Source organism: Schistosoma mansoni, chromosome 1, assembly GCF_000237925.1.
Source record: "Schistosoma mansoni strain Puerto Rico chromosome 1, complete genome".
NCBI classification, from domain to species: Eukaryota; Metazoa; Platyhelminthes; class Trematoda; order Strigeidida; family Schistosomatidae; genus Schistosoma; species Schistosoma mansoni.
This window is the reverse complement of record NC_031495.1, coordinates 55,439,530-55,583,708: the sequence shown is the minus strand read 5'-3', so window position 1 is coordinate 55,583,708 and position 144,179 is coordinate 55,439,530. Positions and strand designations below refer to the sequence as shown.

The window sequence follows — 144,179 nt, the reverse complement described above, 5'->3', positions numbered from 1 at the left end:
TAATAGAGTGGAGTGGGTAGATGTGCACTAATGAGAAGTCCCATAATAGACTGAAATGGGAGTCCACTTTTTCCAGGTTTTCAACGTTGGTCCAACATAGATGGGTTCATGATTTCAATGAAACTCAACAATTTTTACAACCCCATACAGAAAATCATGTTTCGTTACGGGATGTTGTGAGTGCAATAATTTTTGTTAGGTCATACAATATTTAAGATTACTATTGATTAATTGGCCCTGAGATTTGCCAAGGTGAGAAAAGCTGTTGAAGATATTTCCTCTATACACATAACTCTGATTTTCTTAGTCCGAGTAGCTACTGCTCCTGTCATTTGAAGGACTTTAATTCTGACGGATTTCGGCAAAAATTCCTGACCCGATAAATAATTGAGAAAGATTAGCTTATACTGGCGTTGTGAGCGATTTACACTGAATATTAATAAGCACTGAGTTTTCCTTGATCAACTAACTTTGCCAGTGAATATTTGAACATCTGATATTCAAGGTAGGGACCATTAGATTATAAATCGATTGTCTTCAAACATTTTTCACAGTAAGTGAATCAGAAATTTTGGCTATCATCCTATATCCAGACATATACGAAAAGTATTAGTGTATTTCTCGAACCAAAATAAAAACAGTGCTCTCCAATATACATCTTGATTTACCATACTTCACTATTACATATCAGTTCATAAAAACAAATGAAATCAAAACAGAATCAACTATATTCAATTTTCTTAAAAAAGACATGTGGTTCAATCGACGAACAACAAATGGAAATGTTTATTTTTAATATTAGACTATAGCTTTCTAGTAAACTTTAGGTTTACAAATTTTTTACAGAAAATGATTATTACATTGAAGAAAAAAGAATATCAAATCAAAATCTTAGGTAATTATTATCAGAAAGGGTTTTTTTTGAGAAAATCGTAGTATTGACTACGTGAATTCATACGTCTATACCGAAAGTCCTGGGTTGGAATCCCGCAAGCGCGATCATAGATGCTCACTGTTGAGGGGTCCTTTACTAGGACGTAACAATCGCCCAGCGCTTCCAGATTCCTAGGGATTTACTTGAAATGATCTATCCTATGATTTAATTTTTTCAGCTTATTATTTAATTTTTTTTAAATAGTGAAAACTGTTTTTTTTGTTTGTTCAATATGATGAAAATAAAGAAACTTAATCGACTCATTTATTTTTATTTTTTTTTAAATAAATGAATTTTTAATTATTTTTATTCATTTGTTTATATAATCAAATAGTTTATTAAAATTTATTGAGTTTTTTTTAAAAAAAAGTAGTTTTCGTCACGGACTAACATTAAATTAATAAGTAGGAGATATGCTACTAATTTTCAATGGTTGCCGATTGATTTCTATTTAAGAAAATGAAAAAAAACAAATAGTTAATTTAAGGATGAGTTATATTTATCAGTCAAGTTGGTTAAATTTTACATAGTTAAGATCATGAGTCAATTGAAGCTAGACCACAATGGAAAACCTGGAAGCACTGGACGGCCGTTTCGTCCTATTATGGGACTTCTCAGCAGTGCGCATTCACGATCCCACCTCGCGAGATTCGAACCCAGGACCTACCAGTCTCGCGCCAGAGCACCTGACCGACAGACCACTGAGCCGGCATCCAATGGCGTTAATGTCTAACCTCAACCAAGTTATCTAGATATATTCGATTCATTAAGAACTGTTAGTTCATGATTACTGTAGATGTTATTTAATAAATGGGTAATGAATAAAACTTCTTCGGAAATCCTGTTTTGTTTCTTGAATAACCATATCAGTTTCATTCCGTTATCATAAATAACAGATAAACATTATTCTACCGTCATACAAAGCAGGGTATCAATGGCAATGATCAGTATTTACTTCAAGGTCAAACACTTACAAATCAATCTTGTCCCAATTCATTAGGGCGTTATTATTATAGTGTGGTTTAAAACAAATTAGGCACTGAATTGGAAGGGATGGAATTTTTCACATTCTTTTCTCTTATAAACGGAGCATTTCAAGATTATTTAGTTTCTGTGATACTTATTTTTATGATTAATCATTACTTATAAAATCAGTATGAAATTTTATGGAAGATGATGATATAGTTATTTGAGCTATATTTCTAAACCATTTTTCAATGTTTTATTCGGATTTTATTTTCAATAAGGACTGTTAGTAATCAAAGAATCAAAGAAAAAGTACTAGGTGGTATTATTTAATTGGTTTCTCAAAGACCCTTCAAAAATTATCGCTGAAGATCTCAATCAAAATCAAACTAAAAATATTTTAGGTCTTATGTTGATAACAATATAATTTGATCATTGGTTTGAAATACAATGACTGCTTTTTCAAAGTGACAATTATCTATCTTAGACGCGATATATTTAAATTTCACTGGTAACAGATTCTTAGTAGAAGTTCAGAAGTTTATTTATATTTCAGTTTTTAGTGGATATGTCGTCAGAATAGACTACTGTGGAGATTATTTTATAATTTGTTCACATTGTAAATATATAAGTCCACGTCTGTGTGAGTGGACTATATCTTGAATAGACCGTCTTTTAATAAATGTCCAACTTAAAAAGTACATGGATCAATTTCATTAGATTTACAAGACCGAGATACTAATAAAACCAGTTTTTGATGGAGTTTTGTTCTCTGAGCTGGATGGTTTGGTCGTGGAGCTTTCATCGTCCTAGTGAACGACATCATCAGCAAAAACTTCGGGTAGAAGTGAAGTGTTTGAATTTCTCCATATGTGGTTCACAGCTTGTCCTGTGCACCTCGATATCGATTGGTTCCTGTTGACCTTAAGTCTGTCATCCAGCTCAGAGAACAAAAATCCATCAAAATCATCCACCTAAGCTACAAATCTTCTTCACCATCTCAAAATAAGACCAGTGTTAATATATTTATAAAACTAACTTTAAAACTGTGAGATCCACTACGCTTATCAACAATGGGAATACACAAATAGAGGCAATAAGTTTGTTCTGTTTAAAACAAAATATTAGTTGAAAAAGAAAATAATGATTATGACATCTTAATCCATTTTATTAGGTTATTAACTGTGTTGAATACTAAGAGAGCTTAATAAGTTTAAATTTGTATTTCAGACATAAAAGTTATTTCCTACAATGTTATGTATAAACCTATAAATTATTATCCATTTGTTATAAGTTCTTCACCTCACAATTAAACAAATGAGAATATTAATCAATATGGAAGTGTCCAAGGAAAGAGTCTGAGGCATTTATCCGGAGAGGTTCATGAATAAAATATGCTGTTTACTGAAAAAGAATCCACATTTCTTCTATAAAGTATTAATACATAGTAAAATCCTTATTTGTATAATTTACTGATTTAGCCGAAAGAACTTCAAATTCTATTTTCAGTGAACTCTTCAAGTCATAATTTATTAGCTCTCCACTTGTTGACCCTATCAACATAATCAACCAATTACTATTTCCTATCACCTTAAGATTAAAACTACATCATATCTGTCTTTCCTCCCGTACTATATCCTTATATACAACCTTTATTTTATATATTACCACCACTAAATTAACTACTTCTATGAATTCGGTGTTCATCTTGTTGTGTTAATGAGGTGTGGCAACTTGGACCGATGCATATGTGTGCCTGGTCCTATGTTGTAGCTGACTGACTCTCATCACAAAAGTATGAATAATCTAATTCCTTAAAATTAATCATGTCATTATCTGCCACTAAGACTAGTGTTTTTTGACATTATAAATATAAAACGCAATCGAACAATCAATAACTCTGTAGATTTTTGGTTAAAAATTGCATTTGTTGTTATCTGGTATTGCCCATAAACCAATAAAAATACAGGAAAGTTGTTTTCTACAAGTTTAAGAATTCTCAAAAGTAGATTTCTTTAACTTCACACTTTAAATTTTCTTGTACTACAAGTGACAGAAATAATCAAAACGTAGGTCAAATAAATATAAAGCTGATTAATTAGATACTTAACCATTTTTCAACGCTAACTGGCTTTTGAAATGAAAATGCTACATTGAGGAGAAAGAATGTATCTGTAAAATCTCAGCGAATGGATTTGAAGTAAATGGAATGTTTCATCTGGCAATCTAGTCCAAGCTTTTTCCAAGGAAATATAATCAAACATCAAAATTATCGAACATAAATAAGTACATGGTTCTCTGGTAAACTTTATACAAAAGAGGTCATCCAGTCACACCCAAATACTGTGAGACTATCTGATCGAATTCAAATGAAAGTTCTTATGTAAAAATGTTACAATTTTGATAGAAGATTGTAACGAGTAAGGTCAAACAAATGGAAATCAAAACAATACACATTAAAAATCTAATCATTTAGCCACATATACGTTGACGTAAATATGATATCATTTAGTCGGTTGGTTGAAAATTAATAACTCATTCACTCTCACTTCGGTCAATTAAAAATCAATCGTTAATTTAATTTAATTCTGAATGAACATGGATGATGTTTGCATAAAGGCCAAGTTATACAGAAAAGTTAACAAAATTGAAAAGTGTAAATCATTGAATTCTGACCAAATAGCTGGACGTTTGTAAGTCGTATTCCACTCCTGAAATAGATAGTGTACATTTTTTATGAGAATAGCTTTGAAATAAGTTATTTTTTGCCTATTTTGTAGTTGCTGTAAGCTATGAAAATTATCTTCAAGATAAATTATTAATCACAAATTAGTGAGCTATTGAAATATAATGTCCACGTACATATCAGTTAGAATGTCTGTCTGAAAGTATGGTATGATGGAATCTAATACAACTGATTAAATGACTCAAAGAAATGTTATGAAGGAGACATTCATTTTGTTCCACTATGTTTTATTCCTACCACTAACGATTACTTTCCCTTGTTGAGAATAATTCCCAAATTTTTTAGCCCAAATCTGTTTTATTTAATCAAAACTTAGAATAGAAATACACTACTTAAACTTATCCTACTTATAAACATTTTAACAACTGCTCAATTCAAACTTTTTAAAAGTCACGTATTTCATACTACTTTTGAATACAAAACAAAAACAGTTACACATTTTAAGGGAAAATAATTTTATGATTAGACATATCAGTTTATGAATAACTTAAACTAAAATCCATAGAGTATCATCATATTCTTTTAAGGGTTGAAAAAAAACAACCATTATAAAGAATTAAATTGTGTACCATTACTTAACAACCTACTCATTGAACAAAACTTAGTTGTTATTCTTTTCTGTAAAACAAAAAAATCTTTTATCTCTGACCTACTTTTAAATTGAATTTTTGCATGAATAAAATTCATGCTTGAAAAAAGCATTTGATGATCAAAAAAAATGTATTTTACACTCGTTTATTGTTTTAAAATTTAAGAAAAAAAAGAAAAAAAAAGGAAAAACTTGATCAATGTTATAAAACAATTAATCTTGATGGTTTTTCATATCTCTCATAAAATTGAGTTAAAGTAATGAATGGATCAAAATGACAAGTTTTAGTTACATATTATAAGTTGTTTTTTTTTTCTACATGACCTTCTTTACAATTTAAGTATGGATAAATATTATTATCACTTGATTATTGAAATTTAAATAAGTAGATTGAAGTATATAGTCAAAATGGTTATCAATTTCTTATAATTTAAGTAACCATTTATATATAATTATGAACAGTTCAGTTTTGATCTTTTGCATACATCCGAAGAGGTTTTGTGGAGATGTCAGTATTTTCATAGTTGAAATCATGAGTCAATTGAAGTTAGACCACCATGGAAAACTTGGAAGCACTGAACAGTCCTGAGTTCGAATCTCGCGAGGCGGGATCATCGATGTGCACTGCTGAGGAGTCCCATAATAAGGCGAAATGGCCGTTCAGTGCTTCCAACTTTCGCATACAGTTAAATGGGCCTAAATCTTCAGAAATGATATCATTATCCTCAAGATTGTATATATTCATTAATGAATCCCAACTACTTTGAAATCTTTTTCTGTGGTTTACTCTCTTTACTTTATCAGCATGGAAAATCAAAACGAAGTATAGGAAAACGTATTGTAATACGATAAATTCTCAGCAACACTTGAAGTATATAATCAACTATTCATTAACATTACAAACTATCACAATTAACATAAATGAATAGCAGTAATAATAGTAATGATGGTAGTAGAAGCAGTAGTAGTGTTATTGATTAGTATTCAATCATCCAGAATCATGGGTTTAAATTTCAGACAACTCAAATAATTGTTAGGATATCTAGACTACAGTTCACAGAGTACAGCACCGTCTTTGCATGTTTTATATAACATGATTCATAATGGTTTACGACGTGTAGAAAACCATTACATATGAACCTAAACTGTTTATTTATTGAGGGATTCAAAATTATGCCGATTAGCGTAGAATTCAAGAGCGGAAGTAACACTTATCTGAGACTAAATTCTATGAACTAGTCACTGAAAAGTAAACAATGTCAATTTCTTACATTATTAATTTTATCACAATCTAGATGAAGAAGATTCACTTAGAGAGCATGATATTGGTTAGTATTTAATGATTAGTTAATGGGTTGTCTCAAAATTCCCAATCATGACTAGGATGGAATACATTTTCTGTCACATTTCCTATTTGATCCAAAACATTAACTGGACAAATATGTACAAACATGGATACAAGGGCAGATACTTTTAAACGTCGTAAATAATTATCAAATTTCATAACAAAACTCCTCGACAAGAAAATATAGGCAGTTAATGTCTAGTTATTTGATAAAGACAAAATGCTTGATTGGTTTCAAGATAATCTTATGCTCACGGTTGTTCAAGTCCTCAGTAATTCTCGCATCGTAACACATTATTTTTGTTTTAACCTTATTATTATTATTAGACTCAGACAAACATTTATGAAATTGTTACTGATTTACGAATGGAACAGGGTTGTCTACAACACAGAATGGAGACACTAGAATCATCACTGATAAAAGTACAGGTCAGTTGGTGAATTTGATTACCTTTTGTGTTATATTTCATTTATACGTGTTAAGTTTTGTATCTTGTATATTTCCACCATATACACAAGCTGAGTGCTACGTACTTTTACGAAGGTCATAAATTATATTAATTAGGCAATAATCATCTTTATTTAAAAAAAAACAAAATCAGCTGTTAACACCACAAATAGACTTACCATACTATTCATCAAGAATAATCCTGACAATAAATCATTAAAACATATTGTTCACTAACGGAAGAAATTTGTCTTTAGAAGACATTACCAGATGTCATATATGGAAAGACAACTGTAGAATCTGTTACACTAAATGATCGTTAGTTGGTTGCTTATAGATAGAACATAGGCTAACCTAGGCTAAACGAGGAATATAATCTAGATGGTCTTCAATCCATTTCTCCAATTATGAATCTCAATCAAAATCATATCCCTCAGGGCAGCACACACGTCATGTCGCTCAACACCTAACCTAAGCCTGTGGTTTCCTATCGACTATCTTCAATTAGTTAACAGCGAATTCCTAGATTTAAAACAAGTCAAATAATATTAACAAACGAGTTCAATGAAAAATAACAAGTCAACCATTAACAACAAAAAACCTCAAATGATTTGCAAAGACCCAACAATCCAGATCAATCAAAACGCCAACAAAGGAAAAATCTCAAGTCTAATCACAATATTCTATGATTCACTTACTTAGTGGACTGTTTGAATTTCTGGGATACCTGTTACTCATACTATCTGAATATTTCAACAAGTTATCACTTTTGCTTGTTTCGTTAGATCAATTACCTTCAATAAGCGCACAGCCTATTCAAGTGTGTATATAAAAAGTTGACGACTTATTGCTTTGCAAGGTACAACAAAGTGCAGTCGAAACATCTCAATGGCTGGGAATACTCATTGAAAAGAATAAACGCTAATAAGATATCGATTACTGAGCTGCTAAATTCCATCTGCCGACCACTAATTGGCAAGGTGTTCTATCTTCAGTTCCTACCAGGTTTAAACATGTACTCTGGTTATGGTGCCATCACAATTCAAGGATATCGATTGAATGATTTACATGACAGTTGTTCAGTATCACTACATGGTTTCAATATTTATCTTCAGGATCGATCAAGCAATATGCAGACGTATAGTGGTGGTATAGCTACATTTATAAATGTGGACTGGTGTAAATCTAATTTGCACGTTTTAAGTTTTCAAACGATTTTATAGACAGCTAAACATTAATATGGCATTTAAAGCACTTGAACAAGTATAGTTATGTTTATGTTACCAACATTGACGTGACTCTGGACTGCACCTCATTTGCACTGTCTGTTTTCGTTGGTAAATTCAGTGAATTCGCTGTTACTCCCTTGAATCATTGACCTTAAATTATATGCGGTGATATAAATTAACGTGATTGTTTCATCACCGAGTCATCAAAATGTATTCGTTTTCCCCACTCGTTCGGACGAGCACTTACATTTAATTTTCCTCAACGATGCGGGAATACATGTGACTAGTAAACGTGCTCGATTCCTTAGGTCCTGTCATTATATTATTTGTGTTCTCTCTAAAGGATGTGGTAAGCTTGGAAATACTACACTCTTACATTAGGCAAAGAAAGTTAGACACTGGAATTTACTCAGAAGAAAATATCCAAGATCTGAAAATTATGTTTCATATGACGAACTGAGATTTATTTACGAATGACTAATTTGAAAGCACGCCTGGTATCTTAAATTCTGCTTTGAAGTTTATTGTCCCACTGAAACTATTTTCCTAAGTCTTGATCGACTCACCTCCCCACAATTAAAAAGAATTCGGACCAAGAAGGAAAGAATGTACAGGGGAAAACACTCCACTGAAGTTCGAAGGTTAGAGGATCTAATAAATCGAGAAATTAAATGTCTGAATTTGATATTTACTCAAGAAATTCTGTTGAAAATACTTCTCAAATAAGTAGACATTATTTAAAGAGCAGTGTTGTCCAGATGCTTTCTTTATTATCTCTATTTTTCTTTTACATTTCGGTTTATCTAGTTAATCTTTATTTTCTATAAATAAATGCCTTAACCAATAAGTTTGCGATCAGACTGTACCAAATGTATTGTACTCATATATCATATAATTCTGATAAAATTCGTTCCCCGTAGATTGATCTAAAAATGTTAAATGGAATATTCGTTATAAATTTCTGAAAAGAAGACCCACTAAGGACTTATTCCCACAAGAAATCACAGAGTTATCGAATAGGCCTTTGAACTATAGTTTCTGCATTTTTTGTACAGTTGATGTTAATTATCATAAGTAGTTGGGATATTAAGTTGCGTGGTTTCTGAAATTCTATGCTAACATTTTCGCTACTTATGAAGTATACAGCAAAAATATTTTAAGGTCTGTCTGTTAACAATAACAATGTTTCGACATGTTTAAAAACATTATTCCTACTTCTACCACTTGGGAATAACTGGGAAGAAGAGTACAGGGAAGAGTTGGTTCAAGATCTTTGATCGGCAGTTGATGCCTTACAAGAAGTAACAGGCATAGGCAAGTTCTAACACCCTACCACTAATAAATAGAATTAATTACTGCTTCAGAAAAATCAAAACACTAATAACTGGTTTATGTACATGAAGCTATTTTACCTTAGAGGGTTACATAACAACGTGGGCAAATTTTCCCTTCAAATAGATCAAATCTGTGACCTAACCACTTGGACTTTCAAAGCCACTTTTTATTCAATGATAATTATTCATCAATCACGTAGTGTTATTTAGTTATATGGTATATCTTCATCAAACATAAGTACTTTTTATACGCACTGAATAAAACTGCTGAGAAAATCTAAGTAGTATACAGCATAAGGCAAGAAATTGTCATATTTTAATCTTAACAGGGGTTTTGTGGATATTATAGTAATTTCAACAGTTGAGATCATGAGTCAATTGAAGCTAGATCACCATGAAAAACCGGGTCTGCTGTGAGGTAGTAACTCACTGAAGAGAAATGATGGATATGTCACTCAGTTTCGTGGATCGCTTGAAGTTAGACATTAACACCGTTAGATACCGGCTCAGTGGTCTAGAGGTTAAACGCTCGCGCGTGACACTGTTAGGTCCTGGGTTCGAATATCGCGAGGCGGAATCGTAGATGCGTACTACCGAGAAGTTCCACAATAGGACGAAACCGCCGTCCAGTGCTCTCAGGTTTTCCATGGTGGTCTAGCTTCAATTGACTCATAATTTTAACTATTGAAATTACATATTTTAATCATCCAGAAATTTCCATCATATTAAAAACACAGATCAATGTACAAAGAATATTCTTTTCAATACATTTTCATCAAATTATCAGTCTATATTAGTGTTCCAAAAGTAATTGCCAAATTTAAAGTAAATATGTCATTTAAAACTACAGATTATGAAATTAATTTGGATTTATAGCCTTAGCATATAATGAAAATTTATAGGAAAGAGCATTTCTGATGCTTAAACCTAAGTTTTTATTTCAATATTTTGAAATGAAATTATACTACTTATTAGTATTATGAATGACATAACGACAAAAAAAGAGAAAACCTAAATCGTTTAATGACGAACTTAAAATTCAAGTTCGAATATCAATTTTTAAGATGATTCATGGTAACCAGGGTAATCCGATTAAATCGAATAGAAAAAAAGAATTTATTTATTTGCACACATAAATATTGGTACAAAGGGCACCGATTACATATGCGTCGCACAAATCTCGTTCGATTTGTGTGAGGGCTGTGATGCTGCCCAGGTGCCCAAACTGAAGCCGGTGGTTTTCCTAGGGTGCCACACCCGGAGCCTTTGACCTAAAAGTCTGATCCACAAGGCAGTGGAACATCGTGAGGAGATGCAGTCCCATGGTAGCCGGTGACCAACGATTGATTCATACGCCATTTGTTCCCTCAGGATACTGGAGCCTATGTGCACCATTGGTTTGGAATCAGGGTTTTCCAACTCGCCTAGGTGGACTTTCCGTGTCCACCAACGTTGACTCAGCATGAACGGTAACATAATTTATTTCCAGTTTTATTGTTCTTGTTTTTTTTAATTTTTATTAGATTACAAAGATTTACAGTAAAAAAAAATAATAAACTTTCATTTTCATTTACAGGAACAATTAAGAGCACTACCAGGTTTAATAAGAACAGTGATTATACAACAACATTTAGCTTATCAAAAATTAGTCACAACAACAACACCTGTTACTACATCATCAATGAATCAACCAATGACTTTAAAACTTGAAGAACATAAAACATGAATCATTTTCTAAAACCAGAGGTGTTTATAATTGTGTAACTTCTTTGTTGAACAGTATCCATTACGGATACAGCCAACGAATAAAAGATTTAAATACATAAATTATAATATATTGAGATTGTAATATTAAATTAAACATGTGATTATATGAAATTGACATTTGGGCAGCTTCAATATATATAACCAATCACCATAATCTGTTTTACCTACGGTCTCTTTTCTTTCAATTCAGTGTAATGAATTCATATTCCACTATATATATATATATATACGTTTTTAGTAGACACTATTGGATTGCAATTTACTTATCCTTAAAATAAACAATGAATATTTTTACTGAATATATATTTTTTGTCAGAATTTTATTGTTTCCATTTAACTGTCTTTCATTCAAGTACTTGTTTTAGTGAATGAAAAATGTGTTTTTTTTTAAAAAAAAGAGAAAAAAAAGAAAAGTAAAGTAAAATAAGGAAAAAAAGCAGATCAATAAATGATCCTATGTTTATAAGCATATATACATATACATATTATATACAAATAATTGTAAACAAAAATTATTATTATTATTAAATCTTTCACAATTTCAATTATACAGTTTAGTTTATTGTTTATGATGCACAGTGATAAAATTTTATAGTGTAGAATATTATTTATATAATGAAAATAAATTTTTAATGAAATTGTTTAATCTTTTATTTAAATCTTTTTTCATCATACTTTTTTGAATGTGACCAACTTGGTCTCGTGTGCTGTTACGGGTATGAGGGCTAATATCACTTCCCGGCCGCCCACACCGTGGAAGGGTATTTCTTGAGGGACCTAAAAAAGAAGTCGGATTAGTGTTGGTCTTAACGACCTGGGAGCGTGACCGCAGTGCTCAAGGGACAACTGCTTGAGGCCGGTCACGCACGGCTTTTTTGTGGGGGATTTTTGACGTGTTAGCTCCGTTCTTCAAAGGACCTTACCGCCGGAGACGGAAATCCGTGGGATAAGGCGAGGTGTGCATTCTTAGGGTCGACCATTTCTAACCCCACCCCTTCTTGTGGGAAGGCAGCATCGCTGTCATGCTGGTTGTCTGAAGGAAACACCTTACTGCCGTCACACCTCTGTACAGTCGGCAGTACGACTTCGCCTTCGGACCTTGGGATTGCTGCTTTTAGTCGTACCGCTCTTCAACCGACCTGTCTGGCATGGTAGGACCTCGAGGAACGATTGTTCCAGCCAGCATAGCTCGATTGCTTCATCACGATAGGCAAGCCCAACCACCACGTCAGGGTAGCAGCAACGGTCGGCATTTTCATCATATTACTATTGTGTATTAGAATAACATATATAAAAGCGAACAATTGTTTTCAATTAGATCGTCATCAAGCTTTACTCTAATATACATGAATATTTATACGAATACGTTTTAGACCAATCAAGGCTATTTGAGTCAATGATCACAATGATATAGAATACGTCACCGAGCATAAAAGGTAAAAGTACAAGTCGATAGTGGGAAGACAGGTGTACTGATAGTAGCAAGAATATTGAATTACGATAACAAAAGTCTTATCAATAGTTAAACATTGGAAATAGGAGATCAAACATGGGTAAATAGGCTTAGAATAGTGATCACAAAACATTAAAATCATTACGTAATAATAAGTATGTTATTAATTAGATAGTGAAGAATACAAACGGAAAGAGGTGGAAAATTACAAACAAATGATAAAAAATTAAAAAATAAAATTTAAAATAATAATAATAATAATAATGTCATTTGTTATGTCCGGCCATAGAAGGGATAAGGGGGTTACAAATTTATTCTGTACACATAAATTGGGGTGAAATGTACGAATTCCTATGGCTTCTGCTATATGAAGGAGACGGGAACGAACTCCGTTGGGAAATGTTGGAGGTATACGATAGATCACTCGAAATGATTTCGATTTATCTACATTATGACCACTATCAGTTAGATGTGCCAAGATAGAACTGCGTACAACGAACCATGTAATTTCTTTTAATGTCTGTATAAGATAGATAGAAAGACGTTCTTAGAAAGTTTAAAAATCTAGATCAAATAGTTTACTTTGTGGTTTTATTTCCTTAACTAAAATGTGATTTACCGAAATCCTCTACAAAAACCTGTAATTTTCAGATGCAGATTTGTGCTTTGAGAATGAATACCACTAAAAAGCCAACTATTTGGTGGGAGCTTCTTGGTTGTTGATGAAAGATCATTCTAAACTGGTATAAAGAGAACTAGTGGGTTAGAGTATGAGATACTTGAAAAATTACAATGAACTTTTTTAGAAAATGCAAATGCAGACCTGGCTTATCAAAGTCTAGTAGATAGAACAGAAATATAAATGTATTACCTACATGGTGACAAGTAATAGAATGAAATATACAGTATGGAAATTGGCAAACTTATAGAATAACTCACAAGATTTTTAGACTACAGATACTTCGTATAGTTGACTGTTACAGGTTATATACATGATACAGCTCGTAATCCATATCATCGCATTGCATTATTTTATGGGATAGTCTTCAAGCCTATTAACCGCAATTATACTGGTCATCAAACAGCAAATTCTTACATTTAAATAGACTCAGAAAACAATCTGCTTGCTTAAGATAACAGTTGAATGATGAAATGCAGATTCTGAGGAAAAAATTATCGCGAGTTCCGAAAACCTTATTTGTGATGAATAATGTTGTCACAGCCGGTTGCTCAAATAAAGACAGTCTTCAGTAGTTAAATTTCGGAAGGTACGTCCATAAAGATAATAACAAATGGTATTGTCATTTATTACCGACACACTCCCACCATCCTCCGATTAAAACACATGTTCATACATCAGTCACAGGGAAATAATGTGGCATGAGTTACTTATATCCACATGAGTAATATATAACGATGGTCAGGCATAGAATGTATTTCAGTAGACGATCGTTAAGAAAAGAATGGGAACGGAACGCAATCGGTATGAAAATGCATGATTGCTCCCACTCGTGTTCTTGTTCACTACAATAATACTAAAGAACTCAACCATAATCGACGCATATGATTTTTTTAAATTCCGGTACGAATAAATAGCTTTCAAAAGTCCCAATACTCTAACTTAATTGCTTAAGTAGGAATAAGAAACGTAAACCTTAAAAGTAATAATAGGAAAAAAAGTAGTGTATTACATAGATTCTATATCCTACGGTTGTCAATAATTTAATTAATCACAGAGCCTAGTTTTAGGCTACCCATAAATGAATGTGGCCCAACCTGAATATGCTGCACTAAGAAGAGTGAAGACTCCAAATTTTTTTACACAGCAGTTGAAGGAAGATTTGGTTTGTAATAAGACGTAAAGATGTCTCGGATATTCAGCGTTTGGAAACGCTGTTGTCCGTAATACCTTTATCTCAAACCTAGTCAAGTCAGAAGTCAGAAATGAAAGAGTTCGAAAATATATTTGGAAAGTTGTTGTACCTTTAGAAGAGTGTGATCTAAACTGGCTGGCTGTTGCGAAAGATGCATGGTGCGGTTTACTGAATAGTCATCTGGTGCGGATGCGTTACCAAGTGCCTTCAGATACAGTTTCTCCAGTAAAACGAATAGGGTCGAATACTTTCAGAACTATTTGTTTTGGGGATTTATTTACCAACGTCGCTAAACTATCGATCTAAAATACATAAGTATATAAATTGATAAAGAAAACATACTGTTTACTTGGGAAAGGAAAAGGAAGTGTTTCTGTCAACGAAAGAACATAATTCTGGAATATCTAGACAGATCAGAGCAATCAGTTCAAACAAGAGCAATGAAACCAGGCAAAATGAAGACGGCCGCTGTCAAGTGAGCTGGGTTGTTGAAACTACTGGTCTTGTTTGGTAGTTCCAACATTCCGTCTTCGGGCGCCAGCACTTCCAATTCGTGTCTCGTCCACGGTTCTATTATGGCTGGAATTTGTAATTCGTGGTTGGAATTCAGAGTCAGTGAGAATATTTAACGAAAGTACGAAAAACACTGTAGTATTTGTGCGAACTAATGATGCCTTTGTACTTCGTTGCCCACTGATTACGAATTACAAATATAATACGGTAATTTGTGCTCATCAAGTTCTACTTGCCTCAAATTGCATTACTTCAGGAATTCTTAGTTAGTGCATCGATTCGAATAATTTTAATTATGATAGACATTTACTCTTATTATTTTCATTTAGATAGTTATTAGTGACACCACGTAGTTATTAAATAAACGGATCCCTGTATCATGTCTTGCTCGCTACAGACACTCCAACAGCGACAAAAGGCTTAGAGGTTCTATGTAAGGTAAAACAACAGTAGCCTAGGCCATGAAACCACACAAATTGACTAACATACCAAGAAATCTCAAATCGCAACCGCAGTAAATAATATCAATTTCTCTGTAGCAAAAAATGAGCAGAACATGCGAATGAAATCATCGAAACAACAGCTTTACATTTAATAAAAAAATTGTTGTTTATTATCAAATGATCTGTGTAAAAAGGGAAGTTTTCTCAAACAAGCAAACACATGAATAACAACCTTTACACAAAGATCCTTACACTTGGAAACAGGTATAGTTCTCGTAGAGAAAAAATACATATGTAGAGTGACATTTTGGATATCCTACTGAGCCAAGAGGATGGATAAATTTGAAGCTATCTCAACATTAATGGTGGAGCTTATCGTGTCCTGTTGACTTCATTGCATCCATATTCAGTATAATATCGTGAATAGCGTCCCTAATGGGCAACAGATTCTGTGAAATTGATTTAGGAGTTAGTTCTACATCGTGAGTAGGGATATTCGCGAAGTTGCCATCTGCGACCTCCGTTAGTTTCGATTGTTCTCTGTCATTGTGTAAGAATCCATTAGCTTGGTTTTATCTTAAAATACTAAAGTAGTCACTTTAGAGACTTTATTACTACTTCAGCAAGTTACATTTCTCATTTTCTCTGAGTGTAACGGATTTTGATGATATGCTGTTAACCGATCATTATGTCGTCCGCCCTGAGATCAGTGACGAACTCTCAGAGTTTTTGCCTCGATAAGTACCACGTTACACAGAGAAGCAGGGGAAAATAATGTCTTTTCTTCTTTAGAACAGTCAAATGTATGCACGGTTCAGTAAATTGGCCGTATAACTTACGGAGAATACTCAAAGCTTCTTCAACCGTTCTCAAGTTGAGTAGTCAGAGGAACTAAAGCGTTCTACAACAATTCTGATATCTTAACTTCTACATTTCAGTCAACATCACACTAATCCTTAGGATGTACAGTTATGTACCAATGTCTTCACAGCCCGTATGTTGAGTGTATTTTTCAAGATTGACAAGCATGAGGATTATTCTTTCAGTGCTACACGGTTACAGGCCCATCAGCCGGATTTCTCTGTCTTTCATCTCTGATATTAGTATGTGACTGGGAATGTAATGACAGTGTCAACTGTGTCAACTGTTTTGCTCCAGTAGACCATGAGCACTGGCATAACATATATTCTATTCCATGTGATAATTTCTCTTCACCAGCAATGGCTTTTACAGAAAGAAAATCATTTAAACACAGACTCCATCACGAAGTACCATACCATTTATCCATTTCCATTTTTTGACAGTCACTTAATGAGGTTAGAAAGAGTATGGTAGTTGTGGACTCAGGATTTGTTCCAGTGAAACATCTTAGTAACAAGCCACTTGCGATAGTTGGAACAAGAGTAGCTTTCAAATGACGTTTTTCATTGCTTATGAGTGGGAACATCGTCATCTCTGGATGTAGCTAATCAAAATACTAAAGTAAATAGATATACTGTTTTGAAAAACAACGACAACCAGGCGTTCAGTAACTGGAAAACTCCCATTTAACGTTCACTGAATAGTCTGACGTCTAAAGTTCGGCCAATAGTGTGCACAGGGAGCTCAAAGTAATAACCGTCCTTTCGAAAAACACAGATTCTTATATGTTTGAAGAAGTGTCCGATATCCAGGCTTCCATGATACAATCGCCAGAGGTTCTTGAAACAAATATCAAAACATGATCTACTGGAAACAAACTCAGCTCCGGTTCGTAATTTCGACGATCCACTTGACGCTGAGTCAGAATGAAGGGGAAATTATCATTCCCGCTCTTTTTATAAGCACTGGAGGTCGACTTGCTTTGTTCTGTGTTTTTTCACAGGCCTTTTAGAGTTGCTGCAGTATTTAATCCTTTATTGGGTCAAGATTCAACAGTTTATGTGATTCTCTAAATGTTGCTGCCAATTTTTTCGAATAAGCTCTGATTCCTCGGTCTTCGCCACTACTGCTCAGGTCAGTGTATTCCTACAGGTATGCTTATATGTCGGTTCATTTTATTTCGAGTATTTTTTATAGATATCAGACACCAGCGTAGTTGCTTATCACCCAAGGTCAATGTTACTGCTGCTTGAAATTTTTTAACTGTCCTCATACTCATTTACATGTGTCGCTTATGATGTTATCGGCAATCTTGAAAAAGGAAGATTTCATATTCTTCATCCCTCTTTGCATTAGGATCGACCTTATTAAGTCAACGAGTCAAACTAATATTGAGTGTCCAGTTGTTTTGAATAGCAGTAATATATTCTAAAGGACCATGGGACCCAGACATTTAACATTCTGGGACCTAGTCAGAAATGCTACCGATCTCTAGTGGCAGGCTCGTTATTGAAAATATACCATATAACATCTTCATCTGATTTAGATACATCATGTATGCGTGTAATCAAGTTAAAAGACGAAAAGCAGGGAACTAGCTGCCAGTTTGTTGTGTAGGTTTGTTGTTTTCACCATAAAAATATGCTAGAGGGCCATTGTCAGAGGGTGAGAGTGTAAATAATTGCAAATATGCAAATTTCTTTAAAGATCAAAGTTTGCTCGTTGTCAAGCCATGTTTCGCTTATGGTATGGTATCATCTGGTGCATGATAGCTTCATCTGAGATGGTCCATAACCATCTTCACGATAAAAGTATGTGACCAAAACTTCAGTCGTCAGTCATTACTTATGAAGATGTATCTACTTTCGGCACTGCTCTAATTCTGGGAGCCTGTCCATTGTGAACCAAAGTGGCACCTTAAGGTTACTGTAACTTTTTGGTTTTCTGCTGTACGGATTATATTTTTTGATGACGCTTATGCACTTTCACTGGTTATTATGTCATGAAACATTTTTAGTTTTGAGGGTATCCACTGTAACACTTAAACCATTTCTCATACAGTAAGTTCATTTTTTCTTTCCAAGCTGACACTTATAATGTGTTTAACAAGAAAATAAGTTGAACGGGTTTGTCGTAGTTTGTCCATTAGCAGCTAAACAAGCGCTTAGATTGTTGTATTATACCATGTAGGGTGCCTTTGTGTCACTAGTATTCCATCATAGGTGTATAAAGGGCATTGCTCGCATATCATAGGACATCCAAGTTAGCAGCTATGAGATTAGACCTGGAGTGCTTAAATAAAAATGGCATCTTTACCGACGGGGATGGTCAGCAAGTGTATTATGCATGTCCATCTGATACAAGAGAACTGAAGACATTTCACTGATTAAAAACTTTTATATTGATTTATAATAATTCCACTGTGTTTTTGGATGTGCTTGTTGCACCCACCTTCTGAACTTGTTTGTTTATATCGCTGGGTTCGGACATTATGGTTTCACTTTAACAATGGTTCGGTATTTGATGTCCTTTGCTCTAAAACCTAAAAACTGAGGAACGATATCTGGATCGATTACTTGTAATTTGAAAACAAACTATGATGCCTAATTTGGAGTTTGGTCCTAATATTATTTGGGATCGCAAGTTACAAGTAGATCCATCAACTGTGCTTCGATAAAGCAAAAGAGTAAAAACTTGGGCGTAAGATCTTGTAATAGCTTAGCTTCGTTATTTGATCACCTTGATAACTGTTATTACATAAATCCCAACGGTGTTTGAAATCAGAAGGCAATAAGAAGTGGCGACCACAGTTTATTGGCAGATAGCACAGATAACAAAGTTATAAGCACATCAAGCAAATTTGTAGCGGAGAGGCTAACGTCTGTGAGCGAGCTAATACGGAGGTGAATTTATGGCCGAATCAAATCAAGGTGCAACTGGGCAAAGCAAAGGCTAATAATAGGATTCGTGTACATATATACATGGGAAAGAGAATGACCTATCGAGCGATTTTTCAGGCTATCGATATATAAGCTGGGTAGATATGTGCGTAGGTTGTCATATGGTCAAGCATACACGATTATACAAGCATGATAGTTATCATTATAGTACAAAGAAATATGCCAATTGTTACTGTTCGAATAACACTGTCTGTTGAATAGGTTGATAAAGGGGTTTGACAAAAGTTAACCACAATCAAAATTAATTGTAGAAGGGTTGCTTCAATTCATCCACCGACTAACATGATGAGCCATGATGGGTCGTATAGGTTGCAAGACGTATAGAACTTAAAACTTTTAAAAGAAAACTGAGGAAATTAAAACACCGTTACCACAAGCATAATGACTTGTATACACTACAGAGTATACTTAAGTTAATTGACAAGAGTACTTCATCTAAACGCAAGTATTTTATAAATATAGAAAATAAAGCCCTAGGTAATAAGAACCCAGAATTATCAATACTTCGGCTTTTTAAATCGCGTGTGAAGTCAAATTCTCTTGGCGTGACCAAATTCTTCATAGTTAACGGAAGAATTATTGATGACCCCGATATTATTTGCGAAGAATTCAGTCAGTATTTCTCGCAGTGCTATAACACTAGAACTGAAAGCTGTATCAATACATTTCCAATGCTGACGTGCAGACACCTGTCGAAAATTGATTTTGTACCCTCCAACATCAAGCAGGCCATAACTGCCTTGAAAAAGTCCTATGACGGTGGACCTGACGGGATTCCCTCATCATTTGTGAAATATGGTAGTAGAGAATTCCCATTATTTTGTTTAAAACTTTTCAACCTATCTATGGAATATGGGGCCTATCCATCTGCATGGAAAACATCTCTTATCACTCCCAGATTCAAAACCGGATCACGCAGTGATATTGCTAACTACAGACCAATTAATTTGACATCCGTGCTGTCAAGAACTATGGAAAAAATAGTCCACAAACAGCTATTATCATTTTTGCTTTCGGCTAATCTGATCAGCCCATCCCAACACGGGTTTATGACCAAACGCTCCTGCTTCACATCGCATCTGGAATTTTTTGATCAAATTACCCAGAGAAGAGATGTTGGTCAGTCTGTGATAATTTTGTACTTCGACTTTAGTAAGGCCTTCGACAGCGTCCCACACAAGCTTCTTCTTCTAAAACTCTCTTCATATGGAATACAGAATCCCCTTTTATCTTGGCTCAAGTCATTTTTAGAAGAACGTAGCCAAATTGTCCGCTTTGGATCTTGCTACTCCAAACCTGTGAGTGTAACCAGTGGGGTTATACAAGGAAGTGTAATTGGTCCATTACTATTTCTCCTTTATATCAACGACGTTTGTTCCCTCTTTCAATATGGTAAACCTTTTCTTTTTGCCGATGATCTGAAAGTGGTTTATTCATTCTCATCTCCCACCAAAGAAAGCTATATTTCAGCAGTAATCCAAGAAGAAATAAACAAGTTGTACGAATGGACTATTTCGTGGAATTTGCCACTTAATGTTGACAAAAGTGGATTTATTAACATTGGCCGTTGCCTTAACTTAAATCTGGCTATACACAAATATACACTGAAACCTCTCAACACTGTTCGTGACTTGGGTTTAAGATACAGCGACAGTTTGAACTTTTCGGAACACATTGCATCTCAAGTATCCAAAGCTAGAAAGCTCATCGGATTCATAATGATTAATTTCAATAATACCGAATCGAGATTATTATTATACAGAAAATGTATCTTACCAATTCTTGAATATGGTATTTTAGTTTACAGTAATTGCAGGCATAATGACCTGATTAAAATTGAAGGTGTTCAAAGAAGGTTCACCAAAGCTGTTTTGGGGTATTCTGACAACAAAGACTATCACCAAAGATGTCAACAACTCAAACTAGAACCTCTCTGGATCAGGCGTATCAAACTAAACCTTATCTTTCTCTACCGGCTTCTTAACGGTATTTCTTACTCTTCGCTATCTACCCCATCATACTCTATGATACCGTCCCACAATCTACGCAATAAGGAAAATATTCTAGCGATTCCAAAAACCCACACAAATTTACGCCAGAATTTTTTCGTTATTCGCTATTCAACCATCTGGAATAGACTACCAATGAACCTCCGATGCAGTGAAACTATAATCCGGTTCCGAAGTCTTCTTGATGACTTTCTTTCCGAAAGTGGATTGTGTCACCTTTTGAATATTAACGTGCTTAACAACGATTTATACAAAAATGGTCCGTCATCTATCTAACTGACTGAAAAGCAAAGTGAAACCTTTGAAACTTTTCACGTCTATTTCACTTTATTTTATATTTATCTGATTATACAAAGTCTGCTTATGTTCGTATTTATAATTACTACTGTTATTAATATCATTATTGGTCTTTCGACACATTAGATATTCATTTCATCTCTTCTTGTCCATCTAAACATATTTTATCCAAAGTCTACAATTAGAAACAAAAAACTTCTATGTTCCACTTAAACAAATAATTTTTTTTTCCTTCTAAATAAATATTCTTAAGATTACGAAGCTTTGGATTAAAGCAATAACTTGTGTTACGCTGAATTCAACTTATCAGTCTCTTTTTATCTTCACTATGTATATACACCTCATACACATTGATTATCTTTTGCACTTAATTGAAACTTTCAGAGCATCACCCAAAACTATGACTGTGCTCGCACAAACACTTATTCTAACGTCATATCTTACCGCAATAATAAGTTATTTACTTATTAATTTATTCTGTTTTATTTTATTTTTATTACTCGTTTTTGCTATACATACATAGTTGTTTATTCTTGTTCTGAGTTAAGATATTTACGTCTTCCGCGCTTCCTTTATTTCTATTTCCTTAGTTTCTTCCTTTCCTCCTTCAAAATCAATTCAAAATTCTTGCTAATTACACAGAACCTCATTTATTATTACTATTCTATTATTAATATTTTATTTTCCTTTTCCTTCCTTTCTCAAACATGGCATATGTACTGTTAAAATTATTGAAAATTGTGTATTATTGCATTTTTGAAGAAATCCGAAATGGTTTCTTCACAGCACTTATGTACCCATAAGGTGTTTGTGAATAATAATAATAATAATAGAACACCGATCAATTTCGTTCTGTAATGTATGGACGGGGCTGAGTCCGTGACATCCATCTTAGTAGGTCCTTAAAATTGAAAACAACTGTGTTCTGTAATATTCTAACTATTACTTATCACATGCAAACTAAATAACAAAACTCCCGAAGTTCACGAATTTCTTATGATTGTCAACCCGATAAGTTAAAATACAGTTATATTTGAAAATTCGATCAGGAACAATTTTATTGATAAAGGAATACCAAATAAGCATTTGCACCAAACTTCTATCAGTAACTTTCACACTGATAATATAAAGCTGCAGTCCATGTTATTTTTTCTGAAAGTAAAGGGTAGGACAAGTAACTTAAAATGATGGAAGCGGTTGTGAAACTAAGGTAGACGTTCAGCCTTCCATTTATAAACATTAAAGAAGGAGCCGCTAACATTGTCTTCTCCTGTAAGTAGTTCTACAGTCACATGATTCTGACGATGAAGCAGTCTGCAATGAGTTATTTGAGGGATCACTCCTAATTCATTCTAAATAAACAGGTAGTAGTGGCCTTAGTCAACAAGCTTCTCTTACTGTCCGTATATCACAAGAAACAAAATAAATGAGTCCACATGCATATCTACCTGAATTAATTAAAGAAACTAGCCAACATTTTACAGGTGAACAATAATTTATGCAACTACGATTTACTATAATTTTCATGCATATGAATTAAAGGTTAGATCAGCTCTTACAACATGTTGAAAGCATATGGAGATAGTTAACATGAACTTATTTTGTAATCAGTTTTTGTTGCCATTCACATTTTCCATACTTTCACACAATTTCTACTATTATTATTGACTATAAAATTGCTACTTTAAAAAATCAAATAACAATCTTCTGTTGCCGTTTAGCAATCTTATGGCACAACACATCGATCGTCGCCGAAAAATATACTGCTACATATACACACTTCTCGTTCTCACTTATCAGCGATCACGATAATAGATTTGTAGTGGTATTAGTCCTAACCACACAATCCTCAAAGATGAACGTCAGGTAACTGGAGAACTGGATATTCAATATTTAACACAGAGAAGTCCAACAAGTGGGAATGTTGGATAATTTATTCAATAAGTTTGCATGGCTCGTCCTTACAGGCGTGGTCATTCTTGGGTAACTTATCTCTTTTATTCACATTAAGTGTATTTTTAATATCCAGCCTAAATGTATTCTTTATTAACGCTAAACATTATATCGCTATTTGTTGCGATACGACGAGTCAGAATAGACAATAGTGTGACTTCCACGTAAGATCTTATAAATTAGGTTTTGCTTTCATAACGAATCTACAATTTTATGACTAGGTCTATTATTATAGCAGTACTAATGACGAACTAGACCATAATTCTACGAATCTCTAATTTATTCGCTGTTAACATTTACAGGTCACATTGATATTCTCACTACTTGATTACTCTGAACACGTACCTTGGATTGTACCAGTTATTTTCGGGGTCACTATTTACCTATAATTGTGGAACACAAGACAAAAATGAACTCAGACACTACCCTGATAACTGAAGTAATATTCCACATTTTACTATGTGTACAATTTATATTTTGATATATCATCAGCTGTTTCCAACTCTTTTTGTAACAACATCGATTTTTTGGAATTCATATATTTGTTTCGTCATAAGCATAGCATGTGCCAAATGCCGTATTACATAGCCTTTATTCTTTTGCATCCGTTTATATATCCTAATGTATTTGAGTCTTGTTTTGCGGGAAGATGTACAAGGATATATGGTGTCTGATAAAACAATGCTGCCAGAAGTTAAACAGATCAATGACGTTCGTCCCCATCCATTTGCATCTAAATATGACACTGAAAACTCCTCATCTAGGAAAATATACTGCTATTTTTTCAGAAGCGACAACGGTCAGTTGGTTATCCAGCTGTCTGTGTTAATGTTGGAGATATTGTTTAATGATTTTGATATTAAAACATGGCCAAGGCTAAACTTATAGTTTACAACCACATAATGATTATACTTATCACCATTTTCAAACCAAACACTATATTATAGTGCACGACAACAGAAACGGCCAAATTACTTCTTTTGTATTTGTAGGTGGGTTGATTAGGATCAATATTCTCGTTTAAAGCAGGTTGATATGCGAGTTACCACTGACTACAAATAATCAGGCCTATATACCCCAAGTATAAATTATAAGCTAAGACTTACCTAAGAAAAGACAAACGAGATTGTTTCATGAGTGAAGACTACACTCATTTATTTAATAAGGCATAGTTTGCAGCATGACTATCGGAATTGACCTTAGCCCCAAACATCTGTCGATTATTCACTGGTGTTTCACTTTAAAACAAGCACGACTATCATTAAGCCCTCTATAACTTAGGATGCCATCCCAGCATGTAATGCAAGCGTCCAGTGTGACGCAGTCTGACATGATTAATAAAAGTAGCATTTATCACAAGATTCACAGAATCATGATATGACATGAACGTGAGCATAACCTTTATTCCGGCCTACAACACAATTGGTTGGCGTGACAACATCGAGTATATCTCCGCTGACTTTATCAGCACGGAAGAAAAGTAGTCGATTTTCAAACTTCACCATGTTTAGACGGTCTAAGTGACAGCTGGTACTCCCCATTTAAAGCGTATCAGATCGGTTGCTTATGTGTAGTATAGCACAGTCCCTGAGTGTTCGCATATTTACGTAGACCAATGATGTCCGAAAACCGCCAAATCCGTTGTCAACAACATGAACGAGGTTATTTGTCTTCCTTGATGTAAACCTCTGGTTGGTTGCTGCTGTGTAACATTTTCTAATAGACAACGGCTGAATAATTTTGCTGAAGAGTCCATTATAGCCGGTAAGTAAATAATATAGTTGCGAATAATCACATGATTCTATGGATTGATAATGTATGACAGGTAGTTCTGTTCATAGTTAAAGAGATGACTGATAATCAGTGGGTGTGAGACTATTGTCATCCTTCATTAGTATAACTAGCACTTTCTGCACTACAGTTAACAAATCCCCCCTAACAATCAGTTTTTTGTTTTGTTTTCTGCTAGGGCAGTCCCACTTGCCGTGCCTCTTGTTCAAGAAATGCTTCGGTTGACTTGACTGGCGCATTCGCGTGTATCATGCTGAGCAGACGGTTGATGAATCATCAGGAATTCGAAACAGGGTCGAGTGAATTCCAGAACATAAAACTCATTCTTTAGTGTTTTAGGAAACTCACACCCACTATATATATAGGATGTTGTTCGTTAAGTTACACTAAACCCAAGTAAGCGTTCGTTGTTTTCATGTGCACGTTTGGTCAAAAATGTAGATAACGAGGTTACGAAATAGTTAATAAACCGTAAGAACTAAAAAACTTGAAGTGATAATTCAGGTCCAAGTTTCCGAAATGCCAGCCAATGCTTCTCGTGGCGACACAACAGAATAGGTACGTGATAAAGCCATGCCGGATGACACATAATCATCCTTGTGAAATTTCTTAGATGATTTGTGACCCTTGAACCAACCGATTGGCCTCAGAGGATAAGGAAAATCTGATTTGATGCCAATCTAGTCACCATCCTAAGATCAGGTGGTCGAATGGGTTAGAGAACCAACTGGCTATGGAGTCACTGTAACTGATTTGAAGACAGTGACAGCGCAAACATCTACAGGCAAGCACGTACTCTTATATTTTCAGGTTGTGGAACTTGATTGCAAACCTTCGGTTTTCTAAGACAAAGAGGTGGAGTGAAAGAATTTTCTTCCAATGACCAACTCGTAACTAGGATCGGCTTCGTTCGCTGTGATCTAATTGCATTATATAAACAACATGCCATCGTGTAATATACTTGTCCTGGGTGCACAAAAACGTCTGTTGTCCGGATTTAGTAACACATCAGTCCTACCACATACGGGATACATTTTCAATTCAGAAATTGTGCAAAAATTACCTCCAGATTACGTCTTAAAGCTGCTCGTTTGATAGCGAATAAAGTGGCGTTAGCGGCACGAGTAGATTTATTCCATGAATCTCCGGATGGACATGTTGGTGTAAAACTTTTATTAGAAATTGAACGAAAATTTGATAAATGGCAAGAACCACCACCAGTTAAAACAATTAAAGCTTTACCAGCTCCAATCGATCCACCGGCTAAAAAACGAGGTGGTCGACGTTATCGTAAAATGAAAGAACGTTTAGGTATGAGTGAATTAAGACGATCAGCAAATCGAATACAATTTGGTGAAATCACTGATGATGCTTATCAAAGTGATTTAGGCTTTTCATTAGGTTCACTTGGTCAACGTGGTATAGCAGGACGTTTACGTGCTCCACAGGCTGATTCAAAAACAAAAGCTCGTGTAAGTAAAGCATTACAACAGAAATTATCCAAATTTGGTGGTATGTCCACTATGCCTACTACTGCATTAGGTGCTGCAAGTTGGGGTGGGAATTCTACTGTTCGTAAACATGTCGCTGGTACTTCATCATCGATTGCATTCACTCCACTACAGGGTCTAGAAATTGTCAATCCACAAGCTGCAGAAAAACCAATAGAAGTTGGTAATAAATATTTCAGTAGTACTTGTGGTTTTACAAAAATTCAATCAAAAATGAAAAATGGAGTATAAATGATGTTGGAAAAAAAATTAGATGGATATACGAAAGACAATAGATAATGATTCCCAATATATATATATATGTAAATTAATGTACATTTTAGATGAAATGAAAGACATTTAATGAATGTTTCATCTTTTTCCCCTTAATTTGAATGTATTGTGTGTATACATTTACTACTATTAAAGAAATTGTATATTTTCACTTATGTAATATAACAAAAGTACATACACAAAAAAAATACCCTAACTATTCCTCCATGAAAATTGTGTGCTCTGCTTTTCGTCCTTCCTTTTTCTTACACCTTTTTCAGCCTCCTGCAGATACTCCACCGAAAACAGAAATGGCACGGGTGACTTCGTCCTACACCGTTAATAATGCTTCCGATATTCTGGAGGGATATAAGTTCGAAACTTCTAAAAGCCCCCAACTTCGCATGTATCTATTCTCGACCATCAGTTGTATGTTGCAACGATACCTCCATAAAGTGCGCCAAGTGTGATATTGATATTGACATGTTCCTTATGAAATCCATTTACATTCACATCTTATGAAATATCAACCCAGCTGAGTAATTTTCAACAGTGAAAATTGTAACTTCTTTAACAATTTGATCTTGCCTGTAAACCGGCATGCCTCATGTAACAATCTGTTATTTGAGAATAAATTATGATTATTATTTTATTATTAAGTTTTCGATACGGGTTCTACTTACAACACCAACAACAAGAAGCGAGAATGCTGTTGGACAAGTTTTACTTTGTACGTACTCGTTGTTTCAGTCAGCAATAACTGACAATTTTTGCGCAGTCATCCTATTTTATTTGCATGGACATAGACAGAAAAGAGGGTAGGTGTAAACTAGGCATTAGATACACAAATACGATATTAATGGCAAATTACCGATAGATTTGGTGATATTCGTGCCCTGATTGTTGAAAAGAGTCACGAGTTACTTTCAGAGAGTTCTAGATAACTGAAACATCAGTTTCATTACTACACAAACAATAGATTATCACTTCCTTGTCTTGTGTAAACTTATGCAACCATAAACAGTACGGAATATAGTCTTTATTACTTTCCTCAGCCAACCGTTAGGGCTATTCAATATTGCATTAGATTGTATTTACATCCGTAAACATATTTGTGCTTATTGTTTTTACTTACCTAATATGTAGTTTAACTATTACTTATAAACAATATTCATTTTAAATATCTTCGTAATTACGACAATACGGCAACGTAGACCGTGTCGCTCAGCGTATATAAGTATGGGTGTTTCATGCAACATGGACTATTAAGTGGGGTATTGTGGCAATATCAGCACATGTATAAAAGCACCCCTTTGATTTCACGGTATTTATAAAAACAAGTGACTGATAACTTTGCACACAATTATATTTCAATATGGAGATAGAGAAATGTACATGCAATAAATATTAACTAGGATTCTCCTCCACCTGCGAGTTGCTCTCTGATATATATTCCTGTCTAAAACAATTGTCGATCCTGTTTACTGGACAGCACTTGATTGCTAGGAAGATCTAAGATGAACATAAAGTTGATTTAAGCCATCAGTCTCAAATCACAACTTTTGTTATGGCGGTCTATCTCAAACTTTTTTCTTGTGATGTTGGGTGAACAGTTGCTCACTTTTTGAGGTGATCAGTTCCACTCATTGATGATTCGATGGAGAAGTCGATGGACACCTAAAACGTCATTTATTCTGGGCTTGTGAAATTCTGTAAATTGTGCTCGAAGATTCTGTTTTAAATTATAAGGTAGATGAGGACATGTCGAAAGCAAATTTATGATTAAGTAATTTAAGGAACTGTGATAAAGTCACCTCTAGTCCTTCAGTATGACAAATGAGATCAATCTAGTTATGCCAGTTTCTTGTAATACGGTAGCTTTGTAATTCTGTGGATCAGCCTAGTTACAGTGTAGGGGCAGTGAAATATCATTGAGCCCTAGCCAAATCATCCGGCAATTGGGTCACTGAATATCGAACAGATAATCGAACCTTGTGAAAGTCAAGGACAACAATAGCGCATCAGTTAATCATACGCCATGAACTGGCCCATGCGGTGGTGGTCTCACTAACATCTCTGTACTCATTCTTACTAATATATTTACGTAATCACGCCCTTTGTGTTATACAGTCTTCAAAGCAGCCACATTATTTCAATACGTCGAAGGGGTAATCCACGTTAGATGCTGACTGTGAGGTGTAACTTCGAAGTTAGCTGGTTCGTCACACCATTCCCGTCTAAGTCGTGTAGGCATCCATTCATTCAACATAGATCATCAACGCTGATGGTCTACAACAGATCTTTGAACTTCTTCCAACAGCTTATTACAGTTTCGAACGAACGAACGACGTACAGGGAATCGATAAGGTCTAAGTACTAACATGACTGAAAGCTCTACAATAGATAACTCAATGTTATCATTCGTTTACTCATGTGTAACTTACTGACAATTATGAAACAGTACAGTCATCTAATCCCCATGCGGTGGTTTTAGCATTTGTCAAATGGAGAAGCTACACACCGAAGTTCTGGAGTGTTTTTTTTTCAAAAGGTGATTTAAAACAGAATGCATTCGGTTCATTCAGGGCTTCCTAGAGCTACCTTGAGGTCACTGGGGGCCGCTCTCACACAAGTACAAACATATTGAAGTTATAGTTTAGTGTAAATTTGATCAGTTTATAAATTATATAAACATTAAATCGCATTACAAATAAAATTGGATGCTTAGTGAATGTCAAGGAGTAATAATTCAATACGATGTTTGGCTGAAGTGAAAGACAAAAGTAAAGCTGACGTAACAATATTTCGGATATAGCATGAACCCTAGAATAGACTGATAGCATTTGCCAAAAGCTATGATCTAAAACCGTTCAAATGCGCAGAAGTCAGCCAGATAGTAAATTTCTGCATTAAGCCTAGATATATCGATTCCACTATGTACGCGATAGCACATTTCATTTGACGGCAAGTGGCACGTGAGCGGAACTGCAGAAATTACTTTTTCATACCGAAATGATGTGACAACAATAGTTGACTGGGCATGTAGAGCTAGAGGTGGATGTATTGAAACAAAAGTTATCAGTATCAATGTGGAATGCTAACCAGCTAATTACATCTGTTGTGGGCAGTTAACTATTACTGTTTTCTGAAAGGCAGACTGGATCTTGAAATTCCTATAAATTGTAAGAAATATTTATAAGGCACTTGATTTTTTATTGCTGTGACTGTAAGCTGAGGATTGAATTAGAATGTGTTTGAACAACTTGTGATTGTAAAGTACTTGGAATCGCCGCGCCGCATGAATTCCGTCAATGGAGCTGTACCAACAGTTCCTTCTGACTGAAGATATTCTCAAGAATATCATAAATGATGCAAAACAAAACATCCAAGCGACATTCAAAGAAATTACTGCTGCTTTGGGAGGCATTGAAACCAGTGTGGATGACGGTGTTTTGAGTGAAGACCTTGAGAAACAGTAAGTTCTTCATAATTAATTAACTATTTCTAAAGGATTGAAAAAACTGAAGACCTCCTGTTAAAGCCAGTGGTTGGTCAAAAGCGAAAAGTGAAAACGAGCATTCACTCCGCAAGATGTGAACACAGTCCTCTAAACCGTTCGAAATTAAACCAGGTAGTGGACTCGCATAAATCGCCGGCTAAGTTGTTAAAGAACTCCAGAAAGTTAAGTAAGCAGTTGCGTAGTGCGAAAGACAGTCCGAAACAAACGGAACCTCAAAATGTAAGTTAGACTTTCAAGTACTAATTAGAACATGTCATTTAGTGAATTTTAAGTAATTGTGAAGTTAGACTCAGCGTGTTAGGGAGTGATAGTAAATCAGTCAGTGAGGTTGTAAATCTTCATCGACTGAGACGAGTAGGCCATGTATTACGCATGCTCAACCACCGAGTACCATGGCGTGCAGTGCTCACTAGTGTTGGAGACGGATGGAAAACAGTTAGGGGCGGCCAAACTAAAATGTAGTATCAGTCCATAAAATCACTAACTTCTCGTCCGCGGCATTTTGGCAGATGTAGAATACCTGGTTCGGGTCTGCGTGACTATCGTAATCAGTGGTTTGAGATTGGGTGACATGGCTCAGAATCTATTACAATGGCACAGGTGTATACACTCGTTGCTTCCCCTTAAATAATTCCCCTTAAATAATGTTCAGTCACTATATTTATGTATATGTATCTTTCATGGAATCTGCTTCAGCAGATTAAGTGCTCATCTTGTACTAGTGAGGTATGGCAATTCGGACCGATATATATATATATATATGCATGGTCTCACGTAGATAAGTGTCTGGATTAGTGAACTTTGCAAACTGAGGTAATCGCGCAATTCATCCATCTTAAGTTGTTTTTCCCTACATTGGTTCTGACGAGAAGTCAGTCATCTGCCAACCTTGGAGCCTCTAAACCTAGCCGCAGTTCCTACTTTAGTTGTAACGGACAGTCCTCATCGTTATGTTCAGGAAAGTTCCGTGTGGGAAATAAAGACCTAATGCCTTCTACTTATTGGTGATTTTGTATCAAACTGCCCTATAAATGGTTGCGAGTTCGTATCATTGGACGGTTTCTAATGTCTGATTGGAATACCCACCTCCACTTGTTTAAATATATAACCAGATATATCCAAGGATTTATGCATCTTAACATTGTTTTGTTAATACTCCCAGAGCATATCTCAAAATCCTTAATGTGTGAATAAATAACCTGAGGTCCAGATGAGAATATCACAATCCTTATTGTAGTTGACGTCCGACCGTTGCTGCTACCCTGACGTGGTGGTTGGGCTTGCCTATCGTGATGAAGCAATCGAGCTATGCTGGCTGGAACAATCGTTCCTCGAGGTCCTACCATGCCAGACAGGTCGGTTGAAGAGCGGTACGACTAAAAGCAGCAATCCCAAGGTCCGAAGGCGAAGTCGTACTGCCGACTGTACAGAGGTGTGACGGCAGTAAGGTGTTTCCTTCAGACAACCAGCATGACAGCGATGCTACCTTCCCACAAGGAGGGGTGGGGTTAGAAATGGTCGACCCTAAGAATGCACACCTCGCCTTATCCCACGGATTTCCGTCTCCGGCGGTAAGGTCCTTTGAAGAACGGAGCTAACACGTCAAAAATCCCCCACAAAAAGGCCGTGCGTGACCGGCCTCAAGCAGTTGTCCCTTGAGCACTGCGGTCACGCTCCCAGGTCGTTAAGACCAACACTAATCCGACTTCTTTTTTAGGTCCCTCAAGAAATACCCTTCCACGGTGTGGGCGGCCGGGAAGTGATATTAGCCCTCATACCCGTAACAGCATACGAGACCAAGTTGGTCACTTTCAATTCCTTCCTACTCCTAATAACTCTTATCTCCACGACTAACCCTTCCCACGTCCTTTTATCACCTCGCACCGCTAGGGCAAACGATTCAAGTACACGGAACGTTATTCCTGGTCTCCTGAAACCACGCTCTAAACTACATATAGGAACTTTTAATGTCCGAACATTGTGCCAAATAGGACAACAGGCTTCCTTAGCTAGGACTCTAGAATCTTACACCACCGATGTGTGCTGCGTCTCCGAAACGCGCATTCAAGATCCGAGTAGTGTCATTCATTTGACCTCACCTAATCAAAATAAAGAACCATCTCGATACACGCTTCGTGTATCTGGAAGCCCTGATGCTGCTTCCCGTGGCCTCGCTGGAGTAGGTATAGCTTTAAGTCCTAGGACAGAACTAGCTCTTTTAGACTGGATCCCAGTAGACAGTCGTCTATGCGCTGTCCGACTAAACGGATCAGTAAGGACTCGGAAAGATAGGGAAACTCGTCGTTGCCTCTTCGTCGTCTTTGCCCGCTCTCCCACTGACTGCAGCTCAGACGATATAAAAGATGAGTTTTACAGGAAACTTTCTGACCTTCTCCGAAAAGCTAGGCGTTCTGATGTAGTAATAGTGGCTGGTGACTTTAATGCTCAAGTAGGTAAACTAGGCGAAAGGGAAAGATACCTGGGTGGATCTTATGGTGTCGTGGCTCAAAGGACAGATGATGGCGACCGTCTGTTGCAGCTGTGCTCAGATAACCGCCTATTTCTTGCAAAGACTAACTTTAAGCATAAGGAAAAACATCTTTTGACGTGGCGACCCCCGAATTCGTCCCAACGTTGGACCCAATTAGATCACATCGCTATCAGCTACCGATGGAGGGGCTCGATAGAAGACTGTCGCTCATTCTGGAGCACATGTTTAGACTCAGATCATGCTCTAGTGCGAGCACGTATCTGTCTGCGTCTTACTGGACGCAGGAAAGACACTGCAGGGAAGCCTCTAAGGGTTCTACTTAATGATAAGCAAGCTAAGAATATATTTCAGGAACAACTGAAAAAACAGTTAGACAGACATGCAAGTTGTGCCCACCCCGAAGCAGCGTAGGATGACATCCGTAAAGCTGTGGAAACAGCAGTGATATCCGATAGTAAGGTAAGTCATAAGGTCAGGGAGAAACAATGGTTCTCGGCAGCATCTACCACACTGATAGATGCTCGAAAACTCATCCCACCTGGCTCTGAACATAACGAAGAGCACAGTCAGCTTAAGCGCAGTCTAATAAGAAGCCTACGCAATGATCGTGAACAGTGGTGGGTAGCGAAAGCAAGAGAGATGGAAAAGGCAGCGGCAATAGGTAACAGCAGACAGCTATTCAGACTTATTAAAGAAACCGGCATTAGGAACCCAACTATTAGCGAAACTATCTCAGACAAAGATGGGCATATCATTCATTCTCAATCCAGGAGATTGGATCGATGGGCAGAACACTTTAGGGATCAGTTCAACTGGCCTTCAGCCACACTCCAGTTACCCACGATCCCCAGTCGTCCTGAATGGCAAATTGAGGTAAGTCCTCCAACTCTCTACGAGGTTGAAAAAGCTATAGGAAATCTGAAGCGAGGGAGAGCCGCAGGCCCTGACAGGTTTACCCCTGAGATTTTTAAGGATGGTGGTCCAGTACTAGCAACGAGATTGACTGAGGTCTTAGGTAGAATCTGGGATCTGGACGTAATTCCATCTGACTGGTCCCAATCACTGATTGTGCCAGTCTATAAGAAAAGACAAAAGTCCTCCTGTGACAATCACAGGAATCAGTTTGACTAATATAGTGTCTAAAATATTAGCTTCAATAATATTTAGGCGCCTAACCAAAGCTCGTGAAGAGCAGACTAGAGAAAACCAGGCTGGTTTTCGACCTGGACGTGGTTGCATAGACCAGATATTCACTCTACGTCAGGTCCTAGAAAATAGACATACATTCAGACGTCCCACAATAGTAGTATTTCTTGACCTTAAGGCAGCATTTGACTCCGTTGATCGTGAGGTTCTATGGCAGTGTTTGTCAGTGAAAGGAGTACCAAAGAAGTACATTAACCTCATAAAGGCCCTCTACTCGAACACAACTGGTCGAGTTAGAGCCTATGGCGAACTGTCATCAGAATTGGTTACCTCAAGTGGTGTTCGTCAGGGCTGTCCACTCTCCCCATTCCTGTTTAACTTTGTCGTTGACATGCTTTTAGAGATATCACTTTCATCATCTCAATCTCCAGGAGTTGAACTTTTACCGGGAGATTCATTTGTTGACTTAGGATACGCCGACGACATAGTTTTATTCGGTGAAGACGCTGACAAAATGCAGAGTCTTCTGACCACTATAAGCAACAATGCAGGCATGTTCGGGATGCGATTCTCTCCCTCGAAGTGCAAAATGTTACTTCAGGATTGGGTTGAATCGACACCTGAACTAATGATAGGGAGTGAAGTAGTTGAGCGTGTTGACAGCTTCACTTATCTTGGGAGTCTCATCAGCCCTTGTGGTCTGGTGTGTGACGAAATCTCAGCACGTATACAGAAGGCTCGTCTAGCTTTCGCCAACTTGCGCTATTTATGGCGTAGGCGAGATATCCGTCTAGCAACAAAAGGACGGGTTTACTGTGCAGCAGTTCGTTCCGTCCTACTTTATGGCAGTGAAACATGGCCGATAAGAGTAGAGGACATTCGTAGGCTACTAGTATTCGATCATAGGTGTCTTCGACTCATTGCTCGTATATCCTGGGACCACCGGGTAAGTAATGCAAATGTTAGGAAACGGGTACTAGGTGAGGATGGAAAATCGATTGATGAAGTGGTGAAACTTCATCAGTTGAGATGGCTGGGACATGTGTTACGTATGCCCAACCACCGACTGCCCCGACGTGCAATGCTTTGTGGTGTACGAGTAGGTTGGAAGAAAGCTAGGAGCGGCCAGACCAAAACATGGCATAAATCCATGAAGTCGCTAACAAGTGGACTGGGCCGTGTTGGTAGGTGTAGACTACCTGGTTGGGATTCGCGAGATGATAGCAACCGATGGTTAGAGACCTTGAATGACATGGCTCAAAATCGTTTGCAATGGCGCAGGTGCATACACTCTTTGTGTTCTACTAGATTCTAATCTTCTGAATTCTTCATGTCCGTATCCTTTTTCTCTTTCCAAATTTATTTCACCGTATTATACTCCTTCAATAACATCTTCAATCCCTTATCTTTCACATAATACTTATACTCTTACTACTTCTACCAATATGGGATTTGAATTGACAAATTCATCTCTGTGCTAATGTGGTATGGCAACTCGAACTGATGTACGTACGTACAAGTTCTACGTTGTAACTGACTGACTGTAGTTGACGTCATCGTTTGACGTCTTACATCATAAAATTTGAGCACCACTTACTCAGTTTCCTGGGTCATAGAGTTCTCACGTTAAGGTTGACTGTAGACTTTCAGATTTCATGGTAATTGACCAAAGTTTAAACAATAGGGTATAGATTTTTGTATTTACATCGAAACTCCTGTTACAAGATTCCGAAAAGTGTGCAAGTACAAACTGTTTTTGGTTTTGCCTCAGTGTTCTGGTTAATTGGTTCCTGTAAACAAACTATTCTATAACGTTTAATAATTCCGGGAAATCTGATGCGTTAACATCGCTGTAATTTATTAATACAGACAGTGCAATAGGTAATGGTCATGAAGGCATTTACATTGACTTATTCTCCTAATCACTGGTTTTTTAAGCACAGCTTTTTTTGCTTTGCTCCCCAGATCTTTCAGCCGAGTGGTAATATGTGCGACCTAAAGAGCCATAAGCCCCAGCTTTTAGATTCAAGCATCCTTCAAACAACTTTCTGTCCTACAGATAAAGAATGTCTGATTTCAACTAATATTTCCAACTCTGAACCACAAAGCAAGCGGACTAGCAATATTGAGGTAAGCGTAATTTAATGTGAAATTTTGATGACATCCTAATTTTGGTTAGTTGATTTTGGTATTTCATTTTCAACCAGCAGGTCTCAGTTATCCTCATACTGAGGCTCATATTACTGACCAGCATTGCTGACGTGGTAGTTTAGTGGTTGAAGCTCTTGATTCTCAACTGCCTAGTCTGCTTTATTAAATCAATTGCTATCATTAGCTGTCACGCAAGAAGTGCACTTCTCTCTATACATTTAAACATCATCTTACAATACAGATTTTTCTATTTAGATTTATATTTCATACTTTATTAGGAAAGAAAGTGTGATCAAATTAATGAGAGGGAACTTAATATCTCCAGAACTGGGGACATACAAATGTCTGCTCAAAAGTTGTCAGAGAAAAAACGAAAACTATCGATGGATACGTCAGATTACCAACCACTCGTTAAACGTACCAGTTTTAATAAGGTAGAAGTTTTTCTCTTGTTTGTTTTCATACTTGGTTTTCAGATTGTTTGCCTTTCATGCTCTACTACATTTTTTATTACGATGCCACCATTCATTGTCTTGTAGTCCTGTTAGTTATATAATGATGTAAAAATCTGTTGTATAATTTTTTGAAGTCACAATTATCCTAGTGTCTTGTTGCCAGCCTCTTAAACCTTCTACTAATATTAAGATGATTTTACACAGGGTCAAAATAGTAGGTGTAATTCATTCAAAATTCATGTGACTTGTGTCCAGGTTTCAGATCTTCCACCAAGTCCCTTGGTTGCACACATGTAACCTTACGATTCACAAACTTTTTTCCATTGTGAGTGCTTGATATACCATACAGTTCCACGGTAATCAAAAGGTAAAAAGAGCTTACAACTATGGTATATTGGTCATAAATATCACTTGAAAAAATACATGCATTCTATCGCTTAGAAATCGCGATTAGTGATTATGTGCGGAAAGGTTTCCTGGAATTTTATTGCTGGTGTACTGAAGTTCAATGTACTTAGTTTCCATCATCCCTTCTGTCGAATATTTATTCATAATCGTTTTAGAACCTGGTATAAATGTGGGTCTCCTCAAGTTGCAACATCAAGATGAAATCAGTAAGTTGAATGAAAAAGCAATTAAAATAACAAGATCAATGGTGGTAATAAGGATTAAACATAGGGAACATTTGTTTAAAAGGGATTAGGGTATAAATCTCAGGTTTTGGGGGAAGATAGGTGTCTGCACCACTGCAACCGATTCTGAATCGTTCTTTAACCTCAGCCACTTAATCAGTAGTTAATACCATTGTAGATCCTACATACAATACATGATTCGCAGTTCAGCACACAGCTATGTACGTCATTAAGTTTCACTCAGAATTGAAGTTTTTGTACTGGGTTTGAACTCGTTACCCAATGATCCAGAAAATTAGACTCTGACATTGTTTCACATACGATAATAAACTATGTAGTTGAAATTGATTTTGATGGTTTTGTGTTTAGTCTGATTCCTATCTAGGCGTTAGTAAATTTGAAACTGCGTAAACCTAAGTTATAATATGTCTTGTAGCTACATTTAGTGATGGCTTCACATCTTGCTGTTACTATTATGTAGTATTTTTATCTTTCAGATAGGGTTGACTACAGAGTCAAAACATAATGTCGAAGATGAGGCGCCGCCGAAAGATGAACAGTTACTAAATTTGACTATGCCTTTAGGTCATGCTCCTGCAACTACAGCATCATCCTCCACTAATACCACAAAGTCTCCTAGCCTCGAGTCAGCTACTTCTCTTTCCGATTCATCAAGTGCCCCTCCACAAAGTAATGTAAATAGCATTAATAATACATTTGTAACCAAATCACCGTTTGGTGACTTATCAAACATACAGAAATTACCATGTCCTTCCATATTTTCAACTGAAACTCAAACGAAACACATTCCAAGACTTCCAGTTCCCGCAACTGATAAGAGAATTACTTCTCTTGAAAACAAGACTGCTAGTACTTGTGGCAAATCGCGTTTGTTTTCATCTACCGAAAGATTGGGCGGTGTTTCGAGACTCAATTCTCTAAATCACCCCATTCAGGCATCAAAACCAAGAACAGGTAAGCCTTTCAAATTTTCTATCGCATACTTTGACCTTTTATTCTATGTAAAAACCTCGTATGTTTTATATAAATGGCATCAGTTGTGTTAAAACATTTATAGATACCTTAGCCTACAGAGTTAAGTTCATTGTTTATCAAATCAATCCTGACAAGGTTCATATACGGCACATAAAATAGTATGATGAATGCTGTAAAAATATTATGCAAAAATAATAAAAGTCGGGGTTGAAATTTTATCGTTGACATCCAGTTGACAGGTTTCAAATTGGACGAAAGTCATACTGGTTTCCAATCTTAACCACAATTCAAATCATTAAAAAAAAACTACTAGGAACCATTATACATAAACTAGTAGCCCCCAAATGCCCTGGTACGGCCGAGAGTGGGGAGAGTCCACTCTCCCTCTCGAAATGCTCTCACATGGCCACGCGAATATATAGCCTCTGCCAGGGAAGTCCTACTCACTGCCTTCTCGTGGTGGGGGTGTTGTTTACGAAAGTGAGAGGACGAAAAGCGAATGTCCGGCACTTTAACCGGGTTGGTGGACACGGAGGGTCCACCTAGGGGAGTTGGAAAACCCTGATTCCAAACCAACGGTGAACATGGGCTCCAGTATCCTGATGGAACGAATGGCGAATGAACCTGTTGTTAATCACCGGCTACCATGGGACTGCATCTTCTCACGATGCTCCACTGTCTTGTGGATCAGACCTTTAGGTCAAAGGCTCTGGGTGTGGCCCCCTAAGAAAACCACCTGCTTCGGTTTAGGCACCCGGGCAGTATCACAGCCCACACACAAATGACATGAAATGAAGCACTACACTAACTACACTGCTCTCGTTCCTAATAGAAGAAAGACAATTTACATTATTATTATTATTACCATTATTATTATTATTATTATTATTATTATTATTTACTACGTCGCTTTTTCACTCCCTTTATTCCCAAATTGTGTATCCTTCCTTTCCAACTTATGCAGTAGCTCGCCCATGGTGGAAACTCTGTCCTATCTAAACGATCTCTAGTCACTGTCTGGTTGAAAGTGAATGCTTCCATCAATTACGAATACTGAAGCAGTCTTTCTGAAACCACGTACGCCGTTCAAGCTGTCTTCCTTCAACGTTCGCACACTAATGCAGATCGGACAACAGATGGGGCTGGCTATGTCTTTAGAAAGTCTTAATGTTGATGTTTGCTGTCTATCCGAGACCCGTATTCAAGACTCTAGTGAAGTACTACAAATTCGTTCTCAATCTGTCGCTTCGAAAAGCTTGTTTCACGTGCGCTTATCCGGGGACTCTGTGGCATCTTCGTCCAGTCTTGCAGGCGTTGGTGTTGCACTAAGCGCTAGGGCTGAGGCAGCACTAATCGATTGGATCCCCATTAACAGTCGGTTATGTGCTGCTAGATTAGAAAGTTCCATCAAAGTGAGAAGAAACCGGCGTGAGAAACGATGTCTTTTCGTCATCTTCGCCTATGCCCCGACAGATTGCAGCCCGGATGCAATCAAGGATGAGTTTTACCATCAGTTAACTGTTCTTCTCCAGAAAGCGCGTTCGACAGATATTGTAGTATTAGCCGGAGACTTGAATGCTCAGGTCGGGCGTCTAGGCACAGAAAAGAGTCGTTTAGGTGGCCGATGGGGACTTGTTGGTCACAGGACAGATAACGGGGACCGTTTGCTGCAACTGTGCACAGACCACAACCTGTTTCTGGCTAGCACTAACTTCCGGCACAGTCATCGCCGGTATGCCACCTGGCGTCCTCCCTCTGCATCCCAAGCCTGGACTCAGATTGATCACATCACGATCAGCTACCGCTGGCGTGGTTATGTACAAGACTGCCGCTCCTTTTGGAGTACCTATCTGGAGTCTGATCATGCCCTGGTCTGCGCCAATCTCACCTTACTTTTCAGTGGCCGAAGGATTGACCACCACCAACGGATCGATGTTAGTAAACTGACTGCAACTTCTGTTGCAAGTAAGTATCGAGCGGAGCTAGCCTCTAGGCTAGCTACCATCCCACCGAAAAGTATAGATGAGCGTTGGTTGCATCTTCACGACGCCATGAAAATGGCAAGTAAAGCCGCTTGCGGCTTCGCGAAACGTCCCGCTTACAAGCACTAGGTTTCTTCTGGCTCCTTACAACTGATCGAAGCCCGTCGGTCTACTCCGGGTGACCGTGAGTTTGACCACAAACGAAGGCTGTTACGTAATGAAATCGGGCAAAGCTTGCGTAAGGACCGAGAAGCCTGGTGGTCGGAGCGTGCTAATGAGATGGAAGCAGCAGCTGCATCTGGTAACTGCCGGAAGCTCTTCCAACTCATCCGAGCCACTGGCAGCAAGAAGTCTGGTGTGAGTGAAACAATCTACGAGGATGACGGGATGCCAATCACTAACATCTCTCGACGTCTTGGACGATGGGCAGAATTTTTCGAAGGGCAGTTCAACTGGCCTGCTGCTCCGGCAACATCAACCAGTTTGTCCTGCCCCCCATGGCCGGTGACGACTGATCCACCAAACAAGGCGGAAGTCCGCAAGGAACTCCAACTCCTGAAGCGCTACAAATCACCGGGCCCAGATGACTTACCTCCGGCTCTTTTTAAAGATGGTGGTGACTTTCTGGCTAAGGAACTGACTGTGTTGTTTGCAAAGGTTTGGGAGCAAGAAAGTGTTCCAACATCATGGAATGAGTCAATAGTCGTCCCTATCTTTAAAAAAGGTTCACGTTGTTCCTGTAACAACTATCGGGGGATAAGTCTACCTCCGATTGCGTCCAAACTATTGGCTTCTGTCATTCTTCGTAGGTTGTTTAAAACCCGAGAACGATTGACTCGCGAGGAGCAGGCTGGTTTTCGTTCTGGTCGAGGATGCATTGATCACATCTTCACCCTCCGCCAAATGTTAGAACACTGTCATGCTTATCGCAGGCCAACAATCGTAGTGTTTCTTGATATCAGGGCTGCCTTCGATTCGTTGGACAGGACTGTTCTCTGGGATTGTCTATTGAAGAAGGGTGTGCCTGAGAAGTTCATTAACATCTTAAAGGCCCTGTATACGAACACCTCAGGCAGAGTGAGGGCATACAACCACCTTTCTCCCTTGTTCCATTCAAGCAGCGGGTTAGGCAGGGTTGCCCGATCTCACCATTCCTCTTCAACTTTGCCATCGATGACATCCTGGAAACAGCTCTAATGGATGTAAGTAATGGCGGTGTGGATATGTTGCTTGGAGAACGACTTCTCGACCTCGAGTATGCGGATGATATTGTCTTATTGTGCGAGAATGCCCAAGGCATGCAATCCGCACTTAATCAGTTGGCAATCAGTGTCCGCAGGTACGGCTTGTGCTTTGCACCCTCCAAGTGTAAAGTACTCCTACAAGACTGGCAGGATTCTCATCCTGTACTCACCTTAGATGGTGAGCAGATTGAAGTAGTTGAGAAGTTCGTGTATCTAGGTGGCTACATAATGGCTGGTGGTGGCGTAGTTAACATTAAGTAGTCAGTAATTTAATGTAGGTATGTGATTCACAGTTTCAATAGATTGTCTGCTCTAATTAACAAATACAACCAAACTTCAGAGTTATATATTTCGCTCCTTCCTAATAAAGTTTACAAACATATTTGAAAAGTTTGAATCAGAATTGCTTCTTCGTCAACTATAAATTTTTATTCCATGTAGTCATGCCATAAACTGGTTATCTCAGCTTTTTCAGTTAGTACCAATAACAAATCGTCTTCAGTATAGAACCAACAAGCTGCCCCTTGTTTATTAATATAATCTATTTCTGAAAACTATATGCAGTCTCCCAATGTAGACTTCTCACATAGGACACGCTCTTACATTTTATTTTTATTTATCTGATAAGCACACACGAACTACTAACAGTTTCATAGCAGTCTCAAACAACGAAATCTTGCGATGGTTTCCATACCATATAAAGGATGCACTAAAACCAGAACAAAAGTAACATGATGGATAAGAAACAACATCGCTGTTTTGTTGTTCAGTAGTCTCAGTTTTTGTTCACTGTCCTCGAGTTGTTTGCACAGCATTACAATCCGTTAGTGGTTCCACCCCAGGTTTTCATGCCTCAAAGATGTATATGTTAGTTAGTATGCTCTTTCATTTCTTTACTATTGTCCAGAAATACATGGTTATACCACACATCAAATTGATTTCACATAGTTTTTTCGGGGTTATTATATATTGTTACTTTTGTTACTCGTATGTAGGTTCAAAGTTAAATTCCATCAACGAAAAAGTATCCGTTAATACATCTTTAAATGGCTGCTCTAATAAGCACAAGAATCGATCTGGTTCCGTTTTATCTGATAAAGAGCAGCGTATGGAAGCCAAAAGGCAAGTTTTTATCGAACAAATGGAGAAGAGAGAAGAACGCCTGCGAGCTTTCCAGGACGCTCAAAAGCAAAAAATGGAAGCTCGTAAAAAGGCGAATGAAGAACGCTTTCTTGCTGTCCAACAACGATATCAACAGATGCTGCAGGGCAATCATCTTCAAGTGAAAGTGAGTTTTGTTTATTTAAACACATAAATATTGGTAAAAAGGGGCACCGGATACATATGTGCCGCATAAATCTCCTTTGATTTGTGTCAGGGCTGTGATACTACCCAAGCGCCCAAACTGAAGCAGGTGGTTTTCTTAGGGGACCACACCCGGAGCCTTTGAACTAAAGATCTGATCCACAAGGCAGTGGAGCATCGTAAGGAGATGCAGTCCCATGGTAGCCGGTGACGAACGATTGGTTCATACACCGTTTGTTCCCTCAGGATACTGGAGCCCATGTTCACTATTGGTTTGGAATCAGGGTTCAGAATCTGCTCCTACACTAGCTCTCTTCGCCTGAACTTGTTGCTCTGTATGCAGTAGAAGAGCTAGGTCATCTGCGGAGTCCGAATCGTCTAGTTGCATCCAACCTGTCCATCGTATTCCGTGCTTCCCATCAGGTGTGGGAGTCTTCATAGTCCAGTCGACCACCAGAACAAGGAGAAACGGAGGGAGTAAACAGCCTTGTTTGACACTAGTCTTCACTTGTATTGCGTCTGCGATCTGTCGTCCATGCACGACTTTGCAGTGTAGTCCGTCGTATAAATTCCGTATGATGTTGACCATCTTCTCAGGTACACCATAGTGCCGAATAGGGTTCCATAGGTTCTCATATCCACACTAACAAACGCTTTCTCATAGTGAAGGAATTTGATTCCATCTAGTTGACTTTTCAACAATGTTCCTTGGCGTTGTGACTTGGTCTGTGAACGATCGATCCTTACGGAATCCAGCTTGTTTATCTCGAAGTTGAGCGTTCACAAAATCTCCCATTCGCTTCAACAACACTGTTGGAGACCTTTCCTGCTACAGATAGTAATGTGAAGCCTTTATAGTCCTCACAACTACTCAAATCTCCTTTCTTCGGTATCTTGATGAGGTATCCGTCTTTCCCGTCTGTCGACACCTGTTCTTCCTCTCGAATCTTCCTGAATTGTATGTGGAGTATCTTTTCAGTGACCTCTATGTCTGACTTCAGTGCTTCGGCTGATATGTTGTCTGATCCTGCTGCTTTTCCACTCTTCATTCATCTGATGGCCATGCTGATTTTCCTGATGGTTGGTGGGGAGACCGCTATAGGGATGCCTGTGTGTGCTGCTACATTATTCAGCGAGTTCAGTGTGTTTGGGCTATTCAAGAGTTCTTCAAATTGTTCTACCCACCTGTTTCTCTGTTCTTGAACCTCAGTGATTGGCTTACCTTCTTTGTTCTTGACTGGTCGCTCTGGTTTACTATATTTTCCTGCTAGTTTCTTCGTTGTATCACATAGCTGTCTCATATTTGCTTCACATACAACGTTTTTCGCTGTCGTTGCTAGCACTTCCAGATATTTCTGCTTGTCAGTCCTAATGATCTTCTTCACTCTCTTGTTCGCACCTGTGTATTCAATCTGTGCCTTGATTTTCTCTGTTCTTGTTCGGCTGTTATTAATTACTGTATTCTTGTTTTTCCTTTCTTGAACCCTGTCTAGTGTTTCGATAGAGATTCATTCTATATGATGATGCTTCTTGCGGTTCAGAACCTCCTGACACGTTGATCGCTTTTCAGTTGTCTCTCATAGTAGTCTGCTCTCCTTTAAATAGATGTTGTAACCTGTTGCTGAGAGCCATCTTGAATTCGTTGAGTTTGCCAGTATATCGAAGGAAGTCTGTATTGAACCTTTGTAATGCTGTTTTCCCAGTTGTCCAGTGTTTCTTTAGCTTCAGTTTCATCTTGGCCACAACCAGGTTGTGATCTAAAGTTATGTCAGCTCCACTCTCTGTTCTTACGTCTTCCATTGACCTTCTGAATTTTCTAGTGATGTAAATATGGTCGACCTGAATCTCTGCAGTATGATCCGGTGAGACCCAAGTACCTTATGTATGTGTTTGTGAGGGGATATAGTGCCACCAATAACAACTTTGTGGACTGCACATAAATTTGCAAATCTCTCACCAGTCTCGTCCCCTTTCTACTAGTCCATTTCGCCTCATCATATCTCTAAATTTGGCGTTACCCATTCTAACTTGGTCGTTTAGGTCTCCGATGAGGATGGTCTGATCCCTTTTTTGGCACTTCTTCATGATCGACTGTAGCCTGTCATGAGACTGATTTTTATGATCGGTGGGTGCTTATCACTGGATAACATTGATTCCCTCCCTTGTTCTGAAGGACGCTTTGATGACCCTGGACTCATGATATTTCCATCTTGTAAGTGCTTTTCGTGCTTTTTTGCACAGCATCAGACCAACTCCCTTAGTGTGCGTAACATTTTCGCGACCAGACTGCAGCAGCATCTCTCCCGAATGTAACCATGGGTTTAACTTATTCCGATCACCTCCCTGTTGTATCTCCTCGTTCCTATAGCTGTTTGATTAGTCATCCCGGTCTACCACGCTGTCCGGACATACCATGTAAGTATATTAATTGTCGGTCTGGTTGTTGGGAGGGGTCTCAGAATCGTGACTTTCGAAGAATTATTAGCTTTCACCAAGTGGCGTCATTATTTGACTCCGAGGACGGAGTTTAAATTTCTTATTCCAGTTGACGCTTTTTAGCAAGGTTGTTTTCTACGGCATTGGGTCTCTGACCCCATGCTTAACCTTCCTTTAACCAGGCTCGGGACCGGCAGTAACCCTAGGAAAATTACAGACAGATTTAAGTGATAAATACACTTTTCAAATAAAACGTTCGTATCTCAGTCGGTTATTTGTGAGTGATCAGCGCTATTCAAGTGGAAGTAGATGTTGTGGGATTTATTTTTGTTACTGGATAATGGCGAGACGTGTGATACTTCGTAATTTGAGGAGAGTGATTCCCTATCGGTCAAGATGTTCGATTTTAATTTACTGTGCTGTTGGTTTGAGACACGTCCTACCTACTTCAGTTTCAGTAGTCGGATGGTATCAGTAGCACTCACAAAGTCAAGCATAAGAATCATACCTTGGTTTGGGTGGATTTCGTGCATACACTTTTAAATCGACAGTAACCATTCACTCTTATGTCTTGATATTGGTGCTATATTATGTTTTATAACAAGACTAACTTACCAAATTACTACTTTTTTCATAAGAATCATCATTTTCATGATAACATTACTCAATTCACAGTGTATTTGAAACATTTTGCCCATCATTCTACTAACTGATCATACAGAGCACCGTAACCGGTTTCCGCGGGCTCCTTACATTTTAAGTTATGTTAATATACGACTAACCGCTATGTTATACATAAACGTAGATTATTACATTAGGAAATTATGCATACGAACCGATAAATCTGATGGTTGGAGCTCACTAACAAAGCGAAAGTCCGCAAGGAGCTTCAACTCCCGAAACACTATAAATCACTAAGCTCAGACGACTTATCGTCAAGTCTTTTTAAGGAAGGCGGGGAACTTCTGGTCAGAGAACTAACCAGGTTTGTTTGGTAAGGTTCGACAAACAAAGAATGTTCCGACGTTCTGGAATAAACTGATGATCGTCTCCGTTTTCCAGAAAAACTTACCTGTACAACAGCTATCAGTGATAAGTCTACTTCCAAATACGTTCAAACTATTGACTTCTGTCATGCTTCTAAGAGTGTTCAAAATCCATTGAAGGAAGAACTGACTAGAGAGGGACGGGCTGGTTTTCTTTCTGGTTGTGGATGTATTGATTATATCTTCACACCCCGCCAAATGGTAGGACCCCTTCCTACTTATTTCAACCCAACAATCATTGTTTCTTGATATGAGAATAAGGCATTATAACCACCTTTCCCCACTGTTTCATTTCAGTAGTTCGGTTAGGCAAAGTTTGCCAATCTCACCATTCATTTTCAACCGTGTCATCGTTAAAATCTTTGAAATAGCTCTGATAAAAGTAAGCAGTGGTGTTATGGGACAGTTACCTGAAAACACTGATCTCGTTTTTATATGCGACGATACTCAAGCTCTGCAAGTCTGACTTAGTCAGTTAACCATTAGTGTTCATGTGTAAGGGATGTACTTTGAACCTTTTGGATGCAACGGACTCCTAAAAGGCTGACAAAAGCAGGTGGTGAATATTGTTGTTAACTTGAGTGATGGGACTAACCTACATATGGTAAAGGCCTGGGCGGCTTATGCCCAACTGCAGCATCTTGACATTAGTCTGGATGTAAAGTGTTGGTGAGAGTAGTTTTGTTGGGTTTATAAAACCTGACCCCTTCGAGTTGATATCCAACAACTCTCTGTATTCAGTCATCGTTGTCTCCGAAGAATTGTTGAAATCCAGTTGCAACGCTATGTTAGTAATCAAGAGGTTCAGCTATGTTTAGGGACAGTGATGACAATTCGATATCCTGAAACATCGGCTCCAGTAGTTCGAACATATTTTAAGAATGTCATCTGTGTAGCTTCCATATCGTAGGTTGTTTGCCGATCCTGAGACTAGTTGTAAAAAGCGAAGTGTTAAGCTTATGATATGATCCCGTGGTATGAAAAAAAGCTGTGCTGGCATCTGTCACTCGTTACAACCCCCTGGTTCGTGCCTGAGAGATGGTGTAACTCGGCGTCTTGGGATATTACCATTCATAGCTTAGAACAAAAGTCAGTAATTTTCCTTTTATTGTGTTCTATATTCATAAAAAACCAAACAGGACCGCCTAAAGTGGAAAAATTCCCGTTGTATTTTTACTGCATTGTTTTCCATAATATGTATTACTCCTGTTAACTTAGACTTTTGTTCTCTTTCTCCTTAAGAATCATGCACTTCTTCCTTTCACTCTGTTCACAATTTCGTTTTCTCATAGCATATTTCTTTTGTTGCCCATCTGTGATTATTAACACATGCCAAACATACGTATATTACGAGGACTTACCTGTATATACATTCAGTCTGACAGCATAAGATGGTGTATATTTTGACTATTTCGTTTATTCGAATATTTGTGTCATCAACTGGCTAATTGTTAACGGTACTAACGCATGACTGGTTGATACTTTACGACTTGTTACACTAATAGTAGTATATTATCAACTTTTATTCTGGGATACAAGTCGTACATGATTAGTTGGCAAAATTAAAACTAACATTCTAATTGTTTATCACTAAAATTCTTTGGTTGATTTTGCTGGTTTGATTATAGGAAAGCAATACTTCTGTTACTTCTGTTCAACCAAGTAACGTAAGTGCTAAACCATTGCAGCCTACTACTGTACTGAAAAAGTGTCATGTAAATTTAAATCCTATGGATCATAATACGTTAAAAGTACAAAATAAACCTGTTACAATAATCAAGCAAACTCAACCGAACACCTGCCCAAAACCCCAGCCAGTTTCTAAACTCAATACAATCCAACCAACAAAACTGCAAACTCATGAGAAAGTAATCACAACTCAAAAAGTATCACTAATAAGCAGCCCAGTTGTCAAGTAAGTCTCTCTCTCTCTATATATATATATATAATATATATATATATATATATATATATATATATACATGCATTGGTTCAGGTTGTCATACGAGATGAAATTACCAAACAAAATCCTAGAGTAGTATCGATAGTAGCAAAAGAGGTTAGATTTTGAAAGAAAAGAAATTAGGAAATTTCGAGGCTCAATTTCTAAGGGAATACAACGAATGAATGGATTTACCGCATTACAGTCGATTCTGAGTCATACCATATAACTGTCTCGTCAACTGGTTTGTCACCCTATGTCTGATTTCAACATTGCTCATTCAATGGTCTTAAATTAAATAGGTAGTGCTCCGAAAGCACCTATAACGGAACGCTAAAAATTTACGAATGTCTTCTCTTTTTAAAGGTCACGTTCCACATCCATAAATTTAAACAGTAAAGTTCTACGTAGTATACTTATCTTCTGCTTAGTAGATAGGCACCTCGTCTACTCAATAAGCAACGAAAGTTGGCAAAAGCTTGCTGAGCTTTCTGGAACTAAACTTTGCCAGATATCAACCCACGAATGCTGATAAGACTTCTAAGATAAGTCAAGTAGTTAGTGTGCTCAACTAATTAAGTGCCTGTAGTTCATCCACGTATTGATGCAGATCAGTCCATAAGCAGTGCCTTCCATTTGGGACAGAAACTCAGGTCAGAAATGGTTGCATTGTTAGTCAAGGCGATCAAAAGACTCGAGTTTGTAGACTGGTTTGTTTATTTCAATGATTTTATTAACCTGGTTGTCCTTACACTTAGGAATTATCTCTTTACCTCCCGTACTACAGTGTACTCAATTTCCGGTTGTGTTTATTTTATAATTTTACAGTCTAAATTCAAACCACAATGTAAATAGATTTTAACTGTTACGTAACCAATATTTTTTCACATGATTTCAGTGAGTCATTCGATATATCACAGTTGAATTCCGATTCAGAATCAGATGACGATGAACCAAATATGAAAGTTCCCGGTTGGTGTCGTAAAGGTATCAGCCTACATTTCCCTGATTTTTATTAATTTGTTTTAATTACTATGAAACGGTTTTTGAACGACCGATAAAGTCACCTCAATAATTAATAGGTCCCACCAGCCTAACGAGTTATAGGACGTAGCACGATTATGTGTCAACAAAAGCTGTCACATTTCACTAACATATAAAACTTAAAAATAAACTTTTAATATCTCAGTCAGTCAGCTACAACGTAGGACCAGGCACATATATGCATCGGTTCAGGTTGCCATACCTCGTTAGCACAACAAGGTGAACACCGGATTCATAGAAGTAGTTAATTTAGTGGTGGTAGTATATAAAAGAAAGGTTGTATATAAGGATATAGTATAGGAAGGAAAAACGTTATGAAGCAATTTTAATCTGAAGGTTTAAGGGAAGATAAAGAGTGTATACACCTACGCCATTGTGATCGATCCTGAGCCATGTCACCTAGAGTCTCCAACCATTGGTTTCGATAGTCATGCGGACCCCAACCAAGTAGTCTGCATCTGCCAACATGTCTCAGACTAGAAGTTAGTGACTTCAAGCACTGATGCCACGTTTTCGTTTGACCGCCCCTAACTCTCTTCCAACCGTCCCCTACACTAGTCAGCATTGAGCGTCGTGGTATTCGGTGTTCAGGCATACGCAACAACACGTGGCCCAACCATCTTAGTCGATGAAGATTCACAACCTCATCAACTGATTTACCATCATTTCCTAAAACTCTACGTCCAACCTCACTATTACTTACCCGGTGATCCCAGTAGATGCAAGCAATATTTCCAAGGCATCTGTGGTCAAATACTAGTAACTTGCGAGTATCTTCTACTCTTAATGGCCATGTTTCGCAGCCAAAAAGTAGAACAGAGCGAACTGCTTCACAGTATACTCGTCCGTTAATTGATAGACGGATATCTCGTCTTCGCCATAGGTGACGTAAGTTGGCAAAAGCCAAACGAGCTTTTTGAATCCGTGCTGAGATTTCGTCAGACACCAACCCATAAGGGTTTATCAGACTTCCAAGATAAGTGAAGTTGTCGACGCGTTCAACTACTTTAATCCCTATCCTTAGTTCAGGTGTCAACGCAGGCCAGTCCTGGAGCAACAATTTACATTTAGAGGGGGAGAAACGCATCCCAAACACCCTGGCGTTATTACTCAGTGCTACCAAAAGACCCTGCATTTTGTCAGCATCTTCACCAAACAGGACTATGTCATCTGCGTATCCTAAGTCGATAAGTGGACCTCCTACTAGGAGATCAATTCCTGAAAATTCAGTCGACGAGAGCATTATTCCGAGCAATAGGTCTATGATGGAGTTAAACAAAAATGGAGATAGTGGACAGCCTTGTCGAACACTACTTGAGGTTGTAAAATCATATGACAGTTCGCCATAAGCTCTCACTCGACTGGTAGTGTTCGAGTAAAGAGCTTTCACAAAGTTTATCTACTTCTGAGGTACACCTTTCAAAGACAGATACTGCCACAGAACCTCTCGGTCTACAGAGTCAAATGCTGCTTTCAAGTCAAGAAAAACTATGATTGTCCGACGCTGATAGGCATGCCTGTGTTCCAGAACCTGATGAATAGTGAATATGTGGTCGATGCAGGCACGACTAAGTCTGAAGCTAGCCTGATTTTCTTGTGTTTGCAGTTCACGAGTCTTAGTTAGGCGCCCGATCATTATTGAGGCTAGTATTCTAGATGCTATATTAATCAAACTAATCCCTCTATGGTTATTACAGGATGATTTTGACTCCTTATAAATTGGGACAACCAGTGATTGTGGCCAGTCAGATGGGATTACGTCCAACTCCCAGATTTTAGCTAAAATATTAGTCAACCTAATCGCTAAAATCGGACCACCATATTTAAAGACATCTGGACCAGCTGCTCTTCCTCGTTTCAGATTAGTCATAGTCTTTTGAACTTCAGGTAGGTTCGGGGGACCTACTTCAATGTTCCATTCAGACTGTTTGGGAATGGTGGGTAACTTTAGAGTAGCTAAAGGCCAGCTAAACTGTTCTCCAAAGCGTTCCGCCCATCTTTCTAAACGTCTGGGCTGAGAGCAGATAAGAGTCTCGTCTTTTCCTCGAGATTGTCTCGCTTACAATTGACTTCTTCATTCCGGTTTCTTTTATTAGTCTGAAGAGTTACCTGGTGTTGCCTACAGCCACTGCCTTTTCCATTTCTTTTGCTTTCGTTCCCCATCACTGCTCACGATCGTTCCGTAGACTTTTGTTAACCTAGATCTGATTCGCTTTCGTTTTTCGTCGTGTTCAGAGCCTGATGGGATGAGTTCACGAGAATCCATCAATGCAATAGGCTTAAAAGAAATCCATTGGTTCTTTGTAGCCCTTTCGGTTAAATTACTAATAGATGTTACTGTTGTTTCCGCAGCTGTTCGTATATCTTTCAGAGCAGCATCTGGGTCAGTCTTGTTTTCAGAACTGTCTAGATGTGAACTCAGTTGTTCCTGGAACTTACTTTTGGCTTTCTCGTCACCCAGTTCAATTCTAATGGGTCTTCTAAGTGTAGTTTTTCTGCGTCCAGTGAGGTGCGTGACCGCAGTGCTCAAGGGACAACTGCTTGAGGCCGGTCACGCACGACCTTTTTGTGGGGGATTTTTGACGTGTTAGCTCCGTACTTGTTGGGATCTTACCGCCGGGTACGGATATCCGTGGGATAAGGCGAGGTGTGCATTTTTAGGGTCGACCTTTTCTAACCCCACCCCTTCTTGTGGGAAGGCAGCATCGCTGTCATGCTGGTTGTCTGAAGGAAACACCTTACCGCCGTCACACCTTTGTACAGTCAGCAGTACGACTTCGCCTTCGGACCTTGGGTTTGCTGTTTTTAGTCCTACCGCCTTTCAACCGACCTATCTGGCATGGTAGGACCTTGAGGAACGATTGTTCCAGCCAATATAGCTCGATTGGTTCATCATGGTAGGCAAGCTCGACCGCCACGTCAAGGTAGCAGCAACGGTCGGCAGCAAATGTAATATTATTTCCAAGTGTGATAAATAAATAAATTATTCACAACCTTTAAAGCATTCACTGCAGAACTAACTGATTAATACTGATCAGCTCCGTATATTTCTTCTATCGTCAGTGCATCGCTGAAATTCACTTATCCCAAAAAACCTTATTAATCTTTCATGCAGTATTGTGTGTGTTTATATACGACAAAATAGGGAAAGTGTTAAACTAGGATACATATTACGTATTCATAAAACAAACTTTCATTTATTTTTGAAACAGAATTAGAAATACACAAATTTTCTATTAATAATTTATTAAAGAGTGGAAAAATAGTCAACTTATGTCATCATTTTTAATCTCATTTAAGGAAATCCTGAAATGATAGCGGCAATGTCTGATGTTTATTCAAACAAACTGAAATGGCAAAACGAATTCCTACCTGCATCAATGATAACTTTTGATATTAGTGATGTATTCCGTAATTATCAGTATACCATTCGACCACGTACAAGCAGCGGTATATGGAACACTCCCGGTGCTTCGAAGAGTTCTACTGGTCGTTCGATTTTAAAGAAGATACTTTTATGAATACATACTAAGTTCTCAAAAACTTGTACATTCATTTTTTTATTAGCATACTTCTATTTGTTTGTGTACTCCTGTTATAACCTACTTCACTAACTTTGCTTTTATTACTTACATTAAATTATTGGATATATCTATAGTTCCAATTATACATAATCCTTCCGGTTGTTAAAAATTTGACCTTATCGTATATTCGTCTTAAGATTTGTTAATTATCTTATGTGATTTTCTTAATGATAGAACGGTATATGTGTAGTTTTACAGTGTTTTATTTTTGTATTTTTGGATTCTGGGTGTAGAAGTAAAACAATGGCTTGGATTTCAGATTTAAAAGAAACGCTTATAAAGTAATTAGATAGGCTTCTGTAAAAGGTCGTTGATAAATATATATTGTCGACTACCCAGTATTGTTTATCAATATTATCATGTTAACGAAGTGGAAGAAAAGCCTAATTAAGACAATTCCAATTCAGATCTCCAGGTATTAACGTGTAAGTCCATTACCGTATATCAGTATATAATTAGACTTTCGTCTACCTGAAGTTACGCGACAACGACCAAAGTTTTGAAAGTTTAAATAAGCAAGTTTAAGTGATGTAGGTAATAAAAACGCTGGCGTGACTACTTCAACATGGTGTATGAGCATAGCAGTTGGTGTATCGTTATCATACCATTTCATTCATGTGCGGCACTTCTTGCGACAGCTATGATTTATTTCTAGTCTGAGACGCAGACTGTTAAGAGAAGCACATAAGATTTGTTCCGTTCTATCGATTTATAATATATACACAACTAATATAACTATTTGATTGCAATTTTTAGCTCAAAACTTATGTGTGATATGATTCTCGGTTAGTGGAAGCTGATTACTGAAGCACTAGCAATCTAGCATAAGTGGGACCTTTAAACACTTTCGACATATATCAATTGCAATGTTTTGCATTATGAACTTGACAATTTTCACATCATAATGCATTAACTCAAAGAATTCTTCAGTTGATCGTTCGTCGCTATGCTTAGCTTATACAATGGTAATAAGCAGTTGGAGGGTAGGCCTGGTTAGCTGACTGATCAGATTATTCTACTGGCACCACATAGTATAGACGAATACGCATGTAGTCTCCAGTGTTCACGCAGATTCTGAATCAGTAGGCCTCAACATACAAAATAGAAACACCAAGATCCTCAAATACAACACGGAGAACACCAACCTAATCACACTTGGTGGAGAAGCTCTGGAAGATTTGGAGACCTTAACCTACCTGGGCAGCATCACCGATGAGCAAGGGGAATTGGATGCAGACATAAAGGCCAGAGTTGGCAAAATAATGACAACATTCCTAAAGTTGAGGAGAACATATGGAACTCAAAACAACCGTTAGCCGATATCAAAATCAGGATATTCAATACGAACCTGGAGACAGTTCTACTGTACACAACTGAAACTTGGACAACTACCGCAACTATCATCAAAGCCCCTAAATGCCCTGGTACGGCCGAGAGTGGGGAGAGTCGGCTCACCCTCTCGAAATGCTCTCATATGGCCACGCGTATATAGCTTCTGCCAGGGAAATCCTACTCACTGCCTTCTCGTGGCAGGGGTGTTGTTCACGAAATTGAGAGAACGAATAGCGAATGTCCGGCACTTTAACCGGGTTGGTGGACACGGAGAGTTCACCTAGTGGAGTTGGAAAACCCTGATTCCAAACCAATGGTGAACATGGGCTCCAGTATCCTGAGGGAACAAACGGTGTATGAACCAATTGTTGGTCACCGGCTACCATGGGACTGCATCTCCTTACGATGCTCCACTGCCTTGTGGATCAGATCTTTAGTTCAAAGGCTCCGGGTGTGGTCCCCTAAGAAAACCACCTGCTTCAGTTTGGGCGCTTGGGTAGTATCACAGCCCTGACACAAATCAAAGGAGATTTGTGCGGCGCATATTTATCTGGTGCTTCCTTGTACCAATATTTATGTGTTCAAATAAATAATAAACTATCATCAAAAATGTACAGGTATTTATAAACAATTGTCTACACAAGATACTCAACGTCCGTTGAACGGATACCATCTGCGACAGCCTACTGTGGGAGAGAACAAACCAGGTTCGTGCTGGAGAGGAAATTAGGAAAAAATGATGGAGGTGGATAGGACATACATGGGAAAATCATTAAACTGTATCACGAGGAAACCGCTAACTTAGAATCCTGTAGAGAAAGGGAAAAGAGGAGTTCCAAGGAACAAATGGAGTTGGAAATTGAAAGAAGACATCAAAAGAATGAATAGCCACTGAAAAGGATTGTCCAGGACAGAAATGGATGGAGAATCCTGGTGTTTGGCGTGAGCTTATCCTCGAGAGGCAACAGGTATTAGTAATTATTGACTTAAGATCATGGATGATACACAGCTGATTGTAGAAAACTTGTTCCTAATCGTTGATCTTTTCGGATTTTTACTAACCAAAGCTTACTAGATATCAATTATTTATGCAGTAAAATGCGGAATATGTTAAGGGATTCTGGAAATCACTCCTTTAGGATTAATTATCTGGTTGTTGTGTAAAACTAAATTAGATGAGTTGTACGTAGTCTACATAGCTTACTAAAATGTATGTACTGGAATTAACGCTGACAAATCTCGTGATTAGGTGAACGATCGGATCAAGCTTTCACACATAGTTGTCAAGATCACCGTCTTTTAACGCCATGTTAAGTCATTTCGTGATGTATTCTATTTGTGCTCGCAGATATAAGTAGTATGTTGCACCACTCGGAAGTTTTTTTCTAGGATGGGCTTCGTTAAATTACTGATGGCTCAGATTTGGCCAACGCATCTCGTACATTACTGCTTGTCAGTGGTTTGTGTACATCTTGACCAATATCGTCATCTATCTCTTACTCATCTTTCTACGAAATCCACCGGTGATATGAATAAACGCATAGTTTATTTTTGAATAATGCAAATGAGTGTAATTTTGCAATGAATGATGACAAATTCCTCATGATCCGCTCCTGCTGTAACAATATCTGAATTTGCTTCGAAAGAATAGACACGTTTATTCGTCTTTAATATGCGTTCTAATTCCCCCGCTAGTTGACGTGAATTAAAAAATAATAATAAATTGGATTTTCTTTTCTTGCTGGGAGCAGTCTTTTATTGAGTGCTTTCAAATAATAACATCACGACAGTCGCCGTTTGTTCAGTAGGAGCTTAATCAACTTTACATTCATATTCATTTTACACTGAATCACTAACCTATTCTCAGATTGTGTATACTTTTACTTCCAATTTTTAGTTCTTAGTCGTCCCAAATGTATGCGTATAAATAAGCATAAAGGTTTATCCTTAACGGTATTGGGAAATCTTTTCGTCGCAGATTTGGAAAGCGAAGAAACGCACAATCATGCTTTATATTTAGAGCTATATTCTACGGACGGTCAGTGATATTGTGACGGTTATGGTTTTAACTAGAAGCTTAAAACTAAGACTATATGTAAATAACGAACCAAGCGCTGAATAAATAGACATTAGGAACGTGCATACTGAACTCTCAGAGAATAGCTTCCTTAGGTTCCTATTTTCACTTATTCGCCTTATATCAACACATTCTCTCCATATATCTTTGTTCCAGCAATATTTACACTGTACGTGTGTTAGGATATTCACAAGAATATCCCAAAAATTATCTCGAATGTAAAATGGTATGTTTTCAGACTCTTCACATAATTCGCATGTTATTTCCTATTGGCCATTATTTACAGTGTCCTAACTATGACTTTCATGTGTCGTTTCCCTATTGGTCAATTTTGAGTCGTCCTAATTATAACATTTACGTGTCCTTCCTTTCCATTGGTTACTGTTAATAGTCATCGTAACTGTATAAATATGCCCTGTCTGTAAACCATTTTTGTTCTGCTGCTGACCCCATAAACAATTCTCATTTAACGGCTGTGTTCTGATTTATTGGAGTTGGGGAACAGTATTGGGGTCGAACTAGGATATCTGAATTTGGTCAATCGGTAGAATTTCGTGTAGTCCTATCGCAATACACTATATTTCGCGTTATAACAACGTGGTAAAATTCACAGTAACAAGTGACACTAAATAAGTTCTTTCCCTTGATTTTATAATGATTATTACTATGATTATGCATTAGCCTCGGTAATTCATCTGTTTCGGAAAAAATCTGAATTGGAATTGACTGGACTGCAGCTCAATAATTGCAAAAATAACTGATACCGCCATGAACACTTTACAAGAAGTCGAGAACTTTGACAAATTAGTCCTTTTTAAAGACATTAAAAAAATAAATCTCTTGAAGCTAGTATTTAGATCGAGAGTTAAGGACATGGTTGACTTGAATGTTGTAAACAATCTACATGGAAAAAATAGGGTATTTGATACTCTTAACATTATAGTCTTTACCTCATGATCGTACGAAGTAATTCGCATTTATCATTTTACACATTCTGCACACTAAATAATTGTATCTCTACTACAACATTTACGTGACATTAGATAGTCAGTTTTGACTCCAAAAGTCTTTATCTCGGTACTGATTGACTCATCCGTGTATTGTACGATACTTTTACAAAACAAGTAATTGAACCTAACTATTTTTAACTTTCAGAGTAAACGTCACTTCTATTCAATTTAGTTTCAATATACAATACACTAAAAAGGTACTTAACATAATAGTTAATAAAAATGATGGAGTGTATATATGTGATTGAGGTTGACGTGCATAATAATCCGATATATTTTTAGGATAGACGTTTGTTTTAATTTTACTTCTAAATTCTTCCACAACTTCATCCGGTCCACATCGATATGATTTATATGTTTTGGATTTCCGGTGTCGCATATATAACTTATGTGCATGTTGAAATTCAGCATCGAAATTTGCCGATTTCTACATTCCAGGGAAGATATAAAAAAGAAGTTGAAGAATTTAGTGCAAGGCTTTTTCTATAAATGATTTTGGCTAGTAAAAACATTGGACAATAAATAAACTATTTCATATATCTATATATAATTTACAAAAAACGTAAACGTTTCCAAACGGATATTCTTACAGTAACACCATGGAATGTCAAAATATATTTCGGTTGTAGGTTATACTGTAATTCCCAATAGAAATAAAATAGATAAAACTGACAAAAAAGAATAAACACATATTTTAAAGAAACGAGGAGATATATCTTTATAGAACAGATGGACTGAAAATGTCATTATTGAACTCCGTATGAGCTACTGAAAGATAAATTTGAAGTTATGAAACATAAATGTTCAACCTACTGATTTTAATAAATCAAATATTGATTGATCACTGAGTATTGGCAAGTGGTGGTCAAATCCTATCGATCAGATTAGACAAACACGATATTGGTTATCACTCAATGGATGAGTGTATCTTATTACTGTGGAAGTTTAGCTGTCGTTAGTGTAGCTCAACGATAACGTCCAAGATTATGAACCTGGATAGAGTGAGTCCAGATTCACCAGGAAGCATCAGTCCCCTCAAGATTGTATGTATCACTTACTGACGAGAGTCAACTCTCACGACACTTATGTTTAGGGCCTTCGTAATTATTAACCCCAACCACATAACACGAATCAAATATCTCGTCAAGTGTTATATATCTTTACACAGTAAATACTTAATGAAATGGTATTTTGATTTAAAAATGTGCTGCAAACCGAGAGCAAAACTATTTTTAAGTGTTCAGATTGACTGGATTGGATTACCAAGCGATATAAACACTTTAGAACCATATGTGTAAATCAATACTGCATCCTATGTACAAACAATTAGAACAGTTTATCATCCATAACTCCTTGTCATTAGTGAAACAAACCCATTCTAAAACATCTCCCTGTAAATTCCCCAGACTCTGGGATAATCTACTACAATCTATCCGTAAGATAAAATCACTCCCATCCTTTGTTCGCTTGCTGCTCCTCTTAAAATGCACTAAATATTCTAGCACCTGTAAGTGTATCTTACTTCACAAATGAGATTATATGAACTTTAAATGTTTAGCCATTCTTGTTACTGAATTCACTAATAGAAACCACCTATTATATCTTGTGGCCGCCAATTGTTATAACTTGTGTTGCTCGTTAATATATAACGTGATAACACCGCCAATTACAGAGCAGTGAATTATCGATCGGACCAATGACACATGGAACCTGTACCAGCAGTCTAGAGCACTTGTTGGTCCTGCTATCTGCCTAGTTCAGACAGTTAAGTCCAGAACACCAATAACAGCCTCTGAATCATTTATTTCAAGTATACTGGGTTTATATACCAAACATACAGACCACATCGTACCATTAAATAGGAAACAACATCTGTACAAGATTAAGCTATATGTGGCTGTGAATGTGGGAGGCAGTCATTAATAAACTGGGGATAATTCAAGAACGGTAGGTCGTATAGTAATAGTTTATAGGTCAAAACAAGGCTTATAATAAAAGGAACACGAAAATGAATAGTTAAGTTACTTAACAATTATACAATGGGAAATATACGTATCATATTGGTCACTAAATAGTTCTCAAAAGTTACCATTTATAATTCTCTTCGGGATATAACACACCTACTTGCTGTTAGTTTACGTTAACACCGTTCCTGGTAACCCCAGCTAATTTGAATAATATTTAACATGAATAGTAGATCAGAAAATAGCCTGACATATGTATTATGGTAGACCTAACTAACCTATCGTAATAATTATTGCCGTTTTTGTTGAGTGTTCTCTGCTTCTACTTTATTTTCTATAGCTATAGATGGTTACAATCAATCCTTTATGGTGCAGGAAATGACCTTAAATGTACCGTCCATACATCAACAGTATCTCCACTCAAGAATTGAAAGTTCCCGGTCGAAGCATTTCATTGCTGTAATACATGTCATAAATGTATTACCTGAACAATTTTTGAACTAGTAAACTTAAAACAATCTTATATCACATGTTTGTTCTCTACATTTAGTGCTACTATTTATTCAAGTTGATCATGCCTGTAAACTGTCATAAATTCTGCAATTATTAATTTCAAAATATATATTATTACTATTGTCTTCAGTTCACTAATTATCAATTAAAAACTGATTCAAAGAAGTATTCAACAACAAAAATGAACGCAAACCTAACGAAATTTATATATAAGACAAACTAGTTGAAGCCTAATTGAAAAATGTCATTGAGCCGAATGAAATATAAATACGATGAATTTCATTTGGATAAAGCAAATACTATGTTAAGCGTGAGACAAATACCACCGATGGCAATGAACGACAGTTATGTAATATCGTGAATTGATTGAGGTTATAAATGTAAATCATTGGATTCCAGCCCAGTGACCTGAAGGTTAGGTGCTCGTCAGAAGGCTGCATGGCCTTGGGGTTAGACCACCTGGTGGTCGTGCTACTGAGGAGTCCCACAACGGGACGAAATAGCACTTTATTGATTGTTTAGCAGAATTCATTGAGTGATTTTAAAATTAAAACTTAACAACTTCCGTAGCACCCTGTGGTGAGAAACGAAAGCAAATTTCAATCTCTAAAACTCACATCAATTTTATCTGTTTGGATCAAGCAACTACTTGCTAAATATCGATCATACTGTGATCGAGTTTCCTGATCACGAAGTAATTCATAGGCAGTTGTGACCAACTGAAATTCTTCCTTCCTCAATTTCTCCGGATTAGTATGAAGTAATCGGTCTGGATGTAAACATTTCGACAAATTATAATAAGCGGATTTAATTTCACTAGAAGTTGCAGATTGTTTTACACCTAATATATCATAAGCATTATATTTCTCCAATGGAAAATTAGATAGTGAATTACTTTGACATAATCGAAGAAATACAGGACGTAATAATATGTTGCAGTTGAATGATGAAATTTTGACGATAATTGCAGAGTTGAAAATTATATAAGCATAGATATAATTGTCTTAAATACAACTTCTATAATACAAAGTTGTTTATCACCACTTTATCTAGAAATGTTAAAAAAAAATAAACCAAATATAACCATGAAGTGTTAAGTAAGCGACGTCAACAAACACAGTAACAGAATACTACCAAATATGAATAAAAACCCATACTCTTTTAGTAGATTCTACGATTTATTTTTTTAACGCTTTTATATCAGCTTATTTGTGATCTATTAATACTAAACGCATAGCCAAACCAAGCAATGTGGAAGGGAACAAACAGAAATAAAATTCTCTGAAATCGCTCACAAGCCCGAAAACCCTACAGATCTCGGATAGTTGAAATGAGTGTTGGGAATAGCCAGCTATAAATCATAAAGATATTAAAAATATGAAACAAACTTAGTTGCTTGGATGTTTATAATCGTTAATTTAAGCCTCAGTTTATACAATCAAGAAAAAAATAATTAGGAATTCTCAAGTACTTTCAGCGGTTGTAATGAAATTTGAGTCGTCGAGGACTATGAACTTCTATTTAACAAACTCATTCAATCAATATCAAGATGAAAGTAAAGACCCACTTGTAAATAAAAACAACTAAGTTGGGGACCAAACTAAGTTTTATTTTAGAGACATTTGAAAATCATATCGCTTTAGTTTCTTTTATAAACATTAATTGTGGACGAAATATCTCCAAACAATGAAACGAGATTGTTTTCAAAGGTAATAATGGTAACAACTAGTACTCAAATTGTAGCTGTTTTAGTCTCTTACTAACGGATACCAGGAAACCAAATATTCATTAACCCTATATATGTTATGAAGTGACTTATTTTGATGAACATATTTGCTAAAAAGCGACTGAGGTGAGTCTATTAAAATAACCAGTTTATAAATTTCCTGGAAACCTTTAGTTTTAGACCATCATATTGGTAGGTGATCAGTACGAATCTCCTAAGGGACTATCTTAGAACACTGATTTCCTCCCCGAACAAAATATATATGCTATTGATCTATTAGTCTCAACTTGCTAGAATCTTAATACTACTTGGGTGGAGACAAAATGTAGGGCCAATTTAACTGATAAGAAGCTACAGTATCTTCTATACAAGCTGTAACTATCAAAGGTTTCTTGAAGACAAATAAGTGTTGTATGATCTCAGAGATTATTTAAAAGTGACGTTCCTAGAAAGAGTGGGTCAGTATGCAGTTCTTATTACTGTTTAAGAAACTTGATGAAACGATAGGACAGCTTTGGGAGAACAATAGACTACGTGGCATGGGAAGTCCCAAGTGCCTACAAATACTTATTCAAACACCAATATCTCAGACGGTGGCGCAATTTCGTGAATCGGTTGAAGTTAGACATTAACACCGTTGGATGCCGGCTCAGTAGAGTAGAGGTTGGGCATTTGCGCGCGAGACCGAAGGTCCTGGGTTCCGATCCCGCGAGCAGGATCGTGAATGCGCACTGCTGAGGAGTCCCATAATAAGACGAAACAGCAGTCTGGTGCTTCCAGGTTTTCCATGGTGGTCTAGCTTCAATTGACTCATGATCTCCACTATTAAAATTACTACAGTATCCACAAAACTCCATTCTGATATTAAATATTTATTTGTTAATTAAGAGCTGCAATGAATAAACATGGCAAACAATATACTTTAACTAGGTAGATGCATTTTACTTTTTGGTCTGACTTCTTGAAACTAAATATTCTATAAAAATGAACCCAATCATACTGAATATCTTATTGCTCGATTTCCTACTCTTCCCTTTCCTGCAAAAATAGCAGTCATTCTCTCAGAAATGTGAACCAATAGCTTCAGCAACAAGGCCAAAAACTTAAATCCTAATAGTCAATCTACTTTGTAAATTAGTTGATGTAGTAATCAAGAGACATATTATTGTAATTCTAATTCTTAGTTAACAGATCCATTTCATAGGTATATTTCGTGTATTGAATAAACAATGTGAAAAATAACTAGGTATTAAGAGTATTCTTACTTGAATCTACTGGATTCAAGATCAATGTGAAGAATAAAAGCCCCGATAAATGATGAGTAAGTTAAGTTAATAAAACAAATCAAGCTAACTACAAAAAAGAACATAAGTAAAACAGATTTCCTCCAATATATTTTTATTATACAAAATTGTAATGCGGATAATACAATACAGACTGAACTATCGAATGCACAATTATTGAATAATAGTTATGTAATACAGAAGGGTAGAATTACAGTACATATATATTAAAAACACGAAGTTTAGCGAAGGGAACTCTTTCAACGAATTTACTATCACGCTGTACAATTGTATACATATAAATATATATCTGAAATTTTTTTGTTAAAGTACTAGTTTCGTGAGGAAATGTCTGTATATTTACAATAAATAATATATGAACAACGAGTAATCAGTAAATATTAACCAAACGATTTGCCAATCACAACAGTATGATCAACACCGCATACTACATCTTTAGATTTAATTGGAAGAAGTAATGAGACTGGGTAGGTTTGATTAACAGAATTACTTGTAATTTGTTTACCTAAGCCTAGACAATATAGACCACCACGTGGAGCACCCCAGGCCCATAATAAACCATCATTACTTTGAACAATAAAATGATGTAGACCAGCAGCAACATAATTAATACAAGATTCACTATTTACAATAGCTGGCATAAATAAACCAGGTGGAATCAATGTTGGACGAGGTGAACAAGTAACTTTTGGACCTAATCCAATGCATCCAAAGCCCCAAACGAATACCTTGATTAGATACAAATGCATATGAAAAATAAAATGAATGAAGTATGATGCATTGTCTTTTTACAGTGATAAGAACGTAATTTTCAAAAAAATCTAAATTAAATGAAAAATAGTAGTATTAAAATATAAGGGAATTAGTGGAGACTTGTTCAATATGAAGACAGTTTTTATGATGAACGGACATGTCATTAGTTGGGGAATAACTGAAAAGCAAGCAGTAGAGAAAAGTTATTTCTTTCGATCGGACTAATCTCCCAAAACCCACTTTAGTAATAATACTTCCTATATGTTTGGTAGGGAGACCAGCTTCGTGAATAACTCTCAAAGATCTAGTGATAAAGGTTCATCATTGTAGATCAATCACGTTCAAAATGATATAAATATCATCGACGACAATGGACAATGCGGATGATGATAGTACAATGTCGTGAACAGGCTATGATTTCGCGGTTAAACTATAATCAATCACATTATTTCTCGTAAAAATATTTTGTAGATATACGTAAACAATTCAATCTAGACCAAGCTGGAAATGTATAAACCTCCATGAACGATAATGCATCACAAAAATCGGGGTGTTATGAATACGCAAATAAATGAGGATGAGAAACTTTGAAACCCATTCTCCAATGAATCAGAACATATATTTCTAATATGTATGTATTGAGTAACTAGTTTATGGTATTTTGATATGTTTCTGAATTGTAAGCTTCTATTTAACTCAATAACTGTTGCTGTTCGTAAATTGCAGTAAACTAATAGAGTCTATATGATATAGAAAAGAGTTAAGTACTTTTTTAGTCTTCCTGACGTTCTGACTGGTAGTCCGAGGTTCTATGTGGATAATACACCATTTTGGGATATAAAGGAAATGTTATTGGTAAACTTATTGTATTCAGTGGGAAAGAGAAGAAATGCATAACAGAATACAGTTGAGAATGTAAACTATTAGCTTCAAAATCAATGATTTGGAGCTATTGTGTAAGCCATAGTGTCTGGAGCTTCTGAAGTTGGTCTCATATATGGTCGTGAGTGAGCACTGTTAAATCTAGGAACTAGAGCGAAACAACTGTTGAGTGATTCCTTCTCTAGTCAACGTACGCTCGTGATGTAAATGTCTTTGAAGACATCTCTTACATTTCTAAACGAAGTTTGTGGGGTTGTAAGCAAGGATATGAAGAAAGAGAACTTAATAGTCTAATCAATGCAATAATATTAAAAGCGTAGAAGTCAACAGAGCCATAGTCATTTTTAAGAAATGATAAATTATATGGCATTGGATCCTAAGTCTATGTTATCTCCTATTTTAAGGAATACATTTTACCGGTGATAAAAAAATAAGTACATATACATGATAAAATGTTCATACTTTAACACTTTGCAATAAACGTACTAAACTAATTTACCATTAACTCAGCATTTCATTGAAAATCTATCAAGCTACTGGGTTGATTCTAATGTAAGTTACTTGGTTATGAGACACACTGTGTGACGACCGATGAAACTACCTGGCTACTTAAATCAAAACAAACGAAGGGCTTTAACCCGTGACTTATTGGTCAAAAGGTAGGTGATTTATAACCATTAAACTATTGCTCAACACTAACTGTATTACAAATAAGTGGCACTTTTCAATGGTGACCACCACTTACTTTGAGGTTGTGGGTACATCATATTCAGGACTTATCAACTGAATGTATATTTTCCCATGTGCATGTTGAGGTTTTCAATGAATTTGTGTATCAGAAACTATCAGTGGAGCCTCAGATCTAGTCATTATATTACTGAACAATGATAACTATCGAGTTCAATAATAACAGAACTAGTGATACACCCGTGATATCCCAAGTACCGGTATTAGTTTGAAGATAACCCTGTTAGCAATATACTGCTCTGACTATTCTATACTTAAAATCAAAATGGAATAAGCTGATTGATTGACTTTTCCAACCAATTAGCGTCACTGAACGAATTGTGGATAGGCTAGAAAATTTGTATGTAGACTTGAATGTTTCTACGAGTGGATCTTTTTAAGTTTATTAGAATAAACTATTATCCCTTCCCAATTCTTGTTCTGATTTAAAAAAAGCTCAGAGAAGTATAGTGGCCAAGGAATACTAAATAGTAGAAGAATATAATAAGCTTTATTTTCCAGATTATTTCCTTATTAATAATTTTAATGATATCAATATAATTTGAAATGAAGAAAAAAACTAAATTAAATTAAAATATAATTTTTAATTAACCTATAAAATAATTAAGTTTACCTGTCCAATTTTATTCACAATACAACACATAGAACCGGCACAAGCAATTGATTGTATTTCACCTACATGAACATTATCTGAAGATAAATGAGATTCTATCGGTACAATACAGTGATCTAAATTTAAGTGAACAGGTTCTGGAACTTGTATATCCTGATCTAATGGCCATATTTGACCGTATTCATTATTACCCCAAGCAAATAATTTATTTGATTCAGTAAGCGCAAGAACAGTATCACCGCGAGATGATAGCAGACTTATGTGTTTTTTAAAGATAAAAAAAGAACAATTCAAAACACACGTTATTTTTAACTCGGTATACAAATGTCAGAAATGTAACTATTAAACAACGTCACATAATTTTCTGTGATTACCAATAATATCAATCATAGAATTTCGGACGGGATTAACTAGAATGTAAGAGATACCAGCAAATGAAGTAGAACTGAAATAATATTAAAATAATTAGGAGTCAAATATGCATAATTAGAAGATTTACAGCTCAATAAATTCGAGAGATTTCAATAAGAATAAGATTAGATCCAAAAAGATCCTAATAACTTATAATAAAGTAAAACAGTATAACCACTCATTAAAATACACGATTTTATCTGATATAAATGTTTAAAAAATGATATGAAGGATGGTTTAAAATATCTGCAGTATACTACGCTATACTAGATTAGATATTTGAACGCTAAACAATACACAGACTAGATCACGTTATACAGGATAAATAATTCACAGCCAAAAATAAAGAGCAAGAGTAATGATAGATTATAATTTACTCCACACTGTTCTAAGTAGTCAATCTCAGTGAGTCCAGATCAGAAATCAATAAGAGGAAAGGAAATCACATATTTAAATCAGTAAGTTGGGTGCATGTTTGTCCACATTCAGTGGCCAATTGCATTTTACTCTCACTATCACAAATTGAAAAGAATCAACAAAACGGTAAATCACTAATCTAGTAGTTAGCTTGTACTACAAAAAAAATCATAGCAATGAACTTGAATTTATTTAGTAAACATGAGATTATCGAGTCTTTAAGGCTTTTTTCATAATTTCGGCCAAAGCTGTTGTTGTACGAAATAATTTGCTCATAATTATGGCACGAGCCTTTGTACTACATTCTGAGTCAAAATGTATGCGTGAGCAATAATAATACTATCCATCTGCCCAAACCAAAGTAAATAGAACAGAGTTTAGACTTACAACTACTTGGTTGAAAGCTAAATAAGTCAACCAATAACCAACGGCTCTTTTCATATACCTGACAAACATATAATAACAAACTGTTTCAACGTTTTACAAAGTAATCAGGTGATTTATCGAATACTTTTCCACGATATTCACACTAAAACATAATAGTCCTTATTCTATTTTCAAGTTTAGGTAACTTTGTGTTATGATTTGTACTAAAAAAAACACGGGCCAAGTATGAAACAGATATCATATACCGAACAAATAATAACACAACGACACCTCAGCGATACTTCACAACACACTCGAAATACGAATAAAGATGGGTCTTCAAAAATGTTTTCAAGTTCTCGAGAAGAAGCCAATCACACTTGTAATGCTCATATTAATTATATACCATCCAAGTGACCTAGAGATATAAATAATTACCGTTTATTAAACAGATTGACAGATGCCTCTTTCAAGGTATTACTGAACGTGCGGTTCAGGTATGTTATTGTGCCGGATGTACACGACTTATAATAAATTTCGACGTGTTTAGAACGAAGAAATCCCATTCCTCCTGATTATGGTCAGTAAATTGTAAACACACCCTTGCTTACATGGCCATGATGTCATGTGGGATAAAAAATAATGTACAGATAGTGAATTGATGATAAATATTTTGCTTACAACCTATGAACAAGTATGATATAAAGTGCTCTGTGAAGCATAAACACCGGGTTAAGCTAAGAAGAGTTTTAAAAGCTTACCAAACACGTTCATTCATCAATGAACCCTTTACAGCAGTAAATCGATCAACCACGTTATAATGGCCCAAACCAGTCTGACCATCTGATCCAAGTCCACAGGAATAAACAACACCATCTGAACTGAGCAACAAGGTATGATCTTGGCCACAAACTAACTATGAAAAAAAGCAAAGTAAAATATGAAGACTTTAGTAAATAATTTTTCGATGTTAGGTTAATTGCAACGTGGACCGCGATCATCATGAAAACATAGTAAGGAAAATATTTTGGTGGAGTTTTGTTCTCTGAGCTGGATGGTTTGGTCGTGGAGGTTTCATCGTTATTCTGAACGATATCATCAACACCATCTTCAGGCAGAAGTGAAGTGTTCGAATTTCCCCACATACGGTTCACAGCTTGTCCTGTAGACCTCGATCTTGTTGATGTCGTTCAGAATAACGATGAAAGCTCCATGACCAAACTGAGAATGGGGAGAGTCCACTCTCCCTCTCGAAATGCTCTCACATGGCCACGCGAATATATAGCCTCTGCCAGGGAAGTCCTACTCACTGCCTTCTCGTGGCAGGGGTGTTGTTCACAAAAGTGAGAGGACGAAAAGCGAATGTCCGGCACTTTAACCGGGTTGGTGGATGTGGAGGATCCACCTAGGGGAGTTGGAAAACCCTGATTCCAAACCAATGGTGAACATGGGCTCCAGTATCCTGAAGGAAAAGATGGCGTATGAACCAATTGTTGGTCACCGGCTACCATGGGACTGCATCTCCATACGATGCTCCACTGCCTTGTCGACTAGATCTTCAGGTCAAAGGCTCTGGGTGTGGCCCCCTAAGAAAACCACCCGTTTCAGTTCGGGCACCTGGGCAGTATTACAGCCCTCACACAAATCGAATGACATTTGTGAGGCGCATATTTATCTGGTGCTTCCTTGTACCAATATTTATGTGTTTAAATAAATAAAAAAACATGACCAAACCATCCAGCTCAGAGAACAAAACTCCACCAAAATCATCCACCTGAGCTATAAAGCCCCTCCATTATAAGAAAAACATTGTTGGATAGTTTCTATTTATCGTGACTGCAACTGTTTGACATTTAACTAAAAGACCAAAGTATAATATGTACCTCATATGAAATGTTAACATAAAAATCTAAGATTATGAAATAGTCGTTTACTCGTAATTCTCTCTATTATTCATTTGACATGGGATTTTGTTTTATACACATCCTGGAGATTCAACTTAATCAAAGTATCGTTTTAAACAAGCAAGTTTATTTAGTGCTAAAAAAATTGACGACCTATACTGGAATATCATCTTTATATAAGTTTTAGCCGACAGCATTAATTAAAGGCAAACTAAAGAGTAAAATATAATGTATGGAACGACTGACTCAGTAAGCGAACAGTAAAAATAAGCATTATGTCAGACGAAAACTAATGATTGTCAAAAATATTAAGATTAACTACTAAGTCGAAACTATGAACAGAAATAAATGAATGCTAAGGTTAATCAAATACAACCCAATAATTACATACAGATTCACAGTGCAAACTAACTTATAAATGCCTCAACATACTTGTTTAATAGATTTTATTTCTGGTGGCAAAACTATTTTTGTTATAACTTCCATATCATGATCGTACTTTTCGCCAGGAACTATTTCTCTCCCACACTGCCCAAAAACATTGTTGCCCAGGCTGAAAACAAGAGGAGGTGTATCACTATTCGACTCCTTCAAATTTTCATAGGATATAATAGTATGTGCTCGACCACATGCCACATGAGAAGGACGATATACTTGTTTTTGCGTATTATCAAGACGGACAGAAATTCTCACAAGTTCAGGAACAACATTTACCGAGTCGCCCGTAGCAAGTTTGGTTTTTAATCCAACTGACTGAAATGAGAGAAAAATTCTTTAAATGATACTAAATTTTAACTAGAGGCTGAAGTTAGCTAATATAATAATGCTCTTGTTTCTGGGTGTGAATCAAAACCTGTGAACAACAGTTTGCTAGTAAAGGTTCCCATTTGATTTTCAAGTTTTATCAGCTCCATGCAACGTAATAAAACCATGTTTCCTCCGTTTCGAAGTGATATAAATACTTGGGAGCGTATACAAAAATGAGCCACAAGATCAGCTTGTGATCCTAAGCTTAAAATATTACAAAGAATGTATGAAAACACTAGATCTATATTCCCTAGAATGTAAACAACTTGGGGGAAATCCCATGAAGACTTCTAAACCACAAACATTTCCGTACATCATGTGCAACACTGAAATTTATAGCTAACATTAACCATGGAGGAAAGACTCGTGAGCTGGATTTCCAACATACCAAGTCGGGATGAATCCATATATCTCATTCTAGAATTAGTCGTTTTATAACTTACTGCCTCACCCAAGAAACTTTGTCGGAGTCCTTGAAGCGAAAGCTTTATACTTTCCGGAAGATTTAATGTTACTTTTCACATAGTCTGACATAACAATCCCTCCCACAAAACAGACTCGACGACGAACGCAAATAGACCATATCACCATCGGGGATTGCTGCAGAAGCTCAAAGGAAGGCTGACGTTCATTTTGGAGCACGTGCGCAGACTCTGGTCATACTCTATGAGAGCGCGTTTATATGCGTCACAGTAGAGGAACAGCAGAAATATTCCCCATAGTCCAGCCTAACGACGAGAAAGTCAAGACTGTATTGCAAGAACAACTAAGATAGTTAACCATCAAATTTATGTTCACCTCAAGGTAGTTTGGTACGATGTTCAAGCAGTTTTAATGTTTATCTTTCGCGTTGAGTAACTGACTGATACCGACTTACTAGGTATTTCTGATTGTTTTCATATAACTAGGTCCTGATCTGGAGGTATTGATAATCCACTGTTGCTAGACCCGAAATCTTGTGAAGCCAAAGCTTTTTCTATTCTAACCTTAATCAACTGAAGCAGAGGCAATGAAACTCCCTAATTACATATAAGACTTGAACTAAGCTTCATGTCTTACTTAGTTCGTAAACTTTGACATCACTAAACGAGTGCACAAAACTTGATAGGCAGAGCTTGTTGAAAATCTAGCTCTTGAACTCATGAATTACAGCTCTATTAACGTACATCAACCTAAATATGAGTACTATAAAGTCTTTAGCAAATGTCGTAGACGATAGTTAATCTATAATGTGTTCTCCAAAACGATGACTCACTGCATTGCGACCCAACAAAACCCTAATTAGGGATACTATAAACAGACGATATATAAAATAATATTGGCCTATGGTTTGAGTGCTCACAATGAAATTATAATTATTAGGGCACGATTCAAGTGAGTGGCCATTTACTTTTATTAATAAAGTGTTCCTTACAACTATTGAGAAAATCGAAGTAATTTTGCCAAATAGCTCAGTATTTTAAGTAGTTTTAGGGAAAAACATAAAAATGTCAGTAAAACGCCAGGAAGCTTGAGTTGGAGTCACCAAATGTAAAATATCAATAGACAATGTGGCTTAGTCTCAGTGACTCAGTCATACGCAACGTAGAACCTCGTACATATATGGATCAATCCAACTTGTCACACTATATTAGTAAAATGAGACGAAAATGTCAAAAATCAAAGTCAAAGAGAAGAGTAAACAGACAATATGATTCGTGAAATAATGAATTTGCGGGACCGAAAGGTATAAGGTGATTTTGGAACTCCATCCATCTTATAACAGTAAATGTGGACAATGAAAATGCCCATACTGATAATAATCCTGTGTTCAATAGTGATCAACTTCTGGATGGAAATCAGAGTATGAATGAGAAGCCATGCGGTACAACTATGTCGAGTATGAGACAGTCACCCACCACTGGCAACAAAAGATATCGTACGATATCGTAAATTGATTGAAGTTAGATGCTCATCGTTAAATTCTGGTTGTGGTCAAGATGTTAGGCATTCTTGTGATAAGTCAAATGTCCTGGGTTTGAAACCCAGAGTAATTCGTGGGAGCGTGTTGTTGAAGAATCTCATGCTAGGATGAAACAGCTAGTCAGTGCTTTCTGGTTTTCAGTGACGGTCTAACTTAGGGTAACTTGTGAAAATTTAATAAACTTGTATCAACCGCGTTCTAATTTCCGGACAGATCAATCATTCCCATTTTTCTGGTTATTTTGTTTATCGATTCTCCTGAGCAGTGTTCAAAAGATATAAGCCAATTTTTAAGTCAGTGGTATTATTTCAACATGATTATTTCGTACTTATGAATAATTGTGAACTTTTACCAGTGCATACATATACGTATATGTTTGTGTTGATGATGTCCCATTGGATCCAGACACTATTTTTCTGTTTAGACATTTTTTTACACACACATACGGTGATTCATACTTATGTACTTGAACTTTATTCATTCACCCGTTCTATTTTCCAGATCGCTTTGCTTGAGGGCAAACTTATTTGGAATATAATACAGCTAACACAACTTTGTATTGCGATTTATTCATTATTACGTCAGAAGCAAACATAACCACTGTGTTCAAGTCAACAAATCATACGAAGGTATAGATAACGTTGGTAACAAGGACCGAGCAAGATGCTAACAATCTCTACAAACCCCCTGTACAAATAAAAAGTAGTGGTGCTCCGAAGACCAACTCAATATTATGGAGTACCCACATGTGTCACAAATATTATTTAGAAAGGCGACATATTAAAAATCAACGAAAAGAACAATCACTTTAACAAAATAATTAGATAAAGAATGTGTAAATTATTAGTTATGTACAAATTCGTATATCCGGCTTTGATTTAAACGTAATATACATAGATATTACGTATGATTGATGTTACCTACACTATTTAACTGAGTGCTTATTTATACCGATGAATTAGATAAAAGAGGGTATATGCTCAAGCACAACTTAGCCAGTTGACACACCAATGAAGAGCTGCCAGGAAATCGCGATAAACTTACAAAACGAAATTCTGGTATATAACTAAAATGGCTACTTAACATGAATAACTGTATTTTCGGGCAGTTTGGCTCCTGAAATTCGAGCTGTAAAAGCACTTTACGATGGGAAAGAGATAGAAAAGTGTAATGTACGCCTAACTGTGTCCATATGCTCTATGTAGTGTCGACTAAGTTAATCCTGCCATACTACGGATATCATAACCCTTAAATACACATAAAAGAACCGCAAATGAATCGAAATGGATGTTTAATTTGCTTTCCCTAGTGTCCAGGAGCACTTTCTTTGCAAGGCTCTTCTTTTGAAGTGCCCAATGGGTTTCTTCCGTATATGCTGGGCGGGAATAACTTACTAACGCTAGGAAGCAAACAGAAATAGCTTAAAAAGTTATCGTTCTTAAAAGGCACCTTACAGTCAGAGCGCCAAGACAAATAAATAGCGTTAATTATATGAGTAGTAGATGGAGACTGCAAAGATTCACAATTTGTCTCAACAGAGATGATTCATGGAAAAGTAATGTACATCTAGTTTGTGGCTACTGGTCACAATCAGACATAATGCTTTTGAGTGACCACAATTCCAGGCAATTCAAAACAAAAGCACTAATAAGATGTAGTGACTAAATATAATGCTGTCTGTTGCCAAAAACGGCCATGATTGGGCACTTAATATGTTTACCAGTCTATGATATTTCGTTCAAGTTCGAAAAGCCCGACTTTGCATTCGCGGAATCATGAATATTACAATATAGACAACCTGTGATCCTAATTGGCCATCACTGTTGATCCCACAACCGTAGACGCCAAAATCCCCATGACTGCCTTCATATATATATGTTGTGAAGCCATATCCACAGGCAGCTTTTAATGGGACACCTAAAGACGGCGAATATCTCAAAGGCGTAGGTCGTGATACGCCCGCGACACCAGGTTTACCTAATTGCAATATCAGAAAGATTAACAATAACAAATACAAACCATGAAGTCCAAGATATTTCTCATTACCCAGAGCTCCAGTTGCTGAGAAACCAAAAACGTAAACTTGCTTTGACTTCAAGGCTTCCTTTGAATGGACATCATAAACTACAGAGTCTCTGTTTTTTTGTCGATGAAGTGATTTTTTAGATCCATGGGCTACACTGAGGGTCCAAAAAGAACTTTTCGAAACTACCGCGAGCAAAGGTCGAGTCATTTACACTAAAAGCACCAAAATTTGCCAGGTAATAGTAATAGAGAACTGCTTCTTTAAATCTTTGTCTGTGTATTGGGAGATTATTCTTGGTTACAGAATGGTATAGTTCTCTTCATATTGTATTAATGCTGATACCTATTAAACATCTCTGAAATTTTACATTTGTACTTGTTCGACCTTTCCATGTACACCAGAGTTGTATGAGTATATTTCACACAACTCCTTCGGCTATTAGTCCTCTTTGCTCAGTCTTCGGATTTTGTTTGCTTGTTGTAGACTGTTATATTAAGTCAATTTATACTTCACGTTCTTGGTCGTTCTAACTTACGTATTCCGTCGTGACTATTGTTCGCTTTAAGACACTCTTGTAAGTCGTGGGCACCAAGCTACCGTAACAACTAATGTGATCAGAAATTGTGGGTCATATAAACCTTCAAAGTCGAGGGGCCATGGAATTTTTTATTAATTAGAGATTGGCGAAACATGAGACACCTAAAACAATACTAATCAGTGTTCACAAGACCTCTGTAAGAGTCAAAGTTTCTTTTGAAGAATCTTACATGGCGTATCATTGCTGTAACTTCGGGTGCGAAGTTTCAGAGCTTGGTGATTCTGATATTAAAAAATTTTGCATATTCCCTACTATCTTATATGGAATGTTGAGAGCCTTTGTTTGTCTGAACAGATAATCCCACGCTCCACTGTGACTGCGCGAAGATCGAAATAAAGACCTATTCACTACTTCTCTGGTTTCTTCTATCAATAGCACGAGGGTTACCTATAGGCACGAAAACCTCTGTAAGAGTCAAAGTTTCTTTTGAAGAATCTTACATGGCGTATCATTGCTGTAACTTCGGGTGCGAAGTTTCAGAGCTTGGTGATTCTGATATTAAAAAATTTTGCATTCATTTTCAAGCCAGCCCTTCATCTCTTGTCATCAATGAATGTTTTCTTAAACCTATTTTAGTATTAAAACTTATAAGTAGTCTATTGCGGGTAAATATGTCTGTAGTGGGCATAATATAACGTGGTCACATGCCTTTGACGCGTCTGTGCTGAACAGGTTGAGAACTTATACTGCATATGCTATTCGATTTTGCTTTATTTTTCATCAAGTATAACTTTTCGGTTGCTTTTCTTTGAACTTGTATGGCAGTAAATAAATCCACGAAATAAGTGGTCCTGTAAGCCTACGATATTGGTTCTGACCCCACTAGTTTTACTGGACGCTTGATTGCGCATCTGCATCAGATCACCAGTGAGTAAGCCGTGCTACGCATCTATTGCAACTGCTAGCCAGTTTAGAACAAACGCTTCTAGAAATATCGGTAGCTTTTCAGATATATCTTAGGACCCCCTCATTTCTGACTTCTCATTTGACTGGGTTGGTACACTTCGATTATAGAGGTGTTATTTGTAGAGGAGTAGTTTAGCCCTGAATACCTGTGGCATCTTTAACATAAATACTGTCAAATGATTGAAGGGGCCTACTAGAGTTCGACGAGAATGGTGACGAACCAACTAACGCTGAAGTTACACCTCGCAACCAACACCTTACGTGGATTGCCCCCATCGACGTAATAAGGGACTATGGACGCTATGAAGACTGTACAACACAAAGGACGTTATTACAAGAATATATTAGTTAAGGTACAACCACGAAAGTACATAAGCGAAAGTACGACCACTGCCGCGTGGGCCAATCCATGGAGTGTAATTGATTGATGCGCGTTGACTATCCTTGACCTTGACAGGAATCAATGATCTGTTCGATATTCAGTGACCCTACAATACTCCCCCACCAGATTCAACGGCCGTTTGAATCGATACCAAACATGTTGGGAGTAGTCGCGCGCCGGAGGTTGCCAGACGATTAATATGAATCCTCCGGGCATTGCCGAGCTGTAAGAGAAAAGGAAAGGAGGCTGCAGAAACTAATCGGGAAACAACGAGTAATGACACGTAACAAGGACGTTGGTTGAATGTTAAGCGATCAACCATAGAAATAATAGAAAAAGAAACATGACATTTTAGAGTTTTATCAAGTCGCGTTGAAAAAGATAGCTCTGACAAGTGGTTGAGTTCCTCAGATGAGAAACGTTAAGTTTGCCGCAAGAGTAGTGATGTCACAGTGATGGTACGATAAGTGTATTATCAATCGATGCCGATGTTTGTACTGCCCTCGGTACAGAGTAGAAAGTCAGTAAGTGTCGTTGACAACTGTTCGTAAGCGTCAATTTCTAGTTATATCTATATTTAACAGACTAACTGTAAGTACAGAAGTATAACCGTGAAGATAAGTCGTGGTTTCCTTGTGCGAAGCTTCTGATCAACTTGCAGTCAGTTTGGAAAAACTGATATCTGCTGTGAAAATCAGTATGGGTCGAAGAATACAAAGCGAGAGTGAAAGGTGGCACGATGAAATCTCTAAAAGATGATAAGCGGTGAGTGCTGCACATGTGTTTGATGAGTGAACCGAAAAATGTCGAAAAGAACATAAGAAACCAAGAGTGTCACTCTGGACTCATGTCAATGATATCGTTGAAAAATGCTGTCAGTGTTGGGGTCGAGACGACAATATCGTTGTCAGTTTGCAGGAGATGCGCTCGACTGCGTAAACCGATGATTCGCGTGAATGAGTGTCGTCAAACCACCAATTGAACTGGACAGGCTTTAGATCGTCGATTAGTTGAACAGCCGATTGATGTACCGAAATCATCTGTTAGATAACAGCCACGCGGAAACAATACTTCATAAGATGAAAAAATACGACGTCGAAATTGAATAACTACAATAGTTCGGATGTGTTGTAATGTCACATCGAAGTAACATCATTTCGTATACTGACAATTGTACTGAACGTTCGTTTGGGCATTGTTTATGTAGCAATTGGATGTGCAGTAGCAAACATATACGAAGACTATCGTGGGGTTCGTGGAGAATTTCAGAGGACGTTTAGATATTTTCCAAACCCGCATTGCATGTGAATAAGCCGAAGACAGAATTAAAGTGACTTTCGTGCAATAAGGAAATCGAGTCATGATTTACTGTGTGAGATAACAGCAAATACAAAGCGCATAGTAAACATTAATTTAAATGGTAACCACCAATGTAACTAAAGTTTAAGTTTAGATAACGTGATCGTTTCGTAAAAAAGCATATTATCTAGCGCTAAGTGACATCAAGTACGACGAAGTGTCTCATTAAGACATGGACTAAGATTGCTCGTGTACATGAAATACGTTTTTTCGGAGTATATTGACTTACGAGTCATAAATGTACATAGTTTCGACTAAAATTTGACGGCAGTGACAGAATGTATGACTACTCTAAGTGAAAGTAGCCGCGAAATGTTATTAGACATCATAAACTTTATACGAAATTAACTAACTCAATTATGAAACTCGCCTGGGTTACTCTTGCTCCAAAGTAATTGAACTTTGTTGATTAAATCCGTAGATTAACGAAGCGTTGTAGATTGAATTGGTATACGTCCAAATTTTCATTTTTAACTTCGGCTGTCTTTATCAGTTTCTGTGAACATTCGTTGCTTCATATCAATGTTGATTAGTATTTCAACTGAAATAATTAGTTCAATCGATAGAACTAACCAATCAACTACGACTATAATCGACTGTCGTGGTTCTTTAACAAGCATTAGCAGCATGTAAATGCTCCTGTGTAATATGTTTGTTAAAATATCAACCACTCGTAAGTATAGCCTCAAGGCAACACGAACGCATATCTGTTTGCAACTTATCCACTTTTATAACCAATACAGGATTAACTGTCGATTATAAATTCATCTTTCTGCTTAATCACTATCAACTAACTACTATCAGAAACTATCTACTAGAATATTTTACTTTCTTGACCACTGCCTGCCTAATTTCCAATTGCTGAGTTCCATGGCGAATCAGAGGATAAAAATGCTAGAAATTTACGGTGAGTTTGAACTATAAATTTCCCGTAATGTTAGATCTTGTTTAGACTGTTTCGCCAGGCAATGCTACGTGTTTGGCTCAAATTAAATTTGGACGTATACCAATTCAATCTACAACGCTTCGTTAATCTACGGATTTAATCAACAAAGTTCAATTACTTTGGAGCAAGAGTAACCCAGGCGAGTTTCATAATTGAGTTAGTTAATTTCGTATAAAGTTTATGATGTCTAATAACATTTCGCGGCTACTTTCACTTAGAGTAGTCATACATTCTGTCACTGCCGTCAAATTTTAGTCGAAACTATGTACATTTATGACTCGTAAGTCAATATACTCCGAAAAAACGTATTTCATGTACACGAGCAATCTTAGTCCATGTCTTAATGAGACACTTCGTCGTACTTGATGTCACTTAGCGCTAGATAATATGCTTTTTTACGAAACGATCACGTTATCTAAACTTAAACTTTAGTTACATTGGTGGTTACCATTTAAATTAATGTTTACTATGCGCTTTGTATTTGCTGTTATCTCACACAGTAAATCATGACTCGATTTCCTTATTGCACGAAAGTCACTTTAATTCTGTCTTCGGCTTATTCACATGCAATGCGGGTTTGGAAAATATCTAAACGTCCTCTGAAATTCTCCACGAACCCCACGATAGTCTTCGTATATGTTTGCTACTGCACATCCAATTGCTACATAAACAATGCCCAAACGAACGTTCAGTACAATTGTCAGTATACGAAATGATGTTACTTCGATGTGACATTACAACACATCCGAACTATTGTAGTTATTCAATTTCGACGTCGTATTTTTTCATCTTATGAAGTATTGTTTCCGCGTGGCTGTTATCTAACAGATGATTTCGGTACATCAATCGGCTGTTCAACTAATCGACGATCTAAAGCCTGTCCAGTTCAATTGGTGGTTTGACGACACTCATTCACGCGAATCATCGGTTTACGCAGTCGAGCGCATCTCCTGCAAACTGACAACGATATTGTCGTCTCGACCCCAACACTGACAGCATTTTTCAACGATATCATTGACATGAGTCCAGAGTGACACTCTTGGTTTCTTATGTTCTTTTCGACATTTTTCGGTTCACTCATCAAACACATGTGCAGCACTCACCGCTTATCATCTTTTAGAGATTTCATCGTGCCACCTTTCACTCTCGCTTTGTATTCTTCGACCCATACTGATTTTCACAGCAGATATCAGTTTTTCCAAACTGACTGCAAGTTGATCAGAAGCTTCGCACAAGGAAACCACGACTTATCTTCACGGTTATACTTCTGTACTTACAGTTAGTCTGTTAAATATAGATATAACTAGAAATTGACGCTTACGAACAGTTGTCAACGACACTTACTGACTTTCTACTCTGTACCGAGGGCAGTACAAACATCGGCATCGATTGATAATACACTTATCGTACCATCACTGTGACATCACTACTCTTGCGGCAAACTTAACGTTTCTCATCTGAGGAACTCAACCACTTGTCAGAGCTATCTTTTTCAACGCGACTTGATAAAACTCTAAAATGTCATGTTTCTTTTTCTATTATTTCTATGGTTGATCGCTGGCGATCTCGTGGTATTGAAATAATGCTGAGATCGTGCCAAAGTTTGCAAGCGGGACCACTGAGCGTACACGAGTTCATGTAAGGTCACAAAACAGCAGAAAAGTGTGTTTTTGGTACACTTAAACAAACGGGTACAATAAAAGAATCATTGGTACAATTGATTATAATAATCATTTGTTCCGTTTTACCAATCGTATTCTCTTCGTAAAAGCAGATCACTTCATGTATGTGATGTGTAGGGAGATATGAAGTCTTTCTGATACCGTGACTTTTCGAGGTAGCTTGAGTATGTATATCTCCTTAGTTTTTATGTCAGTAAATTTTCGCTCCCAGTAGTGAGCAGTTGTGATGTATTTACGTTGCACTTCCTAGGTAACACCAAACTCTCAATTTTTCTACAGAAAAAGATCTGAAAACTGCTGTAGTATTGTAGGGTCACTGAATAATAATAATAATAATAATAATTTATTCTCAAATAACATTGTTACATGAGGCATACCGGTTTACAGCTTACCGTTTACAAAATATGTGTACGACCTTCCTTAGAATACTGCTCTTTTATCTTCTCTAATATGAATACCACTGACAAAATAAGAGTAGAAGATGTTCAAAGACGCTTTACACGCCAACTGCTAGGAAGTGACACCACTCTTGATTACACAAGTAGATGTAAGCACCTCTCTTTAGAACCTTTATGGCACCGTAGGTTAAGGAACAATCTGATATTTCTCTACAAAGCAATAAATGGACTGTCATTCCTAACCTCTTGTCCAACTATGATCAGTGACCCAGCCTATAGACTAAGAAACAATGCATATACACTATTTACCGAAAAACACCAAAAACAAATGCGTTGTAGGTTTTTTACAGTTCGGTATAGTTTATTGTGGAACAGGTTGCCAATACCTATCCGTAACTGTGACACCTTTACCAAATTTAAAAGGCTAATAACCCTGTTACTAAACTCTAAAGAACTTCACCAACTATTCCTTGAACTCCCGCCTACCAATGAGGCACTTTATTATGGACCGCCCAATATCTAGACGGAACAAGAATATAACGAACTCCATTGTCGTTAGTATGAATATAGCAAAACTAAAGAAAACATGCTTTATCCTTCCCCATTATTTATTGATTATTAACCATGGCCTTCCGCTCCTAACCCTCATTTTCAGTTTCCGAATCTCTCTAATGGATAAATCCAAATTATTCTTCCTAAGTGTCATGTCCTTTTATTTTTCTGATTACAAGTAGACAGATAACTCACTAATCTTATGGATGCTGACCAACTAAGGCTGATCAAAAGAAGCTCATACGTCCTTAATTCTTGTGAGTTGTTCAATGTTTTTTTTTTTTTCTTACCCTGAAAATTTTACAATATTTACTATCATATCCTCTGGTCTGCAATTAGCCCTTACCATCTCTTAACCACATATAATCTGACTTGTCTCTTCTAACCTTTACCATTAGTTATCTTCATAGTAGTACGATATATTAAATGGATATCTAACCCATAATACAAATGCTTTTACCATCTGATTTGCTTGTAACATGGAACTTGTAGAGACAGTGTATTCCAAATATGGTCCTTGATAAAAGCAATATTCATACCGACCACAAACGTAAGAGAGCCTAACATCATAAAAGGAGGGAGGGTGGCGTTACTGACCAGCAAACATGATGGTGGGGAGATAACTTCAATCCACCCGTGTCTGTGGGGCAGAACATATTAATTACGGCTCCTTATGTCTAGTGGGATGTCACGAACCAACGGTATTGATGCAAGATTATTCATGCAAAATACCACTTTGAATCGTGTTAAAAAAAAAAGCTGAATTGGTTCCACTTCCTACCAAGTAATCCTAATACAAGCAAACTAGACAATTGGCTAAAAACGAAGCCCACTCTATACCCTATAAAATCTGAAAACAAAAAAAAAAGAGAGTTCAAACAGCTTCGAAAAAAAGGGAGATAGCCATTTGTATCGGAATACTGTTTTCAGCACCTTATTTTATAATTACACATTTCCATACTTCCTTCTAAACTACCTTCATTTATACAGTTCCTTATCCATTCATACCTTGCCCACACTTATTTTTCTTTAACACATTAGTATGTTCTTACCCAATAAATACTTCACTAACAGACAAATAGACTAAATGGTTATACCTTAACTATTCCTCCATGAAAATTGTGTGCTCTGCTTTTCGTCCTTCCTTTTTCTTACACCTTTTTCAGCCTCCTGCAGATACTCCATCGAAAACAGAAATGGCACGGGTGACTTCGTCCTACACCGTTATTAATGCTTCCGATATTCTGGAGGGACATAAGTTCGAAACTTCTAAAAGCCCCCAACCTCGCATGTATCCATTCTCGGACATCAGTTGTATGTTGCAACGCTACCTCCATAAAGTGCGCCAAATGTGATATTGATATTGACATGTTTCTTATGAAATCCATTTACATTCATATCTTATGAAATATCAAACCAACTGAGTAATTTTCAACAGTGAAAATTGTAACTTCTTTAACAATTTGATCTAGCCTGTAAACCGGTATGCCTCATGTAACAATGTTATTTGAGAATAAATTATTATTATTATTATTATTATTATTCAGTGACCCTACAATACTACAGCAGTTTTCAGATCTTTTTCTGTAGAAAAATTGAGAGTTTGGTGTTACCTAGGAAGTGCAACGTAAATACATCACAACTGCTCACTACTGGGAGCGAAAATTTACTGACATAAAAACTAAGGAGATATACATACTCAAGCTACCTCGAAAAGTCACGGTATCAGAAAGACTTCATATCTCCCTACACATCACATACATGAAGTGATCTGCTTTTACGAAGAGAATACGATTGGTAAAACGGAACAAATGATTATTATAATCAATTGTACCAATGATTCTTTTATTGTACCCGTTTGTTTAAGTGTACCAAAAACACACTTTTCTGCTGTTTTGTGACCTTACATGAACTCGTGTACGCTCAGTGGTCCCGCTTGCAAACTTTGGCACGATCTCAGCATTATTTCAATACCACGAGATCGAAAACAAATACATCTTACTACAACCATCAATGCTTTCTGATATTTGGCCTACGGAGGGATCTAACCTAGTAACTGGCACGCAGTTTCCTTACTGGTGATCATAGTCAACCGCGACAGGATGCCTACTACATACAGTTAGCAGAGTTTAGGAAGCAAGGGTGAAAGTGAGTCACTAGTATATAGTGTGGGGAGTAGTCTGAAGATTTAGCCCATTGTAAGGAATTCCACTCCAATGAAATGTGCATCTCGGCCAACCTTAAATATTGAATTTAGGCTAGTCATGCTTGATAAATTAGATTATGAGTTGGACCATAAAGTGTTTTAGGACGACTGTGTTCCATTCTAGCACATTAAGACACCAGAAAATAAGGCTTCTTGGTCGTCCGTATACAGATTATTCGGGTGAACCAATTAATGTGTCAGTCAGTGAATCGACTTATATAACTTTACATGAAGTACAATAAATGGGTATCGAACATAAAAATGTTGATGATATGAACATATGGAAAACATGAAATGAAATAAGTACAACGCAGCTAATTCAATCAGAAAGGTGTTTATAAAAAGTTTCGTCTGGTTAGGGGACCACGAGAGTACTCAGATTGTGTTAGCAGTGGTGAAGCCTAGCAAAAAAGATAATCATAAGTATCTTTCTTACCAACCCAGTTTTTCTCACGACCTCTGGTTTTTCATGACTGATTTTTTCGCTTTCAGTTCGCTAGATCTCTGCGCCCTTGAAAGTACTATATATATAGAGTAGTATCAAATCATGCTGTACTGCTTTTCCCACCCACAATACCAAGTTTTCTACGGATCGTCTTCTTTCTAAGTTAAAACCCAAGTGTTGTGTGTAAGTAGCTATTGTAGCTGTAAATAATTCCCCAAAATCAATAGCTCATTAAGTGTTCGACATTGGATGCTGACCACATTGTTTAAGTGGACTTGTTTAACTGAAGGCTTTCGGTCATGCTCCGTACCAGATCACCTTTCGAACAAGCGTGGGACACAGCTCCTACGTTCACTAGTCAGCTTAGAATAAACGCTTCGCGATAAATTGATAAAGTATCAAATATATCTTTCCTACCTCTTCGCATTTGACTTCTGGTTTCATTCGGTTGGGGAAAGCTTCGTATATAGAAGGTGCCACTGGTAGCAGGTTGTAAAATCAGAATACTAGTCGTATCTTCACTATCATCGGTTACGAACAGAAGCCATCAACCTAAACATCGTAGGTCTCTATTCAGCATTCCAAAAACAAGATATAACGCGAAATTGATAGGCAAATGACCAATGCTGAGGTTCAAAATACTGTTTTGCAAACCTATCCTCCAGTTCCCGGGATCAAAACAGACGACTACCCGCAGAACGAAGTTATTATCGAAAGTAGAGTGATTCAACTGGTTGGACTGAATAATAGCTGAATTTAGCTAATGCGTTATTGTAAAGTTCAAGAGCTAGTAATAATAATAAAAAATTGTTACTACTGATTGTTGCACCCTCGAAGATACTATGAGTATTCAGATCTTGATAACGCTGATGTCTCAACTATCTATTTAACCAAGAATTTCAAACCCAGTCAAACCAGAAGTCGGGTATGAATGTATTCCAAGATATACTTGGAAGGTCGTCGATATGTTAAGGAACGTTTGATCTAAGTTGTGAGAAATGCGTAGCGTGGTGTACCCGATGGCAATCTGTTACGAATGCAGGAGCGAGCGCCTTCAGATATGGTTTATCCAGCAAAAAGAACGAGGTCAGCATCAACGTCGAAGACTTACATAACTATTTGTACTGGAGATTTATTTACCGTTACATTCCTATCAACCTTGCGTCAACCACAGTGGATATATACACTGATCAACCTAAGGGCAAAGCAAAGGACTGTGCCAAAGTGTATGAATGAGCATCATGTAATCTTACTTCAGCATAAACCGACAAACGCAACTGGTTCCAACTTCCAAAACTCGTTCGAAGAAGTTACACAAAACAATTAACACGCTAAATATGATTAATCTCTCATATGGTCTGATCGGCTCTACACAGACTGGGAATGGGGTAGATTCACATAGTTTTAAAAGAACTGCTGAAAGCTTTCTGGTAGTCTGCTTGTCATTCTAAAACCGGTGGGTAAATCACTCTAATAAGTCCAAATTCGTCCAACCTCCTCACAAGGCTAAAGATAGTGAGAGGTTGATAAGTATCAGACGATTATGTTCCAGTGAGAGAGGCTGAAAGTTCAGGACAGGCATCAGGTTTTAGAGTTAGATCTACCTTGTAAAAGTCTATCGTGAGATTTGGACAGAATAAACTTACTGATGTAATCTAAGTGAGACTCACTAAAAAATGCCTTTAAGAACAACTGATAGACCCAATTGAACCAATATTTTAAAGCTAATTTCCTAGTCAGAGAGTGATTTAACGTTGACAAAGGGAAATATGGGGAGGAAGGCAAAAGGTTGTGCATGTAAATCAGAACATTCCTTTTTGAATCTGGGTTAAATTCTACATAATACCGTAATTTTTTAAAGATTTAAGCTCCACAGTATCTATCTGATTTTAAGTGGTTCAAACTCCATAATCCTGAGCTTAATATGGGATGTGTTGGGACTCCTCTCAACATAAGGTGATATATTTGCCTTTGAGGGGTTATATTGGAACACTTTACTTAGTGTTGATGACTAGCAAGTGTTGATGACGACAGAGATGGCTTCAATACACACTTATTTATAGGAGAGGAAAGTTTGTTTATTTCAGGCACTTTATGATTGAGAATGAAGCAAGCTCTCAGTGAAACCGAGGTTGTTATCTTAAACATGCTTTCCATTAGACTCATGTTTTCAGGCTTATGTTAGTGTAGTGACCGGCCAGTCTCGATAAGAACACGATTGGAATAACAGAAACAATTATTATTATTGTAACCAATTGTACCAGAGATTGTTTAACTGTATCAGACTCACTTCTTGTTCCGCTATCCGCCTTGTTCGGTTCGAACTTTCTTACGCTCTGCCCATTTTGCCTGTACCCGTTGGCACGTCTCGGTATTCTATCGATACCACGATATCGCCAATAAATATACTTGATCTGGATTAATAAAGCCTTCTGATTTACGAGTTATCAAAGGAACCAAGTCGTTGCTGGGCGCGTAATCGAATTGTGGTAGTGATCATAGTCCGTCCCCGACTCGACACCCACTACATTAGCATGTCTATTCTACCAAAACAAAACACAACAACCTAACTCTGGATCTTGCCCCATAACGTATTGGTTGAGATTCGGTTCAAAAAGAATGGAAAGGAAAATAATAACATAAGCAATAAAATTATTTGCACTTCTTAACCTTATGGTCTTTTGAAGCACTTTAGTATACGATAAACAGCCTTCCAGCTTCTTAGATCAATTTATCCTCCCTTATTCGACCTATTTCATCCTGTTACTTCGTTAGTCTCCATTGATTTATTTTCTAAAATTGACCACAATTTATTATAATGATACCAGTATGATTTTTATCTTCTAACCAAGCATATTTTTGTCTGTTCCATTGTAAACGCCTTAATAATCTTGGGAGTATGTATCCGATTTTCTTTCCGTTTGTCTTTTGTACTTTACTTTTTTCAGTACCACATTTACAGTACGCAGCCATAGAGCTTCTTTTCATGTCCAGACCGCAAACCTAAAGTACGTGCTTGTAGAGGTCACATCATATACCAGGCGCCTGCGCATTGTTAATCCATAGTAACTATAAACGTATTAAACAGTTCCATCACAATAATACTCTGCTAACGAATATTAACAAACAATCCCCTGCAAAATTTTCTTGATTTATTAGAGTTGTCTTTTACCAACTATACTGGGCCTGAGTCCTACTTTTAAACCTTTGTATACTATTGATTGCGCATGAAGAGATGGCATAAAACTTGTCAGGAATGTATTGTTATGTTGTTATACTAGTACAGGAACGTCGTCATAGCAGTAATTTACTGTTAAGAAATCTCAACCGACTATATTTAGTATTGTATTTATAGCGTCTAAAGTCTGGTGATTACTATTTAGCCGTTGACCACCTTTCAGAATTCAATTATATTAAGTGGAAGCTGTAATTTATTTCCTTATTTTGAATAGACATTAAAACTGCCATTTTACTTTGCTAAATAATGAAATATTTGCATTTAAAAGTTTCGGCCCTACACTTCACTTTCTCCAAGCATTGAATAATAAATAGTCAGACTGAATCGTAAAACATTCTGAATTGAATGCCATCAACTAAAGATTGGATGTCACTTTAAAATTTATACTTATTCCTCCATAAAGCTACTCAAAATTTACTATTGCTTTCCGTGGATTTCAACAAAGAAGGATGATGATTTTCTTCGTTCACTTGATTTTCAGTGTACGTTTATTGAATAATTTCTCATTTGCCAACCAGTTTTAGGGAGCCCTGTATCTGATTCCAAGTAAATCGCATGCCGATTGTTACAGAAATATGCATGTCGCCAAACCTCATTTATAATTATCGACTGAATTTGAGCTGGAGAATAACGGAATATTACTAGCCAAATGAGTTTATAGATTTCAAGTGCGTATATTTCGTACATTCATTGGTCTAGATGGACCATCAGAGAAGCGAAGTGTCGCACAGCGGAGTAAATGAATGATCCAGCTCGTTTTGATAAAGTGCGACTCAATATTTATATTCAGACGAAAATAAGTTACATACACGTTGTAGTGTCGGTTGTTATGCTAAGCCCATATACTATATTATAGCTTCAAGACAAGCCAATTTACCTATCCACCATGAGTCACGCTTTCGCCTTGTTAATTATTCATTTACTAACCCTGACTACTTTGTATATGAGCGTATGTGTGTACACTTCTTATCCTATACATCACATGTCTGCAACTCATTTTTATCTGACTAAAAATATCGATTAACGCTTGGTTAAAGTGAGTTGGCTTACCCGCCATGTCCTATGCGTGTCATTTTCGCTTCGCTCTCTTCTATTCGCTTCATTACTCTGATTTCCTGTCCAGATCAATGAGCATTCAAAACGTATGTATTCAAAATCCATTCTCGTATTTGACTTATTTAACTCTGTTATTCATCAGCGCGGATTAAGTCATGTATTACATACCACGAGGATAGACAGGATGTATATTTTGGCAATCAACCATTCATACGATCTAATTTGAGACAGATCCTAGCCCCCAACAACGTAATGAATAATACAAGCAATTAACACACATATGATCATGTAAAAACAGTCAGGATCAGTAAGCGAATAATTAACAAGGTCAAATATGGCTTGAAAATAATGAATACATCGGTTTATCCATAAGCTAGAATAACCTATGTTGGTTCGTGTGATGATTAAAAGTATTCGAATTATTGTACTAGCTATGAATTCCCGCAATAGTGCGATTTACTGTAAGTAGAACTAGATGAGCACAAATGAACGTATTGTATTTGGGATTCTAAATCAGTGGGGAATCAAGTACAAAAGAATCATTATTCCGTACAAATACCACAGCTTGACTTAGTACTAGTCACTACGCAGTCACATGGTGCTGAAACTACATATGACTACACGTAGTGAGAAAAAAAGGCTAGTGATATGGATTTATTTAACGCTCACAATATGACTTGTGTAGTCTTAGTAACAAAGGGATTCGTATGATCTGACCGAGTATTATTCACCATCAATTATTCTTTACTTTACTGTATGGACATTTGTTCATAATAATATATTTATTGATTTTCACAAAGACCTGATTTAAGTCCCATCGTAATGTACGAGGGCTTGAAAAATTCGATAACAACACAATAAATTCACAATTCGCCATCTTCCATGAGTTGTCTCTCACAAACTTCATCGTCTTTCCATTCCTGTTGTTATTTTGACTGCTTTATGTTTTCCCTTCTGTCCTCTTGATTTTCCTTTTCTTTTCGTAAGAGTTTTACATTGGATTCCTGACATCTACTACTTCTCTCTGTCTGCATAAGTAGCACACACCACAGTATCGTAGGAATGCTTTAACATTATCGCAATCGATTCTGGTCAAGCCAACCGCTTGAAGGATAAGCGAAGAAAACAAAAAACTGAAATAGCAGCCACCAAATTAAGTCGTTGAGTAAAATAAGACTAAAACAGTCGGTAAAACTCATTAAATAAAGTAACACAATAGGAAAACCAAAATGTTAAGAAAAACAGATAATAAAAATATCCATTCGAACCAAAATAAACAGAACGAACAAAGTATCAAGAACACCAACCTTACATTTGAGGTGAAAATAAAAGTTATGATTATTCATAAGGGATATATAGATGGATTTTTGTCACATTGTATACGTATTCCTAAAAAAGGTATCTTGTAATAAGTTGTGAACGTTTTGTACGACTACTTGAAAACATCGGGAGGTTACCATGTATAATTAGTAAATCAAAATGAATCTTAGAGAATGAACTTCTCTACAGAATTTGCGAAGTTAGACTATAGTTAAGCAAGAAGTTTGATTGGACTGTGACATGAGCCAATATGATGGAAAACTAAGTGTACGTGAACATCACTAGTGGTGCATCCACATATGTGTATTTGTTAGAATAGGTTCATTTGTATTGTTTATTTCTTGTTACATGAAAGCAGTCTTTAAAAGACAGTTTCTACCTGTCGTACCAAACGGATGCAGTGCCATTCGTCAAACTAAAATATTTTAGTATTTAGTGGAAATATACTCGTGGTAGAACAGAATCAAATGATGCTCTTTCCCAGTTACCTTATCAATAATATCCCAAAGGCGAACTTATAGGGAAACGATAATGGGTGGGAGGAACAGACGGATATAAAGTATTATAAGGATTCTAAAATGTCTGTTTGGCGAAGGAGTTGAGCCTTGAAGGGTTTGTGTTGAGACACAGACATGATGCTTGACAGAGTCTCATCAGTTATTATTTTCTTTTAGAACTAGAAAGAGCACTATCAATAAAGAGCGTCTACAGAGCTATTGTGGCAATCCTGAATGTGGTATCTGGAGTACATAAGGATCTTATTATAATAGTGTTTAACCCAAATAAAATGGAATAACTAAAAGTTAAAAGGTTTAAAGTGTGAATTCAATAGAATAATTTATTCATGCACTGAACATAAGTACAAGTGAATAATATGGCAATATTCAAATGATAATTACTTTAGCTATGGGCATGTGCACTATCGTTTAGATACGGTTAGCGTTGTGTGTCAATTAACTTTTTGAAAAACACTATGAGCACAAGTTAGTGTCCAAGAGAAAAGCTTTGTTTAAGATTAAATTTTTAAACAATTTAAAATGAAACTATATTGTTAAAGTCACACATTTCGTAACAATGCATCTACTGATTATGTGAATGGCTTAACAATCTTCCTCTTGTTCCATTGATTTATAACGTTTCAACCATGATCCAAGATATTTGATTGGTTCATTTGGTTTGACTATAGCTAGTTCAGTCAGTCCTAAAGTCAAAGGTTCATCTGTAATATATTAGAAAAGAACAACAAACAAACAAACAAAAAACAATTTTTACTAATGAATTACTGTAAATTTTATAGGCTCTATAAGCTAAGATTTCCATGTTTCTGTCTCTTTTCTCTTTTTATTTATGTAGATATAACAGATTGATCACATGTTTCACATTGTATCAGAACATTATTAAATATATATATATGATGATATTACACTAAAGCTTTCTCTTTAATCGGACTACAATCTATGGTAAGAAATCCTGATAAATGTTATTACCAGAGTTGTTATTTTCTTTTTTCGTCATATCACCGTTCACTTTCTAAGAGACCGTTTCATGTATCTACTGACCGATTTCTTAAAAAACATCAGTTTTAAGTCATTAATATTTGCTGAAACCTTTATTATAAGCAGTCATATCTTAAATGTTGTCCTCTTTAATTTGGACGAAACGGTCTTCCAGTGCTTCCAGGTTTTCCATTGTGGTCTAGCTTCAATTGATTCATGATCTCAACTATTAAAATTACGATAACTATAATTTATTTACATTACAATATCTATATGAATAAAATTTATGAGTAAATTCATAAAATAATTTTAAACCCTTACATAATGTATTGAATAAATCAGATCCAGAAGAAGAAAGAGAGATTGGATTCATTTGACCAAATGAATTATTTTTAATCATTTTTCTGAATTTTTCAATTTCTAAAACAGTAATTAAAAAAAAAGATACAATCAAATAATATAAAGCGATAAATAAATAATTTGTAGAACAAACTTTCATGAATACTTTTAAATAAGTAACTATAGACTATCTGTTATGCTCCGATAAGGATAATGAATGGTAACTTTGGGATCTATTTATGGACGAATACTACGTGTACATTTTTATTGTACAATTGTTAATTAACTAAATTATTCATATTCGTATCCCTCTTATTATAAGCTTTATTTTAAACTGTACACTATTGTTATATAATTTACCATTCCTGAATTATTTCCTGCCTATTATTTACTATCTCCCCTATTCACAGTCACATTTGGCCAAATCTTGTACAAATGTTATTTTCTATTTTATGGTACGATGTGGTCAGTTTGATTGGTATATAAACTTAGTATGTTTGAAATATACGGATTCATATTGCAAAGGCTATTATTGATGTTCTGAACTTAACTGTCTGGGCTAGGCAGATAGCAATCAGCGTTTGATTAGAAGTTTTGCTAGAAATATCGCGAAAATGAAAAGTCACATGTAGAGATTCTGATTGACTGATTAATACACTGCTACTATGTTTAGTAATATTCTAAAATTTTCAGGAAAACCAAAGGACTCCTAAAATACTATTAGAAACCTATATTTTCTGTACATAAATGAACCTTTGGAGTAAAGTGCTTCCCGTATATTTTGTTCCTTTTCTCTCGTGTTCAAGCCGCTGTGTAGTTCCAGCTTGGGGTTTACGAGACTAGCTTAGGATCCGAGTATAGCGTTCAATCAGAAAGACTTATCAGAATGTTTTCAGTAAATATTGTCATATTCAAACGAAATTGCTTTAAAACAAATATACGATCTCGATTATAATATAGTCTTTTTTAAAACCTTTAAAAATTGCACTTGGTATAAAGTTGCGTAAAGATTTAAATCTCTTTTAATATTTACTTAAGTGAAATAGGATGTTAATTTAGACGAACTAATGAAATTATAATCATGATTTTTTTCATGCTTAAACTTGTCAGCTTCTGTTGGTACCTTCACCATATGTCTTGAAGTAATTAACAGTCACCTTAGATCCCATTATATGTGAATGTTTCTATTGAAACTAGAATAAAACAGTTTTCCTAAATTTTAAATAAGCACTTTACTTTCATACTATGACATGAAATCTTTGGTAGGATAAGTGAAAAATCACTGGTATTTATAAAAACAAAGCAAATAAATGAGTTTGTATTACCGACTGACTTTATTTAGACAATCACTGAAAATCAGTTAACACTGAATATCTGTTTTGGCTTAGCATAGGACCTATTCACAGTGCACGTTTACGAACCAATCAACGCTCAAAACCAAAACCATCAGGCCTCTCAATGAGACAGTTACCTTTACCCTACTGATTTGGAATTCAGTCGTCCATACTTCTAAATACAGTGGATTCGTGGAGGAAGATGGAACAATTTCCTGGTGCTTCATAGTTTTCAACTGTTATCTAGCTATAGTTACTCAATGAAACCAACTCTAAACTTCGATAAATGTATCTCGTTAAGAATGAAAGAGCTACAATTGGTAGAAAAACTGGGTTCAGTACTCCTTAAGACTGCCTAAAACCACGTAACATAAGGAGCATAATGTACAGGATGTCAAGGTACTTTTAGTTATGTCCATATTGCAACTTCACCAACAGAATTTAATCAACTTTAAGAACTAGACAAATATAACATTGGTTATCATTCACTGATCTAGTCAGTGTAAATTAATCACTCACAATTGTCATATTAATATCCTTAATTACTGGTACACATTTTTACATCAATTAGGATTTGGTATTGTTTATTAAGAGTTTACATTTAGCTAAAATTGTTTAAATAAACTCACTATATTTTTGTTCTACTGAAGTGATATTTTTAAAATTTACTGGTAACCGTTTTTGTGAGTGTTGTTGTTGTTTACTTGAACATTCTATCTCATGACTAATTCCTTCGAATACCTTTGTTTTACATTTTTCTTCTACTTTATCATTACCATTATTGACGTCTAAAGAATGAAATTCACCATTGGATTCATAATCATCTTCTGTGCTTTCATATTTATATGAAATAATTTTTTCGTTATCTAAAGCAAATTTTACATCTTTTTTATATATTGATGAAGATTGTAATGAACAACATGGTAATTCATTTATGTTTTGTATTTGGCATTGATAATGAATTAGATCTAAATTCGATTCATTTAATAGATTGTGATTTCCTAATTTCTCATATGATTTTTCATTATTTCGTTTGGCTTTTGATAGTTTGAAGTTTGTATAAATATCACCGTTGGAAATAATAGAATTATTATTATTATTAATATCATGGTTTGTAGTAGTAGTAGTAGTAGTACTAGTACTAGCACTAGTAGTAGTAGTATTAGTAGTAGTAATAGTGATAGTAATAGTAGTAGTTATATGATGATGAATTTCATCATTTTGATTTGTTGCTGATAATAAAGACTCATTATGGCTTACTAATTCATTTTCATTGTGGTCGGTTGGAATTATCGCTTGATTATTATTATTACAACTGACTGTGTCTACTGAATCTGTCAATTTATTTATCATCATGTTATTATGTTTATTTAAATTTATATTATATTCTTCATTCTGTTTATCTTTATGATCTAATAGTTCGTCTAGATCAATTCCTGTTGAACATTCAGATGAGATTTCATGATCTTTCTCAATAAATTCATTCATAGGATCTATTGAAGTATTATGAGATATAGTAGAATCATCTAATTCAATATCTTCAACATCTTTTTCTAATATTTTACTAAAATTTAATTGATTTCCATATAAATTATCTGATAATGTAAAATCATCATTTCGACCATTTACAAAATATGTTCTCATTTTACCTTTACCCTATAAAATAAAGAATATCATGAACAATGACCATACAATATTTTTTATTGTTAAGGAACACAAGCTTAGGGATTATTTATTAAGTTAAATTTCATTAAAGATTTTCAAGGTTTCAATGACTTTTAATTAGTTAGTATCCTTTTAATTACAATGAATAATAATAAACATTCATTAGATCTAATAATGGAAATACTAAAAGGTCAAACATTTACTTTCTAAGAAGTAAAGTCCATTGTCTTCATAATTATATGAACTAGATTGTTTAATGTAGACAATGAACATGGGAGCTTATTTTTATATCTTTACTGGGGGGGGGTTATACGTTTGAGTGCAGCTAGTTGTGTATTGTATTCTGCATTAACGAAGTAGAGGATAAAACATTGGGAAATCGGTGTATGATATGAACAGTCCTAAGTTCGTATCCTGGAAATCTTAACGCAACAAATGAACCTTAATCACAGAGGACTTACTCACCCACATACCGATTTTATTCAAGAATTTCATTTCGATAGTTTGGCTGGTATTACATTCGAATCCTGGTTCAAGAAATATGACGACTTGTTCAAAGTTGGTCTCACCAAAATTGATGACACAGAAAAGGTCACAATACTCCTAAGAAAACTTGGCATAATTGAATATGAACGTTACTGTGATCTCCTCCTTCCACTGAATCCAAGAGAAGGCGGGAGCAGCAAGAGAAAAGATTATTCGGTAAGAATCAAAAGTGTATAGATAAAACATGGGTATTTATAGTTATTATTGTTGGCTATAACCTCATTACAATTGAGCCAGCCCACATGGAGGCAAGTTATGATATTGTCCAATCGTGGCATCACACGATGATATTCTAGAAAGCATTTTCATGTTCCGATTGGATGGAATCTTTTCAGCTCTTTTAGAGCCTCTGGAGGTTTTGTCGTACTTCTCGAAGCTATCCCAACACCTTGGAGTAAGATCGTCTGCTTGGGTCCACTTGTAGCTTGGCAGCTGGTTTGCGATGGTATTCCGTCTTCTTTGGTGTCCTCCGACTCCTAACTTTCATCTTATTGTTCTCAGTTATGTCCTCTGAAGGTCCCGTCATTGAGTGTCTGTGATTACCTCAAGTGAAAGATTCACTTGGCTACGTACCGTGTTCACTGTTCTTTTATCTCTATGGTTTTGGTTGATGTGTCTGATCAACGTTTCGAACGTCTCACGCACTTTGTAAAAAACGTTTCTCATTCTCTTTTTAATAACACCAGGTTCCCATAGATTTTTATCAAGGTATGACTTGGCAACTACTTTATCACTCACATTAAAACCCCGGATATTCTGATTTTGTCAACACCAATCCACTGTTTTGGGTGGCGCAATGGCGTTGAATACAGTTCGAATACTTCTTACAAACATAACTTCGGCAGAGAACTTTCCATCTTCGACGATGGGATTGGGAGTAGTTCTATAGGCTTTTAAGAATTTCGTGACTATCTGACTTGTCCCTTCGTCTCCTACCTTTCAGTAATGCTCTTACAAATGTGTCAACAAAGCGCCCTGCATGTCCATTCAATTGAGGGTGATAAGGTGTAGAGCGCGTGTGTGTTATTTCATTAATTCAGCAGAAGTGCTTGAATGATTCAGAGATGAATTGTGAGCTGTCGTCGGTCAACAGGGTTTCTGTAACTCTGAAGTAGCTGAACAATTCAGATGACTTTCCAATTATTTCAATGGCTGCGCAATTCGACATAGTATGAATTCCACTATGAAAAAATATTTTCCCTCGTACTGGACCGGGAAAATCGGCATGAAGCCTCTCCTAGGGAACATTCGACTTTTTTATTGTTTTGGCTTACATTTCTTTAGATTTTTGGATGTTTTAGAGCCTCTGAAGGCTTTGTCGTGCTTCTTGAAGCAGTCTCAACATTTACCCAATTCAATTTTGAATGATTGAATAATGTAGACACTTTTTTAAAAAGAAATTGATATGAGATTATGAGGTTTCATATTTATTTAAAATTAAATTCGCTCTACATTATTCACCTCATCGTATAAAATCAAAACGGTAATAATCGGTTTGCATTGTAACTTCAACTAATATCAAAGGATCTACTTAGGGTAGGTACATCCCAAGAGAAACTAATCAAATGTAGTGATAAACATCAGTAGCAGTACAACACACTCCCTTGGAGCGAAAAAAAACTTATCTACGCTCTCTAATTCGTTTTGTGTTGGTTGTTTGAGCGAACGGTACTGGATTCGAGTCCCGGAGCGCTCGTCAACTCTTGGGAGCAGGTCTTGTTGTACTATCGAAATGTCATTATCTAAGAAGGCCATCCTATTTTATTTTAATATAACCAAGTTAATTTATAACTCGATTATTTCATGAAATAAAATCTATACACTATGATGAAATATAATATTGATTGTTGTTGATAATTTTTGATGACATCGTTGCTAAGTTTTTGCGTAGAATTTCCCACTGAACTATTATTGTTATTATTCAAATTCCTATATGATTATTAATAAAACCATCCTGATAACTTTTATGGTCAACAAACTAACAGTTAAAAACAAATTTCCAAATGTTATCTATGCAATTACTCGTTTCCTACTAACTGGATTATGAATCAAAAGGTAGGATAAAGAAAAAAATTGTTCAAGCCGCTCGAGTTATTCTGTTTATTTTTTATGATGAACATAATTAGTGGTCCATTTCTTGATAGACAACAATATCTATCTATGTAAATTTGAAGGATGGTTCATATGGCACTTTATCAAAAGCATGGAGTTTTCCCACATTCAGAATCATAGAGCTACTATTGCTCATATTTTGTAAACCAATGTATACTAATGAGTAATTCATGAGAAATATTTTAAACAATATATACGGAGTATTTATTTGCCTCACTACGTGTGTGTTTGTAAGGATGAAACTGGTTTATACTCGACTTAATTGTAAATATGGTTAACATACAGTGAGCTTTTATTTACTGAAAGAATAATGTCAATAAGTTGACGACATTTCGATGTGTGACTCGTTTCAAAACTTTTATTTCTCAGTTAACTTAATAAACGTTATTTTAATTCCACATGTTCAATGTTCCCTAGACCCAATAGAAGATGGTCGGTCAATATCATGGATTGGACGTGTAGATCTTGACTTAGTGGTCTAGAGGTCAACTGTTTGCTTGCTAGACGGAAGGTTCTAAATTTTATTTCTGGTTGCAAGGTGGTTCATGGTCACTGCTGTAGAGCCCCACACTGGGACGAAATGGCCATTCAATACCTCCAGGTTTTTGATGGTCCTCTAACTAAAATCGGTTCGTGATTTCAATATAGTTCAATCCTACTTGTATACAGATAACTGAATATTGAATAAGGGTAAGGAAATAGTTCAATGTCACTTTGGAATTTAAATCCTCCACAATTAAACAGTCCAATCCAATACGAACATACTACCAACAATACTCAATACTAATCGAAGTCAATCAATTCAGAGTTAACAGAACGTTGGGCGTTAACTCCACACTACGATAGTATCAATAATAACTTACTATTCGCTAGATTTACAAAAATAAGATTGGTCTATCAGATATGAGGATAATGATAAATCATTACATAACACCCAAATATTTCAAGATTTTACCTTAACATCAGTTTCACCACGGTATTCTAAAATGTACGGGAATTCCGAAAGGTTAGCAGCAAACATTTGACTGACGTGTATTCGATCAGGCTAAAATGTAGTTTAAAAGATGAATTTTTAAATTACCATACTTCCCAAATTTGTAAACAAATTAAAGTTAGGAATGTGAATTTTAGTATTTGCAAAATGATATGCTTTTTTATGGTTTAATGTAAAAACGTTTGTTGATCAAAAATAGAAAGATATATAACACATCTGAAACTTAACCCTATCAACATCTAGTCACTGATTGTTAGATTATCTTACTCTTGTACTTTTATCATTGCCAATTGTTATCCACTAAGTTAATTCTTAAACGTAAATGGTCTTTATGTGCTTACTGAGTGGTCGGTGAACTTTTTCTCTTAGACACCTATCTCTCAGATTTTTAGACATACGCTTCTACACGGTCCGTTAGGCATACAACGGGCCACTAACCTTGACACAAATCTATCTAAACGGAAGTTTACAGAATCAGTAAATTGCATTATTCAGAGTTGTACATGACAATGATTTTGTCAAGTTTTTTTTCATATAGTATATATTTATCAAGCATTTGAACTTACCACACCACTAGACATCATTCTGCTAGCTGTATTCACTGTATCTCCAAATAAACAATATCTTGGTGCTTTGTGACCAACTATACCAGCTACAATAGGTCCAGTGTGACATCCAATATAAAGCTTTAAAACCTCCTTTTCATCTTCATTATCAGTGGTGTCCTTAGAATCATTGGATTTTGGCCATGCTAAAGATTCATGAGTAACTTTCAATATATTTAATGCCATCTCTGTTATATGTGCAGAATGAAAACGTGTCTTATGAGGTGCTCCAGAGACAAGCATATAACTGTCACCAACAGTTTCAACCTAAGATTAATTATAGAAAATGAAGCAAACTTTAAGATATTTCAAGCTGAACTGTTTTTTAGGTTTTTGAATTTATTATCTTTCCACTAATCGAATAAAATGAAAATGCACGTAAAGTAAATGAAGGTGATACACATTTAGTTATTTCATAATAATATAACTTAATTTACTTGTTATCAGAAGGGGTTTTGTGGAGATCTCAGTATTTTCATTTAACCGATAGACCACTGAGCCGGCATCCAATACTTCCTGGAGTTCTAGTGAGAAGCAGTGACCAGTGGAGTTCAAACGACGTCTGTTGTGAGATAGGAACTCACTGAAGACAATCGGTGAACGTTTGCTCAACTTCGTGGATTGGTTGAGGCTAGACATTAACACTATCGGATTCCGGCTCCGTGGTCTATCGGTTAGGTGCTCTGACGCGAGACCGGTAGATCATGGGTTCGAATCTCGCGAGAGGAGATCATGGATGCGCGCCGCTGAGGGGTCCCATAGTAGGACGAAACGGCAGTCCAGTGCTTCTAGGTTTTCGATGGTGGTCTCGCTTCAATTGGCTCATGCTTTAATTTACTTGATTTAATGGAAGTTGTTTCCAATAGACTTTTAATCTCGATATGTTGTATTTTCCTTGAACAGTACGTTAGATTTCTTCACTTCAAAAAGTCGTGGAATTATTTCTCAGAATAACATGTAAAATATGAAAACTCTGCATGATTTGCGGAATTCATCAAGATGTTCTTCGACAACCGTAATCAATTAAGAAATTAAAGGAATATAAAAAACAATTACTTGTTTGAATTGCTAGTTTTGAGAAAATACATAGTTTTAACTTCTTTCAATATAAAGTTCAACAAATCTATGCCATATATGATTAGTACCATATAAGAGTCCAATAGTTGATAGATTTTTATATAACAAAATTTGTTAAAATACAGGGCAACGCCTAATCATTATGGCATATTAGATAAAACATATTTATCAAAATATTTTTATAATAAACATTTCATGAACCATTATTAAGCATAGCAAACTGATGAAAAGCTTTACTCCTCAACAACAATTCATAGATTAGGAAAGCAGTTTCTTTTGCAATCTCTAACAATCTTTTTGACTGCTTTTTCAAAATATCTACAACAGTCTTTAGATTTTAGATTTAATAATTTATATCACATGGTAGACACTGTAAAATAGTGTTCACAGTTGATCTATATCATTTTTTAAAGATGAAAACCATCGCAAAACAACATCAACTAGAAAACTAGTGACATCAAAGTAGTACTGAATATCTACTTGATCCTAGATTGAAAAACCTCCACAATACATAATCCAAAAGATTATATCTCTAGATAACTACGATATGATAAAGTCATTCAGGAGTAAAACTAGAAGATCATATATTTGAATTATGTTTGTTTCAATAAGCTATGTTAAATTGAATTAATTGTTTAATAATTACCCTTTTTTGATTTGTTCGATTCTGTTAGTCACTGTTTCTCATAAAAAAGTGTTACATCTTGTGTCCGCCTATTACAGAGTAGTGATTTATCGACCGCACCAATGACACACGAAACCCGTACGAGCAGTCTTAAGTACTTATCAGTCCTACATTCTGCCTAGCCCAGCCAGTTAAGTTCAGAACACCAACAACAGCCTCTACAATATGAATCATTATTTTCAAACATACTGGGTTTATATACGAAACATACAAACCACATCGTACCATAAAATAAGAAACAACATTTGTACAAGATTCGACCAAATGTGGCTGTGAATGTGGAGAACAGTAATTAATAGACTGAGGATAACTCAAGAACCTCAAATCGTATAGAAATAGTCTATGGGTCAAAATAAAGCTTATAATAAGAGGGATACGAATATGAATAGTTTAGTTAATTAACAATTATACAATAGGAGATATACATATCACATTGGTCCATAATTAATTCTCAAAAGTTACCATTCATAATTCTCTTCGGGATATAACAAAAGGCCTCGAGAGATCTATATTCATTCTCTTAAAAAACCATTTGTGGTAATAAATTAATGTTTATATTTTCACATTTTATAAAAAAACATTAATCATACTTTTATTCAATACATTTGTAATAATAATAAACTACGTAACAGTAATACATTGAATAGGAATAATATCATTGTAAAATTTCAACGAATGAATTTGAAGTAAATCCAACGTTTCGCCTGGCAATCTGGTCCAAACGTTTTCAAGGAAATATAATCAAACATCAAAATTATCGAATATAAATCGATTTTACAATGATATTATTCCTATTTAATGTCTTACATCGACTCGGCGCTCAAATACTGTGAAACTGTTCGCTCTAATTTAGACTAAAGTTCTTATATACATAACAGTAATTATTAATAATACATAACAAGTTTTTTTTAATGTATCATTTGACTTACCTTATAAACATTAGAAATTTCTGTAAGATCATCAAAAAGTGTATACATTTTATTTAAAAGTTCCACAATTTGATCAACACTTGTATGCATACATTTGGCACAAAAATTAAAAACTTTTGTAAAACATATACTTACAGAATCGTATGTCTAGCAAAATATAAAATTAAAACAATATTATATACATCTTATAGTCTTATAAAAGCTTAGGAATATATATATATATATACTACTTAAAAGTTACTAAATGGCTGAAAACATAGATCATTGTTTAATTCTTTAGGTAACATTAGTAACATAATCCTCAAATTGTTTACGTCCATCTAACGACAGTTCAAACAATGCGTGACTTATTACAGATATGTCGCGATCTAGTTCAACTATTCCAGATTTAATAGCATCGATACAATTGAGTGTTTGACGTTTGAGTGTTTTTGCATTGGGATGAATGTGGTTTCGTCTTAGTGCCTTCCAGAAGAGTTTAGGATAATCATTACTTTCAATAGAGCTTTCGAAAAATTTGATCTCATATTTTACTAACGCAAGCTTGATGGTGGCTGAAAACATAGATCTTTGTTTGATTCTTTAAGTAATGTAGATTTAGGTATATTTTTGCTCAAAACAAACTTTTAAATCTACAAATCTAACGGAGTATAAAGTAATCTATAAAGGAAATAATTATTGCTCTATCTGATCTTTCTTTCAACTAATGTATTCAACTTCATTTCGAAATTCATACTGTTTATATGATTATTAATTGAATTGCTAAATAAATTTACATTTAAGTTACCTCTATAGTTTCATTTGCTGGAATACCATCACGTAATTTACGAGCCACTGCTCTTGGAATACATTGATATAAGAGACGATCTGTTAATTTTCGTATTCTATCCAAATGTTTCATACTTCTTTCTAATTCTTCACTTTTTTTACGTTGCTGTAATAAATATTAGTTTATATACAATTAATTGTTATGTATATAAAGTTATTTTGTTAAAGGTAACTCCCTCCATTATAATCGTTAAACATTTTTTGTATAATTCATAGTTGAATGAGAATTCTACGATAATACACGTACGTACCCAAAGTAGCGCCTAAGACGATCGAATCATTTTACTGTACTTATTTTTAGTTGTAAACATTTTATTACATAATACTGATTTATGTTGCATTGCTTTAATGAACTGGTCAATGATCTTCATCATGATTAATAAGTTATCTTGTATGAAGTGATATCTAATAGTATTGTCTTTTTAATTATGAAGCTAGAAGCTTAAATTGAGAGCAAATTACGCCAAAACGAAATAATAACCGAGTGTGTACATTGATTACGAATATATATATAATTCTAAATATAACAATTGTTGAAAAATACTTTAACTAAATATCATTGTCAGATATGCATTTTGTGAGTAATATCGTTTTATATTGTGTAAATAATAGATTTAAATCTTTATGTTTAGGTTTTTATTTTATTTTCATAGTTGAAATCATGAGTCAATTGAAGCTAAACCACAATGGAAAACCTGGAAGCACTGGACGGCCGTTTCGTCCCATTGTAGGACTCCCCGGCAGTGCGCATCCACGATCCCGTCTCGCGAGCGGGATTCGAACCCATGACCTACCAGTCTCGCACCAGAGCACTTAACCGATAGACCACTGAGCCGGCATCCAACGGTGTTAATGTCTAACCTCAACCAATCCACGAAGTTATTGACTTACTTACTTACCATTATTAAAATTAAATTAACAAATGAAGGGCAGAAACATTAGAAAAGTGATTGCTTAATAAGTCATTTGTAGCTTACTCAAATGTTGGCTATTATGATGGCCACGTTAAAGACAGTGGTTGTACAAATTCCTTGTGAAAACAAAAGCTAAGTATTTTGGAACGAATATTAATGATGTTTACTATATGCAAAGAAATATGTATAAACCATGCAGTGTATTTGGTGGGACCGGGTGGATAAGTTGAAATCCACTGATTTTATCTAATTGATGTTCTATATCAATTAAATTATCGAGCATAGAATTTTTAACTGATTTTTCTTGTACTTTACTTAGCCAGACATACCTATGCTCGGGAATACAATAGGGGGCTTGTATAATCGTCCCTTTTTATGTAAACTGCTCCATAAAAATATTTGAAATGGTAAATGTATATAAATGAGAATAATTCAAGAAGTCTGTCTTAACCGAATATTGGAATAATTATCGAATAAAATCGATAAATTCATACTTTAAAGAAGCGATTTCTAGCTATAAGACATGAGACGGATTTGTAAGCAAACTATTCATAGGTTCGTAAACGTAAAATGCAATTTTGTTGACAACAGTCAGTCAGTCAGCTACAACGTAGGACCAGACACATATATACATCGGTCCAAGTTGCCATACCTCATTAGCACAACAAGATCAACACCGAATTCATAGAAGTAGTTAATTTAGTGGTGGTAATATATAAAATAAAGGTTGCATATAAGGATATAGTACAGGAAGAAAGACATGAAGCAATTTTAATCACATAGTTTAAGGGAAGATAAAGAGTGTATACACCTACGCCATTGTGATCGATTCTGAGCCATGTCACCTAGAGTCTCCAACCCTTTGTCACGATAGTCACATGGACCCCAACCACGTAGTCCGTATCTACCAACATGTCTCAGACTAGAAGTTAGTGACTTCGAGGACTGATGCCATGTTTTGGTTTGGCCGCCCCTAACTCTCTTCCAACCATTCCCAATACTAGTCAGCATAGTGCGTCGTGGTAATCGGTGTTCAGGCATACGTAACACATGACCTCATCAACTGGTTTACCGTCATTCCCTAATACCATGTGTCTAACCTCACTATAACTTACCTGGTGATCCCAGCAGATACGAGCAATATTTCTAAGACATCTGTGGTCAAATACTAGTAACTTACAAGTATCAACAATACTTTTCTAATTTAATCATAGAATTGTATCATACAATGAAAAAATATAAAAAAAATAAAACTTTTATAAAACTAACCAATTGAAATAATTTCAATAATTCACTTGATATTTGATCACCACAAATTATTACATCTCTACTTCGATCAAACATATTCAAATCACAAATGTATAAACCATGTTCATTTAAATGTTTTATATCACGGATGCTAAATTTTGTAAATAATGAAATGTAGTTATTAAAATTTATTTTCAAATAAATTATAAAGAAACATTAGTTTTGTGCAATCTATTATACTAACAAAATATGGTATACTTTTTAACAAACCTATTGATTATGTCAACTCCGCCTGTTGCCCCTCTAGGGGCTACTATTGGTCTCAAGCCCGGTTAAAGGAGGAAAGTCGGGCATGGGGTTAGCTATCCCATCCTGTAGAAAACTAACTCGCTAAAAAAACGCTAACCAGAAATAATAATAACTGATTATATTGGTAAGACAATTGGAGTTTTAAGTAAGACAAAATAAAACTTTAAACATTGCTGTTTTTCTAGGAATCTCAGTGACATCAGGTGAAGAATACCTTGTAATCTTTCAGTTTTTAGTGAGAAACAACCTTCAATCCTCTAAAGTCTAATCAAAGTCTTATTTGTACTTGCGAAAGGCCAATAGTGGTCAATTTCTTTTGCCCCGGTAAATTTTCTTCCAATAAATCGTTTTTCTTCAAATTTCCTCCATTTTATTACGTCAATGTATCATTTTTAAGTTCAGAATTTTATTTTTAAGTGGTTGAGTCTATCTTACATCATCCTAAGTTGTCATTTGTTTTTCTTTCATTAGTTCATTACGCAACTATCTCATGATGGTCTTATTATCTTTTTATTTCTACCATATGTGATATTCTAGAAACTATTTTTACTTCATGTATATATATCTACAGTATTTTATTTATGTGTGATCAGATTGTTTGAAATATATAGCGCTAATAAAACATATTTTTAAGACCAACTCCTATCTTCTCATTACTCTATCAAAATTTAATTAAACCATTTGAAATTTATTCGGATGTTTACTACACTGTAGCGATACGTAAATTCCGATCAATCTTACTTCAATAAAGATATTAGCTTTTACCTGAAATTTTGAGTCCGAATAGTAAGTTTTGTAAGTAGCTGATAAGAACGTAACGTAATAAGATGAATTCAAGTTATCCTGTCTGTTTTAATTGTTGTTCTTAATCTCCTCAATTAAGAATTCTCTTTATTTTGAAAAAAAATATATGTATCAGAAGTTAGTATTTCTATTCGTTAATATGATGCAGAATACTTTCAATTACCATTTATGAATGATAATAAATAAAACTATTTATTTGTGTTCCACCTTTTACAAAGAAGGGAGTATCATACTCAAGAATTATGTATGGTACGCTACATAAAATCGGTTTAATATGATATGTAATAGATTTCCTTTGGGTATTGCAATTTATATGTCAAATAAAAAATCTTATTCATATTATTAAATAATCCTGAATAACGTCATGAGTTTTCGTTGCGAGTGTAACTATAATGTCTGTAGTCAGTTAAATGTATACAATTATTTATAACCAACTGTGTGGTTGAACTAAGTTCGCCTGTAGACCCTCTGGGGGCTTCTGCCGGTCTCAAGCCTCAATAAAGGAGGAGGGTTGGGCGACCCCTCCTGTAGAAAACTAACACGCTAAAAAACGCAAAGAAAACGTGTGGTTGAAGTATATAGAGTGTAACAGTTATCCTTGATAACACTGAATAGTCATTAATCAATCGACAAATGGATTTGAATCCAGTGATGTACAGTTTGTTTGATATGAGATTTGAAAATTTAGTGTTCATTCTTACATTAGATCACCCTTTTTGATACCGGTCACGTTGCCAACTGCTTTCATGACAAATTAAAATAAACTGAAAAATCGCTGAATGCCCTGAAATATCCATGAATCGTATCTCATTGGGCGTTTTCATATTATTATCCCATGATTGTAGAAAATAGAATTCATAACTTCCATGTTTCAGAACACTTCAGTAAACAATATAATTTTGTATATAAATGAATATATGCAGAAAATTATATATATATATATATATTCATATGAAACTTACGATGGTGCACCTAGAAATAATAACATATCCCATTGTTCAACATAACGCATTTCACCTCTAAATTTACATTCTGTCTTACCAATCTTTGAGTGACCATTGTTTTCTGGTTCAATAAAGTACATTAAAATAGAATAAAATTGATGAATGTTTAGTTCTTTACAAATCATTCCAATGAATTATATACAAACATTGATTTAAGCATCAGTTTTAGAACATTATAATATTATTGTACATCAACGATAATTGTATTTGTTCGACTAAATTTTAGTAACTGTCAAAATTTATTTTTAAAGGTAACTAGCAATACAATGATAAAAAAGAATTATGAGATGTGTTGGAATTCACCGACAAGTTTTCGTTAATTTCTTCAGAAACTAAGGGGAGGCTGGTAACATCTATTAGAAACACCTAAGAAACTTCTGGAAAACATACAAATTATGTTACATTTTTGCTGGCTGATTACTGACTTTGATATGAAGTTTAGCATGCTTCCAAAAGTTTCCAAGGGTCATGTTGTACCAGAAGACCGATAAAACCTTTTCTATTACTTCATGCGCATTTTTTGTCGTTTGAAACTAAAAGGTAGGATTATTATAGGAATTAAGAAAGCGATGGAAGCCATCATCAGTCGTCCGAGTTTCAGAATTACTATGAGCCTAATTCACTTAGTTTTATTTAGTCTGCGCTCTCTACATCACTAGGATGGTGAAGAATCAAACCCTTATTAAAATACTGATAGGCAAATAAACCGAATGTTACATGCATTGTGTTTTGTTTCGTTTTGTAAAAATACGTTTATTTCAGATTTAGGAACAGATTTCTCAATTGACTGACATAAATCAAATTGTTGCTGAAAACTGAGTCCTACTTGAAAATTGTTGTGGATATAAATATCCACATGGTATTAGATTTATCGTAAGTAAATTAAACATAAATGGTCTTCTGTAGTTTGTATTTACTAACGTAACGGTACAACAATATGTGTAGTGATTAAAGACTAAAATTCGAATACGTTTATTCACAAATACAGGTTGAACTGTTTTTTAAGAGATCTTGTTCTCGAATTTATCAGATCAATTGAATGTTTACTATAACCTTGTTCACTATCAGTCAATACTTTTAAACTACATGAATAAATACTGTTGCAAAACTCAATAACATTGTAGCGTCGGTTGCTATGTCAAGCCCACATAGCTCATTCAAGCTTCCGGACAGGCCAATTTATTCATTCTTCTTGAATCTTATTTCGACCTTGTTAACTATTCTCTTGTCAACGTTGACTGGTTTTATGTGGGCAAATGTGTGTGCATTTCCTATCTTACTCATCACACGACTCTAACTTATTTTTGTGTAACTATAAATATTGGTTCACGCTTGGTTAAATTGAGTTGGCTCACTCGCCTTCTCCATGGCGCATCATTTTATTTTGCTTCGCTTTCCAATCAACGATTGCACGAAACATACGTATTCAAAAATCCATTCTCGTATTTCACTTGTTTAATTCCATTATTCACCAACATGATTTAATTCGATGATAATATACGAGGATGGGCGACATGTATATTTCAATAATAATCATTCATTAGATCCAAATGGAGTCAGATTTAGAGCCACTAAAACATATTTACTGCTTTTCCGAAAAGAGTACAAAATCGACTTCAAACACAACACTTGAAAAAAATTATGACTCTAAGCTAAACCATATAAATCAGTTATCATTATCACGTGATCACTATTAAGTTTATCACAGATTACAATCAACATCATGTTAGGAAATAGGTTCAGTGAAATAATCAAATCACATCTACAATAGACTGATATACTTACTATCCAGGCATTGATTTTTCATCAGAACCAATTCAAATGTATTATGCATATGTAGTTTTATCTGGAAAAAAATAAAAAGTAAAAACATATCTAAAAGCACTTAGTTTGATAGTATAATATAATTTATTGACGACGTGAAGAAAGATATTTCATAAGATTCCTGGGTTTAATCTGATGTTAGATGGTAGCTAATTGCTAATCAGAACTTCCGAGCTCGTATGGAACAACTTCTTAATGGCATCTAAGGTATAATGATTTTGTAGTTAATACTAGTATGTAGTGAAAATCACTTTTATAACTGATTTAGTTTTATTGACTGAATACTATTCCAGAGTATATTAGTTTAAAAAATAAAAAAATACAATAATTACGGTATATAACTTAGTTGATTAATAATAGCACGTTTCAGATTATATTAGCATCTTAACGAATTTAGTTGCTGAGCATATTTGGTCAATTCTCAGTACCGTCAGAAAGGTCTAAACTTTGATTCATGTTTTACCGGTAACATACTTCTTATATGTTATGCACGACGACATCGACTTAGGAACCTATGACAGGTACTCAGAAATTTCAAGTATGTAAAATGTATCATAAGTGGCAATGAATGGTGTTTGCACAATATTATTAATGGGCTGAAGTTGGAAATGTGAACTATAGGACAGTAGTTTAGTCATTTAAATAGTAATGGACCAGCCGAAAGTAGTGTGTATCTTGAGTATGTACAGAAAGATTATCGTACTCTAAAATGAACGAGCTGCCAGGTGTCACGGGTTCTTCAGTAAATCATGTGGTATATTGGGCTCATGATGTAAACTAACTTTAACTTAAATAAAATAGGTTTACAAAATGCAAAATCAGTCGTTCATATGTAGACTTGAAGGAATCATAATTAAAGATAATTTATTATGCTAAATCTACTTTTGAAATATAGTTTTACAGTATAAGTATGGTTCTTTTGGATTTTAGTCTGACACAGATGTGCTTAGTGGTTGACTTCACTTTTGGTAAGGTCGTAACTATATGAACAGTTTTTAATGAGTTTGTTAACATTTCTTGAAGACTGCAAATTTACACAACACTCATCGAAATATCATAATACTCAGGGTTTAAGTATCGTAAATATATTCTGATAGAGTGCTTCAGGCTAGCAGTTATTTAATTTTACTTATACAGAATTACGATGATAAACGGTCTTGGAAACAATATATAATCTTTGACTTGATAACATACTTCTTGTTTGTATGATTATCAATATTTTCTTAGATTAATTACAAATTATCAGAGTTTATTATATATATAATGGAAAGAAGCTGAAAGTGGATAGGACATCCATTGAGGGAAGCACCAAACTGCTTCAAAAGGCAAGCCCTCACATGGAATCCTCAAGGCCAAAGGAAAAGAGGAAGACCAAAGAACACATTACGCCAAGAAATAGAGACAGACATGAAAAGAATGAACAAAAGTTGGATAGAACTAGAAAGGAAGGCCCAGGGCAGAGTGGGTTGGAGAATTCTGGTCGGCAGCCTATGCTCCATTGTGGGTAACAGGCGTAAGTACGTAAGTAACTAATAATGGAAACAAATTCCTTTTAAATAGCTTGGTGAAATAATACTACTGTACTATATTCGAAGAAAGCTGCTGCATGATAATATTTTCTATAAAAGTATAATAATTTGATGTCACGTTATGAATAAATGTAGAAATGTTTACGAATATCCGTCAAGGTTAGAACGAATAGTTTGACAATAATTGGGCGCCGAGTATAAAGAAGTCATTATATGTGAAAAATCATATTTGAAATAGTCTCAGCGATTGAAATTTAAATAATTCCAACGTTTCATCCACCTAACTTGTCTGGACTTCTTCAGGGAAATAATCAAAATCAAAATCATCAAAGAAATATATAATGTTTCTTTAACAATCATATCAAAATCTATTCTACGTGAAACCAATCATATGTAGAAATGTTTATTATGAAGTGATTTCAAAAGAAATATTCGTATACAATAACTTCACATATATTCCCAACTAACAGCTTCTTACCTTAGATAAGTTTTATTTACCGTTTCGTGTTGTTTCATATCCATGTAAGTACTAATGATTATTTAAAAATTAGAATGCGTTTTACAAGTTAAATTTTGTTGTACATTAAAAAGACTCACTTACATTAATGGTCAGTATTATTAAAACATGTAGTAGCACAAATATTCAAGTGTTATTTGTTCTAAAATGGTCGATGTAAAAAAAGAAAATTGACCATAAAAAACGGGCATTACAAACAGCTGAAGTCTCAGATTTTATAGGCTCGTTAATAATTTCATTTTCTTTGATCGTGTTCACTAATCATGATGGTAGCCTTAGTATTTTAGTTGATATATGATTAGTTAAAGCAGTTTTAAACAAATAATCCTAATCTCTCTTTTCGATTTCTTATTGTGTGGCGCATATATATCTGGTGCCCCCTTATACCAATATTTATGTGTTCAAATAAATGATAGAACATGTAAGCGAACAATTGTTTTCAATTAGATCGTCATCAGGCTTTACTCTAAAATACATGAATATTTTATATACGCAGCTAATCTTGCATTGACTTTCTCGAGTCGACCACCCATGTCTACTCAAAAGAATGAAAAGTTACCTGAGTTGGCCTCCTCTATGTGCATTTACAAGTTCAGCTGCTCCTGTGGAGATAGCTATATTGGGCATACTACTAGGCAACTTAATCAACGAATGAGTGAACGTCTACCAGTATGGTTTGGGAAGGGCCAGATAAAAACAATACGCAGTTCTATCTTGGCACATCTAATTGATAGTGGTCATAATGTAGATAAATGGAAATCATTTCGAGTGATCTATCGTATACCTCCAACATTTCCCAACGGAGTTCGTTCCCGTCTCCTTCATATAGCAGAAGCCATAGGAATTCGTACATTTCACCCCAATTTATGTGTACAGTATAAGTTTGTAACCCCCTTATCCCTTCTATGACTGGACATAACTTAACAAATGACATTATTATTATTTAGAACAGCATATATAAGCGAACAATATTGTTTTTGATTAGATCCTCATAAGGCTTTACTCTAATATACAGTAATATTTAGATGCGTTTACGAAATAATTAAGCCAATCAAGGCAGTTTATGAGTCAATGATAACAGTGGAATAGATTACATAACTAAAAATAATAAGTGAAAAGTACAAATTGGTAGTGTAATGACAGGTGTACTAGTTGTGATAAGAACAATAAAAGGCTTGAATCAATGTTACATAATGGAAAATATGTCAATGATTAGAAAATTATAGACAGTGAAATAACACTCATAAAAATTATAAGATTACGTAATGAGAAGTGTTCAGATGATTGAACTGTGAAACGTATATTTGAAAAAAGAAATAAATAATTGGTAGAGGCGTGAGGAGAAATAAATGAAGAAAGAGTATGGAAAATAAAATCATTTATTAAGGCCAAGGGAGAGATAAGGGTGTTACAAATTTCTTCTGAACACAAAGGCTTGGATTGTTGACTGGAATTCCTATAGATTCTGCTATGTTTAAGAGGCAAGATCGAAACCCATAAGGAAAAGTAGTAGGAATACGATAAATAACTTTAAATGACATTTCTGTCAACTATATGACCGTTATCGATCAATTGTGAAAGAACTGACCTCCGTATTGTCTTGACAGTACCTTTTCCTAACCACGAAGGGAGGTGTTCACTAACTCTTTGGTTCAGTTGTCTGGTAGTTCGCCCAATATAGATTTCCCCACAGGAGCAGCTGAATTCATAGTTACACATAGAAGTGGCATAACCAGGTAACTTATCCTTTAGTTGAGGAATCACCATAGATCGGGTCGAGTACGATAGACAGAGGTCGGCAAAGGTTTTACAAAATACATTTTACATTAACTAAATATTCAATAGAATCATATTATATATAAAACCTGTATTCAAAAGTCTCTCTTTATAGATATGTATTACCTGTTCAAATGTACAATGTATTACTGGATATCTAATTAAAAAGAATTTTTTAAAATTACATCCAATTAAATTATTACATATACGTTGAATAGCTTCACCAACTTTCATTATAATTAAATTTTGATTAATTATTATATAAAATGGTAATAATGAATGTAATTCATTATTATTTATATTAGATTGTATAATATCATTAGATATACATAATGATTTAATATTTGGTAAATATTCATTCATTTGTAATCTACCATTTAAACAATCAATTCTAAAATAATTTTCAAAATACATTGAGGATGTCAATGATGACGACGACGACGATGGCGGTGATAATCTTCTTAATGTCAATAAATCACTATTTTTTTGATTCAATAATTCAATGTTTATATTTATATTATAAATTAATTTTGCTACATTTATTAATTGTCCTTTAACAAAATTTATAAAATTATTACGTTGACTACAATATAATAAATATATTAAATGATCATTTTCAATTTTAATTATAGTAAATAATGGTGATTTAATGCATGGATAACAATATTGTATTTGTTTATGTAATTCATTTAAATTATTTAAAAAATTAATAAAATCTTTACCCATAAATTTTAATAAATTAATATAACCATAATCAATTAAAAATTGAATAAAATATTTACCATTATCAATATATAAATCATTTATTGATTTATTAATTAATTGTGATAAATTATTGATTAATTGATAATATAAATGATCATCATAAATTTGATAAGTTTGAAATATTTTTTGGTTGTTAAGGGTATTCTCTAAAATTTGTAACCATATTTCATTACCATATGTTGTTTCAATAAATTTACGTAAACTTTCAAATAATAAACCATACATGATATATATATATATGTATATTTATTTTATAAATTATATAATAGTAATGAGCATTTTCTGATTATCTCTGGGCTATTCTTACCAACGAAATTAATTAATTTATTTGAAAAGATATAAATCATCTTTATAAGTTTGATATGTTTGAAATATTTTTTTGTTACCAAGGATATTATTTAAAATTTGTAATCATAAATTGATTCAATAAATTTACGTAAACTTTCAAATAGTAAACCATACATTATATATATTTATTTATTTTATAAATTATTACAGTGAAACTGAACATTTTATGATTATCTCTTGGCTATTTATACCAACTAGCTTACTTTAATTAATTGAAAAGATGTCAATCAAATAGAAAAATTTTTTTTCTTACTTTATTAGAATAAACGCTAAATAGTTACATAATATGAGATTGATAGTAGGTGTCTTTTGTATACAAAAAAAAACAAACAAATTGATGGATCATTTCAGTGAAAATGATGTCAGTTTGATTCTCTTTAATAATAATAATGTAGAATGATGTTATTCTACTTAAATAAATTTATAAGTAGTATCAAAATCCTTAAAATACTATTAATTTATTTTTAAAGACAGTGGTATAATGATTTGCCTTTCTTTTTTTTTAAAAAAAAAACATAAGACATATATAAAGAATTAATTGCTGTATCATTAAAATATATCTGATAAAATAAATTTCAGTTATTAGTTAATTTACTTCTTTTAACTTAGTAGTAGTTAGGTATATTATGGTTTTTGCCGGAAAATGTCTTTCATTCATTCTGATATTAAGATATAATACTCAAAATTGAGAATAGCTTGGATAAGATACCATAAACATAATCATCATCATCGTCACTCTTCTCTATTGGTTATTATCTCTATCCCTATTTAGGCTAGTAATTATGCATTTGAAAAAAATCTAAATATGACTTTTCAATAAGTGATTCTGGGTGGTATTGTTTTCTTCCTTTGTTTTTATTCATGAAATGAAGTAATTTATTCATAACCCATATCGGTTTCGAAATTTAAGATAATTTTACAAACCATTATTAGAGTTTTAATTCGATTTACTATTAATTAAGAAAAAAAACGCCGTTCGTATTGTGTTTTCCAGTCCTATTCAGTAACGACATAAACTTTCAACGGTTAAACAAACCTACTATAGAAATAAGGATACTGAAATGAATAAGACAGTTTGGTTGATAGATAGAAATATAATGTACACAAAGCAAAGACACATATACGAATGTCCATCGAACCCAAACAACGATACGTAAACTAGAGCCATGATCACGACATAATCTAATTCATCCATTATTATGTCATTTGCATAACTTTCAACCTACCATTTGATTCTGAAATGACACGTCATTATCTGCTTTTCGGGATATCATTTAATGAATCTAAATATGTTTAGACTATAATCCTCTTTTCCTAAAAGATCTCTGTTTTAAACTTCAGTTGAAGTGGGGTACACTGATTCTAGTATTAAAATTTTATCATTTTCCCATCTTTAGAAAATGCAGTTTCAATATAATTTCAAATCACGAGTAGAAACCTTTAGACCAATGAGTCAGCTTCAACGATTTAATCTTAATGGATTAATCATCTAACAACAGCTATACAACCGCTGAAAACTATAAAACGATGTACGGCTAACCCATTCTACTATGGGACTACTTCGTTAACTGACTGTAGTTGAAAAACTGAAACGCTAAATACTCACTCAATGGTTTAAAGGTTAAGTGACCGCCACGAGACCTAAAGTTCAATGACTGACTTATTACCTCTATTACTCAGTTTCGCGACTTGAGTGACCTAGTTATATACATTTTGAGATTCATTGTTTGCGGTAATTCACATTTTTGTGTCTTATGCGTGTAATTATATGCATTTTTTTAGTCTGAATAGTACGGGATAGAGGGTCATAACTGTCCAGCTTTTCTGGAGTTTTGATTGGTAAATCAGAATTAGTTGGGAAATTTTGTAAGGGCAGTTAGTCATTTCAGTGAATTCAGGAAACGGTGTCAATGGAGTAATGGTGGGTATAAAGTGAAGCATTTCATACCAATTCCCTTACTTATAAATCTGTTAGTTTCATGGAAGATAAAATATGGATATTATTACTTAGTTATACAATTGAATTCAAATATTAAACATTTCATCTTAGTTTTTTTTAAATCATCTGTGGCATCGAACCAGTGAACTCAAAGGTAAGACAAATTAAAAACTTGTTCTTTTAAAAGGTTATAGTAAATCAGCACTTCAAATATAAACTCTGAGTGCTAAACCAGAATGTAAAATCTATCATTCTTCCATATCCTAACTACTCCACCTAGTTTTGTTTATTTATTAATCAATTGTTATTACACTCTCCTGATTTTTTAAAAATAATTTTTCCTTATTTCTAGATTTTTAACTTCGAATTTGGCAAGTGGACAATCATTTGTTTTATATTACAAATCTATAAATTATTCTTACCTTACTATTTTTCTTTAACCATCAGACCATTACATAACTGATTTGTGACATTTAAAATCTTCAGACCCTATATAATGTATTCATGTCCTCTTTTTCAATAGACTATTATACTTATAAACAAGGATGGATAGGCTTTATCGAGGCAATACGTACAGTACGTACATATGGCCAATAAGAGACTGATCAATTGCAGTCCTAAACATCTATGGGAAGATACAAACAAACAATACTAAGTGTATTATACTTATGTTAAACCATTTTAAATACAATAAAATTTTCGTAAAGAAAACCTTTTTTTAATTAATTGATTTAATTTCTCCTTCAGTTAACTAATCCATCATAAGACTTTAGCTATCCATATAAAAGAAGGGCGGTATACAGAATTAGTGATTTGTATGTTTGTTTTTTTCAACGGCCCTCATAAATATATTAGGCTATATGATAATAATGTTATATCGTAATTAATTTTAATTTAAACAATTGAATGATGAATGTCATAATGAAAATAGATTGAACATTTAATGTTTTCCTTTATAGTCAATCAATATTTATTAATAAGAGCTATGAAAATATCTTTAATGAATAGTTTCATCATTGCTTAATGATGAACCGAATAAATGACATTTAAGAAAAGTGAAAACTAACTATTGAATAACAGTAAATATATATGATTACTAAATAAAACGTGAAAGGTTTAGAAAAAAAACAAAGGCTACAACTTCCAGTGATCATAATGAAGAAATACTGATCATTACATGAATATATATGAATCAAAGTTCAGAACTGCATAACTATTTGTGTGTGTGTAATACATCTTCTAAATTTTTTATACACTTATAGTTATGGTGTGTTAGCTTGAAAAGATATATATATATATATATATATATATATATATATATAGTTGTAAATGCTCAGGGAAGAACAACTATTCTGATATCGTATGTTTATAGGTTGTTGAATGAAAAAAGGATTTTATAAAGTTGAGATCATGGGTCAATTGAAGCTAGACGACCATGGAAAACCTGGAAGCACTGGACGATCGTTTCGTCCTATTGTGGCACTCCTCAGTAGTGCGCATCCACGATCCCGCCTCGCGAGATTCGAACCCATGACCTATCAGTCTCGCGCCAGAGCACCTAACCGATTGAAAATTCATTTTCGGTATGCCTATGTAAAAGTCGTATGATTTTAAAATCATTAATTTCATATGTGACAAAGACATTTACTATGATAAACGTATATAATGAAGTTTTATTTTGGCCTAACTAACTAAGTTTTGGAAAAGTACTAAACATTTTCGAAATAACAAATACAAGTACATATTATCGATTGAAACTTTCTTACTATGTTGTCAACCTGTATACTTTTATGTTTACCGATAAATTTCATTACACAAATAACCTATCCGTTCATTTTGATGTTTATTAGCTTATTTCTATTCGAACAAGGAGTTAACATTATTTAACAATTATCCCCCCCTTAACAAATATTTACTTTAGCAATTAGGAATACGACAAACTAACTGATGAATAGTACATTAGTACAAAAACATACACACTTCTAAAGTGTAAAACAATAACATTTCATAACATCATGTAACAATATTTCATAGAGTAACATTTCATAAATAATACAAAAAAACTTTTCTTAACTTACCTCCTCTATATTTGATTTAATAAATGGTTTAAATAATAAAAACTTTTCATTAAAATCTGAACCTTCAAGAGATGAATCTAATTTCCGAAATGATGTACTAACACGTTTAATTTTCATTTGATTTGTGATTAATAATGAAAAAGCAAATATATCAAAAAATACATTACTCGATATTGTATCACCCCATATATCTAATGGTTTTTGTATATCATAATTATGGAGATCAATCCAACGTTTACCATTTAATGCATAGATATCATATATAGTTTCATAAACATTATTAATAATTTTCTTATCAATGAATATAACTTTAATATCAAGATTATATAAACGTTTAGCTAATGTCATTAATTGTCCCCGAACATAATGTGTATAACCATTACGTCTTGAGGAATACTTTAAACGTATACAATCATTTGTAATCTGCATAACAGAAAATGATGGTGGTTGTATATCAGGATATGATAAACGTAAATATTCATGTAAATTATCTAAATTATGTAAAAAACTAATAAAATCTCTTCCTTGTACACGTAATAAATTACCATAACCATAATCAGATATAAATTTAGCAAATGATAAACCAGTTTCATAGGTGACATTTTCAATAGTTTCACCAGTTTCATTACTAAATGCTAAAAATAAACGTTCCGGTACTGTATCTGAATAAATATTATGTGTTTGAAATGTTAATAAACCTGTATTAGATTTTTCTAATATTCTAAGCCATACATTTTCACCATAAACGGATTCAACATAATTTTGTATACCGATTACTATTAGACCATACATTAATAATAATAATAATAGTAATACTTTTAACTAAATTTAAATTGTCTATAAAGTAACAAACTACTGATAAGGGTGATTATTTTTATAATCCATTGCCAGTTTTTTTTTGTTTTAATTTTTTTTTGTATTTTTTTCTGTTAAGTAAACCAATCATATAAATTAATAATATAAAATAATAATTGGCCATAATTGTTTATATAAATATATATTTAGGGTATATAATTAAGCAATTGAAATTGATTAATTATTTGAGGAAGTCACCCAACTGTGTCACAAGACAAGCCCTCACATGGAAACCTGAAGGCCAAAGGAGAAGAGGAAGATCAAAGAACACATTACGTCAAGAAATAGAGACAGACATGAGAAGAATGAACAACAATTGGATAGAACTAGAAAGGAAGGCTCAGGATAGAGTGGGTTGGAGAATGCTGGTCGGCGGCCTTTGCTCCATTGTGAGTAACATGCGTAAGTAAGTAAATAGTAATTAATCAATTTCAGTATCATAGTGACATGTATATACTTTCATTTATGATTGTTTGAAATCTAACGGTTTATGGATAACAGTAATGAATATTTAACTATGTGTTTTAATTTAGATTCTCATGCCTAAATTTATCTACTAATAACATATACTGTAGTGAACGAGAACACGATTGGAAACAATAGAATGTATTTAACAACAACATAACTGTTATATCTAGAGCTTTGATTCTTGCTATACCGCGTACTACTAGACTACTTGAACGACCGAACCCATAACGTCGCAAGAGAGAAGACAGAAGACTATTCAGTAGGAATTTTATTCCCCAAACAGTGTCAAATATAGTACGAAAATTTCATGTATTTATAGTTTTTTTGGCTGAAAGTGAATCATCATTTCGGACAGCCAATAGGCACATAGGGGGTCCTTCTTATTCATCCGATAGGGAAGCTATACAACGAAGTTCTAGAATGTTGGATGGAACGTTTTCGGCTCTTTCTGGGCTTCTTGAGGCTTCCTTGAGTTTTTCGACGAGCCATCCTTAAAAGAACCGAACGTCTTAGTAAAATTTGAGAACTATACAGTAAATACTTCATTCGCAAAGTGTCAATCAATTATTTCAAACTTGCCTGTTCCTTCTACATGTCTGATAAGAGTAGAGGATATTTGTAGGCTATTAGTATTCGATTATTGGTGTCTTCAAAGCATTGCTCACATATCCTGGGACCACCAGGTAAGTAATGCAGTTGTTAGGAAACGGATACTAGGTAAGGATGGCAAATCGATTGGTGAAGTAGTGTAACTCCATCGGTTGAGATGTCTGGGACACGCGCTATGTATGCCCAACCACCGACTGCCTAGACGTGCAATGTTTTATGGGATAAGAGTAGGTTGGAAGAGAGCTAGGGGCAGCCAGACCAAAACGTGGCACAAATCCATGAAGTCACTGGCAAGTGAACTGAGCCATGTGGTAGGTGTAGACTACCTGGTTGGGATCCGCGAGATGATAACAACCGATGGTTAGAGACCTTGAATGACATGGCTCAAAATCGTTTGCAATGGCGAAGGTGCATCCACTCATTGAGTCCTGCCAGATTCTAATCTTCTGAATTCTTCAGGTCTCTATCTTTTTTTTCTCTTCAAATTTATTTCACACGATTATACTCCTTCAATAACATCTTGGAACCCTAATCTTTCGGATTGCTGTTTATACTCTTACTACTTCTACCACTATGGGATTTGAATCGACAACTGCATCTCTGCGTTAGTGTGGTATGGCAACTCGAACTGATGTACGTACGTACGAAGTTCTACGTTGTGACTGACTGCCTGTCAATCAATCGTCTCAGACTTCATTGTTCTTTCGTTTCTACATCGATCATTTTCTGTTCTCGTTCTCTTTCCTTCGATCTTATTAACCTTTTGCCGCTAGACATTTCATTTTCGACTGGTGTTCATACTACTTATATCTATTGACATCAGTAGAACACACTACAGTACATTTTAGAAATAGTAGTGTTCTTTTTCAGTGAGATAAACAGAATTGGAACTTTCATTTAAGGGGAAAATTAGATAGTTGAAAGCTGAATTCATAACATACATACATAGTTTGTAACATAAACATTAGTTGTTTTCAGTTATTTACTGTTTTTTGTTTTACATTTCTGAATAAGCGTTTTTTAACTAATGAAAAGTGTTTCAAAGAATAGTTGTTTGCATTATCTCTCTAACTATACCGGAAAGAGTACTAATACAAACTTACATCGATTGTAGATTATGCAGCTTAGTTATACAGTTGATAAGATATAGATGTCTCACAACGGATTAGTCACGAAGTAGTGGTCGATAAAATATTTTTCTTGTCTTTAAGCGCTGTTAATCAAATTTAATATATGAATTTACAAATCATCTAGGAGTCTAAATGACTCGATATCGCGTGCAATAGTTTTTATATTGGGTGGTTTGAGGTAATCAACAGGAAACCCAATATTTAGATTGTAGATCATCATTGTGTACCTGGAATGGAATTCGATTAGACATAAAGTACCAGACGAATCAAACTATGATCAATGAAATATAAATATTTCAGTACCGCAATAGGTCAAATCTAGCGCAAATGACTTAGTGATAAAGTAACAGACTGTCATTATTATTTAGAATTACATCTAATTTGTTTTTACTGATGTATATTCATTCCGAATGGATTGCCTCAATATTACTATTGGTAACAAGTTTTAGAAAAGTTAGGTATATAACTTCATAACTCCTGAGAAAGTTTGCGGCGATCTTAACTCTTGACGTTTGCAGAGAAAAATACTTGATATGACTCTTCTGTTGAATATTATCACTAAACGCAGTTACATTCCATTGAAAAGTTTCGAATAAAACAAAACATGTATTCTGGATTTCACTGTTAGCTACAATTTTAACGTTACTAAAACATGTAACTTAAGACAATCTATTCAGTTTACATATATTCTAGTGAAAACTAATCTAATGAAGACCTTAATATAAGCAATGAAAAACTCAAACTTTTTAATATATAACATATAACATTGCTTATAAAATTATGCAAAAAGAAATCTTTTTGTACCTCTTCTGATAGTTTTGCTACTATTCATATCTTATTTTGATTATCAAAAGAACTTGTTGTATACATCTTTTTAGTTATTCTAAATATACTAATAAGCAAAAATGGACAGTGGCTAGCAAGGGAATCCAGGACGCGCGTTTTGTCCTATTTGGAACTCGTCAGCTGGATGTACCCGCATCTTAGAGTTGATGTTTACTTTAGGACTTGCACCCATTACCTTTCGCTTTAAACGCCATCGCGTTATCCACTCAGCTACTGAGTCCTGGTAGCCACTTGTTTGTGCAATGAGGTGAAGTTTCAATCCATTTGGTATTGTTTGTTTGAATCTTCTCATTGATAGTTTACATATTTATCTTTCTTTTTTTAATTTTTCATGTTCAGGGAAATTAGTATAAACCAATAAAAGTTTTTAATTAAATAAGTAAACTGTACATAAATAAAAAAAATTATAATCAATAAATTTAGGGAAAATGTAGTCTAGATAATCCTCAATTATTAATGTAAACACCCTGATGATGATAATAATAATAATAATAATGACGATTTTGAATGGAATCAAATAATGGAAGCTAATAGACTTAATTTATCTTACTTGTTACTTATCATATGGATTTATTTTCATCCTATTATATTATCAATTAAACATAAATTCATTATTCATTGCTTTAAATACTGAATTATGGTTGTCAATCATAACATTTTCATTACTAGAAAAAAAAACTTTCTAGACTTCAATGGTAATTACTAGACAGTTAAATAGACAGTAAACCAATGGTAATATTGATCTATGATCAAATAACGTGTTCACATTATACTATTAATAATAAACCATCAATTTAATGGAGAATGTTTATATTCAAAGAAAATATTTAAAGTACTAGTGTGGTGTGAGTTACTTATATCCACATAAATAGTATATAACGATGGTCGGGCATTGAATGTATTTCAGTAGAAAATCGATAAGAAAAGAATGGAAACGAAACTCAATTGGTATGAAAATGTATGAACAATAATAATCGGAGACTATGGACTAATATTTGCAAAAGGAATGGTCAAGATTGAGACAATTGATTGATAGTTTGCAAATTAACTGTTTACTATATAGTTGTCAGATTTTACTGAAATAGTCTGTAATTGTCGTGTCAATTACATTCGATTGTCCCCATCCGTGTTCTTGTTCACTACACTAGTATCAATCTTACAACATATTCATCATTCTTTTCTTCCTACTAAATATATTTTAGACTTAAAACATTTAAGGAACATAATTCCTTACTTAAATTTTCTATCAGAAGGGGTTTTCGTGGAGATTTCAGTAATTTTATGGTTGAAATTATGAGTCAATTGAAGCTAGACCACCATGGAAAACCTGTAAGCACTGGACGGCGGTTTCGTCCTATTATGGGACTCCTCAGCAGTGTGCACCAATGACAGCTTCTATTATGCGAATCATTTATTTTAAGCACACTCGGTTTATATACGAGACAGGCAGACTGCATCACACCGTAAAATTGAAAATAATATTTGTACAAGATCAAACCAGATGTGACTGTGAAAGTGGGAAACAGTAATCAATAAACTGAGTATAGTTTAGGAACAGTAATTCGTATAATAATAATCCATAAGTCAAAATGAAGCTTATAATAAGACGAATATATATATATATATATATATATATATATATATATAGATTAAATCTAATCACTGAATAGTTAAACAATAAGAATATATATGGGATAATCGTCCATTATTAGGTCCCGGAAGTTACCCGTACTTATTTCTTCACTAGGATATAACAGATAGGATATCATATTAGCTGGGATATTTTTTTAAGGTGCTTTTCGTAAATGTAGATGATCATAGTTTGTATTTTTGTGAGCAATCAAACTAATCTTCTTTATAAATAACAGTCCTGATTATTATACACTTTATTTCAATATAATAAAATCTTATGCATACACAGATTCATATTTAATGAATAAAAAAACAATCGAAGGTGAGTGACTATATATATATATATATATATTTGCTTGTTTGTTTTTTGAACAACTATTATTCTATTAGCATTGTATTAGCAGTAAGATCGGTACTGTAATTCAAGTATCCCAATCTTCTGAGTGAAAAGCTTTCTTTATTATTCATAATAAGATTACCTTATCCTTCGCATATAGCAAACACCTACTCAAATGTGTATCATGTCATGAGCTTAAACCAGAAGTGTATACAAGCCTGTATTAGAACTAGTGTAAGGCAGAATAGCTAAGTGACAAATAAATATGTCATTTTAATTCAATTAATTATTCTTTACTTATTCGTTTGATTGACTACCAGTTTTCATTCATGATCAATTTTCATATTTGTGTGATATTTCATGTTTGTCTATCATTTATCACTACCAACATGAACTATATAAATTCATTCAACAATTACTAGCTACATCAATCCACACACCATACGATGTTATCTACCCACTATACATTACACACAACAGTTCATTTTCTTTAGCTTCTGATCTGCTCTACTAATTGGTGTACTTTAAATATAGTATTCTCTATATCTTCATGTTTTAACTTCTATGTTTTTGCGTTTTTGGAAACGGTGTTTGAGTTGAGCGGTTATACGATATTACACGAGATAATTATGTATACGATTCAGATCAGATCTAGTTGTATACTATATCATTAATTGATGTGAGGATTGGATTAACTTTTAATGTCTTTTGCATTATTAAATACTTTCGATTTTCTTTATTCGCAAAATCAGAATTTTTTTGGACTCCTTATAACATTGAAAACATATGATATACATTATCAAATTATGTAATTAATCAATCACAAAGTTCATCACGTAAAACTATTTGCTAGTCACTATTCTTGCTTTGCTTTTACCACCAATGGTTACTTCCAAATAAACCTCTTAAGTAATCATAAATCAGATTGAAACAAACCTTTATTTGATGTTAGATATTTGACAACATCCAGTTAGAAGTTCTAAACTCAAAGAACGTGAGCTCTTGTATTTCCGACTGCTACAAAAACGTTAAAAATTGAACGTCCTTACATGCTCTATAAAAACGATGAATAAAGGATACCACATATGGTATTTTCCATGTGGATGCTACACAAAATCTAGATTCAAATCTCGTGTGTGCAGATAATTTCCTCAGTTTTTAGACCGTTTGTCCGTTTGCTAGACTTGAACGCCAACATAGCAGGTATAATTTATGTACACTTATCAGCCTAGTGGTTTATATATAAATAGACACATCCATGTAATCAAATTTACAAGACGTGCTCGCGAAGTTTCTTTTGTGTATAGAAGATGATATCCTGCATTTTTCATCTTGTGTGGGACTCTTCAGGTAACCTTTTCTACATTTTAATGAGTACTGATGTTAATAGTTGAAGTAGAATCTAGCACCCATTGTTTTATATAACTAAGTGTAATACAATGCATTAGTAACTTAAATTTGTCAATTTTGCTTTCAAAAGTCCCACGGCATGATTATTATCATGTACTAACGCCCCATTAGGATATCACCAGACAAAATTATTTATTGTCATTTTTGGGATATTGAAAGCAGCTACTCTCATTTTCAAAAAGTGATTTGTTTTGCTAATATATACATATTTTTAACTTTAGAATGAAAAGAATATTTCATTTTAAAGTGAGAATTGCCTTTCTCAAATTTTTGTTTCTCAGTGATCAGCCTTAGTTTCTATTCTAAAAACGTTTGCTTGTTTAAATTTCTTATTTGAATGATTTCACAAATTTTGACAGTTAACGGAAATAAGTGTATTAAAAGAATGTGTCAGTTGCTCAGAAATCAGTTCCTTTTCTTCAGGTTATCAAATTTTAAACTTCCACCCTACCGGAATGATAAATTCTTGGCTTATTCAAACTGCAATAATACCTGATAATATGAATACTTTGACAGTTCATTAACCTTTGGAGAATAATTCTTACTAAATCAAAAAATTAAAATATATTAAGGTCATGATAATTAACATCGTGTTGAAACAACATCGTTTAACTTCTATTTATTTAATGGTTGTGGTTGTAAAGTTCAACAATTCCTAAAAATAACTTGCTTATTCAGCATTCGACATTGATGTGGACCATGTTAGGTTAAGTAGAAACGAACTATCAGTCAAGTACTCACACAAGATCATGTCTCGACTTGGATTAGGAAGCATCTCCTACTCTAGCTGGTCAGTTAGAACTCACATGTAATGCAATTCCCGTATACGGATCAGCTATAATCCTCATAATTACAATCACAGACTCTTTTATTCACCTTGCAGTCAGTTCATTCGTAGAGATTGATATCCTAAAATTGCCCAGTTCTGAAGCATCAACGACATCATCATAATTAAATATCATCTCTTCTTTTTCAGGCTAACCATCAAAAACACTTTTAATGTGTTACCCTGTGGCGGTAAATAAATCCTTAAAATAAATAGTTCTGTAAGTCTTCAATATCTGATAGTTTTACTGGACACACATCGTTGAATGCACTTGGTCATACATGCTCATCAGATCGCCATTTGGTACGCCGTGGTGAGAATTCCTTGCAACTACTACCCAGTTAAGATCAAATGCTCTTCAATATGTCAACAACCTTCCGAGTTTATCTTCGAACTCATTTATCCCTGACTCCTAATTTGGCTGGATTGGTATCCTTCAATTATGAAGATGTTACTGACAAAAGCGTTTTAAGAGCTTGAATATCTGTGGTAACTTTAGTGGTAAGCCCGAAGTGAACTGATAAACCAAACGATAAACAATGAGCTTGTTCCTTGTTGTAACATTATGTACGTTGTGTTGAGAGAAGATTAAATTATGGGTATCTTCAGGGAACGATTTATGGACTCTCATCATACATACACATTCTCAATGTACCACTGTTAAGTAAATACATTATATCTACCTATATTTCTCTTATTATGATCTTTCATTTGACTTATTGGCTACTATTATAAGATTTGCTATTCTTCAGTTATTCTCAGTCTATCACTTATAGTCTCCCACACACAATCTTTTTTGGCCTGGTCTTTTATAGTCATTATTTTTCATTTTATGGTGTGATATGACCTGGTCAGTTTGTATATAAGCCAAGTTTGACTGAAATATAGAACTCAGAAAGCGGAGGCTGATATCTGTGTTCTTACACTTACTTAAAAATGGCTAGCCTTAAACGTGTAGACCTGACCGATCGACAAAGGTTAGATCTGCCGTTTCACAATATTGAATTACGACACAGTTCGGCGACGGAAATGTCACTGGTTGTGCGAAAGGTCACTAGTTGACGGACTTTCTACGGTGCCTCTTTAGACGTCCCTTCCTATTTACACTTACTTAGTAGACGGAGCTTGGTCCTAGTAGACGGAAACGCCAAATTATTTATTTACGAATCAACATTTTCTGGTTGTAGGTTATGTCCAAACACAGTTGGGTATATAATCCATCCATACTTTCAATGGATACTTGACAAGTACCCGGAACTTTACAAAAAGCGACCAAAACTACAGTGTGTAAACATAAACGTTACATATAACATCACGACTACTGGACCACCCATGTTTTTGAAAGCGTGCCAACTGGGGTCTGGAAAGCTAGGTTTGACCAAAAACTAACTTGAGAGCATAGTAGACTTGAGGGTTATCCTGCGATTGAATAGCCCACAAGTATCTCCTTCCCACATGGCCTCTAAAACGACATAAACGATTGACGTCCAATCTGCGATTATCAGCGGCCGAATACGAAAACCACTCCTGACCATTACCCCACGGCACACATCCACGACCCGGCAACATCCTTGTAAGGTAAGATTGTTTTTATAAAGGTCGATCTGAACTAAGTATATAACCGAATTTCAACTGCTGCAGATGACATTTCTAAAATGGCTTGCATCAATGACGCTGACAACTGCCGCTCTCACTAATCGTATGAAAGTAGTCATACATATTTGGAAATAAGGGTGTTCTCTTGGTTTAGGCATGATCCCTAACAGATCAATGTATTTGTCATTCAGACTTGCATTGTGAGTTGAAAAGGAACTCAGGTGATATTTAATGTCTGGCTGCCATGACTTTTCTACCACGATTTGTGTATGTCATACTTTTTAAGTCAGTGAAATCGTTGAGGGGTGGTTATATTTAGCCACCAAACAGCAGCACGATGTTGTTTGTGTGTTGGGGTAAATAAATCTAAAAAATAAGTAGTTTTTTGGTCTCTAACATTGGTTCAGACCTCATTAGTTTAAATGAGTGCGGTGACCCTTGATTCGTATGGTATGGCCTGGGTTTACAGACGCAGTCACTCAATGTAACTTCCTCTTCTCACATTAAATATACGACTCTATCCCCAGTCTAAATGTGTTCAGAGGAGACGGGACGAGTCAGTACGGACAACGATGAGACTTTCACGTAAAACCATTGAGAATAGGCAGTCACATCATGATAAATGTGAGTTTTGGGATCATGTCTACTATCTATTGTGGCACAGGCCACAATTTCACATTAGTGAACCCGTGATCAATTTCACACATTTGCACCAAATCACGATTGAGATGACGTCCGCAAGCGCGGCGGGATAGACCAACGTGTGCAGTTCCTCGCAGTAGTAGAGGCACTGCAGAGGGAGTTAAACGGATACGTTACACCTGATAAATTTACCACTGGTGTTCCTGAAGATAATCATACTTTGAAAGGTCATCCTTAAACGGAGAGACTTAACTTATAGGTGAATGTTAGATCAGCTCTTCCATAGTATCGAATTGTGATAAGGCTCGGCAACAAAAATGTTGCCACCTATGAGAGACCGCTATCCAGTTGACTTTAGGCGAAGACTTTTCAGATAATTCTTTTTGTCGAAGCTTCTTGGATAAGTGGAATCAGTTCTTGTGTCGTCCCGCAATAACAATGTGGAAAAACTAGCTGCATCTATTGACAGGATTCTAGAAATCACAGAAACTTTCAGCATCAAGGTTTGTCCTCTCAGAGAAAAGTAGTGGTTCAGACACAGGTTTATTAAATATTATCACTCATCTTCCTAACCTTCAGCACGACTGTAGGCGACACGAGACTACTCAAGAAATCTCATACCGCAAACGATCGGTTTCTCGATTGTGTGGAACAGATAACCCTAGTTCATACTGGTAAGTCTTTCAAAAATGTTAGGAAACTCTGCAGTATTTTCATCTTCAAGCTTAATGACAACACACGTTTTCCTGGAGACTTCATCACCGGCACGTGTTCACGGTAATCGTAGCCCGTGAATATGGCCGTATTTTATACGTCACTGATATGATGACATGGTTTCGCATGCTTCCGCGAGTACTGACGATAGTCTGCAAGATACAGCCTTCAATTTCCTGGAGTTGGTCTCAACACCACACACGAGTATGTTGATGGCCATTTGATTGCTAGTCCGAACATCGAATCCCATTCCTAGGACTTGGACCTTCGTTTTTGAGAGACTTCGTCAACATTGGGAAATGTCAGATGGGAACCGACTTTCCGGACTTTTTTACACATTGTAATGACATCAAAGATATTCCCAATCTACAAAGCAAAGTGGAGGCCACTTTGGACTATCCAGAACCGACCACAGTTGAGCAGTTCCTCACGCTCAGCCGCCTGGCAAGTTTTCATAGTCGGTTCATACAGAAGCAAGAGTGTCTCATGAGGCCCTAGACAGACCAACCTCATGAAAATGAGCAAATAATTGCGAAAAGGCATTCTTTGTAGTTCAGGAACTTATGACCAAATCAACTATTACCGCCCACCAGGGCACCAACGCACCAATTAGTACCGTCGTAGACACATCGGATTCGTCAACTGGAGGAGTCTAGCAACAGTAGATAAACAACACCTTTGGCGTTCTTCTCGAAACGACCACAGAACCCTGGATTGAGGTTTAGCACTATCAGCAGGGAACGTCCAGCCATGTATGTGCTGTACGTCATTTTTAATACTCTGTGGAAGGCAGTCTGTCTACAGATCCTAAAGCTCACACCTTTATTTCTAACTAATCTTCAGAAGATCCCTTACTCACGAATCGTAACAAATGGTCTACATTTCTCAGTTTGCTCCAGACGTGCAACATATTTCTGGGTCAAGCAATGTAGTTGTGAACCACTTGTTCAACATAAATTCCTTAAATGATTTCAAAAGAATGGAACATCCTAAACTCACCCAGCTTCCAGAACAATACTTTGATATTTAATATAAGTTGTTTTTGACAGCCCTAGAAATACTAATCAGACAGATAGGAACAGATAAAAGAACTTTGCTTTGTGACACATCTACAAAGGGGGATCGTCTAATCGTCCCGAAACATTATCGAATCAATGTCAATAATAAGTTGCTCAAGCTTCCTCACTTGCGTGTTCAAGCAGCCATCATTATCACAGCGGAAAGATTTTGCTACTCTAATGTAAATAAAGACTGGAAGTAATGGTGAGTCCCCTGTGCTCTCTCACAACTGTTGAATCTCGCTTTGAACACATGCATATAGGTCTGGCATGATTCTTACGAGATTCTCATTGATACTCTCATCTCATCACAAGTGTGGGCCATTTCAATACCTAGGAAAGACACTGCTGCTGAAAAATGGCCAATGCCTTTATCAAACAATGGCATGACACTTCGACTTCCAGCAAAGTTCTAAGATTCTTCATCTTCTACCATGGATCTGGATATAAAATCTCACATGAGGCGGCTTATAAATGGAGTGCAGTCAGTTAAACATTTTCCCATACGACATCAATCTTGTGATGATTTCATCCAGTAACACGTGACCATACCATATAATTAGTGATGCCGATCCCTCTGTACACGCTCTAAAGTGACCCATCAAGTTGTTCATCTGGAACCCAAGTACTATACCATCAATAAGAACGGAACCAATGATAACGTCAGCGTCAACCGTCTAAGGCTGTTTACTTAGAATGGAACCTCTTTAGCGCGTATGAATATTTTCTACGGAAGAGTCAAATAGTAAGCTTCCTTACGATGTTCCAGTTCGTTTAAACTGGAATTTTAGAGTTATTGACGATAACAGGTGATGGAGATCTTTATCTTCTTTTTAAAGTCAGGACAGTTTGGCAAGGTTGAGTGCTTGAAAATAATTCGAGGGATTTATCTGCTCCTAACACCATGTTTTTGGGCCATAAATGTCACAAATTAGAGTAGGTTGAGAAGTGTAGTGCTGTTGGTGGGACTCGAGGTTAGATTTCATCAGACAGTGTTTTGAAAGTAGTTTCTAGTCCGTGATAGTTCTTGAATCCCGGCTTTTTATCGAGTGTTGCAAGTGCCGTGTAGTGCATCACATTGTTAGCAGCCCCTGGCGGATGTTCTACACATCGCCCCAACCGTCTCGAAAAGACTACTGGGGGTTTCTTGTTGTTATCTGCCGATTTTCATAACACCACACTGATTGATGGGTCAGGGATCTTTTTAAAGCAACAAAATGTCCGGATCCAGTGTGTTTAGAGAGCTTTGATCTTACTGTAGATAATTCGGATGCCTTGATGAGAACACTTGTCATCTCATTGAAATCTGAGCTACAGTATTGCAGCTGGGCCACTTGTGCATGAAAATGTTTGACTGTATAATAAGACCGTTAGCTACATGATGAACCTACTTATATAGCTTAATCCGGTCTACTCTAATCTGGGAGCCACAATTTCTAGATTTATTAGTTTACGAAGAGAATAGAACAGTCATGTTAGAAAGTAAAGAAAGTGAGGGAAAAGCTGTGTAAACAGGTTGCCGTTCCTGTTGACTCCATTCAGTTGGTTGATTAGTCAGGGTTAATATCATTGAACTTCAGTAAAACAATTAGATACTCGGTGGCTACTCTTACGAGGATAAGAAACGTTCAGTTTGACAGACTTATTCTCCTTGAGTTGGTTGTTATACTACTGGCTCTACGAGATCATATACCTATTTGTTTGGGAAAGCAGGAAGGATTTTGGTGTATGTTATTCTATGTTATGAGTGTATGTATATCATGCATCGTAAATTATGCTGAAGGGGTCTTGAGTTGATACGTCCTACTGCACCACTCAATTTAAGAGCATCTGTCTGTCAATTCAACATAAAGATTCCCGAAATTCATGGGTGCCCGGATTGTACACACAGATGTCTTGCATGATAGAACTGGGTCATATAGATGTAAAGGTTGTTTACGAATGTTACCTAGAAGATACACAAAGGAAAAATGATGAAGGTTGGAATAAACAATACCTTTGGTTGGAAGCAGGGATTACAAAGATAACTGAGTGTAGAGAAGTTTCACATGTTCCTTGGTGAAACATAGCCACGATGTTTGACTAAGTGCTTTCAGATATTAGTCCTCGTTGAATAGTATGAGTATACATGTCAAGTGTCTAAATCTGGTATGTCCTCATTTTTCTTGTCTCCAAAAACAGGAAATGCACGGAGACACTCTGGAAAATCTCGCGAGCTAAGAAAAGTATTAGATGTCAGATGACCATTAATTTCCTCATCGAATCATTGACAAGTGGGACTCATAGCCTCAACACGCGATTGAAGCTGCATCAGCTGACGCTTTCAAAAGAGAATTTGTTCAGCTGAGAGATCATCACTGTCAGGACTCACACAGGCTACCCAGCCTTCCATTCTTTGAAAACTGAGACTGAAAGCCGTTTACGTTTTGGCGTTTCTTATCGCTTCATACCTAATAAGTCAATGGATCGATGACTAAGATTTAAACCATGGACGAGTGGTTGAGAACTTTGTTGGGCTAAATACGGATGCTCGTTGTCTTATGAGGATCATAGAAGAGTCACATGGATTCGTACAATCTGTTAACTCCCGAGGAACACATTTTCGTAACAAGCGTTCATGCTTGACTAACTTGTTGGATTGGAGCATTGTACAGCAGCTCTAGATAATGGCTTGTCTGTCGATGTGGTATCCATAGATTTTAGAAAATTGTTTGACAACGTTTCACACTTAGGTCTTATTCAGGAGCCCTCGAGCTTTTGAATAACACGTGCTGTACAGGAATGGATAAGAAACTTCTTATGTGACCGAAGACGGAGAGTGAGGGTGAATGGAGCGCTATCCGAATGGAAGCCGGTCAAAAGTGATGTACTTCAAGACGCCATCTTGGGCTCTTCACTTTTCTTTCTCTGTGTTTTTGAATTGTTGCTATTACTTAAGTCGTCATCATTATTGTGTGTGGGTGATGTCAAAATCTGGAGAACAATAAGAAGTGAGGCTAATCATTTTCATCCTCAAGCTAACTTAAACGAATTAGTTAGATTGGCTCGTGGTTGGGGCTTAGAAGTTAATTCCAGGAAAAGCGTGCTCATGCACATCGGACACGGTAATAGATACCATTATGCCATTGATGGTACATATCTTCCACGCGTTCAAGAATATAAAAACTTAAGAGTAATAATAAGTCACGACTTGAAAACAACTACGCACTGCAACGCAGCTGCATCCAAAGGTTATCGTGCGTTATGGTAACTTCTCCGAGCATTCAAATGCTTTGACGAGGAGATGTTTCGAATTTTGTATCCCACCTACGTAAGACCACACTAAGAGTACTGTATCCAAGCGGCTAGCGCATGTCTGATAAAGGATACTAACTCACTTGAGCGTGTCCAGAGTGTAGGGACAAAATTAGTGAAGGGTCTTTCTAAACTCCCATACGATAAGCGTCTAAACCTTTTCCCCTTGTCTTATCGTAGGAAGCGAGGTGACCTTATACTGGCATTTCGTATGATTTATGTGTTAATGTCTTGACTTTTTGCTCCTTACACCAATGATAATCTCCAAGGTCATAGCAAGAAGGTTCACAAACCACGATCTAATAAATTCAAAGTCAGGTCCCGTTTTTCTCATCGAGTGATCAATGATTGGAACGCCTTACTCGAACAAGTGTTGTCAGCCTCATCGGTGAACATTTTCAAGAAGCTGAATATTCACTGAAAGGCAATTTGTCAGGATTAACACAGGTTCACCAACCTACTATCCTCATTACTGAAGACTGAGAGAATGGTCTACTACCTCATTGAAGTTAATGTTGGACGTCGATCGTCGGGTTGTGTTTTCCGTTGTGAACGCTACACCTGCGTGGTGGTGTTCGAGTTACAGAACCCTACACGCTTAAACCCTCTTCAAAATGGTTGATATTGAGTCAAATGAAACCGGCGATGATAAAGTGATTGCGGTTGCCAATGGCAATTCGTCGAAAGGAGATTCTCCGACTAAGCCGGAAGATGTTCAAGATGAGACGCCTTACACGGTTAAAATAATTCCAACCCATTCAGATCCTTTCGAGTTACAAGTAATAAGTACCAATAAAACTTCACTATTTTTAAGGTGAGCTCTTTTGAACTTGTTCAAGAAATACATCGTGTGTTAATGGATCGAGAAGAAACCTGCAGTTGCACTTGTTTTTCTTTGGTTCTAAATGGTCAGACACTAGATATGTTTGCAGAGTTAAAGTCAGTTGACGGTTTAGCTGATGGCGTCGAACTGAAAGTTGTGGAAGGTAGTCCACGACTGTCTTTACTAAGCTTCTATTTTAGAGCGCTACAGTGTTCGGGAAGCCAAAAATCATGTTCGACACATTCATGATCTTCTTCATTCAATCGAGCCTTACGATGCATATGCAGGTAGAGAACAGATGTCTCTGTCATTTGTCAATTCAGTAGCAGGAGAGCTAGGTAAATTTGATCAAATCCCATTTTTGATTGTGATAACAATACTGCCTTGTATGCTCTTGACTCACCAATGGGTCGACCAAATGACTCTATAAGGTGATTATGACAGTCGGTTAATTGCTCGTGAAGATTCACTGGCTCTTAAAATTAACTAATAAGTCAAGATATGGTGGAAGTCAATGTGCAAGCATTAGGTCATTTTCTCCAACGACTAACTAACAAATAACTATATGCGATTTCTGCACCGAAAATTGGTATGTCTCCCCCATTAGGCGTTTGTCTTAGTGATCAGTCTTCATATTACTTCTATGCTGTATGGATTTCATAATGTGTACGCACTGAGCAGTTAAAATAATCAGTACTTTTCCAATTTGGGGGCATAATCTCCCATCAACTTCCAGTTTTTGTATTTTAGACAGTCGCAAAATAACAAACTTGCCATATCAAACGCTGCAAACTTTGGTAGCGGTTAAATTATTTATATTAACCCGTGTTAAGGTTTGTAAGTTTTTCAGGTAATGTCGTTAAATTATGTAGGTTTGGAACTGTTAAGTGGTAAGTTTCGAATAGTATCACTGTTTTTGGTGTTAAAGGGCGTTACACAAATCACAGAGTACATAATTACCAACTATCTTGATCTGTAGCTCATCCTCATATTCAAATTATTCATACTGCATTTATGAGATCATACTTTCTTAGCAGTTTGAACTATGTAGATGTAAAATGGGGTGAATAGCGTTTTGAGAACTTTGATAGGTCTAATCTGCAGGTTCATTTATCATATGAGTCTTAGGATTAACTCACTTAATTCTTTATTTTTTCTTCAGAACGCAAGCATTTCCCTACTCGGTTAGATATGCGTATTGATTTCATACCACCTGATTATGTTATGCCCGGTTTTGGTGCAAACACCAACCTCCCATTATTGCCTTTACATCCTTTGGACCGTGACGGAAAGCCAGTTAAATGCGTTCGCCAATTAAATTATAGTAACTGGAACCCTCCACCACCTGCAAGACGACTATTAGGAGATCTGATTTATTTATTTTTTCACACGTTAGAAGACAAAAAGTACCATATAACTGCTTGTCCCAGAGGATTTTATGTAAATATGTAAGCTAAAATATCGTTAATTTTTGCGCATTTTCATATTCCGTGTATATTTGTTCTGGGTCCTTACTTGGTGCTTTCACCAATGATTTGTATTAATAAACATCCCAACTGTTCTCTTAACAAAGTTGGTACTACAACTAAGTTAAACCGAAAAACAGGCCTTGATGTCTGAACCTGAAAGTTACTTTAAAATGGTTGTTCAGAAATAGTTAGATTGGCTGATTTTTGTTATCCTGAGGGAATTCTTATTAACTTGCCTCACACATGGTCTTTCACACTAACGTGGTGATTATGGCTTGTGATGATTGGTAAATAAATGGACCACTGTTTTTATATTCTTTAATTGTAGCTAGTTATCTTTTTCTTTTGTTTTCCACGTTTTGGCGAGACTACACCTATGTCGTAATTTCGTATTCGTATCGAAGGGCGAGAAAGAAATTAATCTATATTATTGTATGAGTTGTCACATAAGACATACTGCTGGACTGCCTGGTGTGTATTAGCAGACTGAAGAATGGCTAGATAAGGGGCTTACGTCTTGGACTAATAAGTTTGGGTTGTTCTCGCTCTCAAACTCAAGGTTTACTTTGGCAGTTAAAACGTACAATTTGTTGTAGCTTAAGACGCTAGTGATGACCAAAAATATTGTAAATCGGGTTCGGAAATATAGCTAGGATTCTTATTGGCAAATCGCTTTTCTCTCCAGATACTGATCAGCATGCAGTCATAACAAGTTCCATCTGTGTCGTATGGGTGTAAAGCAGATTTTAAGGATGAGAAGTACACGTAGACTGCGTCAAAGCATTGGTTGCAATGAAAACGTCAGTCGAGTAATACTGAGATGCTTAGGCTGCTAGGTAGGGATGAGAACTCGATTGCTCAGGTTCAAAATCATCTACGTAATTTGTTGTAATACTATCTACACGCGATCAGCCACTTTACATTTGTTGTGTTAGGTAGTTTATAAATAATCTAAAGACATTAGATTCGGTTAAACATGATCTGTCAATTTGTGATATCATTTATTGTTATGGGTCGTACCATAAGGTATGGATGTGGTAAGAGTCCTAATCTCGGTTGCATTCTTTAGGTCACGTGATTTAGAGTTAAACCCAGTGACACATTCATTCTTTATCAAAATTTTGACCTTAATTTATTCTGTACTTACCACTATTTGACCTGGTCAGTTTGATTTTTTTCATTTTCAGTCCTAAAGATTGTTGGTAATACATTACCAGCTTTTTGTCGATTTCGTATGACTATCCTGATGCTAAAAAGTGGTAACACTAATCGACGCATATTTATTCTGGGACCTGTGTGTTTTTGTGTCTGATGCTGATGACAACTAGGGATGGGGTTAGAAAAGGTCGACCCTAAAAATGCACACCTCGCCTTATCCCACGGATGTCCGTCTACGGCGATAAGGTCCCACCAAGTACGGAGCTAACACAAAAACTACCCACAAAAAGGTCGTGTGTGACTGACCTCAAGCAATTGTCCCTTGGGCACTGCGGTCACGCTCTCAGGTCACTGAGACCACTTTTAATCCACTTTCCTTTTCAGATACCTCTAGAGTGTAGGCAACCGGGATCATTGTATTCATAATCAATCTCCTTCAATTCCTATCATTCCTTCTACCTCGACTTTCAACACTAAACTTCCTCTTTCGGTTTCCTCAAGTGTCACCAAGGCCAATGATTCTAGTGCGCAAAACACTGTCCCAGTCCTACTGAAACCTCGCTCCAAACTACACATTGGAGCCTCCAATGTACGTACCCTATGTCAAATCGGCCAGCAGTCCTCCTTGGCTAAAACCCTAGATTCTCGTACCATTGATGTATGCCGTCTCCAAAACGCACATACAGGATCCTAGTGTGGTCATTCACCTAACCTCACCTTGCCAAAACGGAAAGCCGACGAGATGCACCTTCCGTGTATCTGGTGACCCTATGGCTAGTTCTCGTGGACATGCAGGCGTAGGCATAGCACTTAGTACGAGAGCAGAACAAGCACTATTAGAGTGGATCCCCGTTAACAGTCGTCTGTGTGCTGTCCGGCTAAATGGCTCCGTAAGAACTCGGAAGGATAGGAACACACGTCGTTGCCTTTTCGTTGTTTCTGCCTACGCTCCCACTGACTGCAGCCCGGATGAAGTGAAAGATAACTTTTACAGAAAGCTCTCTGAACTTCTTTATAACGCTAAACGCTCAGACATAATACTCGTTTTAGGTGACTTTAATGCCTAAGTAGGTACCTTAAACCAAACAGAAAGACATTTAGGTGAGTATTTTAGTATTCCGGCTCAGCGAACAGATAATGGTGATCGTCTGTTGCAACTATGCTCAGACGATCGTTTATTTTTAGCAAGCACTAATTTTAAACATAAGGAGAGACATCGTCTAACATGGCGACCAATTGCACCAAACCACCGATAGACTCAAATAGACCATATTGCCATCAGTCATTGTTGGAGAGGCTCGATAGAAGATTGTCGCTCGTATTGGAATACATGATTAGACTCTGATCATGCTTTAATACGAGCACGCATCTGTTTGCACCTCACTGGACGCAGAAAAACTACACTAAGAAGACCCATTAGAATTGAACTGAGTGACGAGAAAGCCGAAAGTAAGTTCCAGGAACAACTGAGTTCACATCTAGGTAGTTCTGAAAACAAGACTGACCCAGATGCTGCTCTGAAAGATATACGAACAGCTGCGGAAACAACAGTAACATCTATTAGTAATTTAACCGAAAGGGCTACAAAGAACCAATGGATTTCTTTTAAGCCTATTGCATTGATGGATTCTCGTGAACTCATCCCATCAGGCTCTGAACACGACGAAAAACGAAAGCGAATCAGATCTAGGTTAACAAAAGTCTACGGAACGATCGTGAGCAGTGATGGGGAACGAAAGCAAAAGAAATGGAAAAGGCAGTGGCTGTAGGCAACACCAGGTAACTCTTCAGACTAATAAAAGAAACCGGAATGAAGAAGTCAATTGTAAGCGAGACAATCTCGAGGAAAAGACGAGACTCTTATCTGCTCTCAGCCCAGACGTTTAGAACGATGGGCGGAACACTTTAAGAAGCAGTTCAACTGGCCTTCAGCTACTTCACAACTACCCACTATTCTCAGACAGTCTGAATGGAACATTGAAGTAGGCTCCCCTGACCCTACCTGAAGTTCAAAAGACTATAACTAATCTGAAACGAGGAAGAGCAGCTGGTCCAGATGGATTGGCTCCAGAGGTCTTTAAATATGGTGGTCCAATTTTAGCGATTAGGTTGACTAATATTTTAGCTAAAATCTGGGAGTTGGACGTAATCCCATCTGACTGGCCACAATCACTGGTTGTCCCAATTTATAAGGAGTCAAAATCATCCTGTAATAACCATAGAGGGATTAGTTTGATTAATATAGCATCTAGAATACTAGCCTCAATAATGATCGGGCGCCTAACTAAGACTCGTGAACTGCAAACACAAGAAAATCAGGCTAGCTTCAGACTTAGTCGTGCCTGCATCGACCACATATTCACTATTCATCAGGTTCTGGAACACAGGCATGCCTATCAGCGTCAGACAATCATAGTTTTTCTTGACTTAGAAGCAGCATTTGACTAGGTAGACCGAGAGGTTCTTTGGCAGTGTCTGTCATTGAAAGGTGTACCTCAGAAGTAGATAAACTTTGTGAAAGCTCTTTACTCGAACACTACCAGTCGAGTGAGAGCTTATGGCGAACTGTCACATGATTTTACAACCTCAAGTAGTGTTCGACAAGGCTGTCCACTATCTCCATTTTTGTTTAACTTCATTATAGACCTGTTGCTGAAAATAACACTCTCGTCGACTGAATTTTCAGGAATTGATCTCCTAGTAGGAGGTCCACTTATCGACTTAGGATACGCAGATGACATAGTCCTGTTTGGTGAAGATGCTGACAAAATGCAGGGTCTTTTGGTAGCACTGAGTAATAATGCCAGGGTGTTTGGGATGCGTTTCTCCCCCTCTAAATGTAAATTGTTGCTCCAGGACTGGCCTGCGTTGACACCTGAACTAAGGATAGGGATTAAAGTAGTCGAACGCGTCGACAACTTCACTTATCTTGGAAGTCCGATCAACTCTAAGGGGTTGGTGTCTGACAAAATCTCAGCACGGATCCAAAAAGCTCGTTTGGCTTTTGCCAACTTACGTCACCTATGGCGAAGACGAGATATCCGTCTATCAATTAAGGGACGAGTATACTGCGCAGCAGTTCGCTCTGTTCTACTTTACGGCTGTGAAACATGGCCATTAAGAGTAGAAGATACTCGTAAGTTACTAGTATTTGACCACAGATGCCTTAGAAATATTGCTCGCATCTGCTGGGATCACCGGGTAAGTAATAGTAAGGTTAGACACATGGTATTAGGGAATGATGGTAAATCAGTTGATGAGGTTGTGAACCTTCATCGACTGAGATGGTTGGGCCAGGTGTTATGTATGCCTGAACACCGATTACCACGACGCGCTATGCTGACTAGTGTAGGGGACGGTTGGAAGAAAGTTCGGGGCGGCCAAACCAAAAACATGGCATCAGTCCTTGAAGTCACTAACTTCTAGTCTGAGCCATGTTGGCAGATGCAGACTACCTGGTTGGGGTCCGCGTGACTATCGTAACCAATGGTTGGAGACTCTAGGTGACATGGCTCAGAATCGATCACAATGGCATAGGTGTATACACTCTTTATCTTCCCTTAAACCTTGAGATTGAAATTGCTTCATATCTGTCTTTCTTCCTGTACTATATCCTTATATACAACCTTTATTTTATATATTACCACCACTAAATTAACTACTTTTATGAATTCGGTATTCATCTTGTTGTGTTGACGATGTATGGCAACTTGGACCGATGCATATATGTGCCTGGTCCTACGTTGTAGCTGACTGACTGACCAAAGTATATTTTCTTCAGTTCATCTTCCTCTTATGAATCATATAATAAAAATCTGCAGCGAAATTGCTCCATATGTTTATATCGAGACATTTCTAATAACGCTTTAAGCCACTGAACTGCAGTGTTTCTATTATTCAGATTAGGCGGTCTTAGTGAACTCTTCCCACGACTGGACTATGTCACCGCATTAAAAATTCCACTTCGAATATAAATAGCTGAAGTTTATTTGTTTCTATAAGTTATTATTTTGAACATCACGTGGACTGCTTAAAACTTCATTATATATATATATATATCGTAACTAATCATTTACTATTCCTTGTTTGGGTAATTTTTCAGCCTTTCACATGTGAAAGCGAAGTATATTTAATGAAACCGGGACTAAAAATAGTGGAAACAGTCCGAAGTTGCTCACTATAGTAAATCATTAGTGATTTAGCACCACAAGAGTCTATATTTGACGTACTTTTGTTCTTTCACATTGTTCAACAGTAAACAGCTTACTCGGTTTTATAATAATTGAATATCCTTGTATCCTTAATTGTATTTAGAAATATTTTTATACATTTGTTTTTAAATTTATTGAATAAATAGCGTTTTCTTCTCGCATGGCGTGCGAAGAAAATTTGCCCGGTCAAACTAGGGACTGGAACGAAGAGCTACAAGTTACGCGTGAACTTCCACAGACACGTCTTACAGAGCGGCTACTTAGAGACCGTGCTATTTTCAAATCAAACAGTGATTTTGTTGCTGCGGCAACTCGTGCTGCAGTTAGCGTAGTAAATGGAGATATTATGGCTATTAACCCGGGAGAAACACGTAAACAACAAATGTTTATCTGGAATAATATGTTTTTCTCACTTGGATTTGACGTTAAAGATCATTACAAGCATTTCGGTGGTGAATATGCCGCATATGCTGCTACAGTAAGTTCATCTTGGTGTTGGATTCCTTTGAAAAATATTTTTTATTTTACACTGAATATGATTTTATTAGATTTGAGGCCACTTCGTCTTGTGCATTCCTATGGTTATACTGAAGTGAAATTTTAATCAGTAATCATCTTATGAGAAAGTACTGTTACATTCTTAACTGCCTTACAGCTCGATTGAGCTATATAGTAAATACAATAAAATAAGTGAAAGTTTCACCAACGATTAACTTTAATCTGCTTCTCGAATCATATTCTATGTGTTTTATCCTCCTCACTTTGAGTGCTACTATTTTTCCCGATTCCTTTGCTATTCCTACTGCTAATGTCATCTCATGCTAATATAGTATAGCGACTTAAATCAACGCAAATTCGTTTAAGGCCGTTCATTGATTATGACTGACCTTATTTTGCGAAATTCGCTGATATCCACACCTTGATCAGATCCCAGAATAACTTAATTATGTTATGACAAAATATCAATGTAAGAGAAGTTTTAAGCATGGAAATACTTTGATTCAGTTTAGAGGTAACTGTAGCTTAAGAATTCATGTAATTTGTCGAGAATTCGGTTTCAATTTAACACCATCTCATTTCTATACGAACCAACAAATATCTGGACCTTTCTTTTCACTTATATGCTATAATTTTAAATCACAACTCAGTGGTCCAGAAAATGTAAGTCCTAATTCCATTTTTTTTATCATTTTAGTCTAGTGATTTGTGTGGAGTACGTGCATATTCAATGCTAGATCAACCTGGATTGTATACTCTTGGAACAGCTATTATTGATTACCGTGGCTTTCGTGTTACCGCTCAAACAATCATACCAGGTGAGACTAACAGTTTTCTGTATAATTGTCAATTGTTGGGTTGGAAAAATGGGTTTCAGCCACTACTTACAATAATTTGGTAAGACGATTTGAAAGGCTCCAATAATATCCTCACAATCCAGAATTAACATTTTCCACAAAACCTTAAACTTTCTTATCGTCGCAACTAAAACATATACATCGTATAAGCCCATAAGTTATCTTTTTGCACGTGCTTGATAACTTCAGAGTTCTTACAAACACAAAGTGAAATTCAATAGTACGTGATATTTAAGTTCTGTGTAGTTATGCATTACTAATACTAGTTGTTTAATGCTGTATGATTATTATCACATCTTGTATAAAGGTCATCCGTTTGTTTTCTGTAGGTATTTTGGAGAAGGAACAAGAACAGTTAGTTGTTTATGGTTCAATCGATTTTGGTAAGACAGTGCTCACCGATAAACGTTATGAAGAGCTATTGTCTAAAACAGCTAAACAATTGAAAATCAAGCCACATAAGTAAGTTTTGTACTTTGTTCACCTAACTGTACAGTTTCATCTCATAAAAAACGACAAAGTGTGTTCATTTTGCATTCGTAAAATTGTAGTTAACTAGCGGATAAATTGCCAATCAGATAGTATTTAAAACTAGAGTTTATCAAAGAGAAATGCTCTTAAAACTGAAACAGCGAATGCAGTTACGAAACAAAGTCGACTCACGAATGTAAAGTTTTGAAGAATACTAAAAATTGAGACTACTTGCAAGCCAAAGAATGTGTATGTCAATTGATTTTGACTCAAAACGTGCATTCTTATAATCCTTGACAACAGCCCGCTGTGGTGATCACAAATTACTCAGTTTTTGTTAATAAATGCTAATTTCCTATGCTTTATAGATAACATGGAGTACATTTTTTCTAATTCATATTCCAATCGATTGTCACCACTTCTAATTTGCCAATTTTCTGTGTTCCAAAGTAATGTTTTACTGTGTTTACGGAGATTCCTCATTCCTGTCATCTTTCATAGAAAACCAAATCTTTGTTGTACTCTCCCTTCTCGGATTTTATCACTCGGGGATTATGGTCGAAGCGTTATGTGTGACAGTTGCCTTAAAATTGAGTTCACAATAAATTCCATCCACGCTAAAATAATCTCGATCGCTTTCAGTTTGCATATTAGCGTAGACTCGACCAACCCAAATTTCAAGATTCAACACAAATACTCATGTGATCTATCTTAGTATACAGATTTATGTTCTACCAATATATATTTCGGATAGGGACTAGCATTAAGTCTACAAACGTATCTTATTGTTTCATTTGTTATTTCAAGTTCAAGCATTTCTACAGGTGTTATGAAAAATGCATCTAAACATCGTCGGAACACTGTAATCATATAAACATTAACTAACCATTGTAAATGAAAATGAAATATGGATAGCCTCATATTATGCATCTACAACCTCGCCTTAATCACTAAACGTTAAAGTTTCTGATATCATTCCATGTTGAAAATAATTTCATTTCAAAAGGATCTTCACTAACCACCTATTTACAAAAACCTACATCAGTATATTACTTAAAATCATAGTTGGAACGTGAAGGGTTCTTATTTTGTTGGTTTTGGAGCTATGCAATACTTGCGATAAAGAAATCTTTTTCGAACTTTATGTCTAGTTTACATAATTCCACTTAGTCAACCTTACAAATGAATCCGATTATTTATAGTCCTCCTCCGTAGTTTTTTTTAAAAGCTTGATTTTTTTAAAGTAGTGGTGATAACAAATAATAACAATAATGCTAGCATAATTATGTTATTTGTTTTGTTTAGTATATTTTAACTACCTTTTTCAAATTCATTGGTTAAATTTACAGGGTTGTCAATCATTCAGGTGATACAATACAGTTATATTCATCTGTGGATTGTAAAGGGATTGTTGGGAATGATAATCGAACTTATATTCTGGATTTATTACGTACTTTCCCACCAGATCTAAACTATTTAGATAATGGTAGTGATATACGACCTCAATTGTCTCCTGAATTGGTGAAATTAGGTTATCCTTATCAACATCGACATATGTTGGCGACTTTAAGACAAGAGTTAATCGAGGCATTTTTTGAGTAAGACTATTTATCTATTTATGTTTGATACTTACACATATAACACTCCTTTGAAAATCATTATTTGTTATGAATTGTGGTACTAAGCTGATTGACGCGTAAACATCATCGTGTTACCGTCATGTAGTAAGTACTCGCCGTGATGCTCCTTAACATCTATTCGTTAAGAGTAGACTTTTAGTTTTCTTTTTTCTCTCAACCTACTCTTAAAGATAATTAATACTGGAATCTATTGCTTTGTAACAGCTAGGTGGTTGAACCAGGCTATTTGAAATGTAGTTTCTATCCTTCATACTCCATTAACTAGATAGCTGGGGTGTGGCCCCCAGTTGAGCAGTCGTGCAGCATCCCAGCCCGCACACTAATCAAATGGTCTGTGGGGCTCATATATGTTTGGTGCCTCCCTGTACCAATGTTTATATGTTTGAATAATAAATAAATATTAGGTATTCAACTAGCAGTTTTCTGCATCTTGTAAAACTCAGATATTAACATCCTACCAGTAAATCATTCTCAAAGTTCAAACAAATGTTCACATTTATTATTCCAACTGTTAGGAGTGCATATTGTGGAAATCATAATATATATATACATATATATATAACAGTACAGTTTGCAAAATCTGATTTTAATAACAATGTTCACTTATAGTACTCGTTCTAATTACTGTTTACACTTTTTGTCAGTGTACATTTATTCAGTTTTTATTGACCAGCTTCATTGAAGTCTACAAATCTTTAGTTAAGCTGTACGAGTCGATAGTCTCTACTGTTTCACTTTAATGTTGATAGCTTAATTATAATGTTTAGTTGATCTCAGTCTAAGTAGTAAACTAAAATTAGTTTATTCTCCTACTTTGA

At 35.7% G+C, this 144,179-nt stretch overlaps 8 protein-coding genes across 8 annotated transcripts in view; 5 read left to right on the top strand and 3 right to left on the bottom strand.

Annotated features, from left to right (window-relative positions):
• Smp_161450 (calcium-activated potassium channel) overlaps positions 1-11,317 on the top strand; it is a gene marked incomplete at both ends in the record, with an annotated part of 115,603 nt that extends 104,286 nt beyond the window's left edge. Inside the window, 2 exons of the mRNA XM_018794925.1 lie at positions 6,908-7,009; positions 11,168-11,317. Of these exons, the coding sequence (XP_018649289.1) occupies positions 6,908-7,009; positions 11,168-11,317 (252 nt within the window). The remainder of the gene's footprint in view (positions 1-6,907; positions 7,010-11,167) is intronic.
• Positions 11,318-26,041: 14,724 nt separating this feature from the next.
• Smp_161460 (hypothetical protein) lies at positions 26,042-27,254 on the top strand (the record flags this gene model as incomplete). Its single annotated transcript, XM_018794924.1, has 2 exons — positions 26,042-26,070; positions 26,558-27,254. The coding sequence occupies 2 exons, from the start codon at positions 26,042-26,044 to the stop codon at positions 27,252-27,254; spliced, it is 726 nt and encodes a 241-aa protein (XP_018649288.1).
• Positions 27,255-30,574: 3,320 nt separating this feature from the next.
• Positions 30,575-53,186, top strand: Smp_072560 (hypothetical protein; the record flags this gene model as incomplete). Its single annotated transcript, XM_018794923.1, has 9 exons — positions 30,575-30,750; positions 30,786-31,014; positions 36,398-36,562; positions 36,862-37,017; positions 38,168-38,645; positions 42,888-43,180; positions 48,308-48,594; positions 49,520-49,608; positions 52,966-53,186. The coding sequence occupies exons 1-9, from the start codon at positions 30,587-30,589 to the stop codon at positions 53,184-53,186; spliced, it is 2,082 nt and encodes a 693-aa protein (XP_018649287.1). The 5' UTR covers positions 30,575-30,586.
• Positions 53,187-63,555: 10,369 nt separating this feature from the next.
• Positions 63,556-74,271, bottom strand: Smp_211320 (putative soluble guanylate cyclase gcy; the record flags this gene model as incomplete). Its single annotated transcript, XM_018794922.1, has 5 exons — positions 63,556-63,903; positions 66,171-66,426; positions 68,126-68,280; positions 69,701-70,021; positions 73,837-74,271. The coding sequence occupies 5 exons, from the start codon at positions 74,269-74,271 to the stop codon at positions 63,556-63,558; spliced, it is 1,515 nt and encodes a 504-aa protein (XP_018649286.1).
• An 18,665-nt stretch (positions 74,272-92,936) lies between these two features.
• On the bottom strand, positions 92,937-117,609 carry Smp_211310 (putative soluble guanylate cyclase gcy; the record flags this gene model as incomplete). The annotated part of the gene is made up of 9 exons (XM_018794921.1): positions 92,937-93,977; positions 97,600-97,689; positions 98,205-98,510; positions 100,935-101,081; positions 101,722-101,868; positions 103,946-104,075; positions 106,030-106,094; positions 107,831-107,887; positions 116,818-117,609. The coding sequence occupies 9 exons, from the start codon at positions 117,607-117,609 to the stop codon at positions 92,937-92,939; spliced, it is 2,775 nt and encodes a 924-aa protein (XP_018649285.1).
• Positions 117,610-130,840: 13,231 nt separating this feature from the next.
• Smp_161480 (putative eukaryotic translation initiation factor 3 subunit (eif-3)) overlaps positions 130,841-144,179 on the top strand; it is a gene marked incomplete at its 5' end in the record, with an annotated part of 30,235 nt that continues 16,896 nt past the window's right edge. The window contains 6 exon segments of the mRNA XM_018794917.1: positions 130,841-130,998; positions 140,042-140,087; positions 140,092-140,373; positions 141,091-141,211; positions 141,580-141,712; positions 143,071-143,319. Coding sequence (XP_018649282.1) covers positions 130,841-130,998; positions 140,042-140,087; positions 140,092-140,373; positions 141,091-141,211; positions 141,580-141,712; positions 143,071-143,319 — 989 coding nt within the window.
• Smp_188700 (putative eukaryotic translation initiation factor 3 subunit (eif-3)) lies at positions 132,781-134,509 on the top strand (the record flags this gene model as incomplete). The annotated part of the gene is made up of 4 exons (XM_018794919.1): positions 132,781-133,013; positions 133,049-133,220; positions 133,258-133,395; positions 134,220-134,509. Exons 1-4 carry the CDS (start codon positions 132,849-132,851, stop codon positions 134,507-134,509), a joined length of 765 nt encoding a protein of 254 aa, XP_018649284.1. The 5' UTR covers positions 132,781-132,848.
• On the bottom strand, positions 136,766-137,326 carry Smp_188690 (hypothetical protein; the record flags this gene model as incomplete). Its single annotated transcript, XM_018794918.1, has 1 exon — positions 136,766-137,326. The coding sequence occupies one exon, from the start codon at positions 137,324-137,326 to the stop codon at positions 137,030-137,032; it is 297 nt and encodes a 98-aa protein (XP_018649283.1). The 3' UTR covers positions 136,766-137,029.